A 144179-nucleotide genomic window follows, 5' to 3' on the forward strand; every position below is an offset into this window, starting at 1 on the left:
GATGAGATAATCTCAGTCGCTATCAATTTTTAGGATTATGTGAACCAAGAATTAAATCAGAATATTTTCTAGTACTGATCAGTTATTTTATCATGCTGTCATGTCTAGATTCAATACTTAGTAATGATTTTATTTTCTGGGCCAGTCTCCCAATTTCTCTGGGTGATTTAGAAGATAAGGCCTATGTTCTCTAATCCTGCAGTTCTAGGAATTCTAGATCCTAATTCTGCAAAGTCTAAGATCCTAATTAATATGACGTTGAGAATTCTATCCTTCCTCTTCTCCTTTTTGGAGTTTTTGCAGTTAACTTCTTTTTTTTTTTTTCTTTCTGGATTTTGTTAATTTCATGAACAGTGATGAGTACATTGAATATGAATGCTAGACAGAACTCAGACAGATGCAGACAGCTACTTCTCATCCTCCTGGGACTTGGTTGAAACCCTTCATCTCTTGTTTGCTGTTTGAAATGTCCTGACACACTAAAGTAGAGGTGGAGAGACCAAGGAATGTAACAGGATCTTTAAATAATTTAGAGCCATGTAATCTTCATATAAAAGCAAGCACTTCCTTTAAAATTTCTAGCAACCACTCTTAATTGGAAGTTCCTATTTTTTTCCTAGTTAGTGGAAGAAAGAAATAATTGACCTGTGATTTTTTTTTTTTCCCCCCTCAAACTAGTACAAAGTTAATACTATGGTGCTGAAGATTATGAATACCAAGCCTCAGAAAGTTTATATTATCAGGGGTCTAGCTTAAAACAAAAAATGTACTTTTCATTGTAAATGTTTAGAAGTGCAAAGCAAAGAATTCACCTTTTCTTTGTCTTATTTCATTACTGTGCAGGCATCTAGAGTAAAAAATAATGAAAGTTTTGAATGAAAGCTTCCTTTTGCCTCCAGCTGCTTCTGCATGCTATTAAACTAGCACCTCCACTTCATCTTAGCAAAGCCTTGTTGGCCTTTGGGGATCTCCGCTTCCTCCCTGAAGGCTGCCTCAACTACCTGAGTAGTAAGCACTTCTCACCCTACATATCAGATTTCTTTATTCAAACTTGCCAAGTCCTGAGGCATCCGGCCACTGCCTACTCAGTACCACTAAGGCCTCCTGTGTTTTTATTGCCCCTGCCTTCTCTGCTCCTCAAATATGCCAAATTTATTCCACCCTGGGCATCCCTGATGGCTCAGATGGTAAAGAATCTAACTGCAATGCAGGAGACCCAGGTTCGGTCCCTGGGTCAGGAAGATCCCCTGGAGAAGGGAAGGGCTACCCACTTCAGTATTCTTGCCTGGAGAATTCCATAGGCAGAGGAGCCTGGCAGGTTCCAGTCCATGGGGTTGCAAAGAGTTGGACATGACTGAGCGAGTAACACTTTCACTTCACTTACTCCAGCCTTAGAGCCTTCAATCTGTGGGCACCACTTCAGGCCTCCTTTGCCCTTCCTTGTACAGCAGTCACACTTGTGACAGCTATGTCCATGTGGCCTCTGACTGGGATCTCAGAGAATATGATGGTACCTCTCTTGGGATTCCTGCTGCACACCCCTCATTTTGGTCTCATTGTGATACGAAGTCCACACAGAGGTCGTTGGAACTCATAATTTCATGGCCCAGAAGTATAGAGAGGTTAAGTTCCCACAGGGCCACTCTTGACAACAGTGGGCCCTTACTTGTTGGTCGAGAAATGCTTCCTCCTTCCCCTCACCTGGGCAGGGAAGCCTTCCGGACTGGTGGTTCCTCTGGTGAACTACCAGTTGCCTGATAGTTCTGTTGGTAAAGAATCTGCCTGCAATGCAGGAGACCCTGGTTTAATCCTGGGTCGGAAAGATCCCCCCGAGAAGGGATAGGCTACCTATTCCAGTATTATTGTGCTTCCCTTGTGGCTTAGCTGGTAAAGAATCTGCCCGCGATGTGGGAGACCTGGCTTCGATTCCTGGGTTGGGAAGATCCCCTGGAGAAGGGAAAGGCTACCCACTCCAGTATTCTGGCCTAGAGAATTCCATGGACTATATAGTCCATGGGGTCGCAAAGAGTCAGACATGACTGAGTGACTTTCGCATCACTTCACTTCAGCCAGTTTGGCAATACATCCTTTTATTGGCTTGCCTCTTTTATATTTCATTCCTGCATTGTAGGAACATTTCCCAAATGAATGACTTACACGGAAGCCTCTGTCTCAGGCTCTGTTCTTTTGGAGAAGCCAGGCTAATACAGTTGGTACCCAGAACAGCCCGACTCTCAGGATAGATGGCTGCAGCTGGTTTACTGACAGTCATGGCAAAAACCCCACTGCTGTTTGCAGTAGGCAGAATGGTTCCCATCCCCCAGCCAAAGATCTCTGCCTCTGGGAACCTAAGAATATGTAACATTACATGGCAAAACCAGAAGTGATCCAGGTTGAGGACCTTGTAATGGGGAGAAATCCTAGATTGTCCAGAAAGCCCAACATAATCACAGGGTCCCTTAAAAGCAGAGAACCTTTCTGCGCTGTAGTCTGAATGAGATGTGACTATAAAAGGATGACCAAAGAGAAAGCCCATTGCTAACTTTGAAAATGGGGAAAGGAGATCATGAGCCAAGGCATATGGGCTACCTCTAGGAGCAAGTAAAAGCAAGGCGGTGGGTGCTCCCCTGATGAGGAACCAGGCCTGATGCCACCTGGATCATAGCCCAAAGAGACACATGATGGACTTCCGTCTCACAGCACTGTCAATAGAATGCTAATGTGCTGTTGGGAAGCAGGGTGCTGAGAACCCTGGCTTGCAGGAGCAGCACGATTTCCTGCTGAGCCTGTGGTCCGTAGGTGTAGATGGAAGGTGAAATACTGGATCCTGTGGCACCTGTGGCACCTGATGGGATGGGGCAATGATAAAGTCTCTGGATTTGGCTAGCTTTTAACTGTTTTGGAAACTTGTCGGGGGTTGTGGTGGGCAGTGACAGGTTTAAGTCAACTGTCAGCTCAAGGTTGAGGGCAGGAGGAAATGGGGGGCGGGGTGCAGGATGAGATGGTTGGATGGCATCATTGACTCCATGGACCTGAGTTTGAGCAAGCTCCAGGAGATAGTAAAGGACAGGAAAGACTGGCGTGCTGCAGTCCATGGGGTCACAAGGAGTCAGACATGACCGGGAGACTGAACAACGACAAACATCAGCTCAAGGTATACTGAAAGCCCACGGGCATTTGAAGTGAGAGTTAAGGAGAGCTTCTCTCCTGCAGCAGAGAGAAAACTACATAAAACAGGCACCAGGTCTACTGTAAGGCAGGCTGAGCTGCAAAGGAAATGAAATACTCAGCCTTGACCATTCCTTATCAAAGTTGTAACCTCAATAGCAAGAGTAGGACAAGGCAGGGCAAACAGTGTAGAAGAGCCTGCAAATGCTGAAGACCAGGATCCCGCAAGTGTGGGGCTGGAAGGAGCAGCTCGTACTTCCTTTCCTGAACAGCCTGCCAATACTGCTGGTGAGACCAACACCCGAGGATGCTTGACCTCCTCAAGATGTTCTTCCAACACCCTTATTCTCCAGACAAGGAACTGGTCCTGTCTCAACATAATCTGAGCAGAGAAATACAACCTCTGTCAGGGAGAAAGCACCTAGACACTGAGGGAATTACAGAAGCTGGCTAATATGCTACCGTCAGGAACCAGAGGGGAATGTGTGCGAGTGGACTCTGAAGGGAGTGAGCTGGGGATGGAGGTTGAGGCAGGATGACAGGGTTTACCATGGGAGCCTGTCCCTGTGAGGTGAACGTCACCTGAAGCTGGCCCTGATATCACTGCTGGGATGGCTACTGAGGTTTGGATGTGAGTCTGGCATACCAGTGAGGTGGAGATGGTGGAACTGCTGTGCTATACAATTAAGGAAAGGCTCAGAAAGTTCCAAGAGGTGTGACTGTTAGAATGGATTCATTATGTGAGTCTGAAGAACCACCTAAGATCCCAGGACACTGCCTTTACACAGGCAACAAAGACTGCAGTGGGGAGGGGCACCCCAATTCCCACAAGCTCAGTGACGACCGACCCCTGCAGGCAGGGATGAGAGTAGGAAGTGCCATCGTGAAACAGGGCATGCATGGGATTCCAGAGTGGCAGAGGCCATGTAGCATTACTTGAATGTCAGAGGCGAGGTAGACATAGTAACTTGGGCACTGAGGCTAGAGTGGGAGTCAGGGTGCTCGGTTTGCAGGGCTTTGGGACAATGGCTAACAGATCAGAGTTGAGTGACAATTTGTAGAGTGTTACTTGACTTGTATAACCAAAAAGGAAAGAAAAGAGGCAAGCTGTGAGCAGTAGGCTGGTGTAGCCTGTCACAATAAGAAAATTATGATTCCAGATCTGAGCTAATTTACAGATCCAGTGCACAGTGAGGGGGGAGCCAAGATTCCGTGAAGAAAGGCCCTGCTACAAGTGTATATGATATGTATAGGATGTTTAAGGCCTGTTGGATAAACGGTGTGAACTGGACACCAGAGAACCCCAAGTACCATTACAGCCCTACGTGTAGACAGAGGGGTGGAGACCTGTGGAGACCAGGTGGTGGCTGGAGCTCTGGCCAAAGTCTCTCCCACACTGGGGGTCTCATCTTGGGGTCCTTTTCTTTGTCTCCAAGTACTTATTTGGCATAAACACATTTAGACCCCTGACCTGTGGAGTAAGAACCATTTTGAGAGGAGGCACCACATGGAGACCTCTGAAAGTATGTCATCTCCTCAGCCATGTTAATAACTTGTAAGTAACCACATGAGGAAACGCATCCATCAGTGTCACCATCGGAGAATAATAAAGAACCCAAAGGTAATGGGTTCCATCATAACCTCGTTAACTTACTTTACTCATCAGACTCCTAAAGAGAGCAGATGGCTAATGAAGGATGACAGTGGACCGCTGTTAGTCTCAGTTTCCGCTGGATGTGAATTTTACACAAAGACTCTCGCATTGATATGCAGCTATTTGGGGGGAAATTATCATTCTCATTTTACATCAAAAGGGAGGATTAAAGCAGTTCACAGACATACAGAACAGACTTATGGACACCGCGGGTGGGGGGTGGGCAGGGGTTGGGGAGAAGGAGAGGTTAAGACATATGGAGACAGTAACATGGAAACTTTACATTACCATATGTAAAATAGATAGCCAATGGGAATTTGCTGTATGACTCAGGAAACTCAAACTGGCGCTCTGTAACAACCTAGAGGGGTGGGATAGGAGGAAGGTGGCAAGGAGGTTCAAGAGGAAGGGGACATGTGTATTCCTAAGGCTGAGTTATGTTGATGTTTGGCAGAAACGAACACAATTCTGTAAAGCAATTCGCCTTCAATTAAATAAATTTAAAATTAAAAAGCAGTTCATACTTTTCTGGGATAGATATTCTCACGTATCCTGTTGCCCCGAGGCAATGTGAAATCTGCTCTACATCACAAGATAGTCTAAAAGGACCCTCATCATCTTGATGCTCTGCAGCACTTTATGCTGGTCCATGCAACAGCATTCTAGACGGATGTGGCATCAGAAAGTAGCGAGTCCTCCAGAGGCCGTACTAAGACTTGTGTGTGTCAGAGTGTGGGTGATGTTCTATGAAAATGCAGGGGCCAGGCCACACTGATGAAGTGTGTAGAGGACCAGTGACTTGAGGCACATCTCTGTATGTTGCACCTTGTACCCTTTATCACTGAGATAGAGACACAGGGTTTAGTAGGCCTCTCTGGGTTTTGGAAATACACATATTGTACCTGATATATTCCTCCAACCATTTATCAGGACTGCTGGTTTCAAGTGGATGCCACAGAAAAAGGACCTACAGTAGTTTCAGGCTTCAGTGCAAACTGCATTGCTACTCTGACTGTCTAAGTGGTGCTTAAGAACATGGTGTGTTGTTTGGCCACCCCTGCAGAAGGTTATAGCACAGCCCTGCAGGATCCAGGAGTGAGGCCACGCTTTCTGCAACAGAACTCCTCAGGCTCTCAGCATGTTTCTGGGCCCTAGGAGAGACTGAGCACCTGATTATGGGTCACCAAGGGACCAAGCAGATCTCGTGAGCTGAGCATTATCAGATCCACAGAGTCATACATTCAGACAGACAAAGCAATGATTCATCCTCACAGAGCTGACATCTACACAGGATATAGGTTCACCTTTCCTGTCTTCAGTGAATCCTCCAAGACCATCATGCGAGGTCCGAGAGAATACCTGATCCATTATCATGTATATTACATGCCATTGCCTCAAATACCACATCTTTGGTAAAAGCAGTGGGGGCAATGGGCACATGACCATGGGATGTACTTCTCTTACTAAGTACCTCAGCAGCAGAAGCAGCCAGCACGGACAGAGCGATGGGGCAGGACAACATCCTGCAGGGCTGAGGTGCTGACCTCCAGGATTCCGTATACATGCTTTAACACTGGCTCATAAATATATGTTCCTTGCTGTTAAAATATACAAGTCTGGGCACCATTGGATGGAAGTAGAATTGATTTTTCTTACCATGACAGTCTCTGATAGCTCAGTCGGTAAAGAATTCGCCTCCAATGCAGGAGACCCTGGTTAGATTCCTGGGTCAGGAAGATCCCCTGAAGAAGGGAAAGGCTACCCACTCCAGTATTCTGCCCTGGAGAATTCCATGGACTGTATAGTCCATTGGGTCACAAAGAGTTGGAAATGACTGAGTGACTTTCACTCACTCACCATGACAGTCAAGGACCCTCTTGAAGAATTTGTATTTCCATACTTTGGCTACCTGATGTGAAGAACTGACTCATTGGAGAAGACTGTGATGCTGGGAAAGATTAAAGGCAGGAGGAGAAGGGGAAGACAGAGGATGAGATGGTTGGATGGCATCACTGACAATGGACATGAGTTTGAGCAACCTCCGGCAGTTGGTAATGGACAGGGAAGCCTGGCGTTCTGCAGTCCATGGGGTCACAAAGAGTTGGACACGATTGAGTGACTCACCTGAACTGACTGAGCAACTAACACTTTCACTTCTGACTCCAAAACTGGGGGCAGGGCCTCACAGTCTGTTTTAACACAGCTTCTGGGTGGTCTGGTGACCTGGAACTTGAGAATCACCCCTGGGACTTATTTGACTAATCCTACTGCATTAAGTCCTTCCAGCTCTCACCCCATGAAGGAGACTGACAGCAATGGATCAGACTCAATGGAGGAAGAATGTGAGGAGGGCTGGGGGTGGGCTGTGTCTGACCACAGATTTCAGATCCTTTCAGCCACACTTCCTTCTCCAGCCACTAATGCAGCAACCACTAGGGCAAGCTGGGTGGCTTCACATCGCCCCTACTTGACCGCATCTTGTCCCAGGGCCAACTGTATGTACCTCTTACTTCCTGCCTTGGGATTGCCCTGGCTCTAAGGCATGAGAAGTATGAGGAATCCCCATGGCCCTCACTCATCACAATCTGGAGGTGCAGGTGGCATCGTGGGGCCCATGGAGCTGCTGGATAGACACTTTACCTTTGAGTACCCTGGGCAGACTCCTCAGATGTGTTTCATAAGGCTCCTCAGAGCATCCTACAGGACTGGGTGACAGTCACCTGGAGCACGGGCCACCCTGTAATGATCCTCCCTGCTTCTCGCCTCTACCCTCCTTCCTGCTCTCTAGGATCACTTCCCAAATCAATCACTCTACATGGAGCCTCTGTCCTAGGCTCTGTTCGGAAGGAACCCCGTCTCAAACCCTTCGTTGCTTGGAATGCTCACGGCTGGCTTTCCAAGAGTCACTCCTGCTCTCATTCAGATCTCAGATCGTCGGCTACTCAAACCAGACTTCCCCAACATACAAGGTGGCAAGCCTCTAATATCAGATTACTGTATTTGAATTATCTGCGTAGCATCTATTACTATCTGATATTTTAGAAAATGTTGTTGCTGTTGTTAGTACCTTTGTTCAGCACAAGACTATCCCACACAGGAGAGGAAGGACTTGGCCTATTTTTGATTTTGCAGGATCTTGAACAGTGCCTGGTATATGGTAATGTAACGCAATGTGTCTGCTCAGTCCTGTCTGACTCTTTGCGATCCCATGGATTGCAGCCCACCAGGCTCCTCTGTCCGTGGGGATCCTCTGGGCAATGATACTGGAGTGGGTTGCCCATTTCCTCCTCCAGGGGATCTTCCCAACCCAGGGATTGAGCCCATGTCTCTTGTGTCTCCTGCATTGACAGACAGCTTCTTTACCATGGAGCTAGCTGGGAAATTCATTCAGCAGTGGGATTCAAACCCACGCCTCTAGGGGATCCTGCTATCTGAACACAGTACCCTGGATTGCTTGGCCATCGTATTTTGCAGCACCTTAAATTGTGCATAGCACATGGTTGGCACTGTGTAAATATTCCTCAATTAACTGAATGAAGGCTAGAGTTTGAGAACAAAACAAGATTGCAAACCAAGCTAGAATCTGAGCTAACAAACGTTTGGGAGGGGCAGGGGGAAATGCATATCTTAAATTTAAATTTATTTAAAAATTATAAAAAGTCTCCACTCAAGTTGGTGAAAAAATTTTTAAAGCAGCAACAACGATCTTAGTTAATTACCAGCAATCTAATGCGATTTATAAAATTGAACAAAATTTGGATGTGTGTCTTATGCCTCTATAGACACGAGATCCTTTCTTTAGGTCCTTGTCTTTAGGGTCTGGTAGTATCATTATTGGAACACTTTCCAAAGCCTTTTTCTTTTGGACTCTATGCAAAATAATTCGATAGACCCCTGTGATGGAGCTTCGGGCATCTCTCCCTTGGTTATTGCGAATGTGCTCTTCCGTAATGCCCAAGTGTTCTAAAGTGCTTTTGACCTCATTTTCTTCTTCTTTGAGGCTGCTGGTCTCTGACAAATGTTTGGGATCTAGCTGGAAAGGCTCCAAAGGGGTGGGGTACGGCACCCCTTGCATCCACTCATTGTTCATGATGGAGTCGATTCCGTACCTCTCTGCGGGTACTGGCTGGAGGACTCCCCGTATGAGGCGGAGGCAGGGCTCTGACACGTGTGGAGGCACGCTGTAGGTGCCTTCCAGGATGCTCTTCTTCAGTTTGGCCACGGTCTCTGCCCGAAATGGCATGGTACCAGTCACCATGAAGTAGAGAAGCACCCCCAAGGCCCAGATGTCCACATAAACGCCGACATAGTGCTCATCTCGAAAAAGTTCAGGCGCCGCGTAGGGTGGAGACCCACAAAAAGTGTTCAGCATTTCACCTTTTTTACTGACTGTACTGAATCCAAAGTCGCCCACCTTCACACAAGTATTATTGGTATAGAACACATTTTCTGCTTTCAGATCTCTGTGAATAATTTGGTTTTCATGCTGTGGAAAAAGACAAAGGAGGGAAAGTCATCATTCTCAAAGTAAAAACCAACATTAAAGACGCAGTAGTTGCTCCGAAACAGTGAGGTGATGTTGGCATAACAACAGAAATTCAATGGAGATCAACTGAAGTCATGTCAGATCTCAGACCTTGCAAGCTGCCCTGGCATAACCTTTAGCCAAATGTAACACCTGTACCCTCCAAGCAGACCAAAGGTTCTGTTCTGTGGAGTCAAGGCTGGAGTCTGTCCCCCACGTGGCCCTAGGAATTAATGCCAAAAGTAAGGCCCAGATGGGCTTCCCTCCTAGCTCAGTTGGTAAAAAATCTGCCTGCAATGCAGGAGACCTGGGTTCGATTCCTGGGTCAGGAAGATCCCCTGGAGAAGGAAATGGCAACCCACTTCAGTATTCTTGCCTGAAGAGTCCCATGGACAGATGAGTCTAGCAGGAGTCAGACAAGACTTAGTGACTAAAGAGAGAGAGAAAGAGAAAGACCTAGATCTTGTGAAACACAATGAAACAGTAATCCTTCCCCTCTGAGACCATATGTGGGTTTTCCTGGCTGAGCAATCTCTCGACTAGGGCCAACCTCAAGAAGAAAAAGCCCTCCTCCAACCCCCTACCCCTGCTCCTTTGGATGGGCTCCTCTAATTTTATACAATTCAGTAGAAGGGAGAAATTTATAGTGGACAAGTTTCTGGCAGCAGATCCCATCCCACTCTTGCATTCTGGATTCAGACAACCTTGAAGACTCTTGACCAATTTAATGCCAAGGGCACTTGGGAAATGGTTTAACATTTCCAGATGGACCTTCTGGGGTAAGAGTCCAAGCTTCGGAGCCTGACATTTTTATTAATTCTAGGTTCAACTATGCCAGTTGTGTATGTGAGTGTCAGCTTTCTTCTTTGTAAAACAGAACACTGAGGACCACCTCCTAAGGCTCTTGTATGGGCTTCCCTGGTAGCTCAAATGGTAGAGTCTGCCAGCAATGCAGGAGACCCAGGTTCGATCCCTGGGTCAGGAAGATCCCCTGGAGAAGGACATGGCAACCCACTCAGTATTCTTGTCTGGAAAATCCCATGGACTGAGGAGCCTGGTGGGTTACACCCCATGGGGTGGCAAAGAGTCGTACAAGACTGAGCAACTAACACACACACAAAGCTCTTGTGAGAACCGAACGTGATGCTGTATCTGCAGTGTTCAGCATGGTCCTGGCATACAGCAAGCAAACCCAATAAAATCCAGATCTATGCCTGTCATCCTCTCTTTTTGGAGACCCGAGGGCTGGAGAAAGTCCTGGTATAGAGCCTCAGAGGGCTCAGTCTGCATTCTCGACTGCTGGATCCTCTCTGCTCTCCTGCCAGATCTCTTTCTGAGTAGAATGTGGAAGACCCTGACCACCTGCTCCACTGCTTGGTGTATGTTGTTCAGTTGCTCAGTTATATCTGACTCTTCATGACTCCATGGACTGCAGCACTCCAGACTTCCCCGTCTTTCACTATCTCCCAGAATTTGTTCAAACTCATGTCCATTGAGTCAGTGATGCCATCCAACCATTTCATCCTCTGTCGTCCCCTTCTCCTGCCCTTAAACTTTCCAAGCTTCAGGGTCTTTTCCAATGAGTTGGCTGTTCGCATCAGATGGCCAAAGTATTGGAGCTTCAGCTTCAGCATTATGCGTGGTATAGGTCTGGCTTAGTTCTCAGCCTGGGGAAAGTCCACCCCAGCAGTCACTTAGGTGACAATCAGTGGTACCACAGCCACCACTATCAGGCTTAGGTTCTCCCTTCTTCACTTTTTTTTCTTCCCCCTCTCCCTCCTAAGTGTGATCTCGGGGTCCCTAGAGCACTGCTGCTGCTGCTGCTAAGTCACTTCAGTCGTGTCCAACTCTGTGCGACCCCAAAGACGAGGCTCCTCCAACCTGCTAATAATTTGGCCAGGAGCTCACTGATCCCAGTTCTTATCTCACGACATCCAAGCAGAAGAGCACACTAGATACAGCTTCTCAGCTAACACAGATCCCAGACAAGTGTCTCTTCCTGCCAGTTACACTGAGAGCTGAGCAAAGAAGATGGCCAAACCTTCTGCGCTAACAAAATGGTACAAGTGGTGGTCAGGACTGCAAGTCCGATTCCTCCTGTGTGCCCAGTAGTATGGTTGTTGATAGAGAGGACACAGGAGAATCGGGGACAGTGCTTAAGGAGTCCAGATTTACGTAAAGAAATAATCAGAGAACTAAAATCAGAAAGACACAAGCAAATGTTAGTGTGCTGAGCACAGAGGCAGGAGAACTAGAAGAGCCACCAAAGGCATGAAGATCAGCGCGGGCTGAGACCAGACTGAAGAAGGCTTCACAGAGAGATTCAAGCTGAGCTGGGTCCCGAAGTGTGGATGAGATCGGGAATGTGAGGCGTGATAAGAGGGGAGAGGGCATCCTAGACACAAAAGGAAAGCAAAGCCAGGAAGCAGCTAGAAGCCAGTTCTCTGAGTACCAGAAGACGGGCTTGGAGGAATAGGTGTGGCCGGGGAATGGGTGTCGGTCATTTGGCTGCTCAGAGTGACTCCTGTCAACTTCCGCAGAAGCCAGGAGGCTGCCATGTAACTGAGACCCCTGGGCGTCGCTTTGGAGGTCAGGAGCACAATCCCAGCCAGACCTCTGACTCTCAGAGAAGGGGCTGCTATCTGCCCTTATAAAGGACTGAAGCCCTCAGGGATGCTTAGATCAGGGGGCCCCGACCCCCAGTATTGGCCCATGGCCTGTTAGGAACCAGGCTGCACAGCAGGAAGTGAGTGGAGGGTAAGCAAGTGAAGCTTCACCTGTGCTTACAGCTGTTCCCCATCACTCATGTTACTGCCTGAGCTCTGCCAAGGGCATTAGATACTCAAAAGAGTTCGAACCTTACTGTGATCAGTGCATGGGAGGGATCTAGGTTGCAAGCCCCTTATGAGAATCATCCTGAAACCACCCCCACCCACCCCACCCCCTGGTCCATGGAAAACTTGTCTTTCACAAAACTGGTCCCCGGTGCCAAAAAGTTTGGAGACTGTGGGCTTAGACAAAGGTAAACTGAAGCCCCATGCTTCCATCCTGGCGGGGAATGGGAGCCAGATCCTCCCTCCTCACCCTGCTCACCATGTGCTTCACGGCAGACACAATCTGGGAGAAGATGAGCTTGCTTTCTGGTTCTGAGAACTTCCCTTCTGTGCTGATCTTCCCAAAGAGCTCCCCTCCCCCTGCATACTCCATCACCAGGTGGAGCTTGGATAGAGTCTCCACGACCTCATAAAGGCGGATGATGTTGGGATGGTGCAGTTTTTCCATGCTGGAGATTTCACGGGATAGCAGCCTTTGGGTTTTCTGGTCTAACTTGGTCTTATCCAGGATCTTAATGGCCACTTTTTCTGGAAAAAAAGAAAAAAAGTCAAAGGATGTGCCTGAATTCATAGCTGCTTAGAACTGGAAGGAACCTAGTCCCTTTATTTTTATTTTAATAGACACAGAGGTTAAGTGGCTGTTTCTAGCTCAGAGAGCTCCTAGCAGTTTTTGAGTTCAACATCAGTGCTGGTCCCTGGAATCAGTATGACTCTACCATGTATAGGTTTTAATGCCAACTTCTGCCTCCGAAGGAGGTTTCAGTTCGGTGAGGTTTATCCAGTTTTCTGGATGAAGCACTTCTACATAGCCAACAGAGACTCTCTTGATCAGGTCCAAGCCACCCCTTCAGCCTCATTGTCCATCATTCCTATCCATGGTCCCCACCTCCCCATGTACCCTTCAGTCTGTTACAGGATGCTTTGCAGTTCACTGAAAAGGTCTTTTACATTCACACCCGGGATCTCTTCTCTACCTGCATCCACCAGGACTTATTTCTCTATCTGGCTCATCACTCCTTCCCTATCTTTACTCGGTTAATAACAGATGATTCTTCACGGCCAGCCTCAGAAACAACCTCTTCCAGGAAGCCTTCTATGACACCTGTCCTTGGAAGATGACATCCAATTTCTGTGTATTCTCTGTACAATAATCTCAGCCCCCTGCCCTGAAAATGATGACTCCTTACTCGTTTCTTCCTCCTACCCCCATCCTTGCCTGGGCTGTGTTCTGATTTGACTTTGTCAGTGCCCAGCACACCATGTACCAGCATGGAAAACATCAGTGCCCAGTTTGGGTGAAGTGTTAGAGAGCCACGAGGAGATGGCCACTGCAAGGTACCACTGGTGGGAGGATTAGTTGGTAAGATGGTTCTGGATTGTAGTTTGGTTTTACATCTTGAGAGCCTTAAAAATGGTTGAACACTTGACCCAGATTTTTTCCATTTTGGCAGTTAATCTTAAATAATCTGATGCATATACAAGATTGCTTGTGTAAGACAACTTCGGTGATACAGAGAACAGCTTAGGAGTCTAGCGAGAAATATAGTTAAAATAAAGTGTGGTTCACCTACCTCCACAATGGTACAGAGCTAGCAAAATGTTATGTGCAGTGATTAAAATAATGATGTTGATCTCTATTGATGGACATGGAAAGATATTCAATATAGAACATGTGAGGGGACTTCCCTGGTGGTTCAGTGGTTAAGAATCCTCCTGCCAACGCAGGGTACATGGGTAGGAGCCCTGGTCCTGGAAGATCCCACATGCTGCAGGACAACTAGACCCGTGAGCCAAACTACTGAACCCCGCACTCTGGAGCCTGTGCTCTGCAACAAGAGAAGCCAACAATGAGACGCCGGTGCAGTGCAGCTACAGAAAGCCTGCATGAAGCGACAAAGGCTCAGCGCAACCAATAAATAAACATTAGAAACAAAGAACATGAGGAAAAACACAAATATGCATTTGCATAGGGAAAAAAATCTGGCAAGATAATACACCAAATGCGTAGAATAGTTATATTATTAATAGGGGGATCATGGATGGTTTTCCTTTAATTTTCCTACAATTAATTATATAATTAACATCAATGAATTATGTATTAAAAATGGTTAATGTTTGAAAATGAATGAATCTCTACTAAAAACTGACACTTCTTTTTTTTTTTTTTTTCGCTCAAACTGGACCAGACTTTGATAAGAATTTTGCAGGCAAGAAATCTTTGGAGAACACAGGATGGCAAGGCTCCTATTTGACCTACTTGGAAAACAACTGCTTTGAAGAACTTTGACACAGTGCTTGCGCTCAGTCACTCAGTCATGTCTGACTGTTTGCAACCTCATGGACTGTAGCCCGCCAGGCTCCTCTGTCCATGGAATTCTCCAGGCAAGAATACTGGAGTGGGTTGCCATTTCCTTCTCCAGGGGCTCTTCCCAACCCAGAGATCGAACCCAGGTCTGCATTGCAGGTGGACGCTGAGCCACTGCTGCTAAGTCACGTCAGTCGTGTCTGACTCTGTGCAACCCCATAGACGGCAGCCCCCCAGTCTCCCCCGTTCCTGGGATTCTCCAGGCAAGAGCACTGGAGTGGGTTGCCATTTCCTTCTCCAATGCATGAAAGGGAAAAGTGAAAGTGAAGTCGTTCTGTCACGTCTGACTCTTCACCACCCCATGGACTACAGCCCACCAGGCTCCTCCGTCCATGGGAGTTTCCAGGCAAGAGTACTGGAGTGGGTTGCCAGTGCCTTCTCCGCTGAGCCACTAGGAAAGCCCAAGAATACTGGAGTGGGTAGCTTACTCCTTCTCCGGGGGAATCTTCCCAACCCAGGAATCAAACCCGGGTCTCCTTTGCAGGAGGATTCTTTACCAGCTGAGCTACCAGCTGAGCTTCTATCTTACACATGTGAAAATAGAAGCAGCTAGTTTAAAGTAAGAGTGTCAGTGGTTTTGTTAAAGTAGGTCATAGGTCTCCCAGAAGACAGCGGGCAGAATTTCCCGGTGGCTGATGCGCCCACGTTGGCTCAGGGCGTCCGCAATATCTCAATATCGTGGGGGAGGCTCTACCGAGCAGAACCCTGGGGGCTCCCGCGCCCTCCCTCCGCAGGCCATGCTCCAGGCAGAGGGACTGACCGCCCCGGCCAGCCCCCAGAGTTGGGGGGGGATGGTGGGGGTAGGGGTCCCCTCCCTCGTCGTGGCTTTCCTACTCTTCAGTCTTTGGGATTAAGAATCCGGGCAGCTGTTTACCTGAAACAGAAACTGGTTTTGCGTAGCCCATTAGGCGAGCTGTTATTTTATTCATTTATTTTTTATAATTCTCACAGCACACAATCCACCCATAGTGTGCAATTCCATGGTTTTTTAGTACACTTGGAATTATAAAGCCATCCTCACAATGCAGGAGACCTGGGTCTGATCCCTGGGTCGGGCAGATCACCTGGAGAAGGGATAAGCTACCCACTCAGTATTCCTGGGCTTCCCTAGAGGCTCAGAATCCGCCTGCAATGCAGGAGACCTGGGTTCGATCTCTGGGTTGGGAAGAGCCCCTGGAGAAGGAAATGGCAACCCACTCCAGTATTCTTGCCTGGAGAATTCCATGGACAGAGGAGCCTGGCGGGCTACAGTCCATGAGATCGCAAACAGTCAGACATGATTGAGCGACTGAGCACAGCACTGTGCCAAAGTTGTTCAAAGCAGTTGTTTTCCAAGTAGGTCAAATAGGAGCCTTGCCTTCCTGTGTTCTCAAAGCTGTTGTTTTTAAGGGCTGCTGCTGCTGCTAAGTCGCTTCAGTCGTGTCCGACTCTGTGCGACCCCACAGACGGCAGCCCACCAGGCTCCGCCGTCCATGGATTTTCCAGGCAAGAGTACTGAAGTGGGGTGCCATTGCCTTCTCCGTTTTAAGGGCTAGAGTAGTGAATTCCGTCCTTCAGTCTGGCAGCTTGCTGGTAGGAGAAGCCGCCTCTCCGCCCGGTCCTCCCAGCGCCCGCCCAGCTTCAGTTCAGGTGCGGGCCCTTCTCTGCCGCCCCCTCCCGCCCGGGATCGGCACTCTCGCTCCTCGCACTGCCTGCAGGTCAGGCGGCTATCTCAACCCGCCCTTTACCACCATCCTAGCTTTGGTTTTTCAATTGTATACCTGAGTGGTTGTGAGCAGAGGCTGCCCTCCCAGGGTCGGGGTCAGAGTGAGGCAAGAGAGGAGCTGTGAGGGGAAGCCCTTCCTGAAATTCTACACCCTATGCCTGCTCACTCTAGTCCCAACCTGCTTCCTCCACTTTGTGTTAAATCAGATTCTAGCCATGCCTCCTCTAACACTAATGTATAATCACAGGAAACATTTTAAAATCCCTGGTGTTCTGGATTGCCACTAAGTGGTAGAAATCGCAGTTCCACGAAGAACTAGGTCTCTAAGTCCACCCCTTCAACAAATGTTCCGGCAGTACCTACTGTGTTCCAGATGGTGAAGAAGACAGACATGTGAGACAGAGGAACTTTGAGAAAAACCTTATTACACTGTGGCGTGTGTTAGGAAGGGGTGCGGATGGGAGAACAGACAGCTCCCCATTAAGAAGTGATACACCCTGTGACCAGGAGGTGAGGAAGGAGGCCCAATACCTGGCCATGGGAAGGGGACAGTGTGCCAGGTCTGGGCAAGATGTCCTGTTTGTGTTTGAAGATCCCACTATGTTGGACATTGAGAACTGAAGTGGGTGGAGGTGGAGGGGAAGGAGTCACTAACCAGCCCGGAGCAGTAGGCAGGTGTCACATGACCCAGAGCCTTAGAAGTTATTACAAGAAATGTACCCTTGGAACCAATACAATATTGTAAAGTAATTAGCCTCCAATTAAAATAAATAAATTTAAATTAAAAAAAAAGAAAGAAATGTAGCCTTGGGTCTTCCCTGGTGGTCCAGTGGTTAAGAATCTGCCTTCCAATGCAGGGGAAATTCGAGTCCTGGTTGGGGAACTAAGACCCCCATGTGCCTCAGGGCAACTAAGCCAGCCCGCCCCATGCCCTGTCAAGACTACTAGAGAGAAGCCTGTGCACTTCAACAAAAGATCCCACATGCTGCAACTAAAGCCTCATGCAGCCAAATAAAGAAATATTTTTAAAAAGAAAGAAAGAAATATAGCTTTGGAGGAAGGAAATGAAGAAATAGGTTATATGTGAAAAAAAAATGTTGCCTGATTTATCAGTAAAGAAAGAATGTTGCAGCCATCAAGCCTTCACATTACAGCCACTGAAGGTGAGCCCTGAGGGAACTGGGGATGGAAATAGGATGCCAGCCATCAAGCAGTCAGCCCGGCAGTCACCCCCATCCGCAACCCCAGCCCCCTGCACCCAAGCAGACTCAGGAGGAGAAAGCACAGGATATTGGCTCCATTAGCTGAGGTGCATATCCCAGGAATGGTTTCAATGAGTCCAGACTCTTGCATCTTCCCAGACATAGAAAAGTGCTGAATTCCTTAACTTGGGATATCTGGTTTTCTTTAACAGTAATCTCTTGGACTTCTGACTACCTGGTCTCTGTTGCAAGAACTCCTATATATTCTGGTTCCTCTTATACCTCTTCAGAGTAATCTCTCAGAGATATCCGAGAGACTGTGTTCCCCGCTTAAGTCCTCAGTTTTGCCTGCTGAATAAAAGATAATTCTCAACTTTTAGGCTGTGCTTTTCATTTTCAAACGACAAGGATAGATTAAGAGGTACAAACTTCCAGTTATAAAATAAAAGTCACAGGGATGTAATATATAGTTTAGGGAATATAGTCAATAATATTATAATAACTCTATATGGTGACAGATGACTTATAGTGATCATTTTGTATTGTATAAAAATATTGGATCACTATGTTGTATACCTGAAAGTAATATAATTTTAGGGAAGCCCATTATAATATGGTAAGTTAATTACACTTCAAATTTTTTTCAAATTGCCTTTATTTTTAGAGAAGAATAAAACATTTTATTCTTAATATTTATTCTTAAAATGTGGGAAGACATTTTAAGGTTTTAAGGGATTGTCATAATCTGATTTCCATTTTATTCTTTAAAAAAATTTTTTTTTGGCTGCACTGGGTCTTCCTTACAGTGAGTGGGATTTCTCCAGTTGCAGCTTGAAGGCTTCTCTTGTCGTGGAGCACAAGCTCTAGAATGTGCAGGCTCTCTAGTTGTGGTGTGAGGACTTAGCTGCTCCGAGGCATGTGGGATCTTATGTCCCCTGAACTGCAAGGTGGATTCTTAATCATTAGACCATCAGGGAAGTCCCTGATTTCCATTTTAGAATGCGTACTCAGGCTGCAGTGTGGGGAATGGATAGGAGCAGAGGATGCCTAAGAGCAGGGCAGTGTTTTCGGAGGTGATGATAGCAATGGCAGAGAGAGGACTCTCTGGGTAGTGGCAGAGAGGAGAAAGAAAGCAGCAGAGAAATTTGAAAGATAAACCTCCCCTTTCTCCAAATTTAGTGAAAAGACTGACACATTCTTTAAACCAGGACTTGCAAACTCAAATGTCTCTAGAGGCTAGGGTGGAAATAAGGTGGCAGGCTTACTGTAAGGCAACAGGGAGTAGTGGGGACTGTGGCATCCTGAGGAATACATGCCTCAGAGCAAAGAGGTAGCTGTTACTCAACTTCAGACAGTTGTTACTATTGGGAATGTAGACTCGCTGTTGTCAAATCTAATGTTTTTCAAGAGACATCGGAATTGTAATGCAATCATTCTAATCATTAAGTGTCAACAACTAATTCAAATTTTTCAAACCTAGAGTGGATCAACCAAAAATCTGTCTTTAGGACCAAGGAGATAAGGGGAAGGAAAAGATACTAGAACCTAGAGAGTGCTGTGTAGAGACAGCTGCCTTGAGAGGAGCCGCGACCATTCTTCCAGAGTACAGCTGGCCTGAATCAACCTCATAGTCAGGCTGGGGGGACAGAGCTCAGACTCTTGCTCTCCTTCCTTTGATCCCCTGCAAGATCTCCCTACAAACCAAACCCAGCTGGAACCTAGAGGACTATAGTCTGGGACAGAGTGGAAAATGAAGGGTGGAAAATGGACCTGGGGAAACAGATGGGAGATGTCCAGCACAGCAAGCTTGGAGGATGAGAGAGCAGGCTGCAGTAGAGTGGAACACAAGGGGCTGCACCCCGAGTCATGGAGTCAGGGAAGACTTTCTAACACTTTCCCTGGAGCCTAAGTGTTAACTAGAGGAAAGTAGGAGAGAAGCAATAAGGAGATATATGTGTGGATATATATATATAGGGGTATATAGGGATGTATAGGAGAAAAGACCTTGAGATAGGAAAGCCCCTGACACCTTAGGGGACTGGTCTATACACTTTTTTGATTAGCTTCCCTTACTAATAAAACATTTTTAAGCATATCTTTTTGCCTTTTCATACTGTTCATGGGGTTCTCAAGGCAAGAATACTGAAGTGGTTTGCCATTCCCTTCTCCAGTGGACCACGTGTTGTCAGAGGAGAAGGGGATAACAGAGGATGAAATGGTTGGATGGCATCACTGACTCAATGAACATGAGTTTGAGTAAACTCCAGGAGTTGGTGATGGACAGGGAGGCCTGGTGTGCTGTAGTCCATGGGGTCACAAAGAATTGGACATGACTGAGTGACTAAACTGTAACTGAACTGTAACTATAAATATATACACTGTTAATATATGTAATCATAGATATTAAAAACCATGCAATTACAAATATAAAAAAGGCTTTAATATTTCCCTCCCTCATCCCAGTTGGCACCCCCACTTAGGCACCTCCAGGAGGAACTGAAAGAAGAGAGTGGAGCTGGCACATGGCGAATGAAGGAAAAGATAAGCCAAGATGAAGCCAGAGAGTCAGTCAGGACCAAAGTCCCTGAGCCATATTCTGGACCTCAGATTAAGGACTTTGAGAAATCATGGGAAATTTCCTTTTCTTTTTTTCTTTATTTTATTTTATACTAGAGTATAGTTGATCAGATGGTAAAGAATCTGGGGAAACCTAGGTTCGATCCCTGGGTTGGGACGATCCCCTGAGAAAGGGCATGGCAACCCACTCCAGTATTCTTGCCTGGAGAATCCCCATGGGCAGAGAAGCCTGGCGGGCTACAGTCCATGGGGTTGCAAAGATTCAGACACAACTGAGTGACTAAGCACAGCACAGCACATAGTTGATAAACAACAACAATGTTGTGTTAGTTTCAACTGAACAGCAAAGTGATTTCAGTTATACATATACCATTCTTTTTCAAATTCTTTTCCCATTTAGGTTGTTACATAATATTGAGCAGAGTTCCCTATGCTACACAGTAAGGCCTTGTTACTTACCCATTTTAAATATAGCAGTGTCAATTTCAGACTCCCTAACTATCCCCTCTGCCCCCAACCCTTCCCTCTGGTAACCAAAAGAAACCACTAGAAAGTTTCAAGCAGAGAGCTAGCTTACACGACCAGGCTTGCATTTTCTAAAAGATCACTTCTGGCTGCAGTGTGGATAAACACGGATGAGGGAGACAGATTACAACAGCTTAATCAACTAGGAAAGGGTGAGATATTTAGAAGGCGGAATCAGTAGGACTGGGGGTTCAGCTAAGGTTTCGGGTTGAAGAAGAGGTCAAGGTTTCTGGGTTGAGGAACTGGGAGGATGATGGCATGTGTTGGAGAAGCATCTTTATTGTCGTTGGCATGGATTTGTGTGCTCCCTCAGCATCTCTGCTCTCTCTCTCATCCTGTTCACTCAGCTAAAACATACCTGGTTACACCGAGCCTCTCACCTACTCTCTGCCTGTACCCATCAGTGACCATGATGGCTTGTCTCACTTTGAATTCATGATTTGTAACCTCGGGTGCATCTTTAATGCTCCTGGCAAACACTTTATTTGTCTGGTCCAAGAACACTCCTACACTTGTATTTATTTATTTTCACTCCTACACTTTTAGATGATACTTTCACAGCTTCTTTTCTCCCATCAGTTCTTTAATACTTTCTCTCCTTGCTCATAGCTGAATGACTTTGCTTTCTATTTTATTGAGTAAAGAAAGCAATAGAAGAGAATTTCCTCAAGTCTTCCAACCTACCTGAATCTGTGCTCATAAACTCTGTCTTCCTTTTTGTTCCTCTGGATAAATGGTCCCTGCTCCTAAAGCCTGCTAAGACGCCTCCACATGTTGAATAGATTCCATCTACTCTCATCTACTCAAGAATAGGCAGCCAAAATTTCTTCCTTCTCTCCTGCATCATCAGTTTTAACCTTTCTACTTAATCTTTTCTACCTGCATACATTCATGCTATTTACCCATCTAAGAAAAATGAGAAAATCTTCCCAACAAAAATACATACATGCTAGCAAAAGACTGTACTAAAATATTCATAGTAACATTATTCATAGTAGCCCCAAATTGGAAACTATCCTCATGTTCATCAACAGTAGATTGCATAAATTATAATATATTCGTACTGCTGTATAGCATAAGATGAGCTGCTCTATAGCATAAGAATGAAGCATCTAAACTACACAAAATAATACGAATGGTTTTCCCAAATTTTTTTTTTTCTTTTTGCCTATGCTGTGTGATTTGCACCATGGATTGCACTAGGGGCCCTGGCAGTGAGGGTGTTGGGTCCTAACCACTGGACCACCAGGGAAGCCCCGGTTTTCACAAATTTAATATTGAGCACATTAAATAAGACAAAAAAGAAGACATGCTGTATGAGGTCACTTACATAGTTTCACAGGTAATCTGTGATGTTAAAAGTCAGGATAGTGGTTACACTTGTTGTGTAGTCGCTATATCGTGTCCTACTCTTTTGAGACCCCATGGACTGTAGCCCCCCACGCTCCTCTGTCCATGGTATTTCCCAGGCAAGCATACTGGAGTGGGTTGCCATTTCCTTCCCCAGGGGATCTTCCCGACCCAGGGATCAAACCTAGGTCTCTTGCATTGGCAGGTGGGATTCTTTACCACTGAGCCACCAGGAAAGCCCAGTTATATGTGTGGATGTAGTAAATAGAAGCGGGGATGGGGAGCCTCTGAAGTACTGGGGATGTTTTCTCTTGAACTTGGTGGTGGTTATATAGGTTGTTTTTAGTTTGGAAAATTCATTTAACTGAATATTTCAGATTTTAAAACTTCGCTTGTGTATTTATGTACACTGAACACCTTTAAAAGTTTTTGAGAAGTCGCAGAAAAGCCTCTCTTGACCTCACTTCCCCCTTCAGCATTAGACCTCTTTTTCTCATTCTCTGTATAGAAAAGCTCCCTTAAAGAGCTGGTCCTATGTCACTGCCTCCGGTCCTCCCACTATATATGTATTTTTAATTTATCTATTTATTTGGCTGAGTTGCCAAATAAATCTTAGTTGTGGCACTCGGGGGCATGTGCTTCTCTAGTTGTGGCGTGCTGCCTTAGGTGCCCCTCAGCACGTGGGGTCTTAGTTCCCCAACCAGGGATCAAACTCGTGTCACTGTATTACTAGGCAGATTCTTAACCCCTGGACCACCAGGGAAGTCACACCCCCGTTATATCTTGAGCCTAAGAGATAATGCTACTAAAAATGCTCTTCTCAGGGCCACCGATGACCTCCAAGTTGCTAAAAACAATGGCCAGTTCTCAGGCTCATCCTTCCTCCTAGAACATCTTTGCACTGAGTTTCTGAGAAAACATGCACTCTTGGTTTTCCTCCTACCTCTTGCCACTTCTTCTAAGGTTCATTTGCTGTGTTCTTTTCATCTGCCCAGCCTCTAAATGTTGGACACCTGAAGGCTTAGTCCTTGACCGTCTCTACAATCATTTCCTTGGTGATCCCAGGTTCATATATACACCTGCCTACAAGACCTCTCCATGTGGTTGTCTCAGTTTGGGTTCCGAAGCAGATCATGAGGTAGTGATTCAGTTGCAAACAGTTGATGAGGAATGGTACAGCTGTACCCAGCAAACAGTGGTAGAAGAATGAGAAAGTGAGAGAGGAAAGGAAATGCAACCAATTAAGGATGTGTTACTAAGCAAGTTACCAGTTAATTCTGAATGACTCTTAGCACAACTGACACCATCCTGGGCCCATGCAATTCCTCCTGTCCTTCCACTGACCCTATCCAGGACTGCACCATGCAGTTAATCACTTTTCTGTTGTCAAGAGCTTTGTAGTTAATATTGTTGTTTATTCGCTAAGTTGTGTCTGACTCTTTGTGTCCCATGGACTGTATGTAGCCTATCAGCCTACTCTGTCTATGGGGTTTTCCAGGCAAGAATACTGGAGTGGGTTGCCATTTCCTTCTCTAGGGGATCTTCCCCACCCAGGGATCAAACCCGAGTATCCTGCATTGGCAGGTGGATTTTTTACTGCATAGATACTGTTGAAGGATTGTTAAGTCCAGGTGACCTCTATGCTCTATTAGTTCCCAAATAATGATGAAGACTTTTGATGACATATTCCTGGTACCCACAAGACTCATTACCCTTTCAATCATCTTGATTTAGAAATACACTTCCTGTTTTAAGCACGTACATATACCCCCATGTCCTAGGTTAGCTCTAAAATTGTCCCAGTGGCCGGTTGGCAGTGCAGAGTACATCCTACAAACGCTTCCAGATCATCGTCTGTCCAATCCTGAGCCCACCTTATGAGTTACCCTTTAATAAACTGATCCATGAGGTTTATGGTGCTGACTGCTTCATTTTTCAGTGGGGATCTTTTTTTGTTCCCTCCATCCTCCAAAAATCCTGCTGCAAGTTATCATTTGAGTTTTACTAGCCAAAGAATTGATGCTTTTGAACTGTGGTGCGGCAGAAGACTCTCGAGAGTCCCTTGGAGTGCAAGGAGATCCAACCAGTCCATTCTAAAGGAGATCAGTCCTGGGAGTTCTTTGGAAGGAATGATGCTAAAGCTGAAACTCCAGTACTTTGGCCACCTCATGTGAGGAGTTGACTCATTGGAAAAGACTCTGATGCTGGGAGGGATTGGGGGCAGGAGGAGAAGGGGACAACAGAGGATGAGATGGCTGGATGGCATCACCCACTTGATGGACGTGAGTTTGAGTGAACTCTGGGAGTTGGTGATGGACAGGGAGGCCTGGCGTGCTGCGATTCATGGGGTTGCAAAGAGTCGGACATGACTGAACGACTGAACTGAACTGACTGACTGATGAGAAGTGTGAGAGAGCGGGGGTACATCAGTTACTGCCAGTAACTGGTTGTTGGATGCTCTTGACAGATGTTAATTCCCCTGTATTTTTGGCCTCCCATGCATGCAGGAAAAGCAGCTCCAGCAGCTAGAGAAAGCCTAGAGGCAAAGAGATGAGAGACGAAGGCTCGGCTTGCATGCACTGAGATGGTAAGACCCAAAGAGGCACAAGTGAGGCACCAACAGCTTCTGCTGTGCTTGTGTAACAGGCATGTCCAACGTGTACATTCAATACTGATCTCTTCCACCCCAAACCCGTTTCTCCTACAGTCTTCCCAGTTTTGGTAAATGGAAACTATTCTTGCAGTCAAAAACCTTGAGTACTTGACTCTTCTCTTTTACACTCCACTTTCAATCTGTCAGCAAATCCTATTATCTCTACTTCTAAATATAGCCAAAAGCCAGCCCCTTCTCAGCCTCTCACTGCCCTCTTCCTGGCCCAAGCCACCATTCTCTCTTGCCTGGATTATAATAGGCTCACAGCTGATCTCTGCTTCTGACCCTTTGTAGCCTATTTTCAACAGAGCAGCCAGGGTGATCCTATTAAGCATAAGCCAGGTCGCATCATTTCTCTGCTCCCTTCAAGGGCTCTGGTTTTCCCTGTAGGAAAAAGCCAAAATCCTGACAATGCAGTATTGCACATTAGCCCTCCATAATCTGGTCCCTGCTGCTCTCCGCTGTGACCCGCCTTGGCCATTTCTAGAGTATTACAGGCACTCTCCCACCTTGATGCTCTTCTACAGGCTGTCCCCTCTGCCTGACCACGTTCCCCCATGGACCCCGTGGCCAGTTTCCTCATTCTCTTCAGTTCAGTGATCACCTCCTCAGGAAGGCTGTCCCTGGGCATCTTGTCTGAAACTGCAGTCCCCAGGGCTCCACCTCCTTCCCTCTGCTCTATCTTCCTCTTGTCTCTTATCACTACATAACATAATGAATATTTTCCTGGCTTACGTTTGTCTGTCTCTCTCCACCGGAGCATAAGCTCCACAGGGCAGACTGTTGTCTATTTTGTTCACTGCTATATTTCCAGTCCCTAGAAAAGTGCCTGTTGCATGGGAGGTGATCAACAAATATTTGTTGAATAAATGATCTCATTTAATGCTCACAAGAGCCCAGGATAAGTATCCCCATTGAAGTATAAACTCAATTTTGCTTTTTCGTTTACTATTGTGTCCCAAGCATCCTCCCTGTTATTATAGACTCCCCATAATCATGATTTTTTAATAGTTGTGTGACTTCCATCCAGTATATATGCTTTAATGTGCTTGAGCATGCCTGTATCATTGGATCATATAAATTATTTTTAGTCTTTTGCATTATAAATATAGAACATTCTTTTGTTATAGTAATTCTGGACTTTTTTTTAGGATGGATTCACCAAAGCCACTAACTATTCTTAAAGCAAGAAAACATAATTTTATCTATTTTTATTTTATTTTATTTTTTTGGCTGCACTGGATCTTTGTTGATGCGCTCTGGCTTTCTCTAGTTGTGGGGAGTGGGGGCTGGTCTTCGATTTGGTGTGTGAGCTTCTCATTGCAGTGGCTTCTCGTGTTGCAGCTCGAGAGTTCTAGAGTGCACGGGCTCAGTAGTTGTGGCGCTGGGGTCTAGTTGCTGCAAGGCATATCGCCTGCATTGGCAGGCAGAGTCTTAACCACTGGACCACCAGACAAGTCCCTTTAATTTTTTTTTTAATTGAAGCACAGTTGATTTACAATATTGTGTTAATTTTTGTTGCATAGCAGAATGACTTATACCCATATTTTCAATATTCTTTTCCATTATGGTTTATCCTAGGATACTGAATGTGTCCCCTGTGCTATATGGTAGGACCTTGTTTATCCACTCTATATGTAATCCCAAACTCCCAATCCATCCCTCCCCTCCCTGACCTCTTTGGTAACCACAAGTCAATTCTCTACGTCTGTGAGTCTGTTTCTGCTTCGTAGATAGGTCCATTTGCATCATATTTTAGATTCCACATAAAAGTGATATCATACATTATTTGTCTTTCTTTCTTCTGACTTACTTCAGTTAGTACAATAATCTCTAGTTGCACCCAGCAAACATCATTTTAAATCGCTGTTTTAATGAATGTACCCAAGAGAAGAGATTGCCTTTAAAAACAAGTGGGGGGACTTCCTTGGTGGTCCAGTGGCTAAGATTTTGTGCCACCACTGCAGGGGGCCCGGGTTCAAGCCCTGGTTGGGGAGCTAGATCCCATGTGCTGCAACTAAAGATTCCAAGTACAGCAACTAAGACGATGCAGCCAAATAAATAAAAATAAATATTTTAAAATACACTAAAAAAAATAAACACCAGTAGGCCGTACTGGTTAAGCTTTACTAGAGCCTGTGTGAGTCTTCTAGCTCTCTCTCTCTTCCAGTTCTCCTGGGAGATTACAGCATGGGGAATCCACCAGAGAGTACTGCCACGCATGGCTCCCTCCCACATCTCTTCTCACTACCACTGGATTTTCAGAGGACATCATTACACTGACTTAATTCACCAAGTATTGCTTGAATGTTTATTACTTATACTGCATGTGGGGGAAGTCTGAGGATCTATAAGACAGTGTCTGACACCAAGGAGCCTGTGACCAGGACACACAAGACTTTCACTCTATCTGGATTTATTAGGCTCCAAACCTTTATTATTCATTCATACTTTCTCTTGGGCTCCAAGATGGTCATTTAGCTCCTCTACCTCATGACCTCTGTGTATGTCCAGTTCAGGGCTTCAAAATCTGCACTCTCAAATCCATTTCTTCTCCAGTAGTCACTATTCAGTATTGAGGCTGGAAACCTGGGAGACATTTTCATTTCTTCCTCTCCCTGTCCCCTCCTGCTTCTCCCCCATGCAGTCGAACACAGGTTTTCAATATTCTGAAACAGTCTTCAAATGCATCCTCTTCTCTCCATCCTCACTGTCACTTCCTTAGCTGAGATGGACATTGTCATTTGGACCATTAGACTAATATTTGATTCTGACATCCCTGACTCTTGGCAGGCCTCACCTTCAGTTCACTTTCCTCACTAAAATAATCACTTCTGAGGCTTCCCAGGGGGCACAGTGGTAAGAGAATCCACCTGCCAATGCAGAAGATACAAGAGATATGGGTTCGATCCCTAGGTCAGGAAGAGCCCCTGGAGGAGAAAATGGCAACCCACTCCAATATTCTTGCCTGGGGAATTCCATGGACAGAGGAGCCTGGTGGGCTACAGTCCATGAGGTTGCAAACAGTCAGACATGACTGAGCAACTAACACTTTCACTTTCCATTCATTTATTTGGCTCTGTTGGGTCTTAGTTGTGGCACCCACAATCTTTGATTTTTGTCAGTAAGCAGGATCTTTAGTTGCAGGGGGTGGGATCTAGTTCCCTGACCAAGGATTGAACCTGGGCCCCTGCAATGAGAGTGCAGAATCTTAGCCAAGGGACCAACAGGGAAGTCCCCTTCACTGAATTACTTTGAAATCTCCAAACACTCCTCACCCTGGTTTATACCTCCATTCACTTTACATCTCTCTCTGCCTGCCATCCCCCTTCCCCTTGTATCATTTCTCCACAAACCTCAAGACATAACACAAGCCTTTCCTGATCAACTGACTCTTTACTGATCTCAGGTGCGGTCAAGCACACCCTTTGTCCCTCACCCTGTGACAGCACTTATCAAATGTTTCCTGTCTGTCTCCATTCCTTAGTGAGAGTTCCTGTCAAGCAAGAACTGTATCTTATTGACCGCTGCAAGGCACAAGAGAGTTAATTATGCTTTTTTTTTTAAAAAAAAAAAGAATGAATGAACCGATGAATAAATAAATCAAGAGAGAAGGAAAAAGGGTTCTAGTAACATGAGACTAGAGTGGCAGAGAAGACAACAGGGAAGAAGGGGTCAGGAAGGGCAGCATCAGGAAAGGGCCAGGCGCTGTGGCCGCTTTTGCTTTTGTTTGAGGCAACAGATGGGACATAAAATATTCAGAAGCTGAGTGTGTCATCTCTTTTGAGAAATTTCTCATCAGCTAAAATGGGATTCGTGGTGGTTTCAGCCTGCTCTATCTGCTTGCAAGGCCCAAGGAATCTGAGCCATTAGCTATAAAAATAAACTCCAGCCAGCGGGGGGCCTGTATGGAGCCTTCTCCCGAGGGATCATGAGCAGTGGGCACCTTTTTATAAACTACTGTCCTGGGAGCTACCTCTGGCACTGAAACCTTCCATTTCCCTGGGAATCTGCTCCGTGATCTTATCCAGATTGTCCGTGTTTCCTAGAAAACCTGATGACAATTCTGGGCCAGCTGGCTTTGTATGGGAACCACATTTAATCAAATCGCTCTTCAGACGATGTCATCTGACACGGCTTGGTAACAGGACAGGGTATTTGGAATTCCCAGCAAGGTTAAACCACTCCCTGATAAATCTTCCCCCATTGTAGAGGTGAAGATTTTAGAGGAATGTCCCTCTGTCTTTCTAACCCAGTCCCCTCCAGGTAGACTAATGTTCTCCCTCTTGTCACAAGTCACTGTCCTTTAAAAAAACAAATATATATATATAGATTTATTTATTTGGCTCTGCACCAGGTCTTAACTGCAGCATTGTTGTTCAGTTGTTCAGTCACTACTTGTTGCCACCTCATGGACTGCAGCAATCCAGGCTTCCCTGTCCTTCACTATCTCCTGGAGTTTGCTCAAACTCATGTCCATTGAATCGATGACGCCATTCAACCATCTCATCCTCTGTCACCCCCTTCTCCTCCTGCCCTCAATCTTGCAGAATCTTTAGCTGCATCATGTGAACTCTTAGTTTCAGCATTTAGAACCTTAATTTCCCAATCAGGGATCAAACCCAAGCCCCCTGCATTGGGAGTGGGGTGTTTTAGCCACTGGACCACCAGGGAAGTCCACAGTATTCTGGTCTTCACTCTGTCATCTTCCCTAAGTTCTTGCTTCCTAATACATGAACCCAGAGAAAGCAATGGCACCCCACTCCAGTCCTCTTGCCTGGAGAATCCCATGGACAGAAGGGCCCGGTGGGCTGCAGTCCATGGGGTAGCTACAAGTCGGATACGACTGAGTGACTTCACTTTCACTTTTCACTTTCATGCATTGGAGAAGGAAATGGCAACCCACTCCAGTGTTCTTGCCTGGAGAATCCCAGGGATGGGGGAGCCTGGTGGGCTGCCGTCTATGGGGTCACACAGAGTCGGACATGACGAAGTGACTTAGTAGCAGCAGCAGAGGCAGCAATACATGAACTGCCTGGCTCTTTCTTCATCCTCACATCAATTTGCATCTGGGTCCCCCTTCTTCATGGATCCTTTTGTTCTCACCTTCCTATTCTTTCCTGGGCTCTCTTCTGGGAGAACCAGAGGAGAGATGAGCATGGGACCAGGATGAGGCCATCAGGGGACAAGTCCGTCAGTCAGGAGGTGAAGTCCGGGACTCGTTTTCCTGTCGCGTCAGTACAGCACGTGCAGGGACCTGCCATTACACTTTCCGGCTCTTGTTTAATACGTTGAGCTTGTTGGACTGATTTTCCTCTGCCTGTGCTTTTAGCCGTCTTTCCCCCCTTTGCCCCCATGCCATTCCATAAGCAGAGGTGACACCGGGCCTTTGATAGCAAGGTTCCTCTGTGGGGGGTTATGAGTGAGGAGAGCGTGGCAGTGAGGCCGCGGAGGCACCATCTGCACAAGCAGGAAAAGCCTCGCTCTCTGAAACCCATGGGGCTAGAATTAAGTTACCTCTGTAACACAACAGGCATGCCTTTGGCATTTGAGATGACAGTCACTATGTAAATGCTGATTGTTGATCCTCTTTCTTCTGTCCTCCTCACATAACGGTGTCTACAGAATTAGATGCCCTGTGCCGTTGGCCAGTGGCAGGGCCCTGCTTAGCTGGCTACAGTCTCTGTGATGATGTGTCATCGTTTCGCTGTGCTCTCCACTCTCCCTTCTCAGAGATGCTTCTTTGGACCTTGGGCTTTTCTGACAGTGAGGTGGGCCGTGTGACCCTGGGCCACTGACTTGACCCAGGCAGGCCCTTGACTCAGTGGCGGCCCATCACCGGCTGGCCAGTGAGCACTTATATTCTCTCTCTTTAAAATCTAAGCTGCAATAGGATGAGACTGTCAGATGGAGACGGGCAATAAAGCTGAGAGATTACATAGATATGGGCAGCAGTCATTGTTGGTGATGTGCTTTTGGATAATTAAGCACAGAAGACCACTCTGCAGAAAGACGTATGAAGTAGAATAAGAAAACATGTGGCCCCGGGGAAAGGAGAGGTGGAAAGGGTAACCTCCATCACCCCAATGTGGGGCCACAAATTTCCCCTGCACATGAGTCACCCCGTCACTGCACTGAAATCCCGAGGAAGCTTGGGTACAGCAAAAACGAAGCTGAGTTCTAACCCTGCCTCTGCCCATGACCTCAGGACAGCCACTCCTGAATCTCTGTTACTCCCACTTGTAAAACACAGGAGGATGAGATGAGGTCAGTGTTTCCCAAAGCGGAACCTTGAACACTCGTGGGTCATGCAGTGAGTTTAGTGCAAGGAAACAGCCTTAAATAGCACCAAACCACAGCATAAAAATGTTATTTTCATATCATTTAAGAGTTAAAAGTATCAGTTAAGAGTTCTCCCTTAACTCTCCTAAGTAAGATAAAGAGAAACACGGATGGGTTTCTGGCATGTTTTAAATTACTTTCAGTCACTTAAGTTTCCTTAAAAAAATTTTTTTTTACTGTAAGTTATTCTTATTAGTAATTTCTTATATTGGATACATGTTGAAATGACAATAGTTTGACATAGTTAAGACATTAAATAAAATACTGTTAAAATTTTTTTAAAAAATTGGCTGCCCTGGGTGACTTGTGGGATCTCAGTTCCCTCAGCAGGGATCGAACTCATGCCCCCTGCACTGGAAACGTGGAGTCTTAACAACTGGACTGCTAGAGAATCCCATTAAAACGTTTTGAAAGTTGTTAAGAGAATAGATTTTAAAGTTCTCACTATACATACACACACAATTGTAAGTATGTGAGGGGATGAATGTGTTAAATAACCTTATCCAGGTAATCAGTTTGCAGGATATACATATATAAAATCAGAACGTTGTAGTCTTAAACAATATTGTACATCAATTACATCTCAATAAAGCTGGAAAAATAAATACAACTTTTAAATTTGTTTGCCTTGTATTACTTTTACCACTATCTTCTATTCACAGGTTTTCAAGACATTAATATCAAATTTCCATCTGAAATAAGTTTAAGTAAAATACAGACGTGCACAGTGATAGCAACCATTTATTGACTGGCTACTATGTGCCATGTAGTTTATGTTATCCCTAATTTTCCCTACAATTCTAAGAATAATTATCTCTGTTTTGCAGTTAAGGCAACTGAGGACCAAAAGAATTAGTATAATATGCACAAAGTCAAATACCTAGCAAGTAAATAAACAAGGATTTGAAGCCCGTGCTCTGAAGCCCATGTTTTCAGATTTGCCTGTTTCTGAAGCCCACGTTCTTTCCACTCTCTCTTGCTTCCTCTCCACTAGAATCGAATATCTGAACCCACATTCAGCAAAGAGTTCCAAGTTGGCCACATCCAGTAGGCTTTGCTCAAACATCAGCCCCTCTGTCCTCTCTGCCACTTTGGGTACTCTCTCCTTTCTGAACTCCTCCCCTGGTTAGCGTTTATCCAATTTCTTGTCTCCCCTTCCAATCAAGTCTTCCAACTGCTGTCTCAATCTCCAGCCCCTCAGCTCTCTCTGTGTGTTTTATCTTTTGCTCCTCACTCTTGCTCTAGACCACTGAAAAATTCTTTTGCCCTTCACTCTTCCTCTAGACCACTGAAAAGCAACATCTGTCCTAATTTAGATTTAAATCCTATATGCTTCCCTGGTGGTTCAGACAGTAACGAATCTGCCTGAATGTGGGAGACCCAAGTTTGATCCCTGGGTAGATGGAAGATCAGATGCCCTGAAGAAGGAAATGGCAACCCCCTCCAGTATTCTTGCCTAGAGAATTCCATGGACAGAGAAGCCTGGACAGCTACAGTCCATGGGGTTGCAAAGAGTCAGGCAAGACTGAGCAACACACACACACACACACACACACACACACACACACACTAGATATGGAGAATTCCATGGACAGAGGAGCCCGGACAGCTACAGTCCATAGGGTTGCAAAGAGTCAGACATGATTGAGCAACTAACACACACACACACACACACACACACACACACACACACACGATTTACTTTTATGTAATCAGTGCTCCTGGCTGCATTCTGTCAGTGAGGAGCCCAAGGCTCACAGTGGTGCTGTCATGTACCCAGGTAGGTAAGATGAGTAACCAAGATGTGAAGGCATGAACCCAGACACTTGGGCTCAGAGCAAGACAGAAGGGGACGCTGCAGTGACTTGGGGGGAGATTCTTGAGGGGAGGGTGTGCGTGCTGCTTTCTCTATAGGGATGCAACAGGGATGAGAGTTGAATGGGATTGGAGTTTAGAGAAGAAGAGAAAAGAAAATTCTAACATAAGAAAGAACACCCTTGAAGACGTGGTGGCCTGGGTCCAAGGAGAATGAATGTCAGTATGGGACTTGCAGGGAGAGCGCAGAGCCCATGGGCTTTAGAAAGTCGACAGATGATACTGAATTGCAGGTGTTCTTTTTCTGTCTAGTAACTCCATTATGTCGATCTCCAAGCTTAGCTAAATTCCAGGTAACTTGGAAAAGTGCCCACGCGGGCTCTCCTCACGGTTCCTGAGGCCCGGGCAGTGGGCAATGCTGGTCTAGAGTCCAGAGGGGCTAGCAGTCAAGCAAGCACAGGTCAGTGGTGGAAAGCAAGGAGCTAACAACAGTGAGAATTGGTGCAGGGCAGACGAAGCAGAGAAGATCCTGAGATCAAGTCTCTTTTCCCCAAACCTCACAGAAGCAGCAGCCTCAGGTAAGGAGGAGAGACTGGACCCGCTATCCACTGACCATCCGGGAGGGCCCCTGTGCCATTGGTATTGACACACAAATATAGACAGAAGTTACAAATAAGAACTTGCAACGTGAGTGGCCTTGGAACCAAGCCACACTCCACTCGGCTTCTCCAAGGCGTAACTGGAGAGAACACCCTCAGTGTTTGAGTTCACCTGCACGGTATAGCAGAAGTTTTTGGAGTCAAAATCACCTAAGATGGAACTGCTAAAGCCACACTGGACTTCTTTGGATCTTAGTTTCCTTATCTATAAAGTGAAAATAAAAACACTGAGCTCACACCATCACTGTGAAAATGAACTGTGATAACGACAGACAGCAGCTGCCCCAATGCTTGCCCTTAGCAGGGACTCAGTGATGTTGCCTCACCGGCTTCCCTGGCCCCAGACTCCTAACCTGCCCCCCAAACCAGGTCCCCACACCCTGGACATCACCCGCAGAGGTCAGTTCCTACCTTTGGTTAGGGAGTGAATCCCCAGCTTGACTTGGGAGAAGTTCCCACTTCCGATCTCCCCTCGGATGCGATAGAAGCCGATCCGCTTGCCCAGAGTGATCTCCCTCACCACCTTCTCATCCTGGGACATGTCCTGGGTCAGCTTCTCAAAGGGCGTCAGCTGGTGAGGCTCTCCCTCCTCGTCCTCCTTGGTGCACTCCGTCTGACAGCCACTCTCCTCGCTCTCCCGCCGACCCCACCTGGCACAGTGGGGGTTCACCAGGCCGCCTCCATTCACATACACAGCAGTCATCGTCCACAGTAGGTTCACCTCTCCATCTCAGCAGAGGCAGCGAGCAGGGGAGGATGGGGAGGAGCAGAAGGGCCCCAAGGGGGATGAGAGATGGGACTTAAAGGCTGTAAGGGCCCTGTGTCCTTGAGAGCTGGGCAAAGACTCCTGGATGCGCAGACCCCTTTCTAGGCTTCAGTCAGCTGAAGGCAGAGACCAACCCCAGCACTGCCTACCCAGCCAAGCCCAAAGCTGCCCGCCTTACTCGAGACATCTCACACTCTCCTTCATAGCGAACTTCCCTGGTCTAACTGGACCATCAGGCATGCATCCAGGTACCCTAGCCTTAATCAGGCTCCAAGAACTTTCTGGCCGGCTGTGCTGATGCTCTGTGGTAGGTGGCTCTGTCCCAAAACAAAGGCTCCAGTTTGCTATTTCCTTTGATGGTCAGAAAATCTTCTGCCCTGGTGTGTAAAAGCCCCCAGGAGGCCCCCAGTTCCCCGCTGCTGGTGCTTATCTCTGATCCTCTTCATTTTGCACTTTTGCTGTCAAGTCGCAGGTCCCCGGAGACCTGACAATCCAGACCCCAGGAAAGAAGAAACTTGCAAATCAGCCTTCCGGTCACACGGGCAGCTAGAGGAGGATTAAATCCCTGCAATGCCACCTTAGCCGGCCTTAATTTAGACGAGCTTGCCTCTAAGCCGTGAGCAGTCTCAAAAATTTGGTGGGTACTGATTCATCCTAAGAACAGAGAATAAGAAAATACATTAGTCCATGTTAACACACTGGACAGCATTGATAATGAATGCAGAACTGCTGGGGAAGCAACAATCGAAAAACATCTACACATTTGGTTCTGACTCATATCATAGTAAATGCTTGATCACACACGATTTAGTCAGAAGAAAATGTACATGCACACAAACACACCTGTCAGCATTTCAGAAAATCCCTCATAGGCTGTAATATTTCTAGCAAAATGACATCTCTATTTTCGTTTCTAGTAAAACAATTTTTCTTTTTATTGATGTTTAGGGAAATAAGCAAGTTGACTTGGCTTGCTTTAAAGCGAGACTTTTAAAACTATACGATAGTCATGATGATAAAGGTTTCCTATTAATATTAGTTTTCAAAAGTTCTTACATTGATTCAAACAACAGTGTATTTCCTGATGCGAAGAGTCAACTCACTAGAAAAGACCCTGATGCTGGGAAAGTTTAAGGGCAGAAGGAGAAGCAGGCAACAGAGGATGCGATAGTTGAATAGCATCACCAACTCAATGGACATGAGTTTGAGGAAACTCCGGGAGACAGTGAAGGACAGGGAAGGCTGGCATGCTGCAGTCCATGAGGTTGCAAAGAGTCAGACATGACTTAGCAACTGAATAACAACAACAAAGGTTTCCTTTATCCTGTTTGCTCTCACAGGACTTCTCCTATAGGGGCTGCTCCTGCTCTTTCTTCCTGTAGTATTCTTTCTGCATGCATGTTCATGCTTAGTCGCTCAACTGTGTCTGACTCTTTGCAATCCCACGGACTGTGGCCCACCAGGCTCCTCTGTCCACGGAATTCTCTAGGCAAGAATACTGGAGTAAGTTGCCATTTCCTGCTCCAGGGGATCTTCCTGGCTCAGGGATGGGGCCTGAGTCTCTTGTGCCTCCTGCATTGGCAGGTAGGTTCTTTACCACTGGACCATCCTGGAAGACAGGTATTCTATCAGTTCAGTTCAGCTCAGTCGCTCAGTCGTGTCCGACTCTTTGCAACCCCATGAATTGCAGCACGCCAGGCCTCCCTGTCCATCACCAACTCCCAGAGTTCACTCAGACTCATGTCCATCGAGTCCGTGATGCCATCAAGCCATCTCATCCTCTGTCGTCCCCTTCTCCTCCTGCCCCCAATCCCTCCAGGCATCAGAGTCTTTTCCAATGAGTCAACTCTTCACATGAGGTGGCCAAAGTACTGGAGTTTCAGCTTTAGCATCATTCCTTCCAAAGAACACCCAGGACTGATCTCCTTCAGAATGGACTGGTTGCATCTCCTTGCAGTCCAAGGGACTCTCAAGAGTCTTCTGCCGCACCACAGTTCAAAAGCATCAATTCTTTGGTGCTCAGCTTTCTTCACAGTCCAACTTTCACATCTATACATGACCGTTGGAAAAACCATAGTCTTGACTAGATGGATCTTAGTTGGCAAAGTAATGTCTCTGCTTTTGAATATGCTATCTAGGTTGGTCATAACTTTTCTTCCAAGGAGTAAGCATCTTTTAATTTCGTGGCTGTAGTCACCATCTGCAGTGATTTTGGAGCCCCCCAAAATAAAGTCTGACACTGTTTCCACTGTTTTCCCATCTATTTCCCATGAAGTGATGGGACCAGATGCCATGATCTTAGTTTTCTGAATGTAGTCTATAACGCAGGTCAATTTTTCTCCAAGGCTTATTTTCTAGGTATTTCTATCAGCTGTGACTCTCCAGGCCCAGCAGCTTATTTTGAAGGTTCAGAAACAGGGTAATGTCACTGGAGGGCAATTGTTTATGGCATCCTCAATGATGAGCAATATTGCCCAGCTTGGGTGTCTTCATGCTTTCCTTTATGTAGCCTCCAGCAAGAAACAATTGCTTCCTCTCTGGATCCCCACAGCACTTTGTACAGTTTCCAACAGGTCTCCTTTCCCTGAAGGTCGGAAGGGGGTTTAATTCCCCTGTGTATCCTGCTTATCTTCTGTCCTGTGTATCTTCTGTCTCTCTCAGCGTGGAGCATTATGTCCTATATAAAGCAAGTGTTCACTAAATGTGTGTTGAATTTGATTTTTGGACTTAAACATTCTGAACCAAACCTGAGCAAAAGCATGAGAAACTGCCTTGGAAACGGGAATTCCCAATTCTGTTTGATGATAATCTAGTTATTACAATTAGGTACAGAATGGTTTACATTGCTATTGTGTTTAAGTATGGGGTTGCTGAATAAACAGAAACAAGGACAGGAAAGAGGAGGTTGCTGCCAGCACTGTGCCTGTTCCTACATGGGGGAGGAGAGGCTGGACAAAGGATAAAGAGGCCAGGTATCAATAACCACACACATCTCTAGGCTAGAGTCTGGTTGCGTGTATGCTGAGTCACTTCAGTCATGTCTGACTCTTTGTGACCCCGTGAACCGTAGCCCGCCCAGCTCATCTGTCCCTGGGATTCTCCAGGCAAGAATACTGGAGTGGGGTGCCATGCCCTCATCCAGCGGATCTTTCCACTCAGGGATTGAACCCGAATCTCTTATGTGTTCTGCGTCGGCAGGAGGGTTCTTTAGCACTATCGCCACCTGGGAAGGCCCAAGAATCTGATTCAGTTCAGTTCAGTTGCTCAGTCGTGTCTGACTCTTTGCGACCCCATGAATTGCACCACGCCAGGCCTCCCTGTCCATCACCAACTCCCGGAGTTCACTCAGACTCACGTCCATCGAGTTCGTGATGCCATCCAGCCATCTCATCCTGGGTCGTCCCCATCTCCTCCTGCCCCCAATCTCTCCCAGCATCAGAGTCTTTTCCAATGAGTCAACTCTTCTCATGAGGTGTCCAAAGTACTGGAGCTTCAGCTTTAGCATCATTCCTTGCAAGGAAATCCCAGGGTTGATCTCCTTCAGAATGGACTGGTTGCATCTCCTTGCAGTCCAAGGGACTCTCAAGAGTCTTCTGCCGCACCACAGTTCAAAAGCATCAATTCTTTGGTGCTCAGCCTTCTTCACAGTCCAACTCTCACATCCATACATGACCACAGGAAAAACCATAGCCTTGACTAGACGGACCTTAGTCGGCAAAGTAATGTCTCTGCTTTTGAATATGCTATCTAGGTTGGTCATAACTTTCCTTCCAAGGAGTAAGCATCTTTTAATTTCATGGCTGCAGTCACCATCTGCAGTGATTTTTGAGCCCCGAAAAATAAAGTCTGACACAGTTTCCACTGTTTTCCCATCTATTTCCCATGAAGTGATGGGACCGGATGCCATGATCCTCGTTTTCTGAATGTTGAGCTTTAAGCCAACTTTTTTGCTCTCCTCTTTCACTTTCATTAAGAGGCTTTTGAGTTCCTCTTCACTTTCTGCCATAAGGGTGGTGTCATCTGCATATCTGCATTTCTCCCGGCAATCCTGATTCCAGCTTGTGCTTCTTCCAGCCCAGCGTTTCTCATGATGTACTCTGCATAGAAGTTAAATAAGCAGGGTGACAATATACAGCCTTGATGTACTCCTTTTCCTATTTGGAACCAGTCTGTTGTTCCATGTCCAGTTCTAACTGTTGCTTCCTGACCTGCATACAGATTTCTCGAGGCAGGTCAGGTGGTCTCGTATTCCCATCTCTTTCAGAATTTTCCACAGTTTATTGTGATCCACACAGTCAAAGGCTTTGGCATAGTCAATAAAGCAGAAATAGATTTTTCTGGAACTGTCTTGCTTTTTCCATGATTCAGCAGATGTTGGCAATTTGATCTCTGGTTCCTTTGCCTTTTCTAAAACCAGCTTGAACATCAGGGTTCACGTATTGCTGAAGCCTGGCTTGGAGAATTTTGAGCATTTCTTTACTAGCGTGTGAGATGAGTGCAATCGTGCAGTAGTTTGAGCATTCTTTGGCATTGCCTTTCTTTGGGATTGGAATGAAAACTGACCTTTTCCAGTCCTGTGGCCACTGCTGAGTTTTCCAAATTTGTTGGCATAATGAGTGCAGCACTTTCACAGCATCATCTTTCAGGATTTGAAACAGCTCAACTGGAATGCCATCACCTCCACTAGCTTTGTTCATAGTGATGCTTTCTAAGGCCCACTTGACTTCACTTTCCAAGATGTCTGGCTCTAGATTAGTGATCACGTCATCATGATTATCTGGGTCATGAAGATCTTTTTTGTACAGTTCTCCTGTGTATTCTTGCTATCTCTTCTTAGTATCTTCTGCTTCTGTTAGGTCCATACCATTTCTGTCCTTTATCGAGCCCATCTTTCCATGAAATGTTCTTTGGTATCTCTAATTTTCTTGAAGAGATCTGTAGTCTTTCCCATTCTGTTGTTTTCCTCTATTTCTTTGCATTGATTGCTGAAGAAGTCTTTCTTATCTCTTCTTAAAAAGCTGGAAATAGAACTTCCATACGACCCAGCAATCCCAGTGCTGGGCATACACACCAAGGAAACCAGAATTGAAAGAGACACGTGTACCCCAATGTTCATCACAGCACTGTTTATAATAGCCAGGACATGGAAGCAACCTAGATGTCCATCAGCAGACGAATGGATAAGAAAGCTGTGGTACATATACACAATGGAATATTGCTTAGCTATTAAAAAGAATACATTTGAATCAGTTCTAATGAGGTGGATGAAACTGGAGCCTATTATATAGAGCAAAGTAAGTCAGAAAGAAAAACACCAATACAGTATATGAACGCATATATATGGAATTTAGAAAGATGGTAACAATGACCCTATATGCAAGACAGCAAAAGAGACACAGAGGTAAAAAACAGACTTTTGGACTCTGTGGGAGAAGGCGAGGGTGGGATGATTTGAGAGAACAGCATTGAAACATGTATGTTATCATATGTGAAATAGATCGCCAGTCCAGGTTCGATACATGAGACAGGGTGCTCAGGGCTGGTGCACTGGGATGACCCTGAGAGATGGGATGGGGAGGGAGGTGGGAGGGAGGGTCAGGACAGGGAACACATGTACACCCATGGCTGATTCATGTGAAGGTATGGCAAAAACCACCACAATATTGTAAAGTAATTAGCCTCCAATTAAAAATTTTTTTAAAAAAAGAGAAAAAAAATGAAATTAAAAATCTTCCTCCTCCTTGCCCCGTTCAGAGGATCAAGTCTCCCCAAGCACCCAGGCCTCATGCTTCCTGGGATTGCTCTCTGACTCCCTGCGGCACTGCTTGGCCAGGGCTTCTCTGCTTTCCTGGTTCCCCAACTCTCTCGATTTGGGATCTATATCTTGAGCTTCATTTTGGCCTGGGATTTATGATGGAGTTTTAGACTTGCTACCCTGACTGACTTCAGGTGCCCCCAGGAATTTCTCCCTTCTGCCCTCCTAATTCAGTGTAGAGGGAGGAGGGAATCTGACACAAATGCCAAGTGTAGCCAGGCTCTATTTTGGATTACATCCCCTATATCCACACAGTGGGCTTGAATCAACTGTCTTGTCTTAAAGTCCAGAGACTTTATCTGTTTAGATCAGATAATAAAGTTGTTACAGTTTTGCAAATGGTGCTGCGGGATTGTATTGAGTATGAATCTCAACTTGTTGGGAGAGCTAGCAAGCCAACTAGAAAAAACTGAACCCCTATCTTGCACCTACTCTCAAATAAATTCCAAAATAGATCACCAAATAAATGCAAAATACATGAAACCATAAAATACTAGAAAAAAATCAGAAACTTTTTAAAGATCTCAGAGAAGACCATAAAATAAAATGTCTGACTAAATAAAATTATAACTTTCTGTTAACATAACATTGTAAATCAACTATACTTCAATAAAATAATTTTAAAAAACTATAACTTTCCATTTGCTAAAAGTGTATTGTAAACAAACAAAACAAATTGAATTATAAATGGTAGAGAAAATTTTCCAATGCATATGAAAGACAAAGAGCTAATATTCTAAATAAGAAACTACCCAATCTCACAACCAAAGAAATAGACATAAAAACTATGCTGAAATTATGTGGAGTTTTTTTTTGCTATGCTGCATGGCACGCAGGATCTTAGTTCCCAGACAGAGATTGAACCCATGTCCCCTGCAGTGGAAGGGCAGGGTCTTAACCACTGGATCACCAAGGAAGTCCCTGAAATTAGATTTTGTACAAATTATATTTAGAAACTACTAAAAAGATTATAATGCACTGGTTAGAGAGCGAAACAGGAGCTTGCATTCATTGCTACTGAGGATATAAATTGGTACAATTTCTTGGAGGACAATTTGGCTATAGCTATTAAAGTACAAGGGTATGTAATCTTTGCCTCAGCTATTTTACTTCTAGAATTTATCCTATACACACATTCACAAAGACATACATATTTCAAATATAAAGAAACATATTCACTGCTGCATTGTTTTATAGTAATTGTATATAGTATAGTAAATAGTAAAGACACTGTGTAAATGCCCGTCAGAAGGGATCAGTTGAATAAGATACAATACATACATATACAAAAATAATGGATGACTGTGCTTTTGTAAAAAAAAGAATGAGCTATGATATCCAAGAAATATTGTTAAGAGGTCAGCAGAGTATGAAAGTGAAAGTGAAGTCGCTCAGTCGTGTCCAACTCTTTGCGACCCTGTGGACTGTAGCCTACCAGGCTCCTCTGTCCATGGGATTCTCCAGGCAAGAGTACTGGAGTGGGTTGCCATTTCCTTCTCCAGGGGATCTTCCCGACCCAGGGATTGAACCCAGGTCTCCCACATCACGGGCAGATGCTTTAACCTCTCATAATGTGATATCAGAAGTATAAGGGGGCTTGAGTGGATAAGACTCCTTGCTCCCAAGGCAGGGGGCCCAGGTTTGACCCCTGGTCAGGGAACTAGACCCTCCATGCTACAATTAAAGATCCCACCTGCAGCAACAAAGACCCAGAGCAGCAAATAAATTAAAAAAAAATATTTTTAAAAAAAATGAGAAACAGGAGGGTATACCTGAGAAACTAGCAATAGCTGTTGCACCTGGGGAGGGAAGTTGTTGGACTGGGAACTGGAATGAGAAAAAGGTGTGTGCTTTTCACTACTCTGTTATGTGGTTTACTTTTTTTTTTTCATGTGCATGTATTTACCTTTACAAAAGAAAATTAGGACTTCCCTCGTGGGTCCAGTGGTTAAGAATCCGCCTGCCAACACAGGAGACACGGGTTTAATTCCTGGTCCAGGAAGACTCCTCATGCCGAGGGCAAGTAAGCTCTTGTGCCACAACTACTAATCTGTGCTCCAGAGGCTGGGAAGCACAACTACTGCAGTCTGCGGGCCCGAGAGCCTATGCTTGGCAACAAGAGAAGCCACTGCAATGAGAAGCCCATGCGCTGCAACTAGAGAAATCCTCCTCAAAGCAAACAAAGACCCACTGCAGCCAAAGATAAATAATTAAAATAAAAAAAGAAAAATATGTAATGTGTTGCCATCTTATACAATTGGTGTACAAAAATTTTGCTTTATTTTTGGTTATATAGGGAAACTGCCATCCGTGCATGCATGCTAAGTCACTTCAGTTGTGTCTGACTCTTTGTGACCCTATGGGCTGTAGCCTGCCAGGGTCCTCTGTCCATGGGATTCTCCAGGCAAGAATACTGGAATGGGTTGCCATGCCCTCCTCCAGGGGAATCTTCCTGACCCAGGGATCAAACCTACCTCTCTTATGTCTCCTGCACTGGCACACTTGATTCTCTAATACTAATAGATTGCTTTTAAAAATCAAAAGAAAATAAGGAGCTTCCTGTTAAATGAGGAGTAGCTCTCATAGTCAACAAAAGAGTCTGAATTACAGTATTTGGGTGCAATCTCAAAAACGACAGAATGATCTCTGTTCATTTCCAAGGCAAACCATTCAATATCACAGTAATCCAAGTCTATGCCCCAACCACTAATGCCAAAGAATCTGAACACTTCTACGATGACTTTCAAGACCTTCTAGAACTTACACCGAAGAAAAGATGTCCTTTTCATCATAGGGGACTGGAATGCAAAAGTAGGAAGTCAAGAGATACTTAGAATAACAAGCAAGTTTGGCCTTGGAGTACAAAATGAAGCAAGACAAAGGCTAACAGTTTTGCCAAGAGAATGCAGTGGTCATAGCAAACACCTTCTTCCGATACAAGAGGCGACAGCTCTACACATGGACATCACCAGATGGCCAATACCAAAATCAGATTGATTATATTCTTTGCAGCCAAAGATGGAGAAACTCTACACAGTCAGCAGAAACAAGACCAGGAGCTGACTGCAGCTCAGATCATGAACTCCTTATTGCCATTTTCAGACTTAAATTTAATAAAGTAGGGAAAACCACTAGACCATTCAGGTATGACCTAAATCAAATCCCTTATGATTACATAGGGGAAGTGACAAATAGATTCAAGGGATTCGATCTGATAGACAGAGTGCCTGAAGAACTATGGATGGAGGTTCGTGATATTGTACAGGAGGCAGTGATCAAGACCATCCCCAAGAAAAAGAAATGCAAAATGGTTGTCTGAGGAGTCCTTACAAATAGCTATGAAAAGAAGAGAAGCTAAAGGCAAAGGAGAAAAGGAAAGATATACCCATCTGAAAGCAGAGTTCCAAAGAATAGCAAGGAGAGAGAAGAAAGCCTTCCTCAGTGATCAATGCAAAGAAATACAGGAAAATAATCGAATGGGAAAGACCAGAGATCTCTTCAAGAAAATTAGAGATACCAAGGGAACATTTCATGCAAGATGGGCACAATAAAGGACAGAAACGGTTTGGATCTACAGAAGCAGAAGAGATTAAGAAAAGAGAGCAAGAATACACAGAAGAACTACACAAAAAAGATCTGAATGACCCAGATAACCACGATGGTGTGATCACTCACTTAGAGCCAGACATCCTGGAATGGGAAGTCAAGTGGGCCTTAGGAAGCATCACTACAAACAAAGCTAGTGGAGGTGATGAATCCAGTTGAGCTACTGTAAATCCTTAAAAATGATGCTGTGAAAGTGCTGCACTCAATATGCCAGCAAATACGGAAAACTCAGCAGTGGCCACGGGACTGGAAAAGGTCAGTTTTCATTCCAATCCCAAAGAAAGGCAATGCCAAAGAATGCTCAAACTGCCACACAATTGTACTCATCTCACACACTAGCAAAGTAATGCTCAAAATTCTCCAAGTGAGGCTTCAACAGTACGTGAACTGAGAAACCCCAGATGTTCAAACTGGATTTAGAAAAGGCGGAGGAACCAGAGATCAAATTGTCAACATCTGCTAGATCATAGAAAAAGCAAGAGAATTCCAAGAAAACATCCACTTCTGCTTCATTGACTACACTAAAACCTTTGACTGTGTGGATCAGAATAAACTGTGGAAAATTCTGAAAGAGATGAGAATACCAGACCACATGACCTGCCTCCTGAGAAATCTGTATGCAGATCAGGAAGCAACACTTAGAACTAGACATGGAACAACAGACTGGTTCCAAATCAAGAAAGGACTACATCAAGGCTGTATATTATCACCCTGCTTATTTAACTCATATGCAGAGTATATCATGCAAAATGCTGGGCTAGATGAAGCACAACCTGGAATCAAGATTGCCGGGAGAAATATCAATAACCTCAGATATGCAGATGACACTACCCTTATGGCAGAAAGTGAAGAAGAACTAAAGAGCCTCTTAATGAAAGTGAAAGAGGAGAGTGAAAAAGCTGGCTTGAAACTCAACATTCAAAAAACAAAGATCATGGCATCCGGTCCCATCACTTCATGGCAAATAGATGGGGAAACAATGGAAACAGTGACAGACTTTATTTTCTTAGGCTCCAAAAATCACTGCAGATGGTTATTGCAGCCATGAAATTAAAAGACTGTTGCTCCTTGGAAGAAAAAGCTATGTCCAACCTAGACAGCATATTAAAAAGCAGAGACATTACTTTGCTGACAAAGGTCCATCTAGTCAAAGCTAGGGTTTTTCCAGTAGTCATGTATGGATGTGAGTTTTCCTGTGAAGAAAGTTGAGCCCTGAAGAATTGATGCTTTTGAATTGTGGTGTTGGAGAAGACTCTTGAGAGTCCCTTGGACTGCAAGGAGATCAAACCTGTCAATCCTAAAGGAAATCAGTCCTGAATATTTATTGGAAGGACTGATGCTGAAGCTCCAATACTTTGGCCACCTGATTTGAAGAACTGACTCATTGGAAAAGACCCTGATGCTGGGAAAGATTGAAGGCAGGAGGAGAGGGGGACGACAGAGAATGAGATGGTTGGATGGCAACACCAACTCGATGGACATGAGTTTGAGCAAGCTCCAGGAACTGATGATGGACAAGGAAAGTGTGGCGTGCTGGAGTCCATGGGGTTGCAAAGAATAGGACATGACTGAGCGACTAAATATGAACTTGTCCAGTCAAATCCAGAATTTTACACTTTCATTTATCTTTGTGGGTGTGTTAGTTGCTCAGCCGTGTCTGACTCTTTGTGACTTCATGAACTGTAACCCACCAGGCTCCTCTCTCCATGGAATTCTCTAGGCAAGAATACTGAAATGGGTTGCATTCCATTCTCCAGGGATCTTCCTGACCCAGGGATCAAACCTGGGCTTCCTGTATTGTAGGCAGATTTTTTTTACCATCTGAGCTACCAGGGAAGTCCTTCACGGATCTCTAGTTCCTTACAAAACTCCACAATAGGAATAGAAAGGGGAAAAGGCATAAACCCATAAGGATAAACAGTGTAAGAGAAGTAATAGCAGATGCAAGGTGTCCACATGTTTTGGGGAGACGGAAAGCAAATTGAAGAGTGGTTAATGACTGCAAAGAAGGTAGAGAAAACTGCAACCTAAAATTCTACATCAGTTCAGTTCAGTCACTCAGTCGTGTCTGACTTTTTGCGATCCCATGGACTGCAGCACTCCAGGCCTCCCTGTCCATCACTAACACCCAGAGCTTACTCACATTCATGTCCATTGAGTCGGTGATGCCATCCAACCATCTCATCGTGTTGTCCCCCTCTCCTCCTGCCTTCAATTTTTCCCAGCATCAGGGTCTTTTCAAATGAGTCAGTTCTTCACATCAGGTGGCCAAAAAATTGGAGTTTCAGCCTCAGCATCAGTCCTTCCAATGAATATTCAGGACTAGATTTCTTTCAGAGAAGGCAATGGCACCCCACTCCAGTACTCTTGCCTGGAAAATCCCATGGATGGAGGAGCCTGGGAAGTTGGAGTCCATGGGGTCGCTATGGACTAAGCGACTCCACTTTCACTTTTCACTTTCATGCATTGGAGAAGGAAATGGCAACCCACTCCAGTGTTCTTGCCTGGAGAATCCCAGGGATGGCGGAGCCTGGTGGGCTGCCATTTATGGGGTAGCACAGAGTTGGACACGACTGAAGTGACTTAGCAGATTTCTTTACAATGAACTGGTTGGAATTCCACACCAGGACACATCAATGAGATGCACCTTCCTGAACACTCGAGAGACTTCAAACTGTAAGAGACCAACTACCTCAGGGTCTGGAGGACTGAAAAAGACCAAAACCATGGGGGCTGTTGGAGTGCAGAGCAGTGGGAGCCCAACCCTCTCTCTTCTCAGAGCGGTGCTGCTCTCTCTGCTCAGGCACACAAGGCACAGGACGGTCCCTTAGCTCAGACTCGGATATGGACTCTCCTGCTCCCTTCTCTCTGCAGCCCTATGCTCTGAGTTTCCGGAATAAAGGGAAACAGGTACAAAAGCTGCCAGGCAGGGGATTTCTCCTTTGGTTAAGGAGAAAAGACCTCCTGAAACCCATACTTGGAAGTTCTCCAACCCACCTGACCGCCAACCGTGCAGTCCTCCAGGCGCCAGTTTCACTTGCAGGCAAGGGACTTCCAGTCAGATCTGAGTGCCTTCTGCTCAGAATGAAGGTCCAGTCAAGAGGCACCAGACACCTGACGAAAGGCTCCCAAATGAAAGAAAGAAAGCAAACCCAACCCAAATAGGAGTGACCGAAAGGAACTTGAAGAAAACAGAAAGCAACACAGGACAAAAGATAAAATACTGCATCCATAAAACCAGAACAAAGTGCTAAAACCAAACCAAACAGAAACCCTCAGAGAACAAGAAAGAGAGCTCTGGGAAACTGAAGTTAAGGAATTCAATTGAAGAGCTGTTTAAAGAGACCGAAAAACAGAGGGCCATCCATTCATGAAGTCCAACATCTAATTATCAGAATTCCAGACTCACACTATTGTGCTCCCAATAAAGACACATGGCTTCTATTGTACTTGAATTGCCTACAAATCTCAGAAATTTCAAAATTAGTGATGAATGGGGAAAAACTCCAGATTCTCACAAATTCCAACAAAGTATAAAAATAGAAGAAAAATCTAACTAGAAAGATACATGCTATTTGGTGATGAATATTCATTTTTATTTTGCAGGAATTTTTTTTTTTTCCTGAAGACTTCTCTTAGATATCTGGAAGCAGAAATCCTGATTAGAGGCTGTGAGATTACTATAAATAGTTTATATTTGAACTGCTTTCTAGTAGTGTCCTAAAATATCAAGCTATATCACGCTGAAAATAAGCAAATAATGGAAATTATGACATACATAATTGCACACAAAATACTCCCTTTTCTTAGATGCTAGCTTGGTTTGTTGTTGTTTTACTCTCTGCCCTTTTGATTTTGACCAGTTTTTATGGACATTAATGAGAGCTTAGAAACCCAACCACCCCAAAAATACAAGAGTCGTGTCACTGTAGATCAAAGCCTCTGGAGGAGGCAGAATGGTTTTTAATTATTAGCTTGCTGTGGCTGCATAGCAATGTATTAAATAAGATTAAAGAAAATGGAACTTACTTGATCATTTATTTTCTTGACTTGCAACCCACTGTGAAAATAATATCAAAGAAAACCATTTCGTCTTTGTTCTCTTTGTCTGAGTTTAAATTATAAAACTTCTGGGCAAGGCTCAAGGACAACCTCTTCCAGGCATGGGTTTGCTTAGGAAAAAAAGCTGGGTTTTCTCTCCCGGTGGTGACAGGATGGGAGGACAGCCAAAACTCCTGTAATCCTCCTCAGATGCAGGGGACACTTGGGGGAGATCATTAGCAAACACTCCATTTGAAAATCTATTTTAACATTTAAAAATTATTTGCACGTTATTAGCTTTTGGCCCCAGCTTTGTATTCCCCAACACACCCGTCAAGATCCCCATGGGAGGTGGCGAGCAGGGATGTCGGCAGTTGGGAAACTGTAAAGCGAATGGAAAATGAATGTATTGATTCTGCCCTAGAGATGAACAGCAACATGGCTCCTTGACACATTCACAGGCTAGTTTCCCAGCCTCCAGGCTGGGTCTCCCCATGGCCCTTATGCTCGTGACCATGGCCGTCCACCTGGGCTGATGGGCTTACATCAATTGACTTTTTCCACACTAAGCTCTGCCACTGTTGAAGTGCTCTTGACCATCATGGTCACAGATTCCAATACCCAGGAGGGCTCTGCAGGTGTTCAGCGGGGCATAGTGCAGCCCCCAACGCCAGCATGATAAGGCAGCCAGGTCCAGTGACAACATGGGCAGCCACGCTGGAAGGTAAGCTTGCTTTTCCTAAGTCTTTTAATCCTTTAAAGGCAACTGAAAATCAATAAATTTTTAGTCAACTCTCTCAATCTTTAAATGGTGGTTCAAATATTTTAAAAACACTGTGTGGCCATGTGAAACAGAATCCTCCAGCCAGATTTGACTGTCAGGTTGCTAATTTACCAATTCTGCTCTAGGTTTTATAGAAACATCATCATAGAAAAAGGCAAGGGCAGTCAATAGGTCCACAGTCAAATACACCTGGGAATGGTGCATGTTCACCCTTCTTAGATTTCTGCATTAGTACCTCACTATCTTGCGGTATTTAAAACACATACACAGATAAAATCTGTTTTTTGTTTGTTCGTTTAATTCAGTGTTCTCCGAGTTTATTTGACCGTGGAATTCATTCTTACAGAATACCTTTATCTCATTGGCATTTTCTTACAACTCTGATTTCAGAGTTAGACAAAGTTATGAAATCCTCAATTAACTGTCAGTAAGACAGCTGTAAGAATTTGGGTCCCAAGAGGAAGATTATGAAAACAATTCACTATAAAATGAAACAGAAAATAGATTAGCCTAGTTTAATCCACAAATGTAGCTAACTGGGTGGGAGCGGCCCACCTCTGTGAGGTGGAGGATGACATAGTTTCTTAGTGATTAAGTAAGTATCTTTTAACCTTGGGAATATACCATTTTTGTATCTGTATAAAAAAATTTTTTTGTATCTGTATTTAAACCTATTTTGTATCTGTACATTTGGTATAGATACAAATCCATTTTGTATCTATACAAAAAAATACATCATTTTTGTATCTGTATTAAATTTTTATATAATGCAGTTTTAAAAATTGTTAAAATCTACTAGATCAAAAAATATACTATTTATAGTTATTTTACAACAGGCAACAGTGCAGTGGACGACTGAGTGAGTGAATGGGTGAATGACATGACAACCCTGTGAGGGGAGGTACTGTCACTTCCTTTCCACCAATTAAAACAATAAACAAAACCAAGTCTATCGGAAATTAAGGAAGTTGTCCTTGATGTCTTGACAGTTTACTCAAAGAGAGTGAAGGCTGCATATTTAAGTTACCCTTGCTGCTGCTGCCTAGTCGAGTCAGTCATGTCTGACTCTGTGCAACCCCATAGACAGCAGCCCATCAGGCTCCCCTGTCCCTGGGATTCTCCAGGCAAGAATACAGGAGTGGGTTGTTACCCTTACAACATGTGAAACCAGGAATTTTAAACACACGAGCAAGAGAATGGGGACATGTTCCAGTAGCAACATGGCAGAAACTCAAGCTCTTCCCCATAAAGATATAAACCTCAGTTATAATTCACTTCCAAAACACAGGTCTTCCCAGCTTTTCTGAGAAAGCATGCCTGCCTCCAAACAAATAGGGAAAGGCATTAAGATACAGAATGAAATCATCAGTTGAATCACAAGCAGGTGGCCCTGAGCAGAAAAACAAAATGTATTCTACATCTCCTCAGAAATACCTAATTTAGGAAATGTGGTACAGGAACATTCATGCCTATTTGCAGCTCATGGCTTATTTTTAGGGGATTAAAAATATTTGCAAGTCAAAGCAGAAACTGCTCTTTTCCTGCCTTATAACTTTCTTCAACTCTAATGTAATGTGTTCACTAAGAAGCAGGAATAAACTTTGAGGGATGGCCATAGGGGATGTTAGAGAAAATCTTTTTTTCTATTTGAGCAGATCTCCAGAAAGTCTAACATGGCAGGAGGGGCTGGAAGGCTACAGTCATACAGGAGAACAAAGCTTTTACTTTCATCATCATAAAAATTTCAGGTGGATTTGAAATCTTTATTAAGATCTTCACATCTCTCATAAATGATCCCATTTACACAGTATAAGCAACACATCGGAGCATTCTTAAATATTTACCCAGCAGTGGAGGTAAGCGAGCAAAGGGTGTTGGTGGCGGGGGACAAGAGAGAAGTTACTAAATATAAAACACTGAACAAATCTCAGTATGCAGTAGTGATTTGCACTAATAGAATAGAGAATTTTTAAAAATCTTCATAGATATGGAAACTTAATGTGTACTAGAGATGACATTTCAAACCACTGGCAAAAGATCATTCAGTTTATGATGCTTGTAGGGACAGAACCGAGAGGCAACTTGTGTAGACGTTAGCTCTCCTACCACCTAAATTCTCCATCAAATTCCCCCATTCTTTGATATAGATTATTCATATTTTCTTAAATGAATGTAAAGGGCCATGCAAACACACCTCTTCCAGTAATATTACTAACCCAAAACCCGACTATACACAAATTCAGGAGTCACTATTCGGTGCTGGGACAAACTACATGTATATGTACATTTGGGTATTCATAGAAAAAAGGTCTGGAAGAAAAATTTTGAACTAGTGGATGACAACTGGGAAGGGGCAGGAAAGTGGGGGTAGAGAATTGGGGGTAGTGAAAAGGAGTGTAGCGCAGGAAGCTAGTTATCCCCCTTCTGCCTGTTCTTTCTTCTCTTACAGTGGCTTTCAGCCTTGACTGCATCAAAGTCACCTCAGAGCTTTTTAAAAATGCAGAAGCCCAGGCCCTGTCCCAAAGATTCTGATTTAATTGGTCTTGGAGGAAGGCATGCTTTCTTATCTGTTTTTCAATTTCCCAAGTGATTGTGTTGTGCAGCCAGACTTGAAAACTACTATTATACCACATTGAAGGTTTATCTGGGGATTTCTCTGGTAGTCCAGTGGTTAGGGTTCTGTGCTTCCAGTGCAGGGGGCATGGGCTCCATCCCTGATGAGGGGACGAAATATTTCTATTTTATTATTTATGCTGCATCTCATGGCCAAAAATATTTTTTTTTAAAAATCTGGACACATTACTATTTAACTATCAGTCTGACCTACTGTTATACAACTTTTACGATGTTTACAGAATGAACTTGTTTCATTTCTTCATGTATTTCTGTATTGTTTGAATCTTTTATAAAATATATAATTACTTCCAAAATTAGAAGTTTATATATATCTAGATAGATAGAAAATATGTGGGTCATTGATAGAAATAGCAACTGCAGAGACTTCAGATTTTGGTCTTCTGGTATCTCAAAAGATTTCAAATCATGTATACAAAGTCACAAATATTTATTGAGGACTGGTCATATGAAAGAAAATAAGGTGATATGAAAAAGTATGTCATTGGTTTTAAAAGTACCATATTTACTTAATTTACGAGGAACAAACCAACTTTGTCAAAAGAATTCCATCCATAATTTTCAGGTAACACTGTTAATCTAAATTTCATTGAATTTGTTTATATTTAATTTAGTAAACTTCGTTTTGCTTTATAGCTGTTTATAAGCTACAAGGAAAAAATATAAATGGAGTTTCACATTCACACTTTTTTGGTGTCTTTAAAGTAGAATTTTTACTTATAGTTATCTAAATAATTTAAGTCCAAGGAGTTGTGAGAATTTTATTCCTTTAAAAATAATTTTTACATGACACAAGTTTGAGAAACTTGGCTTTTGACAGTGATTCTCCCAAATCAAAAGACCAGATGGGGTTGTGGAATTAGCACTGACTCAGGTCAGAATCAGAGAAGGCAATGGCAACCCACTCCAGTACTCTTGCCTGGAAAATCCCATGGACAGAGGAGCCTGGTAGGCCACAGTCCATGGGGTCATGAAGAGTCGGACACGACTGAGTGACTTCACTTTCACTTTGCACTTTCATGCATTGGAGAAGGAAATGGCAACCCACTCCAGTATTCTTGCCTGGAGAATCCCAGGGATGGCGGAGCCTGGTGGGCTGCCATCTATGGGGTTGCACAGAGTCGGACACGACTGAAGCGACTTAGCAGTAGCAGCAGGTCAGAATGAGGTTCAGGTTTCTACTACCACTAAAGTCTGTGGGGCCTTAAGCAAGCCCCTTCCCCTCTCTGAGCTTTAGCATCTTTACTGGCAAGTGAGAGTACTGGACCCCATGACAGCGATAGATCATTCCAGCCCTGACCTGATATTGTTGATTTTAACAATGGAGGATGAATTTCAAAGTATTTATGGGAAAAAAGGGCCCTCCTGAAGTCCAAGTGTCACATCGCCCCCTTCTGGACCTTTGTAGTTTTCATATGAGTGAGATGATTGCACGGACATGCTGAAATAGAGTTCCTTTTCCGCTCATAAACAATTTAGAACGCCAGATTTGAAGGTTTCTTATAGAAGCGTTAGAAGACAACCCAGGAAAGAAGAAAGGGCAAAGGCCACCGAAGGAGTAGGTGTTGACATGGGAGTGGGGTGGAATCAAGAGAGTCTGACTCACGATTTTGTCACTATTCCCCCCATAGAACACCTACTACTGGCTATCGTTTCTCAGGTGTCTACTATGTGCTGTCGGAGAAGGCAATGGCACCCCACTCCGGTCCACTTGCCTGGAAAATCCCAAGGACAGAGGAGCCTGGTAGGCTGCAGTCCATGGGGTCGCACAGAGTCAGACACGACTGAGCAACTTCACTTTCACTTTTCACTTTCATGCATTGGAGAAGGAAATGGCAACCCACTCCAGTGTTTTTGCCTGGAGAATCCCAGGGACGGGGGAACCTGGAGGGCTGCAGTCCATGGGGTCACACAGAGTCGGACATGACTGAAGCGACTTAGCAACAGCAGTAACTATGTGCTGTGCTCAGTCATGTCTAACTCTTTGCAACCCTATGGACTGTAGCCAGCCAGGCTCCTGTCCATAGGATTCTCCAGGCAGGAATACTGGAGGGGGTTGCCATGCGCTCCTCCAGGGGATCTTTCCATTCTGGGGATCGAACCCATGTCTCTTATGTCTCCTCCATTGGCAGGCAGGTTCTTTACCACTAGCGCCACCTAGGAAGCCCTCACCCCGATATTATTCACACCCAAATCATCTTATTATTATCAGAGTCCAAGACACTGTCAGATTTTTTAAATGATTTAATTAACATTTATTTCTTTTTGGCTGCACGGGGTCCTCCTTGTTGCGCACAGGCTTTCTCCAGTTGAGGACAGCAAGGGCTACTCTAGTTATGGTCTGCAGGCTCTAGGTGAGTAGGCTTTGGTGGTTGCACCACATGGGCTCAGTACTTGCAGCTCACAGGTTCTAGAGTGCTAGCTTAACAGTTGTGACCAAGTGGGCTTTGTTGCCCCTCGGCATGTGGAATCTTCCCAGACCATGGTTTGAACCCATGTCCCCCACATTGGCAGGTGGATTATTAACCACTGGATCACCAGGGAAGTCCCACCATCAGAGTTTTTTTGGATTATAGTTAGTCTCTTTAGGTGGTCTCAAAGCTTCTGTTTTATTTGGTGCCCCCCTGCCCCCAGCCAGGTAAATCAGAAGCTCTGAAACCAGCTCAGACATGGTCTCTTTCAAACAAAGCATCCAGGAGAATCCTTCTGAAAGATGTCAGATCATGTCACTTCTCTATTCAGAACCCTTGGATGCCTTCTGTTCTCATTTGGAGTAAAAGCTGAGACCCTTAAAATTACCTTCAAGGCTCTTCCCAGTACAGTCTGGTTCCCCTTTGATGTCATCTCTTCCAATCTCCACTTCACCCACCCCAGCCACACTGGCTTCCTCTCTCTTCCTTGAGGGTACCAGGCCCAGTCCCCCACAGCCTCCTTCAGGATTGCTTTAGGTGTTACCTCATTCAGGATGCCTGTGCACCCACCCACTTAAACCAGGTGGAGTTCTCTTTGTACTTCCAACATCTGTAGCTAGCATGGTGAATTTCTCCATCTCTTTGTACAATTATGACTTCTATGTTGTCTGTCTCTCTCATAAATCAGATTGTAAGCTCCTTCAGGGAGGTGATCATACTCTCTTATTTGGACTATTTCTATAAGAGCTACAGTAATTGGGACAGTGTGGAAGGATAGACCAAAAGATCAAAAAGAGTCCAGGAACTGACCAACACATATGGTCCATTATTGATTTTCCACCAGGGCACCAAGCCAATTCAGTGGGGAAACAAAAGTCTTTTTTTAACAAATGGTGCTGGATATATTGGATGTCTGTGTAAATAAAAGTTGAACCTTAACCTTATCTTACACCATACATAAAAATTAATCTGAGATAGATCATTGACTTAAACATAAAACCTAGCACCATAAAGCTTCTAGAAGTATACATAGAATATCTCCAGGACTTGGAAAAATTGTAAAGAGATGGGAATGCCAGACTACCCTATCTGCCTCCTTAGAAATCTGTATGCAGGTCAAGAAAAACAGTTAGAACCAGACATGGAACAATGGACTGATTCCAAACTGAGAAAGGAGTACATCAAGGCTGGATATTGTCACCCTGCTTATTTAACTTTTATGCAGAGTACATCATGAGAAATGCTGGGCTGGATGGAGCACAAGCTGGAATCGAGATTGCCAGGAGAAATATCAATAACCTCAAATATGCAGATGACACCACCCTTATGGCAGAAAGTGAAGAACTAAAGAGTCTCTTGATGAAGGTGAAAGAAGAGAGTGAAAAAACTGGCCTTTTCACTCAACCTTAAAAACTCAACATTCAAAAAACTAAAATCATGGCATCCATCATCACTTCATGACAAATAGATGGGGAAACAATGGAAACAGTGACAGACTTTACTTTCTTGGGCTTCAAACTCACTGCAGATGGTGACCGCAGCCATGAAATTAAAAGGTACTTGCTCCTTGGAAGAAAAGCTATGTCCCACCTAGACAGCATATTAAAAAGCAGAGACATTACTTTGCTGACAAAGGCCCATCTAGTCAAAGCTAGGGTTTTTCCAGTAGTCATGTATGGATTTGAGAGTTGGACCATAAAGAAAGTTGAATGCCAAAGAATTGATGCTTTTGAACTGTGGTGTTGGAGAAGACTCTTGAGAGTCCCTTGAACTACAAGGAGATCAAACCAGTCAATCCTAAAGGATATCAGTCCTGAATATCCATGGAGAGATGGGTGCTAAAGCTGAAGCTCCAATACTTTGGTCACCTGATGAGAAGAACTGACTCACTGGAAAAGACCTTGATACTAGGAAAGAGTGAAGGCAGGAGGAGAAGGGACGACAGAGGATGAGATGGTTGGATGGCATCACTGACTCGATGGACATGAGTTTGAGCAGACTCCAGGAGTTGGTGATGGACAGGGAAGCCTGGCATGCTGCAGTCCATGGGGTCGCAAAGAGTCGGATATGACTGAGTGACTGAACTGAAATGAGCTGAACTGAAGTAGGACAAGATTTTTGGATGGGATAGAAAAAGCATAAACCTTAAAAGGGAAAAAAAATTAAGTTTAACTTCACTGGCATTTGACATTTCTGGATATCAAAGGATACTATGAAGAAAACCAATAGGGGTTTCCCTCGAGGTGCAGTGGTTGAGAATCCACCTGCCAGTAATAGAGGGTATAGGTTTGACCCCTGATCCAAGAAGATCCCACATGTCATGGGGCAACTAAGCCTGTGTCTCACAACTAATCCATGTGCCCCAAGGACTGAGGCCCATGTACCCTAGAGCCCGTGCTCTGCAACAAGAGAAGCCACTGAAATGAGAAGCCCGCACATGCTTATGGCAACTAGACAGTAGCCTCCACTGGCTGCAACTAGAGAAAACCCTCGAGCAGAAACAAAGACCTGCTTAGCCATAAGTAAATAAATAAGTTTTTTAAAATGGCTTAGGTCTCTAGAAGAAAACACACTTTTAAAAAGCATTTTAAAAAAAGGGAGAGAAAACCAACAGACAAATCAGAGCTAGATTATATATCCAAGACTTTAAACAGTATCTTGCACACAGTAAGAGCTCAGTTAAATATTTGTTCAGCTAATGTACAAAACACCCAACTCTTTTCCACCAAAATACATGGATATTCTGGCAGTACAGGGCTTCCCTGGTGGCTCAGATGATACAGAATCTGCCAGAAGTGCAGGAGACCCAGTTTCAATCTTTGGGTTGGGAAGATTCTCTGGAGAAGAGAATGGCAACCCACTCCAACATTCTTCCCTGGAGAATCCCACTGACAGAGGAGCCTGGTAGGCTATAGTCCATGTGGTCCCAAAGAGTCGGACATGACTCAGCGACTAACACTTTCATTTTCACAGACAGCTGAAGTGTCAATATCCTGTGACTATTGAGTGGGCAGTGCTAGTTAGAGGGGATATCTACCATACTGGAGGAAGGAAAGCGATCATGATTCACTAGTAGAAATGCAATGGGTTGAGAGTAAATTCAGGAAAATGTGAGCAGGTCACCAAGACCTGTAGAAAACCAGACAAAATGAGGCTTGAGTAACAGTAGAACACTCACTTCAGGGAATTAGCTAAAAACACAGGAAGAATTTCACCAAGTGGAGCAGAAGGCATATGCCTCATGCTTAGTTGCCTCGGTAATGCTAGTAATTTTATAATGAGAAACACAGATGCTGCAACTAGCCAATAAAGGCAAAGCTACAAGTGATCTGGAGTTTCCCAGGTGGCTTGGTGATAAAGAATCCACTTGCCAATGCAGGAAGATGCAGGAGGCGTTGGTTCAATCCCTGGGTCAGAAATATCCCCTGGAAGAGGAAATGGCAACCCACTCCAGTATTCTTGCCTGGTAAATCCCATGTACAGAGGAACCTGGAGGGCTATAGTCCATAGAGTCTCAAAGAGCTGGACATGACTGAGCGACTGAGCACACACACACATGAGATCTACCTTAGATATTAAGAGGATTAGATCTGAGATCTTGAGAGTTCTATCACAGGCAAAGAGTGGAATCAGGAAGGGAAAGTTTCCAGTTAGGTAAAAAAGGGCAAAATTGATCCTGCACACTTGAGACTGCTTCTGTGGATGGCGTAGACCCAGGCTGACTGTACATTCTGGTTTGCTTAAGATGTCCAAGTGTTTCCCAATGCGATTAACTATCAGCTCTTTGTTCACTAAAGTGTCCTTGTTTGGATGATATATATTGTGATTATTTTACTTATATGTGTTATTTCTATCTCTCAGTTTGAATACTCAGTGAGGATAGATAATCATGTATCTCAGGGGTCCCCAATACCTGAGCCACAGACTGGTACTGGTCCATGGCCTGTTAGGAACCAGGCCACACATCAGGAGGGGAGTGGCAGGTGAGCGAGTGAAGCTTCATCTGTGGCTCCCATTCGCTCAAACCATCCCTCACCCCCCAACCCCACCCATTGGAAAACTGTCTTCCACGGTCCCTGGTACCAAAACACTGGAGACTTCTGATGTAGTTGCGAATTCACTGTGCTACTTCTACCTATTAGCATCCACTATGGAAGGAGAGGTCCCTTCCAGGCCAAATTAAGGGCGAGTGCTCACTGTCCTGACGACCAGTGTGAGACTACTGACAAGTGTATAACCTGATGTTTAGATTGCTTCCCTGCTCCTTGCTGTAATCAGGTGAACTGAGCAGTAGAAGTCTTCAGTGTAATCAACATAGTTCTATTCTACTCCTAAAACCACTAGTTATATGCTAATCAACACTTTCTTTTAAAGACATGTAAACTGAGGCAGAGAATGATCTGGTTAAATGACTTGTCTGGGATCATTTAGGGTAAAAATCTAGATGAGATTCCCATTTATAATAAATTTATTTTCAGCTCACCATCACCACCATCATTCATTCATTTAACAAACATTTATTAAACACCTGTTATGTGTCAAAAATCCCCTTTCCACATGATGCGTTTACTAAGGATCCAATGACCTGGATACTCACTGAGCATGCATGGCTTAAAATAGGCAATCTGCAGCTCAGATAAGCACACTGGGTACCAATGTTTGGGGTTTGAAGTATGTTCTGTGTTTCTACAGAGAAAATTGAGTGGAAGGGACCCTGCTGTTCTACAGTAAGACAAATCTTGATTGTACAAGTGAATGGTACTTTAGAGATCCAAGCAATACAAGTGGGTTTTGGAACACTGATGGGGAGTGTTGGAGTAGGGGGAGGGGAGGGTTCTTGCACTCAGTAATGGAAATAAATACCCAACCTTTGTACTGTATCTTTCTAAAGACTTTTTTTAAGCCTTAAAAAAAGAAACTTTCATGGTGCTGCTGTCTTCCAAGATAAAACCAGCTAGGAACAGTCATTAACTAGTGTTGCGAATGGCTCATACATCTACATTAAGAACATCACCTGTGGAGCCTTTGATTCCTGAGTTCATTGATCTGACATAGCTTTGAAATCCCTGGCAGGAACTCATTAAAAGCAACCTAATTTGAAAGAAAAACAACTGCTTTCTAGCCCTCTGAATTATCTATCCAGGGGGCTCCTCTCTGTTCTGGTAATCTTCAGAGTAGAGCTGGTTTTTCAAAGGGAGAAAACAGCTCTTTGTCATAGCAATTGCTTAACAAAACGAAATAAGCGAATGTTAAGAAGAGAGTTGCTTCATAACGACTCAAGCTGTAAAATGATGAATCCATGTTTACATGATTGACTGCTACTAAGAAGATGCCTGGCTTTACTGGTGGATAGACAATAAATAATCTGCCTGCAATGTGGGAGACCTGGGTTTGATCTCTGAGTTGAGAAGATCCCCTGGAGAAGGGCATGGCCACCCACTGCAGTATTCTTTCCTGAAGAATCCCATGGACAGAGGAGCCTGGTGGGCTACAGTCCATGGGGTCACAAAGAATTGGACACGACTGAGCAACTAACACACACACACAAGAAGATAGGTAGCTAGGTAGTATGAAAATAAGAAGTCTAAAATTGTGTTGAAATTTACTGATAATCTCAACTAACTATTCTAGTCTTTGTTTAATAGCAGTTATTTCATCAGTAATAATAGCTAGCTCTTACATATTACATATTACGTGGTAGGCACTATCTAAGAGCTTTATGTGTATTAACCATTTAATCCTTCCATGCATCTCAATTTTATAGAAAAGGGAGGTCAGGTGACTCTATCCATCCAGGATTCAAGCCTAGGCAGGGAAGCTCTAGTCTCAGGACTCATTTTAACCACTACAGTGGACTATATAGTTATTTCCAAAATGTTCTTATAATACAGTATTTTTTTATGTCTAGGATTTAATATTTGGCATAGGGAAAGCTGACACTTTGTTCTATGCATCTGTAACCTGGTACAAAGCAAGCTTTCAACAAAATGTTGTGGGTGAATGAGTGAGTACCAGATGTAGATCACAGGTTTCCTCTCAGTTGCTTCCATCTATCACCAATAGCTTTCTTCTTCCCCTTCTCACTGCCCACCCCTCACTCTACCAACCTGGTTAATGATAAATGTATTTTGTCTTCCCTCTGCTCAGACCTAACCAACAGGCTTGCATGTCTCATCCTTCAATAATTGGACATCCTGCTTAGGATACACTAAGGGAGCAGGTGGTCCAGTGGGGATGTGGAACACAAGGCGAGACCAGCTCGGAAGAAGCACCAGTTTAGGCCCACAGGCACTAAGACAGAGATTGCATCCATTTGGGGAACACAAGGACTTACAAGACTGATGTCCTCTTGCCTCGTTCTCCAAGATGTGCACCAGCCACAGGATGCTTCTCTTATTCATTCAACATTTATTGAGCATCTGCTATGTGCCCACACTGCTAAGCCTAAGTTACATATGAAACTGAATGAGAAAGACATTCTCTTCTTTCTTCTCAGGATGATTATTACTTTTCCCCCAATAAGCACAACTCACACAACCTAGCTCCCTTTAATGTCTTTGTTATTCATCGCTACATTTTATTTGGACACTCTTTCTCTAGGAGTTGATTTTTTATCTGTATGGAGATCATTATTCATTCATTTATATATTTAATGAGCCTCTACTATGTGACAAACACTGTTCCAGGTGCAGGGGATATGACAGTGAAGCAAAGCAGAGAGCATTTCTTCATTGGAGGGATTTGTAATAACCCCCAACTCTATTTACATTTGTTTTCCTTTCTTTTCTCAGCTTCTCTGAAAGACATTAAATTATATAAACTAATAATTATAACAATATGTTGTTTTATTCTTAACATAGATACCATAATTATAACAGTAATAGTACAGCAAAGGGGAAGTGGGAATGGAGCTATAAAGGAATAAAGTTTTTTGGTTTCACTAAAATTGAGTTCACATAAATTTAAACTAGGTTCTGGGAGTTCCCCAGTGGCCTATTGGTCAGGATTCAGTGCTTTCACTGCCATGGCCTGGGTTCAATCCCTGGTAGGGGAACTGAGATCCTACAAGCCTCACTGTGCAGTCATAAACAAATAAATAAACAAACTAGGCTCTGATAAGTTAAAATGTGTATCTTAAGCCCTAAAGCAATGACTTGGAAAATAAGTAGAAATATGTAGTCAAAAAACAATTAAAGGGTTATCCACATGCAGAAGAATAACGTTAGGCCCCTACCTCACACCATAAACCAAAGTTAGCTCAACATACATCAAAGATCCAAATGTAAGAGCTAAAACGATAAAGCTCTTAAAAGAAAACATAGGCATGAATCTTCACAATCTTGGAGTAGGCAACAATTCCTTAGATGTGACACCAAAAAAATGAAAAACAAAGAAAAGGCAGATAGACTGGATATCATCAATTAAAAACTTTTATGCTTCAAAGGACACCACTGAGAAAGTGAAAAGACAACCTACAGGATAAGAAAGACTTTTTTGCAAGTCACGTTTTTAATAAGGGACTTGTATCTAGAAATAAAATAAATATAAAATAACTCAAAAATAAAAGGTAACTCAAAAAATAACTGGATAAAAAGTAATATAACCCAATTAAAAATCGATCTAAATAGACATTTCTCCAAAGAAGATGTACAGGAAGCCAGGAAGCACATATAAAGATGCTCAACATCCTGAACCATCAGGGAATGCAAAACCAGAATAATATACCATTTCACACCCACGAGGATGGTAGAATAAAAAAAGGAGGTGATAACAAGTATCAGAGAGGATGTGGAGGAACTGGAAACTTCATACACTGCTGGTGGGAATGTAAAATGGCACAGCACCTTAAAATGACAATCTGTCAGTTTTTGAAATAGTTGAATATACTTATCTCATAACCCAGCACTTCCACTCCTAGGTATATATACCTTAGAGAAATGAAAACATGTTCACACCAAACCTCATACACAAATTTCACATATAATAACTCCTAAAAGCTAAAGAAGTAGAAACCACCCAAACATCCATCATCTGATGAAGAAACAAATAAAATGTGGTATATCCATACAACTGAATATTAGTCATCAATAAAAAGAAATGAGGTACTGATATAAGCTTCGACAAGACAAATCTTGAAATCATTCTTCTGGGTGAAAGAAACAAAGGACTAAATATTGGATGATTCCATTTACATGAAATGATGAGACAATAGGCAAATCTATAGAAACAAAGTAGATTAATGATTGGTTAGGGTTTGTGGGGAAAGTGGCTAAGCAGAGCAGCCTTTCTTTTTACAGTAATGAAAATACTCTAAGGTTGATTGTGGTGATGGTGATGATGTAAATATAGATATCTCTGTAAGTCATTGAATCGTATACTTCAAATGAGTGAATTGTATACTATTTGAATTACATCTTGACAAAGCTGTTAAAGTACATTTGAAACAATTAAGGGAATTAAAATCTTATATTACAAAGTTTTAATTTAATGCAAACTACCCAGCCAGCTGCCTTCAAATCTTTTCCCTACCTTGACCATATATTTGTATTAAATACAATCTTCTGATTCCAAACCATTCATGATCTCTTTTTGCCACTCACATCTTGCCCACATCTTCCATTCCAGCTCGCAGTCTTAATAGCTATCTCCCCTTTCACACTTTTATCTAGGTCTTGACAGTCCTTTACCCACACCGTCCAAAATGGTTGGAACAAAGAATTACTCGATCCTGGAATATATTTATATTCCATTTCTTTAGAAACGTAAGACCCCCTCAGTGCTCCTCCCCTCCCAACCCTTCACTTTAGGGCTTAGGAGACAAGGGTCCAGAGAGGTTACATGACATATCCCTGGTTCCCAAAATATTGGGTTGGCCAACAAGTTTGTAGAGATTTTTCCATAACACCTTGCAGAAAACCCCAAACGAACTTGTTGGCTAACTCAATACTTTTTCTTTGGCTCACCTCTTCCAAAAAGCCTTCATTCATTAAGTGAACACTTCCTTATCTTTCTACCCAATCTGTGACACCATTCTTTATTGCACTACTGAATGGTATTAAATGCATTGATCTTAAGACATCATTCACATTTAAAGTCAAATTTTGCAGCCCAGAGAGAAAAAAGCAGCCCTTTCATCTCCATGGCCACTATATCTGACGTCTCAGCTGCTGTAGCTTTTCCTTCTTCAGTTGTCATGAACAATTCAAATTTCACAGGAAGCTGGCCTCAGAGCAGCCAGGAGCAAACTCAGGGACAAACTCCTTACCCGGTTTCCATAAAGGACATTCCCTCAACTCACTTCACAGAAAACCATTCCTGAGGTCTTCAGTAAAGAGCAATTTAGTCCATGTAAAATACAGCATCTCCACATTCTTAAATGCCCTCGGGAAAGAACATGGTAACAAAGGGTATTTACATGTCCTCATAGGTTGATACCCATAGGTATACCAGGATCAAAGATTAAGTTGCTTTTTAAAAATCAAATAAATATTTATCTTGATGAGAAACAGGAAATCTTCTAAAGTGTTAGTCACTCAGTTGTGCCCTACTCTTTGCGACCCCATGGATTGTAGCCCACCAGGCTTCTTTGTCCGTGGGGATTCTCTAGGCAAGAATACTAGAGTGGGTTGCCATGCCCTTCTCCAGGGGATCTTGCTGACCCAGGGATCAAACCCCAGCCTCCGGTCTTGCAGGCTCTCTAGAAAGGCAAGAAATTCATCAATCGTGTAGGTACAAGCAGTCACTCTGGATTTTATATGAAGAGAAAATACATTAAAACCAAACTGGCCTTCCATGTGAAGGGAGTAATGTCATAAATAATAAGGCAACCCCATTAAAGAACATGGATCAAGAAGTCAAAGACCACGTAGGCTGCTTGGCTTAGAAAAGCAAAATTCACTGCTCTCTTAAAGGAGAGGAAGAGCCTTATCATATCTGGCTATGCCTTTGCTGCTCTAGGAACTGCCGGGCACCGGTGTCTGCACAGAGGACCATGGTGACTGAGGAGGAGAAAGACAAATGTAATTAGAGATGCTGCCTTTCCCAGAGCAGGACCCATCTGGGGCTGATTGGAGGAGTGATTACTCAGTGTTGGGAGGCAGTTTAAGTGGTGCCCACCAGGGAGCAGGAGGCTTTCAGAGCCAGTTCTGAGAATCACATACCGTTCCACGGTGCTTCAGCTAATTGACCTGGTATTTCTGGCTGAAAAAAAAGTTCCCCAAGGAGGTGAGTGAAAGTATATAACAAAGATCTCTCATCTCACAGGGCAGCCCATGAATAGAGCGTCAGCTCTAGAGACCCAGGTATTATTCAAATGTATAAAACTGTGAAAAGATCACAGACTGAACAGGGAAAGATTCTGCATTATGCATCAGGAAGTTTTCTGCTGTGATTCTCAGCCCACACTTCCCCTCCTCCCTGCCCTGTACAACCTTCTAGTTGGAGTTTTATGAATTATTTATCATTGTCAAGATAAGGGGTGTACTGGGGAAGAGCTGTGAGCCCCAGGAAATGGGTACATCTTTGGGAGCTTCATGGTAAGAGTCACTATTCATTTCCTTATATGTGCAATCTATCCACACATAGATTGCACATATAAGGAAAGATATCTACAAAGTCCAAGAAAAGCTCTGGATGTGCAGTACCCAACTGTTGCCAGGGAGGAGGGCAATGAAATAGGGGTAGATATGGAAAATAAAGAAGCTATTCCACATTTCATCCTGCTTACTTCTGTGGTTGTTGCTATTTGGACTATTTATGATTGATTGTGATAATGATTTTCTTAAGGACTGAACTATACATTCATCTCCACTGATGTCTGGGGAATGTGGCCTCTCTCTGCTGACTGTGTATATAAAGGTAACTCATCTCTGATACAGTAAATTGGCCCACCCACCTGGCATGGTTGAAATGGTGACATAATTACCAACTGACTGTAGAATACACCCCCCAGGCAGAACAGGGTGCTCCAATACTGGCGATGGAAAACAATACCTGGCTCTACGGGGCCAGCGTCTAGACACCGGGCCTGGAGAGGGAGTTAAGGCTCTCATGGAGAATACATGATGGTGTCCACTTGTTTTTCTTTGTTTCTCTAGAAGTAACAGCTTAGGGGATCCCCAAGAAAACAGAGCAATGAACAGTAAGGCCCAGGATCATGGGGGGAATTCTCTTCCCAACTGAGTTCTTGATATTCCAGAATATTCAAGAACAATCCCAGAGATATATTTAGCTGCTGTCTTGGACCTTGTTCCCAGACAAACTGGGGGCTGGTGGTGGATTCGTTGTGCGTGACTATGTCTCCATCAGACTACATCGTCTTCCGTCACTGGGCCACAGTCCCAGAGTGAACAAGGAAACAGGGTTACCTTTGCTCAGAGGAGTCACCTACAAGGAGAGGACAAGAGATGGAAGAAAGAAATGGGGGTCCCTGCTGCGCCCTCCTGTCTGAGCCAAGGTTGAGTCAGGAGCCTCATGACAGAGCTGTGCTGAGAATGTGTTATGTCAGAGGCTAAATCTCACCCTGAGGATTTTAAAGTTTGTGAAGAATTTACTGGGGCCCCTCAGAAGAGGGCATTTCAAAATACCCATGGGAGTCTGGACTAAGCATGAAGGATGGAGGAGCTCTGCAGAGGGAACAGATGCTGGAGCCATGCCTGCTGGGAGGGTCCTCTGCCAAATGTCAGGAGTGATGAGTGGGAGATATCTATGGTCACCACTCTGCCAACCAAGTCAGACATCTCAGCACCAGGCTTCCCTGGTGGCTCAGTGGTAAAGATCCAGAACCCACCTGCCAGTGCAGGAGATGCAGGTTCCCTCCCTGATTCGGGAAGATCCCACTTGCCATGGACCAACTAAGCCCGTGTGCCACAACTGCTGAACCTGTGCTCTGGATTCGAGGAGCGGCAACTACTGAGCCCAGTGCTGCAAATACTGAAGACCACACACCTAGAGCCCGTGCTCCACAACAAGAGAAGTCTCTGCAGGAAGCAGCCTGTGTACAGAAATTAGAGAAAAGCCTGTGCAGCAGCAAAGACCCAGCACAGCCAAAAATATTAACTAATAAATAAAATTACATATGTGAGTGTGTGTGTGTGTATAAAAGAAACCTCAGAGCCATCCCTGGCTTCTCTCTTCCCTGAACCCAGTCACACAGTCCTGTTCATCCTCCCACTTTAAACCACCCCAATCCTTTTACCTATCATCCTGACCACCACTTCTACAGGGCAGGTCTGGATCTCACAATTCATAGAGATGCACATGCTTAAGGGCATCAGCAGACCAGGGCACTGAAGACGCAATAGAAGTCTTAAGATATTTTTATATTTGATATAATTTTTTCAAGGCATCTAAACAATCATCATAAGAAAAATCCGAACTTGGGTTTTCTTATTTTACAGTTGAAAGTGAGAGCGTTAGTCACTCAGTCGTGTCCAACTCTTCGTGACCCCATGGACTGTAGCCCGCCAGGCCCCTCTTTCCATGGGATTCTCCAAGCTAGAATATTGGAATGGGTTGCCATGCCCTTCTCCAGGGGATCTTCCTGATTCAGGGATTGAACTTGGGTCTCCTGCACTGCAAGCATACTCTTTACTGCTGAGTCTCTGCTTAAATTTTGAATTGCATGTAGGAGATGATGAGGGTGATAGCCTTTACAGGTCTTAATCCCCCTACTAGCTACTTGGCTGAAACAGTCTTCTAGCAGGCTTTTCTACTTCCCGTCTTGCCCAGTTCAACTTTATTCTGCAGCAAACCACCTGCAGGATCTTGATAAAATGCAAATATTACTTTCCCATTTAAAGTCCTTTATTAAAATGACTACAGGACAAAATTCAATCTCCATTGCATAGTACAGAAAACTCTGCAAGGTCTGGGTCTTGATTTTATTTCCAGCCTCATTTCTCATCTCCCAGGCTCCTTCTCATTTGTCCCCCTCCATATACCCTGATGGGGTTCAGGGCAAGCTACCCCAGAATATGGCACCCTCGTATTTTCAGCAGGAGGGTCACTCTAGCTTTCTTCCCTGAAACATGTGAGACAACCCTCAGGTGAGATAGCCCTCCCTATATCTGGAGGAAAGGAGCAGCCTTATCTCTGAAGACAAAGGGATTTAAAGAAGAATCCTAACAAACAGGTCTTGCTAAGCTGACTACACTCAACTCTACTCCTCAGCCTATCACATTCCTCCATGACTGTCCACTTGTCATCAAATCCAGCATAAAACATTTAGATCTGTTTCTTCGGGTCTTCATTTCCTTATCAAGGCTCCCATATCACATAAAATATATAGTAAATAAATGTGTATCTTTTTTCCTGTTAATCTGTCTTTATCATTTAATTTCCAGATCCAGCTAAACTCTTCCTCCCCTGTGTGTGTTAGTCGCTCAGTCATGTCTGATTCTTTATGACCCCATGGACCGTAGCCTGCCAGGCTCCTCCATCCATGGGATTTTCCAGACAAGAATACTAGAGTGGGTTCCCATTTCGTCCTCCAGGGGATCTTCCCAACTCAGGGATCAAACCTTGGTCTCCTGCATTGCAGGCAGATTCTTTACCATCTGAGCCCCCAGGGAAGCCCGAAGCCTGGGACATACCAAAATACTCAAGATACCGTAAACCTCCCAGGCTGCTTCGTGCTCCTCTGCCTTTGCACATGACGTGCCCTCTACATGGACTGTTTCCATGACCCACTCACCATCAAACCTGCAAAACACTATCCTTCCTTGAAGTCTTCCTTGAGTTTCTTTTTTAAAATAATTTACTTATTTTGGCTGCATGGGTCTTAGTGGCAGCATGTGAACTCTTAGTTACAATGTGTGGGATCTAGTTCCCTGACCAGGGATTGAACCCAGGCCCCCTGTATTGGGAGCATGGAGTCTTAATCACTGTACCCCCAGGGAAGCCCATCCTTGAATCCCTTATGTCCACAGTGCTCTCAGAGTATTTCATGCATTCCTCTGTGTATATCTGTGGTGTCACTGTGCACACATCTCTGTCCACCTTTAGACTATGAAGGAGCTGAGAGCAGAGATGGTCTATCTCATCTCTATCTCTAAAGAGTGCCTGGCACATCATAGGTACTCAATGCATGTTTGTGGAGTAAACATGAGTAAATGAATTAAAACAGGTTTCTTCTGTTGATAAGCAGAAAATTATTTTAAATTCTCATTTTACAAGAGATTAATTTCACTGCTTTTCTTATTTCAGTCACCTAATCGTTGAAATTCTACACATTCAAACCTAGATTAAATTCCATTGTCTTCCCATTCTTTTCCTTCTCTTCTCCTTCTGATACTCCAAGCAAGAGCTTAGCTCCTTCTCTGGTTTTCCCCATGAACATTCTCAACATCTTCAAATCCCGTCTGATGTTTGAGTTACTTGGGTACACATTTGTCCTCACAACCAGAATCTGGGTTTCTATGGAGTAGGTCCTCATTCTTTTTAATTTCAAGATTCTGGGCACCCAGTACCCAGGAGGAGTCCATAAAGGCTAGCTGAATTGACTCGAATCATACAGATACTTTAAAAGGTAGTGTGGATCCTAGAAGATACAAAAATAGATATTTATCTCATAGACATCCTTCTCTGGCTAAAAAACAAAAACCTCACCACAAAAAAACTGTTGTATCATGAAGAAAAATATGGTAAAAATTCAAAAAGACAACCAAACAAAAAAACCAAAACTCTCTCAAGGCTGTCTCCTAAAACAAGAGCAGGTTTGTTACAAGTGCCCCTAACCCGAGCACCTCTGGCTGGAAAATTTCTGAAACTTTGTGGGTTTGACGAGATGCCCCATTGCTTCTGTACAGCATTCTAAGGTTCCCAGTGAAGTACACCTCGAATGTGGGTAGACATTCCTAAGAAGGCTATTTGAGTTGGAAGCATCCAATATTTACAGACCAAGGCTTGCTCCTGCCCACAGACAATACAAACAACCTGATTATGGCTTCCCTTTGGAAGGCTACTGAGGTTAAAAAGTATCACAGAACAAGAAGGCTCCATCTCCCTTCATTTTTATTTTAGGAGTGTGACATGTTAGTAGCCTCCAGCAGATTTTGTTGTCTTTTAAAGCATGAGGACTAATCCCTGCTCTATTTCCAAGACCTTCTCTGCATTCCTCAGTTCCTCCGAAATGGTTCTGCAAACACACACACCCATGCACTTGCTTCTGCCCTTCTCCCTACTCCTTGCCTTCTCTGTGTTTACTCTTCCCTGGGGAAGCCAACACCAACACTAATTAGCAGTGAATTAAATCCCACCGCTGGGACACTAGAGGGTCAGTGTTTTCCCAGCATTCCAAAGCAGTCCTCCTCCCTCGCCCTAAGCCCGAAGACTCACAGTTAACTATGCAGCCCGGAGGGGAGTTCTGAGATCTGGATCTCTCATGCACTGTATTCCTACATCCTTACCTTTCCTATCGGAAAACATCCTTTCATGCCCAGGAAGCCTGACAAGCCCAGCTGCCCTGACTGGAGCACACGTGCTCCTTGTCTCACTCAGTCTTAAGGACCCTGCTGAAATACCACCTTCTCGGTGTTAGACCAGACAGAACTAGCTGTTCTGCCCTCTGAAATTCATTTATTTTTAAAAAAATATTTATTTCGTATTATTACATGTTTTCCTTCTCAAGAGAATCTTCCCCACCCAGGGATCAAACCCAGGTCTACTATATTGCAGGCGGCCTCCTGCACTGCAGACAGATACTTTACCAACTGAACCACCAGGGAGGCCCAAATAATTATTCTAATATTTACTTATTTGGCTGTGTTGGTTCTTTTTTAAAATTAATTAACTGATTTTAATTGGAGGCTAACTACTTTACAATATTGTGGTAGTTTCTGCCATACTTCGACATGAATCAGCCATAGGTGTACATGAGTCCCCCCATGTGTTGGTTCTTAGTTATTCAAGAGCAAGTGCTGGCTCAGTAGCTGTGGCATGTGGGCTTAGGTGTCCATTAGCACATGGGATCTTAGTTCCCCAACCAGCGATTGAACCTGGGTCCCCTGCATTGGAAGGTGGATTCTTAACCACTGGACCACCGAGGAAGTCCCTGAAATTCATTTCTTGATATTTTCAGATCTCATCCTGATATTCTATCTTGATATCTCATATCTGATCCCTTATCAGCTCATATTCTAATTATGTTTGGCCTTTCTAGACTGACCTCTGCTGCTTCTTTACCTTGTATCCTCAATATTCCCCAGCATCCAGTCCTAGGATGTGGTAGGCACCAAATAAATATTTGCTTTCAAAATAAAGACTTAAAACATAATATATAAAAGGTAATGTATTTAATACAAACCTGTAAACCAATGGCAACCCACTCCAGTACTCTTGCCTGGAAAATCCCATGGACGGAAAAGCCTGGTAGGCTGCAGTCCATGGGGTCGCACAGAGTCAGACACGACTGAGCGACTTCACTTTCACTTTTCACTTTCTTGCATTGGAGAAGGAAATGGCAGCCCACTCCAGTGTTCTTGCCTGGAGAATCCCAAGGACAGGGGAGCCTGGTGGGCTGCCATCTATTGGGTCACACTGAGTCTGACACAACTGAAGTGACTTAGCAGCAGCAGCAGCACAGTCTTACTAGCACTTTATTCAACACAACAGAGAAGGTATACTAAAAGCTACTTTTATTAAGCATTTACTATATACCAACACTGTGTTGCTTATATTATTAGTCATTATGACTAACACTGTAAGACAGATACTAAAATTCTCATTGCATTGATGAAATAATTAAGGTTTACAGAGGTTGAGTGGAACTTTCCGGGTGGCTCAGTGGTAAAGAATCCACCTGCTGATGCAGGAGACACAGGAGAAGCAGGTTCGATCCCTGGGTCAGGAAGATCCCCTGGAAGAGGAAATAGCAATCCACTACAGAGTTCTTGCCTGGAAAATTCTACTGACAGAGGAGCCTGGCAGTCTGCAGTCTAGTCCAAGGGGCCGAAAAGAGTTGACATGACTGAGCGACTGGGCACACACATACACAGATTGCGCAATTTGTCCAAACTCAGAGAGCAAGTGTCAGGGGCAGCCTGGGCCCCAGGCCCTCCTGATTCCATTGGCTGCCTCCACGCAGGGTCACTACAGAGGAACAGGCCCCTGCCCTGAGGTCCAAGCTTGGGTCTGGGCCAGAGACAGCAGCAAAGGCAGGCAGGAGAATCAGAAAGGAAGAGTCTTTCTTTTTATTGGAGGGTGATTGCTTTACAATGTTGTGGTGGTCTCTGCCATATATCAGTTCAAATCAGTCATAATTATATATACGTATCTCCTCCCTCTTGAGCTTCCCTCCCTAAGGAAGAGCCTTCAAAGCGCTTCCCTTTTTAATAAACCATTGACCCTGATGAATATCAGTGACAGTACAAACACAAATGAAAGTATCCTTTGTTCCCAATGACATAAGGATCTAAACTGACTTGATGAAACTCTAGGTAGCCCTATGCTATTGGATGACAACCTACCTAGAAAAAAAGCAAATAATAATTCATAATGATTGTTATTATTGCTGAACAAGTCCAAGTGCCTCAAAGAAAGCTATAAATAAATAAGAATGCACAGCAATATTTGCTGTATATGTATACAGCAGAGAAGAAACAAGCTATACTTTAAGTTAGATCACAGCTCAGGCCATCTTGGAATAGAATATCTGTTGTAAGTTTAGCAGACTGAACAAAAAAGCAAAATTACAAGCCAGTTTCACTCCCTAAGGTAATTATCAAAACTGTAAAACACATAGTAGTAAATCAAATCTGGCAGTGTATTTATAAAAATGTGATTGACTAAAACTTCCCCCAATAATGTGAGCATGGCTTAATTATAGAAGATGTGCATATTTAACACATGAACCAGTTAAAGGAGAAAAAAAAAATCTCAGCAGGTGCAGAAAAAGCATTCTATAAAAATGTACACTCATTATCAATAAAATTGTTAGCAAACTAGGTACAGAGGGGAACTTGCTCAACCAAGTTAAGGCTATCTACCCAAACCCTATAGCAAACATTTTTTAAATGAAGAAATATTAGAAGCATTCCCTACAAAACCAGAAAGACAAAACTGCCTGCTGACACTGCTTCTATTCAATATTTATTGAAGCATCTAGCCAATGAAAGAAGACAAGAACTAAATACTGAAAATAAACAAAACTGTTCTGATTTGCAAAGGATTTTCTTTTCAGACCTTCTCTCTTGCTGTTCTTTTTTAAAATGCGTATTTATTTTTAACTGGAGGATAACTGCTTTACAATAGCGTTTCTGACATACATCAGCTTGAATCAGCCATAGGTATACATATGTCTCCTCCCTCTTGAACCTCCCTCCCACTTCTCACCACATCCCACCCTTCTAGGTTGTCACAGAGTATTAGTTTGAGTTCCCCACATATGACAGCAAATTTCCACTGGCTATCTACTTCACATATGGTAATGTAATTGTTCCCATGCTTTTCTCTCAACTTGCCCCACCCTCTCCTTCCCCAACTGTGTCCACAAGCCTATACAAAGATTTTAAACACTGAAAATCCTAGAGACTCTATTCATAAACTATTAAAACTAATAAGTCAGTTTAACAGCATTGCAGGAGACAATATTGGTGCAAATTCAATAACATTTGAATTCACCAATAATAATCTTGTAATAACAAGGAAGTACTATAAAAACTTGTTCCATTCATATGAGTAGCAGTAAAATTCATGAGATACCTAAGAATCAATCTAACAAAGGAGGTTAGAGAGACGTAAATTAAGAAAATTATGGAAATTTATTGGAGAATATTAAAAAATACCTAACAAATGGGAAAAATACCACATTAATAAGGGAATACTATCAAAAACATGTAAACTCATCCCCAAGTGAATCTATAAATTTAGCAAAGTTCAGTTTTTTGGTTTTCTGCATGAGTATGCTTAAAATGGTATATTGAATCGTATTCGGTAACACATACATACAAAAACACTTGTTTCATTTCCTCGTTGTAGATTGGTGCACTTGCTCTCATCTCCAGATTTCAGGTGAGCAAACATCTCTTGTACCTTCTAAAGGAGGTATCTGCGAAACTGTTATATATGAGTCATTCAGAATAGCCACAAAAGTGCAGACTTTTATGCAACTTTCCAAAAAGGCAATGAGTTGTCCTGGGCATGAAACGGGGAGGAATCTTTCTCAGTATTTCCATCACTTTGCTCAGACAGGAAGAACTCAGCAGATGATACTATCTTCTGATAAGTGAAAAGCTGAGGAAACAAAAATCTTACCTGAGGAAGATTTCATAAAAATAAATGAGTGTTCATGAATGGGGAAGAGAGGTTGGCAGAGAAGGTAGAGATGATAACTTTCAGGGGAAAAAAATTCCTAAAAATAATTCCAAACCACATTAAGAGTGGTCAGGGATGGGAGCATGGAATGGGTCAGGAATAGGAGTCCTTGGTACCTTGAAGACATCAGTCCAGCATAACCATTTCAATAGGCAACTTAACTGTCAAAATCTATGACATGGTTACTTCTTAAAGTATCAGTGTGATATTGGGTTACTAATATATTCATCTACTTGGTAACATAATATTTCCCAAGGGAAAACCTAAACAAAAACTAGTTGGGATGTTTGAACATGCAAATTATCTCAATTCTAAGTCTTTCCTTTCAAAATTCAAAGTGATAGTCAAGTATGGTTGCAAAACAGAAGGGATGCCTTTTAGAAAGGAAGTCATACAAACATGGGAGTGGAGGGGTGGAGCTGAAGAATAGCCAGCCACAGACTGTCAAAACGATAAGACCAGTGAATTGCAGTTAGAACATTATGTGAAATCTTGGCGCGTTATTTACCTATAGCTGTAGTCTATCCCCTCTTATTAATAACTACTGTTTAATGAGAATCTATAATAAATAACAAGTGCTCAATAAGTAGGGAGACATAGAATTTGTCATTCAAATCAAGACACTTTTGAGAGTTGAAGGGGGTGATAGTAATAACCACTCTGGGAAAAGAGGTGCAAATCAGGGCTTTCCGTGACCAACTGGGACATACTGTTGCCCTGTCAGTCAGTGATGAGGGCTTCCCCGCTGGCTTAGCAGTAATGAATCCACCTACCAATGCAGGAGATGCAAGAGATGTGGGTTCGATCCCTGGGCTGGGAAAATCCCATGGAGTTGTTGTTTTTCAGTTGTTAAGTTGTGCCTGACTCTGTGCCCCCATGGACTGCAGCACGCCAGGTTCCCTGTCCTTCACCATCTCTGGGAGTTTGCTCAAATTCGTGTCCCTTGAGTCGGTGACACCATCCAACCATCTGTTGTTGTCTAGTCTCTAAGTTGTGTCCAACTCTTTTGTAGCCCCATGGACCGTAGCCCACCAGGTTTTTTCATCTATGGGAATCTCCAGGCAAGAATACTGGAGTGGGTTGCCATTCCCTTCTCCAGGGATCTTCCCCACCCAGGGATCAAACCCACATCTCCTGCACTGCAGGCCCATTCTTTACCACTGAGCCACCTGGGAAGCCCACAATTAGGTTTAGATGAGGTCATAAGGGTGGGGCGCTCATGATGGGTATAGTGTCCTAATAAGAAGAGATGAGAGAGTGTTGCCTTTTTCTCTCCCTCCCTCCCATGTGATGGCAAGAAGCCAAGAAGGGCACTTTCAGCAGAACCCAGCCAGCCTGCCACCTTGATCTCAGACTTCCAGGCTCCAGAACCATGAGAAAATTCATTTCTGGCACTTAAGTCCCCAAGTCTATGGCATTTTGTTATGACAGCCTGAATAGACACATACGTCCATCTAGAACTGCTCTTCAGCAAGAAAAATAAACTTATTTTAGCTGAAATAATAGCTTAGCCTCACCTACCTTAAATATGTGCTAATCACTTACATTAACTTGTGCGCATACCTGCTCAGTTGCTTTAGTTGCATCCAACTCTGCAACCCTAAAGATTGTAGCCTGCGTGGCTCCATTATCCATGGGATTCTCCAGGCAAGAATATTGGAGTGGGTTGCTATGCCCTCCTCTGGGGGATCTTCCCAACCCAGGGATCAAACTGGCGTCTCTTAATCTCCTGCATTGGCAGGCAGCTTCCTTACTATTAGCACCACCAGGGAACCTACAGTCAGCAAGATCAGTTAATATGAAGCCTATTTTATAATAAAGTATTGAATATCCTATGCAACTGATTGACCACTGTACCCAAAGTGAAAAACAGAAGGTGGACTGTGCAGAGAATGGCTGTAAGGATTTCAGAGGTTTGCCGTTGTGACTGTGTGCCTGAGTGGGAGCTGCAGCTTGCTGCCCCTGCCTGTCATCATGAGAGAGTATCGCTGGCCTGTGAAAAGATTAAAATTCAAAACTGGAGGTCTGGTTTCTACTGAATGTCTGTCACTTTCACACCATCGTAAAGTCAAAAAATCCTAAGTCAGAAGCAGTCTGTATATACTTTCTTCCATCCTTATAGCAGCCTTGAAAGGTGCCTGCAGTTTTCCTCATTTTTCAGGAACTTCAAAAGAACTTGATAACTTTTCTAAAGTCATACTGGCAACAAGCTTCAGAGTCCAGGCTTTTCTGACCTCAGAGCCTGTGCTTCAACTGTGCAAACCACAGGTGCTCCGGCTTCCCCTGGTCTTGTGAGCAGGAGCTGTGTGGGTCACAGGGTAACCTCGCAGAACAGATGCTACAGGAAAGGATGAGGTTGAACAAGAGATCATTCTCCCCCACTTCCTTGCTCTCTCACTCATTCTCAGTCCTGTCTGACTCTTTTCGATCCCATGGACTGCAGCCCACCAGGCTCCTCTGTCCATGGGGATTTCCCAGGCAAGAATACTGGAGTGGGTTGCCGTTTCCTTCCCATCCCAGGGATCCAACCCATGTTTCCTGCATTGGGGGGGGGGGGGTTCTTCACCACTAACACCACCTGGGAAGCCCTTTTCTTGCTCTTACCGAAGCAATGTGAGGTTGCTATACTCTTCCTCCACTGGGGAATATTCCCCCAATAACAATCCTGGTATTGAACTGAAGTGTCCAGGTCAGCAGACTGTTTTTAAGGGCCTGCCTACTTTAAACCAACGGTACGAGGTCCCTCCCCAAGAGTCACGTGGATGTGATTAAATCATCAGCTAAGGGGCAAGGTGAATACATAAACAGATAACTAAATACAACGTTCAAAGCACTGTGCTAGGCATTTGTACAGGAAGGATGGGACCCAGAGAGCACAGGCAGTATGGGCTATGTTCAAGGAAAACCTGAAGGAGATTTGGCCTGAAAGAATCTGCCCCTGTGATTCAGCAAGTGCTAAAATAAGGAAATGTAGGTCAGGGAAGTAGAAAGTGAATATATTTTATTGTTTGTAAATGTGCTTGGACTTGAGGTAAAGGGTGGGGAAATCTGTACCTCAATGTCTGCTACAAGGACTAGTGCTGTTTCATTGTGTCCAAGACGTATTTGTCTGAACTAGAAGTTCAGAGAAGTTTACAAGGTTTTTAAATTTTTTCCATAATTATATATGATCAAAGTATATCTAACTACCCAAGAATGGGAGTAATAGTCTGTATTTGAATTTTAGTCTCTGTTCTGATGGGCAACTTTCAACCAACAATCTAGCATTGAACAAAAAGTCACCCGTTTTCCACCCTCACTGAACATTTCAGCAACAAGACAAACAGCTTTACGCCAAGAGTCTACTGACTTTGCACTGCGATATGCTAACCTTTAAAACTTGTTGCATCCCGTTTCCTACAGATATTAACCATGTCACTCGTTTGGTGGTTTTGGTCAATCTTTTTTTACTTTTCTTGGCAAAGAGTAGTCACCAAAGCACACAGACTGGTTCTCACATGGATATGATGTGCTATACAGGGAGAGTGACTCTTAAGGAAGCTTGAGAGAAGGAAAACAGAAGCTTCCCTCCTCACCTTCTGTATCACCTTCTACATCTCTCCATCCCAGCCTGCAATCCTCTGAAGAACCTCTCTGCCTCCTCCTGGGAAGACAGTAACTCTCTAGTACATGTGACATGACTGAACACAAAGCCACTAACATCCGTTTGTCTCAGGGTTACATGGAGTTCTCTAAAGAGGCATGGATCTTCACTGGGCTGCTCCAGGCTCAATTCCCAAATTCTGGAGACATGGCTAGATTGGCTGTTCCTGGCCACACAGGTCCTGTGTGAGTACAGCAGGCTGGTGACTATCATGTCCTGGGGAGAGGCCAAGTCACATCAGCTCTCCCAGGAGATCAAAGCAGCTCCAGCCTTCAGGATGTGTCTGCACACAGAAGCCTTTTCATTGGCTTCCCAGCCTCATGGAATTGCTGAGGTTCCAAGGAAAATTCAAAATATCAGATCCACATTCCATGTGGTCTCTGCTGTGTGGGTGGAGAGACCCACACGTCCAGGGGTGATGGCCCCACTGAGTGCCACCCACCACTGCCATCTGGTTCTCTCCCAGCCCTCCCCCTCCTCCCCCATAATCTTTTCATAGGAGTACCCCCATCACTCTGTTCTAATGCACACTTTTCAGGTGCCATCTCCAGAATACTTTCATTGTGTAGAGAAAGAGAAGACCTGTCTTCATTGTAACAGAGTCTTCTCAAATTCATGATAGGAGGACCCCTCTCTACACCTGTTCTAAACCCAAAGGGGTCCAGAAGAAAGAATTGGCTTCCCAGTCAGGTGGTTCTTATGAAGAACCTAATTTGTAAGGCTCTGTGTTAGGATGAATACAGGAAACCAATATATCAATATCACCCAGAAGAATACCGAATAATCAATGATATGGAAAAAAAGCTCAAACTATAAAGACAAGTGGAAAAATAAACAATAAAATTGTACATACAGGATGACCCAGAGAGATGTTATGGGGAGGGAGGTGGGAGGGGGGTTCATGTTTGGGAATGCATGTAAGAATTAAAGATTTTAAAATTAAAAAAATTAAAAACTAAAAAAAAAAACCTAAAAAAAAAAATTGTACATACAACATTCCTTTTTTTTTTTTTTGCTTTAACTACCAAAAAGCAACCCTCTGAAATGTTAACCACAGTTATCTCTCTAGTTGGAATTATTGATGGTAGTAGAGGCAGAATAACAGATTATTTCTTTTAATATTTATTTCTGTATTTTTGACAATAATACTAGCGACATTGATATTTATTGTATGCCAGGCATCATTCTAAGAACTTCACATGAATCAACTCATTTAATTCTCACAACTATGTGAGAAGGTCGGTGCATTACTATAGGCCCCCAAAACTGAGGCACAAAGTGGTCAAATAATGTGCCCAAGGTCACACAGTAAGTCACAGAGACAGGATTCAAACCCAGTAGGCTGGTTCCAGAATTAGACTTAACCACTATTACCTGCTGCTTCTGTAATATGTACTGCTTTTGAATACATATTTTATACTGTCTTGTAGTGAGGAATTATGATTCTTTAAAGCTAAAGAAAATAATATTAAGAAATGAAGGGCCTCCCTGGTGGCTCAGTGGTAAAGGATCCACCTTCCAATGCAGGAGACGTGGGTTCAATCCCTGGTCTGGGACAATCCCACATGCTGTGGAGCAACTAAGCCTGACTGCCACAACTATTAAGCCTGTGCACTAGAGCGGGGCATCTGCAACTATTGAGCCCACGGGCCGCAACTACTAACGCCCACACACCTGGAGCCCAGGCTCAACAAGACAAGCCACCACAGTGAGAAGCCCCAGCACAGCAACTAGACAGCTGCAACAAGAGAAACTAGGGGAATGAGTCCCCACTTGCCGCAACTAGAGAAAGCCCACGCAGCAACAGAGACTCAGCACAGCCAAAAATTATTATTTTTTTAAAAGATTAAGAAATGAAAAGAAAAAGAAATATAAGACAAAGTACCCAGGGAGAGAGAGGAGACAGGGTGAAAGAATAAGAGTCTAATAATGAGTCAGGAGAAACGACTCCACGCTAAACATCTCTGGGTTGGTTTCCTCCACTGTAAAATGTGAAGGCGTGCAAGTCTACATTCTAGAGAGATACCTACTCTGCAAATTACCAATAATTGACATGAAAGGTTTGAAAGCTGTACCAGCATTTTAGACTTGGCCTTCACATCCTATAACAAATTTGGTGTCTTTGTGCTCAGATAAACATCGTTAAACCAATATGTACATAAAGCAAATGCCCCAAAAGCACCAAATTATTAGTAAAGTTAAGAATATGATTCTACGTGATTGACACTAGAGATCAGTTTCTGAAAGACAAAAAGTGGTGAGAACAGAGAAGCTGGTCTGGCAGCGTGCATGATTCCAAAGGACAGCAACCAATTTATTCAAAGCTAAAAATCCTGAGTGGATACAATCAACAATAGTCAACACATGACAAGGAAAAGAAACCAAAAAATGGAGTAATTTCCAAGTGTGTCTACATCATCACTTCCCCAAAAGTGCAGGACGTTTCCTGGCTCCACCAGGTAGATGAACATAACCCAGAGAAAGTGACTCTGTACTCAATGAAATTTCATTTAAAAAATGAGAGAACCCCACAAGGTTCCAGACAGAAAAAATAGATCTCATGCCAAGAATCTAGCACCATAACGGCACTGAACTTTCAGAAACACTGGAAGCTGGAAAAGAATAAATGAATGCCTTTGGAAATTTGCATGAATGAATTTTCAGCCGAGAATCCTATACGCAGGCAAACCATCAAGTGTGAGAGTGAAACAGACTTTTCTAGACATGCAAAGTCCCCCAAATTTACTTCCTATACTCCCCTTTAAGAAGTTATTTATAGCAAAACAGATGCTTTATAAAATGAAAAGCATAGACCAAGAAAGAAGAAGACAAGAGACCAGGGACTCAACACAGAAGTAGGGTGAAGAGAAATCTCGGAAGGCCCCTATATGTCCCGGCCATCAGAAACCCGGTTCAGACTGGAGAACTGGGGGGTCCATTCAGAGGGCTGGGGCGGGGCCCAGAAGGAAGAGGATTGGCAGATGCATTTCATTGTATGAAAAAAACCAAGGAGAGGCATTTTAAAGAGCCACTAGAATAAATGGTGATAGATTCGAAAAAGCAAACAAACGAAAAACTATTTTCCCAAAAAATGTTGTACAGGAAAAGAAATACATCCACAGTCCACAATTCAGCTCCAGCGAAAAATAATTACACAATCATTGTCATGCAGATGCAATGTTGTTGTAAATAACATTGTGATGTCACTTGTGAGAAGCACTAATAGGGCAGACCTTTGCACGGAGACGTGTGCAAGTTCTTTCCTGCTGCACCCTCCCTTCTCACCATCCTAGCACAAGATATTAGGCCCCAACTCTTCCTTCCCACTCTGCTGCAGAAAATCCATTTTACTCAAATAATGGCTACCAATTTGAAAGAGCAATTCCTCCATTTTCTATCCTTGACCAACTATTTCCTTTTCTTTTTTTTCTAAACTTTTTTATTTTATATTGGAGTACAGCCAGTTAACAGTGATAGTTTTAGGTGAAGAGCAAAGGTACTCAGCCATACACATGCATCTATTCATTCTCCCCTAAACTCACCTCCCATCCAGGCTGCCACATAACACTGAGTAGAGTTCCCTGCACTATACAGTAGGGCCTTGTTGGTTATCCATTTTAAATATAGCAGTGTGTACATGTCGATCCCAAACTCCCTAACTATTTCTGAAATTAACTGAACTTTGGTTGCTCTGGCTGGAGTCCTAGGAAACATCCAGTACTCCTTCCCTCTCTGGAGCATTCCCCTGCCTGGCGTTTGCAAATAAAGGATTATACTAAGGGTGCTCTGGCTGATTTTTTCCCACCAACTGTGTTGCAAAAATGGAGGAAAGGGAAGTTGGAGGGGAGGAGTAAGAGAGCTATATCCTCCCCTGTAATAAAAGAAAGTGTACAGATTCTGTGTAAAATTGATAACTCAAGGACCAGCCACATAAGAGAATTATTTCCAACTAGGGAAGGATGTGGAGAAGGCAATGGCACCCCACTCCAGTACTCTTGCCTGGAAAATCCCATGGACGGAGTAGCCTGGTAGGCTGCAGTCCATGGGGTCACGAAAATTCGGACACGACTAAGCAACTTCACTTTCAGTTTTCACTTTCATTCATTGGAGAAGGAAATGGCAACCCACTCCACTGTTCTTGCCTGGAGGATCCCAGGGACAGGGGAACCTTGGGGGGCTGTCGTCTGTGGGGGCGCACAGAGTCGGACATGACTGAAGCGACTTAGCAGCAGTAGCAGCAGGGAAGGATGGGATCAAACAGCTAAGAAAGAGCAGAGCAATCGTAACCCAAGAGAGGGACTGTTTTTTGTTAGAATCTTTTAACATGCTCTAATCCATAAAATTATAGATGAATGCACTCAGCTGATAACAACTTGAGCAGTTTTTAAAAGTGAAGCTTGCAACTTAAAGTTATGAATGACCCAACTAAATGACCCAGCCAATGCAGCGAAGAAAGCTTTCTTGGTGGCTGAAGGGCTGAGAAGAAGCAGGTCTAGCCAGAAGATGGGAAGGCCATACCACTGGAAGTGAATTTTGGTCCACTCTCAGTCCTCCCAGAGAGCCTCTAAATTGGAGAATTTGGCTAAATAGGACAGCCAGAGCTTTCTTGAAAAGCATCAGGTTCTCTGTTCTCCATGAAAGGCAAAGAATAGAGTTTGTTTTAGCTTCTTGTTCCCCAACTTGTGTTTTTTTGTTTTTCTGTATAGCTCCCATTACACTATGTTTTTTTTTCTTTTTACTCCCTTCCCTTTAATCTGTGAGTTTACTTCTCATTTAAGAGTCTTCCCCCCTCCAATTTTCTTTTTCTCTTAATCCCAAATTCTTCCTGCCTCTGTATCTTGTCTCTCTTCTCACCTAGATTTTCTCTGAGCCCTACTTGACACTCATATTCCTAGACATGCCACGGGGTTTTAGTTTTCATTTCTTAATTTTCCAAGTAGTTACCTGAAAGGACTTGAGTCTTTTGAACACAACTTGCCTATCCATAAAACTGGTTACTGTTCCTCAGGATGCTATATGACAATGGTTGAGCTATCTTTGAAGTTCTTGAGGAAAAGTAATTTAAGAACTGTGATCTGCTTAATTCAAGTTGTAGACACTGTCATCATAAGAACTTTGACTATTTTCTTCTTTTCCTGAAATTTGTAGCTTCAATGCTAGAGAACTTTTTCTAGAATGACCATGGAAAGCGAAAACACAGAATGAGACTCATTTTATAAACTAATCTTAGTTGTCATTTCAACAATTGAAAGAAAATCAGCAAATGAATTAAGAGTCTTAGAGAACGGACTTTTGGACTCTGAGGGAGAGGGAGAGGGTGGGATGATTTGGGAGAATGGCACTGAATCATGTATACTATCATATAAGAAACGAATCACCAGTCTATGTTCAATACAGGATACAGGATACTTGGGGCTGATGCACGGGGATGATCTGGAGAGATGTCATGTCAATGTATGGCAAAACCAATACAGTAATGTAAAGTAAAATAAAGTAAAAAAATAAAGTAAACAATAAAGTCATTGCACCAAAATAAAATAAAATAAAATGAATAAATTCTAGAGGGAAAAAAAAAAAGTATTCAGTCCTTAGAGTAATACTATAATGAGATTCAAAGAATGCAGTTGGATTTTCACATTATATTTTAATTTTTAAGTTTCTTAAAATGGAGCTAGATATTTAGCTGAAAACATTAAACATTAACCTATTAAAACAAGTTTTTTTTAATTAAAAAAATTTTAATATTTATTTGGCTGCATGAGCTCTTAGTTGGGACATGTGGGATCTAGTTCCCTGACCAGGGATCAAACCCCAGATCCCTACTTTACAGAGTCTTAACCACTGGACCACCAGGGAAGCTCCACATTCTTTTTTAAAAAAACTGTAAAAGGACTGGCTTTCAAATTTTCCAATCATATGCTATCAATATGTAAATTTAATTTATAGGTTTCAAAGCTTAGGACTTGTGAATGTGTAAAGAATTAGGGTCCTTTAAAGACATCAACATGTACTAATAAAAGTATTTGAATGGGAACATTACTCTGCCCAAATTAAACCTTTTTAACTGAAAATCTAAGGCCAAACCAACAGCATAAAGGGCTCTATGGCCTATCTGTAGTTATTACTGGGAAATTTAGGTTTCACACAAAACTGCCTTTATTCTAAATGCAGTTGTTATTAGAAAAGAGCACACACCTCAAACTAAATATCAATCCACGTTTTCCCCTAGCATAGAAGGAGACCTCTCTGAAGGTTTTTCCAGGCTTACCACTTAACAGTGGTCAAGCCAAAAATAAACCTATGAGGACTTTACTAGGCAAATTCAACAGCATACAAAACACCAGTCCGTGGAGACTTGGACTTTTTCCCTATTAGCCTCTTTCTGGGCTTTCCTCTCGCATTCCTCCACCTCCTAATTAGAAAGCTAATTAGGAGTCCAAATTTAATGCTAAATGGGGAGAGAGATCTGGTCACAGGCCAGGATTCCTTTCACATCAAACACTGTTCTCGGTCTCCCTTCCTTAGGGCCGCTGAACTGTGGGAAGAGAGCTGGGCCAGCAGGACCAATTGGCTGAGGGCAGTGTTTACTCTCAGTTGTCTGCGAGGGAAGATCTGTTTCACAAACTGCAAACTCTGCAAAGGTAAAATTAAGCAACAACATGCCTCGGGCCTTCAGTACCCTAAAGAAACAAGTATCTTCTAGGCTCAATTATTATTACCATGGTAACATGAGGGGGCTTGGGGAGGTCTCCTCAAGAACGGTTCCCGGCTCCATCCAGGCAGCCTCTCAACACTGCCCGGCGACTTCTCCAGTTACCATGGCAACCAAAATTAGAAGTGCTTTTGCAACACTAACAGAAACCATCTTTTGAAGCTCTTCTGTGAATCACAGTGAATACTGATGATGCAAGCTTGAGTGATACATATTTTACAAACATTAAAAAAATCATATTGCCATAAACAAATACTCGTTTTGGAGTCCCCTTTGCACTGTTTTGACTTAACCTTGGAATCGATCCTTCGGTCTGGTTTTGTTTGTTTCCCTTCTGGATTCCCGCGGCTTCCAGTGCAAAGGCGATTTGTTTAACTTCCAAACTTGTCTGAATTGCACGGGTGAGAGCTTAAAATGTGGTTCCTTCTCTCTGGGTTTGAAACTGGGTGAGGAAGGGGATGGGGGAGGGTGGGTCTAACAGAGAGCCCTCTTGTCTAATAGAGTCGGGAGGACGAAAACCGGGAGGGAGTGGGGAGAAGAGCCGGGAAGGGACGGAGGAGGAGGTGGAGAGACGGGAAGGAAAAAGTGCAGATGGCGAATCTCCGCTGCCCTTACTGGGGCTAAGAGCACCTTTATTGGGTGCCTTGACCTCTCCATTTGCTCAGATCCTGGGTCAGACACACAGAGCTGATCGGAAACGGCATTTAAAAAACCCTGTTGCGATCCTTTCCAAGTCGTGTCGCCGAATCCTCAGGCTCCTAATATTCCTGAAGGGACCTCAGGGAAGAAGAGACAGGCTCTTCTTTGCTTGTACAGTCTTTCCAAAAGAGCATCTTTCTTTAGGGCGTGTCGTGGCGTGGGATGGGATGGAGGGTCCACTCCTCTGGACCACCGCCGTTCGCTGTCAGTGCCCTTCACTGCCCACTGCCCGCCGGGGTCACGCAGGTCCCCGGCACTCGATTCAAACTCTGTGGCTCCGGGCTCGCGCCCGGGGGCGCTGGTGGCGCGCAGCTGGGGTGCGCGGGGTGAGGCTGGGGGTGCGCGCACAGACCTGGGTGTCCGCACCCTGGGCTCACGCCCCCAGGCACCGGCAGGCTGCTCGCGCCGGCGCACCCCGGCCTCCGCCTCCAACGCTCTCGCCTCCCAGGCGCGATGGGCCTCGGAGGGGGTGCCCCTAGAGAGCGCTAATCCTCTCCTGACCCCAATTCGCCTACCCTCGCCGGGAGTTGGGTCCCTCTTTGCCCTGGGGTTCCGGGGAGGAGAGGCGTCCCTGCTCAGCACCCAAGTCGGCAGCCTGGCGGAAGAAGGGGCGGCCGGGTGGGGTGCCGGCTGCGAGCCCCGCGGCCCTCGCTTACCTTCGTGGCGAGCTCCGCTCGCGGGCTCGGCTGCGCGGCGCCCGGCCGGGCTCTCTGGGTGGTGGGCGCGGGCGGTGCGTGGGTGTCAGAGCGCAGTGGCCCCGCCAAAGGCTCAGGAGCTGTCAGGGGCGGCATTGGCAGACCCCGCCCACCGGCCCGGCCCGGGCTCCGCAGACGGGACTCAGGCGCCCCGCAGCGTTTCCCGAAGGACCAATCCCGAGCCGGGGGCTGGCCCGGGGGAGGGGGGAAGGGGCGGCCGGAGGGGCACCAGGACGAGGTCCTGGACCTCGTAGGCCGGTTTCTATGGCAGCCGGAAGGGAGGGGCTGAAAGGAGGTGGGGGCGGGGGGGGGGCGCGCGGCGTGGGGACACCCATCGTACACACTGGAGCAGGGGGGGTTGGCCCTGCCGCAGAGAGGAGCGCTCCTGGAGCAAGGATGGCAAGAGGCGACACGGCTCCCATCAACTCCCCCTGCGTGCCGAGTCGCTCCAGCCTCTTGATAAAAAGGGGTTCCGTGTCCTTGGGAGACCCAGTAATCTTCCTAACGGAACGGGGTTTTCTAGCAAACCACCGTGACAGTTCCTTCAGGTGAGTCTGGGAGCGTTTAGGCTTTGCAGAAATAAGTGCTAACGCCACCCTCAGCCCGGATTCCTCGAATACATTAGGCCTTGTTCCCTGGGTGCCCCTTGGGCAGTGGATCCCCAGTGTCCTGTGTACTCCCTGGCTCATGGTGGGTGCCAAATGTTCTTCCAGTTTACAAGCAAGGAAAGAACACGATTCACCGAATACTAAAGAATAAAGATGATTTATTGAAGCTCACGTCCTTCATTTTACAGAGGAAGAAACTGAAGTCGGAGAAGTCAGTTAACAAGGGCCACGGGGCTGGTTAATGGCAAGCCCTGACTGGGGGCCCTAAGTCACAGCTCTGTGAACAGTCTTTCCACCTCCTCATGTGGCTGAATCCTCCATAATTGCTAGGGTGTATTTACAAAAGCGAAAGAGCTAAGGGGAAAAATAAACTGAGTTTAAAGCCCTTTTATGGTAGAAATTAGGGAATCCAAAGATTCCTTATTTTGCTACTTGCCAGTAACTGTTATACACACTTTCACAGAATGACTGGTTAAATCCTCACATTAACATTTTCAGTTAGGTGCTCTGATTACCACCCCTGTTTTGACAGAAGAGGGAACTGAGGCCCAGAAATTTACTTGGCTTGCTCAAGGTCACACAGCTGTCCAGTACTGATGCTGGGACTCAGACCTGAAGGTCTGGCTCAAGTCTGGTGCTCTTCCTCAGTAGCCTGTGCTGCCTCTTAGTGTGATGATTAAAGGGGCCAGAACAGGAAGGGCAAGAAATAAAACCTTGGACAGCTCCACAGACTGACCACTGGGATTGGCAGGAAAACCAAGAGAACCTGGAAAAAGTGCTTTCTTGTTTTATAAGAGTGGTTATAAAGGTTCTCTGTGAGAAAAGTGTGTCTTTAAAGGGAGGCCTTCTTCTCAAAGACAAAAGGACTTTTTTTTTTTTTAAAGGAGTAATCTTAAAATAGTACATGCCATCAGTCTTTCTGAAACAATGAAATACAGGATAAATCATTGCATATTTTAAATACAAAAGACTCCTTGAATTCTACAACATGACAATCTACAGAACAAGAATTCATAAAGAAACAGCCCAGAAACTTCCCAGGTGACACATACTCTGACATAGGTCATCCCATGGTGCCCCTGTAGAGCAACGCTTGGCAAAGCCAATCCTGGATTCTAAAGAATTAAGAGGTTACTGAAAACTTTAGGCTACCGTAGAAAAGGAAAACTTAAAACTCAGCTTCAGAAACCACTTCTAAAGTCCAGTAGCCAGACTTTTTTCCAGGAGTCACCCGCAATCCTCTTGCAGAGACTGCTGGGGCCTGCTCCGTTTCAAAATATAAACCCTTCCTTCATGCCTTCCTTTCCCTTGGGGGTCCTGGGATACTCAGCCATACGGGACTGACCTCACAGTGAATTTCCTTCACTTGAAAAAAATGTTTTTCTCCTGGACAGGGTCATTCAACAATAGGCTAATTACAATGTAACAGTATATAGAAAAGTTAACATTTTTGTTTTGAATAGTATGGGGAAATACTTTCAACATGTTAAGTGAAAGCAAAAGTTACAAAACAGAATGATACAAATTTGTGATATGTATAACTGGAAGGAAATATATCAGACATTAGAAATACTTTTTCATTATCTTGTGGAACCTCAGGTGATCTAAACAATGTTAATATTTTCCAGTGTTGTTTGCATTTTCTACAATGGGAATATATGTCAGAAAAAAATTTTAATGTCAGAAAAATATTATTTTCCAAAAGAATTGGTGAAACTGTAAAAACTATAAAGACAGTATAGTTTCACGTTATTGGAGAGCTCATTAAAATTTAGTGTATTAAACCCTGCTCCCTTTTGTTAGCAGTAGCCAAGTACATTCTTAGAAACAACTAACTATTAATAGAAGAACTGACTCTAAAGCAGGAGGTCCTGTTCTATACTGTAAGAAGTACCGACAGTGGCTAAAAGTTTAGAGTTTTGACTCATAAAGCTACACCCTGCCTCTTAGCTCTGTTCTTTACTAATTACATGACACTCTGGTTTCATGTACCTTCATCTGTTCTCTCATCTGTAATCGGGGAGTTGTGAAAATTAATGAGACAAAGTTTCTGGTAAACAATGAGCTAGGTTCTCTTAACCTGGAGTTCCATGGGCTTGGATGATTGGCAGGAGGCTCCCCCATCAACAATGTATTTGTCTACTCCTTTCTTCACAGTCTCTAAGTAGTTGGGGCCCAAATGTCAGAACCCCCTAGATAAATGCTTAATAAATGGTAGCATTATTATTTCAAGTTCTGACATATCTTCCCACCTTTAGTGCTGTTCTAGGGAATATAGGCACATTCTACTCTAATTTTAAGTCACCTGATACAGAACTTCCCTATTGAATGTGAACCTGGGCTATTTGTGAGGTTTTCCTACCTCTGCTTTTCTTCTTCCTCTTCCACTAGCCACTGGCTAGTGGAACGGAGGGATATTTGGAGGGATATGGGAGGGATATTTGACAAACGTCAGGGAGAGGACACAGAGCAAAAGTTTTAAGACTGTATTGCTGCAGAGTTGAATCTATAACTCAAAAGGCATATCCTGTTCCAGGAAATTTTATTTATGCTGTTTAGATTCTAAATGCTACCTCAATCTGAGACTTCATGTCTTTGAGACAATTCAGAAACATTCTCAGACAATATCTCTTTGACTATGATCCCTGTTCCATGTTTATCTTTCAGAAATTCCAGTTGAACATTATGTGTCAGACCTTCTCATTTTATCTCTTCTTTCTTGTGTTTTCCAGATTTTTATCTTCTATTTACGTTCTTTCACATTCTGGTTAGTTTCTTCAGATCTATCTATTTCACAGATTCTCTCTTGTACTCCAGTTAATCAGCTGTTTAATCGGCACACTAACCTCACAAGACTTGACAATGCAAGTATAATTAGAACACCAAACTGAATCACAACAATTAGGATTTATTAAAATCTTTTCCCTTAATTTTATAGGCACTTTTAAAGAACCAGCAGGAAAGAAACATTTATTTGAGGTTTACCCATGTATTCTGTTTCCCTTATTTCTATTAATTTCAAGCAATATTAAACCAAAAGAACTAAGACTAGTATGGTAATTGTTTTTGAAAGTTTTCTCTCATGTGTATGTGTATGGAGAGATATTCATGTAATATTCGCAGTAATTATTTCATTAATGAGCTTTGAACTGTGGTGTCGGAGAAGACTCTTGAGAGTCCCTTGGACTACAAGATCAAACCAGTCAATCCTAAAGGAAATAAATCCTGAATATTCATTGGAAGGGCTAATGCTGAAGCTGCAATACTTTGGCCACCTGATGCAAAGAGCTGACTCATTAGAAAAGACCCTGATACTGGGAAAGATTGAAAGCAGGAAGTGAAGGGGACAACAGAGGACGAGATGGTTGGATGTCATCACCAACTCAATGGACATGAGTTTGAGTAAGCTCCAGGATATGGTGAAGGACAGGGAAGCCTGGCATGCTGCAGCCCATGGGGTCAAAAAGAGTCGGACACAATTGAGTGAGTGAACAACAAATGAGTCTTGCAGTGGCTTTTAACTTTCTTATTTTTCTAAAATGCATGAATCTTTTTGTTGAGCAAGTATAATTTAGCAACAAAAACAACAAAGTAGAAAAAAAGGTTGTACATTTCAGTGACTGGGTGAAGTGCCGCTACTTCCCCTACCAAGTCAGCTTAAATTCTGTTGATATTCTGGGTACTTTAATTCACTTTAGACATTCCTGCCTCATCATTTAGTCATTAGTGTTCAATACTTAGCTTTCTTCCTAAAGGTAAAGTACAATGAATAGAGGGGGTAAAAAAGAAAAAATAACCCAAATTGTAATCTTGAGACATTTTCATTATAAAAGTAATTTTCATTATTTAATTTATTACCTGAGATTCCCACTATAATATTAATAGCAACTGTACTCCAAACTTTTCTTGAATACGTAGCCAAGTATAGCAATGTGCTGTGTGGTGGTTAGTCACCCAGTCATGTCTGACTCTTTGGAACCCACCCCATGGACTGCAGCCCTCCAGGCTCCTCTGTCCACTGGGATTCTCCAGGCAAGAATATTGGAGTGGGTTGCCATGCCCTTCTCAAGGGGATCTTCCCAATCCAGGAATCAAACTCAGGTCTCCTGCATTGCAGGGGGATTCTTTACAGTCTGAGCCACCGGGGAAGCCCAAGTATAGCAATGTGTGGTATTTTCTTAATAACCAGCACTTGGGTATGATCTACAGTTGAACAATGAACAGATGAAGGCTCTGGGCCCATTTATTCTTTGCCAAAATTATCTCATGAAAAGTTTTAAGAATAAAATGGTTTATTTTGTTTGATTTTTATCTTTGGTTTTTAATAAGCACCATTTCAACTGGACTAGGGTTCTGAATCTGTTATTCCCTCCACAATGTTTCATAGCTGTATCTAACAGATAACTATTATTTCACAGGATACAGTTACTGCTCTAATACACCTCTAATAAAGTGGTCTACCAGGCGACAGAGTTAATGATCAGCTCTTCTCTTAGGTGAGTTCATATACAGACATTTGCTCCTCAGTAGATATAAGCCATCGTTTTGTCTCTAAAGTGTATTTGAGTTACCCAGTGGAAGCAAAAGTATTCAATTATTCTGATTTTCCAGTTTTTATTATTCTCTAACAGATCATGTCTTTGTGGCATTTTCATTTCAGAAAGATAAAAGCAATTCATTACTGAGAATAAGTAGAATGTTCTTGATTAATATGAAAAAACAAGACCATTGTCTTAGTCCAGTGACTTACATGAATAGTCAACATGGACAATAAATAACAAGCTATTTTGAAAGTAGCACCTGACTACCTCTAAAAAAAAAGACCCTCAAAATGTTCACACCACTGGCTAGTCATCTGTGCTTCCCTTAAGTACTCTATGTCAGCCATTCTCCAGGTGTCGCTCCAGGACTATCAGTATATTACCTGGGAATGTCAGGAATGCAAATTCTCAGGTCCTAATACTAACCCAGACCAATTGAATTGTGGTTTAACAAAATGCTGTTGCATGCTCTTGTTGAACCATTGCCTAGACGGTGTGGTCTCTAGGCAAGGAGCTATCAGAAGGCAATTTGCTGTGAATCTCTTGCTATCTTTTCTGATCTACTGTTCCCCGCCACCCCAAACTCATCAAGGGCTGAGGTAAATTCCAGAAGGAAAATGGCTGTTTTGCTTATGCTCTGTGTAAGCCAATGCTGTCAGCCACAAAGATCTCATACAGAGGTGACTGGAGTCTGTGAAGTCAAGCTCTCTGGCTTCACTTTCCACCAGCTATTTCTCATTTCCTTGTCTTAGTTTCCTCTATTTGTAAAATGACAGCTAATAATGTAATTACTTCAGGTCATTCAGATGATTAAACAAAGTGCTTGGCATAAATGTAATTCATAAATGATGCTATCTTGTTACAAGGTTCCTTTCCTAGGCTGTACTTTGGTACAAGTATCAGGTGGGCATCACTTTAGTTGTATAATTACATCATATTTAGTGTCATATTAGGTGGGAAAGTTAAGAAAACAATTATGAATTCACATGCTGCCTTCCTACATCATGTCAATAAAAATAAGGAAGTAACGTTTATAAAACATGGAGTAGTTAACATTCAGCTTAGGTTTCCCTCTCCTGATGTAACAAAAATTCAGTGTTAAATTCAAACCTATCTCCAACAAAATCAGGCTGAACTTTGAAGGTCATTTACTTGTAATTTTACATGACGATTATAAAACTGTTTCCATGTGAACACTGTCATGACCATCTGATCGTTTAACACAGTAACAAATGTTGAAGATGTGCATTAAAATCCACTTGATTTACCAGTGGACATTTTATCACATTCAGGCCACAGTCAGTGCTGTTCGCTTACTCAAAGTATAAAGTGGGTAATTAGCCTAGAAGATTCTCATAGACTTTTTAAATCTTGAAATATTACTCCAAAATTTAATGTAGTAGGATCAGAAGCTTTCTACTTTCAATATTAGGAAGAGAATTGCAGCCTATTTTCAATGGTAGGACTGTAAGATCCTTGTTTTTGTACATGTTCAAAAGATTTCTAGGTTTTAAATTTATTGACATTGGGGTGCAATTAGTTTCCCTTTTAATCCCAGATGATACATGTGGTATAATAAAAAAAAATAAGTATCTGGTTCCTGGCAATGAGCTCTTAAAACACTTGCAATTTCCTGAGTGATATCTTTTGTTATTCCTAACAAGCCTCTACCTGAATTTATGTAATGCAGTGACTCTTAGCTCCAGTCACTAGTCATCAACCATATGGATTAGAGGGCTAGAACTATCAGCCGACCCCCAAGGGAAGTAAGTAAACAAGGTTAAGGGAGCATCTGGGTAGACACATCCACGTGCTGGGAGGGTGGAGCACCAGGCTGGGACAGGGATGTGCTGTGCACCCCCACCCCCACCTCACCCCTTTGCCCTATGGATCTCTGTCTCTTCCTGGTTTGTATCCTTTATAATAAACTACACTCCATAGTGCTTTCCTGAGTTCCAGATCATTCCACTGAATTATTTAACCTGGGAGGGAGTGGGAACACCTAATTTGTAATTAATCAGGCAGAAGTGTGGGTACCCTGGGGACTCTTATTTTTGGCTGGTGTCTGAAGTGGGGGCAGTATCACCGACGTTCAGTTGCTAAGTTGTGACGCTATGGACTGTAGCATGCCAAGACCCTCGGTCCTCCACTATCTCCTGAAGTCTCAAATTCATGTTCATTGAGCTGGTAGTGTTATCTAGCCATCTCATTCTCTGCTATCCCCTTCTGCTTTAGCCTTCAATCTTTCCCAGCATCAGGGTCTTTCCCAATGAGTCAGCTTTTCTCATCAGGTGGCCAAAGTATTGGAGCTTCAGCCTCAGCAACAGTCACTCCAATAAATACTCAGGGTTGATTTCCTTTAGGATTGACTAGTTTGATCTCCCTTCTCACTTTCTGGAATCTATGTTAATTCCAGGTACTGTCAGAATTGAAGGTCAGCCAGTTGCTGTTTAGGAATCAAAGAACTGCTGTTGAACAGTGTAGGGTAGATAGGAGAGGCTCTCCTATCGTTTTCCAGTGCTCTTGGGATTCCTGTGGGTGACCAACATCTGGTAGTACTACCCATCTGTCACACTGTAGACCTAGCTCAATACTCCAGGAGTAAAGTGAGAACAAAATATCCAGTTCAGTACTTTAATATACATTATCATTCCCTGGTGGCTCAATGGTAAAGAATTCACCTGCCAATGCAGGAGACTTGGGTTCAATCCCTGGGTCAGGAAGACTCCCCTGAAGAAGGAAATGCCAACCCACTCCAGTATTCTTGCCTGGGAAATCCCACGGACAAGGAAGCCTGGTAGACAAAGAAGTCCGTGAGGTTGCAAGAATCGTGCAAAAAGAACATGACTTAGTGACTAAATAATAACATGCAAAATGCTTTAGCAACTGCAAGGTTTACTACCAGCGGGTACCTTTCCTTGTCTTCCGTGATAATCTAATTCACTGGCATTTGGAGCACACATAGCCTTCAAATCTTTTGGGAAAAGTAAATGAACTATATCTGTCCCTCAAACCTGCTTTGAAAGGCCTTGCCAAATCTGAAAACTTAAATGATAATTTTAATGCTTTGCTGTGCCTTTGTCCCTGATCTCTACATTGCAGACAGGGCTCTTGAAAAATTGTTTAAAAATAAACCTTGTTTCATACCTTGGCTTAAGGGCACAGCATGAGTTATTTTCAGCATTCAAAATTCACTAGATACTAACTAGTAATTTATATGCTTGAGAACACTGTCAGGAATTTAAACATTTTTAAAACTATAACTCAGGAACATAGACATCTTAAGGCAAACTGAAAATTTCAGTTAATTCTATCATCAGTATTTTCCAACTTCAAAGAAAAAAAAAATGTCTATATATATAAAACATAATTATGCCTTGTAGCATATACCCAACTATCAAAGAGAACAGACTTGGAAATGTTCATACACTTTGATTTAAAATAAAGACAGTCTCCTAATTCCTCTTATCTCTAAATCCATGATTTCTCCAGTTATGGAAAGCCATTCTCTTCAATATACTTCATAAATGTTATAACCATTTAACATCAGGGTTACCAAAATGTGTTACGTGGAACTGACCTTTTAAATTTAACACACTAGTAAGTGGAGAAAGGATTTTTAAAATAGGCTCTACTAAAATTCCACTGGTTACTGTATCCCACACCATGTAAAACAGCAAATATCAACCTCTCCTTACTTTCTTTTGAATTGATTTTTGAGGATTGGAGATATATACTGAGAATGTTATATCTCAACTCATGTATCAGTCATATTTGTACAGATGAGAAGACACCTCTGATCGCAAACCAAATTAAACACTGGTTAAATTGAAAAAAAGAGTCAAACACATAATTTTAAAGTTTACTTTAAAAATGTAAATATCTCCCAATATTTAACAGGTAAAGAAAATAGCATATTGGTTTATTTTCTGTTTTTGTTATATTTTATTTACCAAGTAATACTGATTAAAAATATTTACACACCTACTTTAAAGTCCACAGTTTAGCACTCTTATTTGTATGGCTTTAAAAGTTATAGCACAAGATCTTTACATTAAGGACTGGGGGAAAAGATTCATTCAAAACAAAGCCTGATATATTATATACATGTTTTTCTCTGTACTTTATTTTAAATACATTAATTTTTAAATGATGCTCATCTTGTTTTCATCTGGTGGTAAAATATTAGTGCAACTTTTCATCAAAATAAAGTTTACCACAGATATAAATGAATTTTCCCAATTGAAAATGGCCCTTCAGCTGCCATTAAATGAAATTTCTCAACCTAAGTGAAAAAGAATTGGAAGCTGTCATTATAAGAAAAAAATATATAAAGTACTACAGCATCACCTACACTGCTTACAACACAAATTTTAAAAGAACTAGAGATGCTTTATAGGAGTTTAGTTGGTTTTGAAAAGGCACATGGGTGTGTGTGTGTGTTTTTAAACATTCTAGCAATTTGCCACCACCACTGTTTCTGTTGCAGAGATGACGTCTATGACCATCTATCAGGGCAGACAAGAATGTTGTTCGAACTAAAGGAAGCCAGAAGCCAAAATTTAACTGCACAGTAACAATGCACTTTTCTTCATGCAGTCTTGTTTCCTATATATTCAAATTTTCTAACATGCATCAGAATACATCAACTTGTATTCTAATGATTTTACGTTTGATTTTACAACATGGGGGGACGGGGAACTTGAGGAAGGACATGACCAGGGAAAGAGAGTAAGAACTCTTACGACAATGAAAATATACATTCGTACCCAACTATATAATAAGAATATAATCCATTTAAGTTTTCCAGAAATATACTTCTCAAAGCTTCCCATTCACTTATGGGAAAGATCCCTCCTCTGTGGCAAGTGGGGGGAAATCAGTCTGTTTCCATAGAAACAGTTCAGCACAACAGGAAAGAGTTTCACTTTGGTCCACATGTCTGTTAGCATAACGACAGTCACACTGCCCATCATCAGTTCAAAAACCCAACACATAAATTTAAAAATATATGCATTTGTTATTTCATTCTAAAACTGGCACAGGTGTTCTGTTCTCATTTCCTGCCTTTTCAGCTTGGGAATCCACTGTTGATTTGGTCTCTAAATCCTCAGCATCTTCGTGTTCTTCTACAGCAGCCTCGGCAGCATCTGCTTGGGTAGGCTCTCTCTCCTCTTGGTTCATGATTTCAGGGGTCACTTGATCCAAGTCTGCTTCTAGAAGCTCAGTTTGTACTTCCACTGGCATCTGATTTACCCGTTCAACATGCAGCTCCTCTACATGGACTTCAGTACCTTCTTCAGTCTGAATTCGCCCCACTTCTAGATAACTTACCTGGACCTGCTCTGGAAGCTCACTCATGTGTGACTCATGCACTTGGCTGTCTTGGAGCAGATCTGGATGGACTTGTTCCACAGTTACTTGTGCTGAATCCACCTGAACCTGGAGCAGTGGTAACACATGCACCTTCCCAACTTGTTCTATAATAGTCATTGACGTCACAGGTTCAGTTTGCACACGTGTTTCTACTGAAAGAACTTCTTCAGTTACCAGGCGCTCTGAAATATTATGAGTATCACTGAGATGCCTCCTCAATTCATTTCCTTGCATAAACCACAAGTCACACAGAGTACAATGGTTGGGTTTATCTCCAGTGTGTATCACCAGGTGATCTTTGAACTGGTCCCAGCTGTTAAACACACTATTACAGACCTGAAACAACCAATTAGTTACGTGTTAACACTTACATTCAAACTGAAAGAAATATGGGATGCATTTAATCTGTGTAAGGAAAAAGTTGCAGATTTTTCTGAATATGTTATAAATATAACATCTGTAATATAGTCTAAGGGATTTCATAAATCTTTTGTTTATTTGACCTTTTAGCTGTTGTAGTTAACAACTTAAATCCTTTTTGGGAAACATTTTAATATTTCCTTCATTGTTTAAATGTCATAAATTCTAGGAATATAAATGTAACACTATTATACTTTCTTATATAATATCAACATTAAGAATAATCTCACCATTTGGAATAAAAACACTAACCAAGGAGGAAGAGCCCATTACAGCTAGTCTGCCTCTTTCACCCCATTCCAGAATTCCAATGACAGCTCTATGGTTAAGAATAACCATAGTTTCACACTACTTCTTACTTAGGACATAATGTTAATAACATTGGTATCATCTAGGATTGGATAAAAACAACAGTTTCCCTTATTTTTATAAGGGAAGACAATTTTATAAGCAAGACAATTATGTTCTTTACTCTTATCTCTTTCTGAACTGTCAGCGTCATACTTTTGGTCTAGGCTTGTTACTTGTCACTTCTAACAATTTCCAACACAGACTTCTTTGCTCAGGACAGGGTACACCACATTCACACATACCTGACATTCATAAAGCTTCTTTCTCCCCTTTTTTGCTCCCACTCCAGTCTGGCATGCAGTCAAGTGACATTTGAGGGTACTATTTCTAGCAAATCGTTCATGACAATTTGGACATTCAAAGGGTTTTTCACCTGTTAGAATACAAAAAAATATTGACAAGTCAAGAAAAACAGAAAATGCAAACCATCTTTTTCTTTTTAGGTAATTCTGATAGGACTGTCTTGAATGGAGGAGCAGAATTTATAACTTGGATGTTTCCACCACATCTAAAAGACTATTCTAAGAGGCGGAAATACAAGTTTTTAATGATTCTTATAACTGTGCTCTGGCAAAGAAATAAAAATTTGGATCTGAATGTTGTTCCATGCCTTTGCATTTCTTAAAACACTGTCTATTTTCCCTTAGATAAAAATCAAAGTCAAATTCCTTTTCGGGGACATGCAGCCCTCTCCATTCCACAGCAATTTTTGAGCACTTATTGTATTGCCAAGCCATGTGCTAGGTAATGAAGATAAATTGTCTTTATTTTTAAAAGTTTCGTATCATAGGCCAGGGTATTTCAGGAAGGTGAAATACATGGACATAAACAAATGCAATATACCACAGAAAGCCTGTTACAGAGAAGAGGGCAATGAGAAATGGGCTGTAGTAGCACAGAGGAGTGATGGATATGGCGGGTGAGGAGTAAGACGGGAGGTATCATACTGACTCCCAGATCGCTGGTTTAGAACACCAACCAGAATAAAGAACAGAGATGTTTAAGGAGGTGTGGAGTAGGGTATGCTGGGGAAGATTATAAATTCAGTTTTGAGTCTGGTGAGTTTGAGGTACTCAGAGCAAAGTGGCAAAATCTGGTAGACAGAAGAACACTAAGGAAAATTAAGGAAGAAGTTTCAGGAAGATGAGGTAGTAATGACAGGTAGGGTAACAATAGGGGTTTGGGGTATGCTAGCAAGAACACTGAGTGGTATGGGGCAATCAGGAGCCACACTACAGTGGAGGTAAGGGAGAGTGAGTGAGGCAAGTCAATGAAAACAGTCAGTACAGAAATTCTTTCAAGAAGGCTTGGAAGTAAAGAGAAGTGGCTCAATGAGGACAGGTCAATAAGAGGTTCCTTCAGCCAGAAAAGAATCATTACTTATTTGCTAAGGGAGAAGGAACCAGTGGAGAAGGAGAGAGCAGTAGGAATGGCAGGTGAAACATGGTTTTGAAGGAGAAATTGAGATGTGGGATTTAGGATTGGCCTTGAAAAACAGGGAAATATCTTTCTCTGTAATAAGAGAAGGAGACAATGAAGGAACCACACAGATTTCTCCACAGCTAAGCTGGGATGTGGACAGGGGCTCAAGCACTGCACTGAAGGTCTAGAATGGCAATTAGGAAAGGAAAGATATAAACCAGAAACCAAAAGGCCTAACTTACTGATAAGAATTTTTGCCAGAAGTGCTCAGCAGGGAGCAAAAGTAAATGACTACAATAATTCCAGGATGCAGGGTTCAAAAGCCAAGGAAATGTGCTTAGAGTACAAGAAAAAGTGACTCAGGAAGTATACGATGAGGATAAGATGAAGTCAGAAACAGGCCAACAAATGAGGTTTAGAGGATACAGAAGGACAAGGCGGCTAAATGAGGTTAAATGAGGTAGAGTCCCACAGCCAAAGGAAGGAAAGCAGGAGAGAAGTCAAGAGAAAGGATGATGCCTGGAGCAAACAAGACTAAGATTTCAGAGGTGGAGCCTCAGTGATGACCAGGTCCCAGACGTGACCCTCATACTCACGTGGACCTGACACAGTCAAGGAATAACTCTGAGCTGTGTTTTTTCCCTGAAAAAACAACTATAGCTTATTTTTTATATAATTTTCATAAGATGAAAAAATTAATGAGAGAAAAGACCTAATCACCTAGAATTACTGTTGGTATAGAAACTCTTTTACAACGCCGCAAATGGTGGACTATTGCTAACGAGAACGGTTTTAATAGTGTATAATTTGTCACTATAAAATGAAGCCTATAAAAATTGTTAACTTATTTAAAGGGCAATTTGATAATATTTGCCAAGATTTACAATGCACATATCCTTTGACTTGGCAACTCAGTCAAAAATTGAGTTACTTAAACATGTACACAAAAATTATGTACAGGTATGTTTACTACAGCACAGTTTGTAATGAATGGCAAAAGACTAGCAACAACCTAAAATTGTATCATCATGAGTGATGAAGTAAATTAGGGCATGCCTGTAACTGAAATCCCATGTAGTCACAGTGGGAAAAAAAAAGTACATTTATGAATGTTTCACATATTTAAAAAATTTCAAAATAAATGGTGTAACACTATACTGTATGCTCCTGTTTGTCTTTCTTAGTCTAGAAACAGTAACAGATTAATTATACTTTAGATGTGTAAAAAGTACAATCTTCAAAGTGCTTTCGATTTCTCTTATTTGTCACAACCCTGTAAAGTAGGTGTCATTATTCTTATTTACACAGATAAGGAGAGAGATCCAAGGATAAAGAGACAAGTCAAGTTCATCAGGCTGACAAATGTCAGAAATGGAGCCTGGGAATTCCCTGACAGTCCAGTGCTAAGGACTCCACGCTTTCACTGTGGGACCCGAGATTCAATCCCTGGTCAGGGAACTAAGATCCCACAAGCTGCACAGTCAGGCCAAAACAAACAAACAAAAAAAACCTGGAGCCTGAATCTAACTCTGGTTTCCAAACCCACATTTTTTCCTAGAATTCCATATTACCTCCTTGGAAAACTAGGCAACAATCATTTGAAAACATGGTTACAGGTCATCTTTAGGTTCTTTCACCCTGGGTGTCCCACAGGTACAGCTGTACGTATATTTGCTCTCTCCCCTCATCCCCCAATTTTACCCTTCTCTATTTTTCTAACTTAATAAACTTTTGATCACTAAGCCACCCAAATCAGAAAGCTGGGATTCACCTTCTCTTTTACCCCTTACTTGCTCAGTCATGTCCGACTCTTTGTGATCCCATGAACTACAGCCCACCAGGTTCCTCTGTCCAAGGGATTCTCCAGGCAAGAATACTGGAGCAGATTGCCATTCCCTTCTCCAGGGGATCTTCCCGACCCAGGGATTGAACCCAGTCTCCTGCATTGGCAGGCAGATTCTTTACTGTCTGAGCCACCAAGGAAGCCCCTCTTTTACCTCCACGTCTCACCAATCACCAAACCCTGTTGACTCTGCTTACTTCACGTTACGCCTTCAAGCCTTTACTATATTACTGCCTTTATTCAACCCCTCATCCTTGTTTAGATTACTCAAACAACTTCCTAACTAGACTCAGTAGGCTTCACCCACTCCAATGCTGCCAGTTCTCTGTCTCTAAAGCATAGATTTAATCAGAAATCTCCCTGGGTTAAATTTCTTAATAGTGACCCAGTCTTCCAAGATAAAATCTAACTCATTTAGAGCATTTATCTAAGATAACTACATGATCTTAGCCTCATCTCCCATCACTTTCTCTCTCCTGTCCTTGAACCACTGGCAGATGATCCATGATGCCAAAGTGCATATCATTCAGTCAGCCCCAAAACTCTTCAGCTGCATCTCCTCGTGTTCCTCTAATTGGACCCAATTCTCCAGCCATAATAACCTGCTAACAAGTACTCCATATGAGTGACTTTTCTCTCCTCATGTCTGTACACTTAGCTTCTTTTGCCTGGAGGGCTGGTCTCCTGGCTAACTCCTTTTCCTTGAGAATCATCACAGGATAAACCCTCTAGGAAGCAATCCTTGTCTTCCACCATAAACAGCATAAGCACGCATTCCCATAAGACTCTGTGCTTACCTCTATCAGCACTTAGCTGACTGTGCCTGCTTGTCTCTCTTCACAAAACTTTGAACTCCTTGAAGGTAGGTACGCTAAATCTCCATGACCTAAAGTACAGAAACCTTACCCTTTTCATCTCCCTGGCTGTCCACCAGTCCTGACATGTTTGCCTTGGAGAGATGAGGGAGATGGGCAAATACTCCCTACCTATCCACCAGGTCAAAACAGATAAGCAAATGTTCGCAAAGGTATAAACATGGTTGGGATTGTTTGTAAATGTATTCATCCATGTAATGTGTTAACATAAGGCAGATAAAGTAAAAACCAGTTAACAGTGAAGTTTCATATAACTAAAATTTCATAATTAATAATCTTTAATAATGATTACAAACAGTGTTTATGTATATCTTTTAAAAATACAAAAATTGGCAAGGTGTAAGAATGACAATTAACTTCAAAGTTAATACTGATTTTGCTTTGATAGCATCAATATCAACAAACTAGTATTATAAAAACACTGTGCTCAGCCTACACATTAGGAAACACACAAAATGGTTTCTATACGCTAAAAAAGAATTTAGACACTCAGCCTGAAATGAGTGTGGAAAAAAATAAACTTCTAATATAAAATATTTGTTCCTTACCTGTATGTTTTCGAAGATGCTCTTTAAAATGTCCAAAGTGGTCAAACTGCTTCTCACAGTACTGACATATGTGTATTTTTTTCCCAGTTCTCTGCTTCTTACTGACTCCACCTTCTTCAAGGTGGTAACAACTGAGGTGCTGTTTCCATGCGCTCTCCCGAAGATACCTTTTATTGCATATTTCACACTTGAAACTCTCAGTGGAGTGTGATTTCATGTGTTCCTTAAAATGGTAAAACAATTTAAATGAACGGTTACATTTCTCACAATGGAACAAGTCCTTCACATGTGACAGCTGAAGTTCCACAATTTCAATACCTTCTACCTGTTTGCTTGTGGGGTCAGATGCACAGCCGTCTTCATCTTTAATCTGTCCTTTTCTATCGCCTTGGCGGTACTTGCTGGTAATATCTGCCAACAATGCCAGAGCGGAATCATCAGAGGAACCTGTGCTCTGAATGTACTTTATGGACTGCTTGGCAGAAGCCACTTCCTCCAATGTTTCGATGCCTTCATCTTCCACTTCGATTGTGCCTTCGGCAATCTCCACCTCAATTTCAACAGGTTCAGATTCTGCAGATGGCAACGACTCAGTGATAACATTTGAAGTTTCTGCAATCTTTCTTTTTTTTGCTTCACTTTTCCCTGTGGTATTTTCCTCTAGTGGAGCTGAGTTTTCTTTGTTTCTGAAATACATAACACAGGGGTTTAAAAATTCTCTAAGACCAATCAATCCAACTAGGCTTTTTGGAAGAAATTGATAAGCTGATAATAAAACTTGTATGGAAAGGCAGAAAACAAGATTCCTAGACTTATACTAGCTGATATCAAGACTGATTATAAAGCTACAAAATTTAGACAATCTGACTGGCAAAAGGATAGACACGGAGATTAACAGAACAAAATAAAGTTCAGAAATAGACTACATGTGTATAGTCTGTTGATTTTTGAAAAAAGGTTCCAAGATAATTTAATGGTGAAAATATATGACAGTAGTGTTGGAACAATTGCTATCTATATAGGAAAAATAAACCTTGTCCCTTACTCACTTAACATACACAAAAAAATTAAAAATGGATCATAGACTTAAATGTAAGAACTATACACTTCTAGAAGAAAACTGGATAAAAATCTTTGCAACACTGAAAGAGTTCTTAAGTAACACGCAGAAAGCAAAAACTCTGAGTAAAAATTGATAAGATGGTTTTCATCAAAATTAAAAACTTTGTCCTTTGAAATACATAGTTAACAGGAAGGCAAGCCACAAACCAGAAGAAAAATATTTGCAAACATATTTGTCAAAGGTTTTATATAGAGAATATAAAAATTCTTACAATTCAATAAACTCAATCTCTTCAGACAACTGTTGGGAGATAATTCCCCATGAGTCCCTCGTGTTTCTGCATATCTTGTGAAGACAGCTTTGGTTCTGGACTATTTTTCAAAGGTGTTTGCAGAAAGGCCAACAGCCTGGGAATACAGAGTGGCTCCTCTGGAGAAGACAGCTTTACTTACTGTCCATATAATAATGTACCTGCTATGGGACAAAGGTCTGGCAGGTTTGTCTGCAGCCCATTCTAAAAGACTTTTGGTTTCCCAAGCTGGGGCTTCTTCATCTGTGATAAAAACCAACCACATGCAGGCCACTTTATGTCACCTCTGGGACTCGAGGAAGAGAAAAGTGGCACAAATAGAGTGATAAAGTCCTTTTTTCTGACCTACGAATCCTGTTATCTTCTATCAGCATCCGTGAAATCATGGCAGGATAATTTGCTGGCTTGCAAGTAGGGTAACATCTCTGATCCCTCACAGATCTTGCCAGATATTGGCAACCAAGAACAGGATGCTGAAAAAGACAAGACTTTCTGGAACAGGAAGGATGAGACCTCACAGAGCAAATGGAATTTGAGGAAGTCTACTGGAGCTGGCATCAAACATGTTTACCAAATTGTATGGTCAACTGGGCAATAAATGGTTCTTTACTTACTTGCCTACTGCTCTGAGTTGAACTGTGCACCCTCAAAAGATATGATGAAGTCCTGACCCAATAACTATGAACATGACCTTATTTAGAATGTCTTCGCAGATGTAATCAAGTTGAGGTCATCAGAGCAGGCCCTACACTATGTCCTCCTAAGAAGGACATTGGACCCAAAGAAGAGAAGGCCATATGAAAACACTGAGGGAAGATGGCAATGTGAAGATGGAGGCACAAACTGGAGTTATGCTGTCACAAACCAAGGAACACCTGGGGCTACCAGCCTACGAGAAAGGAGAAAGTCAAGTCACGGAAGGAAGGATTCTCCTCTAGAGGCTTCCAAGGGAATGTGGCCCTACCAACAGCTCGATTTAGGACTTCTAGCCTCCAGAACTGTGTTAAGACACGCAGTGTGTGGTACTTTGTTATGGTAGCCCCAGGAAACGAAAACACCTATGAATAAGGAAAGGTATACTCTTTTGAAAAAGCCATCACTGCAGAAGTCAAGTCTCAGTCAGTTCAGAGGCATAAACCACATGGCCCCAAGTGGAAAGCAATGTGGATGGGGCTGTTGAATCAAGAGAACGCCCAAACAGACACTGATGGGGTCTGCAATGACCTTTCTGCCTGACACAGGGCTTTGAGGGGAATGAAAACACTGGAGGTTTGTCTGGCTGAGCCACTCGCAGCTCCGGTGCTGCTGGAAACCAAAATGTATCTGGCTCACTGGCACAGTCACTTTCTCTCTCCACAGCACTTCCCCTTCTACCTTTTCCCTTTGCCCCTAACTTGACTTAACCTGCTTGGAGAAGGAGAATTACAGTTGAAGCCAAAGTTTCCCTGCTCTCAAAGGCAAATAGTGAAGACACTATACACATCCAAGCATGCTGAGGAAAACTCAAGGATGGTAAAGACACAAATTGCCACAGCTCTGTTATAGTCCACGGATGTCCAACTCACCATCCCATCTCTCATCCTTAGAGAGGAGGTGCTTGCATTCAAATGCTTGGGTTTGGGCAAGGTCACAGAAGGAAAGGGAGGCTGTCCTTTGGATGGAGCTGATGTTACAGAAAAACTCGAATAAACATTGTGGCCAACACAATACATACTGTCACTGTTTTGACATCTGAATGCACAGCAGGATTGGTATGGCATGGGCATTTACTACTTTCCTGTAAGTACCAGTGACGGACCATCTCAATCGAGAAAAGCCACATGTAGAGAAGAGACAATGGAAAAAACTCCCCTAACATTAGCCACCAGTAGCTGGGTCAGGATTTAGCACAAGCGTCTCTATCTCTTGATGTATATATTGCTGATATCCTATTGACTGGCAAGCCCGAAGTCTCAGTCTGAAAAGTCCTGACTATAGTGTCACGACACTTCTATCAGCAGAGACTGCTGCTAAGTGATTACGTGAAACTCGCTCAGTTGTGTCCAACTCTTTGTGACCCCAAGGACTGCAGACCACCAGGCTCCTCTGTCCACAGGATTCTCCATTCAAGAATACTGGAGTAGGTTGCCACTTCCTTCTCCAGGGGATCCTCCCAACCCAGGGATTGAACCTGGGTCTCCTGCATTGCAGGCAGACTCTTTACCATCTGACCCACCAGGGAAGTCCAGAGACTGCTGATAAATCCCAACAAAATTCAGAGGACTGCTCACCAAGTAAAATTTCTTGGGACTAGATAGGCAGATTGACAACATTCAATTCCCTCCAGTAGTTAAAAACAACAACAGCTTCTCCACCTCCTCCCTCTTCCCTCCAAACATGAGGCCCAGTATCTCACTGGATTTTTAGGTACTAAGGAAAGCATGTGCCTCACCTGGGCACTCTATCAGTACTTTTTTCTGTACATCAGTCAATCTGCAAAGCAGCACCTTTTAAGTGGGCTCTAACCAACAGGCTGCACTTGAAGTTTCCATCTAACTGTGGCACATTCCCTACCTTCAGGGACCCCCCTAGTCTAATGACCTCTCTGAGCTCTAAGTCTCTGAGACTGACACTTTTTGCAGATTACAGCTTCTGCTAATGGCAGGCTGTCTCCCCAGAGTCAGTCCTTGGATTTTGGACTTGCCAATTCCTTGACATGGCTATGAGGTGCACTCACTTTGACAAGAAAGGGTTAGGTACTATTTGATTCTTGTTAAAAGTGATGCCTGATCCATGGAAGCTTTGAGGCTCTCCAGCCTGATATTGCCATTTGGGAGTGTTAACTAAAACTTAATAACTATCAAGGTAAAAGGTGCCCAAACAAGTCTCACTGGTCACAAAGAAATAGTTACATTCAAGAAAGCAGTTGAACACTTGGCTTTACATGAAAAAGTGGTAGCACCCCTGCTGCCCAAAGAAAGCCACTAGATCAATGGGGTTTTTCATTCACTGGTAGCCTAGCTAAGCTGAAGGCTGATGGTATTCACTGGGTGGCCAGATGCTCAGTACCAACTCTGCAAAACCAAAAGTGGTTGCTCAACTCAGAAGGCAGAACTCAAGGCTGTATTCGTCACTCTGGATGACACTCTCCACAATGAACCTTGGGATACTTTTACTGACTCCTGGACTATTGCAAATGGCCAAGCTGTCTGGGAGACCTGGAAATCTTGGCAGATTAAAGACACCCACCTTGAGGGTCAAAACTATGGAGACAAAGAGCTGTTGATCCAACCATCTGAGAAGTAGTTTAGATACTCATGGTAAAGGCCTGTTTTCTGATGATACCAACTGGAATCAAGTTGCCTATCAACCTATACTGCCCAGACTTCCATCCCCGCCGCCTAAGTCCCACGTTATTCTGAACATGGGGACACACCCACCATCAGAGACTGAGTAGAAAGTCAAGGGCCCTGTGCTTCTGAGGGAGACGTTACTCCAGCATGTCAGACTTGTGACACTGGCCAGCAGTTGGCCTGTCTTATGGTGAATGAGGCCAAATCATACAGGGCATTGTCTCCAGCTGTTCCTGGCAGACTGACTACACTAGACCTTTTGACCCATCTCAGGGCTATATGCCTCTCAACTACTGACACTTTTTCAGGGTATGCTGTTGCTGTTCAGGTCTGAGCAGCTGGTTCTGGCCACACCATAGGGCTCTTGAAACTAAGCTGTGTCATATGTTTAGCTTTCTGGACCACGTGCAGTCTGATACTGATGCACCAAATGCTACTCAATCGGCTGTTAGTCAAGGTATTGTTAAACCTTTCAAGTTTTCTACCATCCAGATACTGGTGTTGTAGAGAACTGCAGCAAATTTCTCAAACATTGACTCAAAAGACTTTCTGACTCCACTTCCCTCACTTCTGCCTCGTCCAAAAATCCAGTAAGGCAGTTTAGTCATCAAATCCCACTATCCCCAGAACCATCTGTTTTGGGCTGCCTCCTGGGTAAACGATCAAGGCAAACGGAGTGGGAAGTTACATAAACCTCAGTGGAAATGCAGGGTCTGCTGTGACCATTCTTAGACATGATCTTCTTCCTTCTGCCTAATGGCAACGTGGGGCCAGCCTGGTCAAAAGTGGGCCTAGCAGATTTAAACTTAGTTCCAGCTCAGCTATCTGGATTCTCTTATGGAATAGACATCATCTTGGATCCTAAGCATAATGACTACTTGGTTGAATCTACTGCTTGCCAAGTGTTCTTAGATTGGTCCTCCTGACCAAGGTAGAAGACATAATAGCTATCTTAAGTTTTATAAAATGTCCTTGTCCCTGACCATTCCAGATGAAAAGTCTGGGTAAGAGAAGGAGAGAACTGGAAATGGGGTTAAGTTACAGCTACTAGAATGGCACACACTGGTTTTGTGGGGATAGAGGGAGAACCACCATCCTGGAACCTGGAGAGAAAACCTTGTAGACTCCAGGAGGTACAGAGGAGGAAGGGACATTCGAGATCTCTGTCCTTCAGGACTGCTCTGAGTCTTCCTCAGGTAGGAAAAGGCTCTGGTTCAGGTTTCCTCAAGTGCTGCAACTTGCAACTCCTCAATCTGTCATCTCACACTGAGGATTCTGACAACTCAATCACCACCTCAACTTTATCAGGAAGAATTTTGCAAAGAGCAGGGGATGGCCAAGACTTATAAGTCTCATGCAAAAACACCAGATGTTTGCCTACTGCCGTTACCAAAGCTGAGGCTCAGTTCATGAGGCACCTGACTGCCACTCAGCTGGCATTCAGGTGCTCGTGATAAACAGAACGGATTAAACTGGCTGCCCTTAGACATTCTCTCCAAAAACAAAGCCTAGACACAATCATTGAAGCTGAGCTGGGAAAAGGAGAGGCCATGCTGGTGACAACATCAACCTGTGAGCAAACTGAAGAAGGTCATCCCACTTTGGGGGCACAAAAAAATTGTAAACAACACTTTATTCCAAAAGCACGTATGTGTTCCAAGGACTGTACTTCTTGTATGAAGTCAGGTACTAACTTCCTTCCCTCCCTATAAATGTCTTGCAACTCTCAGTGGGAAGAAGACACCATCCAATGTTTAGGGAAACACCACTGGCATTTCAATTTAGTTCTCAGATGACCACATATCTCTTCAAAATGAGGAGGCTACTCAAATAAAAAGGTGGTACAAAATTTGTGCCTGACTCAACACAATGTGATCAATGATACCACTTGGGCTCTGGAAGGTATTCATTTTGGCCTCAAATCACTAGCCAAGGTTATTACGGAGGCTACACTTGCCCTAGATGTCCTCCCTGTGGACCAATAATGAGACTGTGCAATTGCTAAAACATCTTGCTATACTCAGATTAATGCTTACAGCTAAGTGGAAAAGGCAATACAGAAACTAAAGGAGAAAGCCACCTGGCTTTCTAGGGATTTACTCAGTCGGCTTAGTGCAGGACCTTAGAGGAGTGGGTGCACAGTTAAGCTTAGCACTACAGGGTGGCCACAGCCTGCTACTTGGAGTTCTGCTGAAACAGCTGTCCTAATTAAATCCAGTGTGAGAAAAACTGAATGGATTTGGTCCAGGTCCCCTATTGGTCAGATTAATCCAGGTGGCTATGCAGCAGCATACTCATGAGAAAATTCACCAGAAGCTGTGTGCAGAAAAACCAAATTGTGGAAGAAAATTCTCCATGGAGCCCTCAGATTTCTGCATATCTTATACACAAACATAAGGCCAGTCTTGTTCTGTCTTCCAAGTTGTCTATATAGCAAATTACCTTACAAAATAGAACCTTTCTACCTCCAGAATGGAGGACAATTATTTATTGTCCAGAATAATAAAGATAATGGCCCCTCTGGGGAAAAACCTGGGCAGGTTTGCTTGCAACTCGTTATGAAAGATCTGGGTTTCCTAAAGCCCAAAGTTTCTCAACTGTGATGTAAATCACTGAGAGCACAGTACACACCAAGGTGACTGCATTATTCCACAAGTGACTCGGGGTATGGAGGCAAGAAAAATTGATATGAACATGAACTTCAGGCTGTTCTGTATGCTGTAAGAAATAAAGTCCTTTCTGACTCATGAGTTTCATGTCTTCTGCCAGCATCCATACTTATAGATGGCATGCCAACTTATTAGCTTGCAAATAGGGTAAAATCGCACACCTGTCACAGTTCTTGACACTATCCCAACTTTAAAAATGGGCAAAAGATATCCCAAAGAAGATAAACAGATGGCAAAGAGCACATGAAAAAAGGCTCAACATCATTAGTCATTAGGGAAATGCAAATTAAAACCACTATATACTTACCAACTTGGCTAAAATAAAAGTCTGATCATTATCAAGTATTAGGAAGGCTGTGGAGCAGTTGGAACTCTTATACACTACAAGCTGGAATGTAAAATGGCTCATCACTTTGGAAAACAGTTTGGCAGTTTCTTAAAAGAAACTAAACTAAACACATCCACCATACAACCCAGCTATTCCACTTCTAGGTATTTACTGAGAGAAATGAAACCATATATACAAAGACCTACAAATATTCATAGCCATTTCATTTGTAACAGCCAAAAAATGAAAATAAAATCTAAATGTCCATCAACAGATGGTGTATGTTAGTCGCTTAGTCATGGCTGACTCTTTGCAACCCCATGGACTGTAGCTGGCCAGGCTCCTATGTACATGGAATTCTCCAGGCAAGAATACTGGTTGGAGGTTGCCACTCCCTTCGCCAGGGGATCTTCCCAACCCAGGGATCAAACCCAGGTCTCCTGCACTGCAGGAAGATTCTTTACCATGTGAGCTACCAGGAAAACCCAGATGGTATATTCATACAATGGAGGTAACAGTCAGCAATAAAAAGGAATGCACAACAACATGGACAAACCTCTAAAGCATGAGGCCAAGTGAAAAAAGTCAAGCATGAAAGACTACACTATAGAGGAAGCCATTTCTACAACATTCTAAATAAGATAAAGCCACAGTGATAAAAATCAAGATCACTGGTTGCCTGGGGCTGGGGATCAGGGCTGATTGCAAAGTCATAAGAAAACATAGGGAGATGGGAATGTTTGTGGTGGTGTACAATTAACAAACTTCAAACTTTACATTAAAATAACTGACCTGTATTATGTGAATTATATTTCAAACAGCTGAGAAAGAAAACATCTATAAGGCAACTGCTGTTTCCTAACAAGTAACAGGAACCTTCTCATACAGTTTTAAATAAAAACAATGATGCAATTTCAGCAAAATAAGATCTGAGAATCTTCTCCAGTGCCATTCAAAAAGTTTACCATTTATTTCAAAAATACATGCATACTGCAAATGCTAGAAGAGCATTTATTCACCTTCTCTATCTGCAATAAGATATACAATAAGCAATAGTTATACAATAAGCTTCTCAACATAGAGTTGCCTTCACCGGTTGACTTAACACAACTAAATTATGCAATTTTATTCCTAAATTGTATAATATTGACATACACATAACCTATTAAAAACAGCCAATATGTAATACTGCTATCTTCCTGAAGAACTCTTCAGACTATACTGCATGTATAACTGGTTCATCAACAATTCAACATGCCAACATATTTATCTTGGCAAGCGCTGATGGCTGTAATTACTGTAAGGACCTCAGTCTTATAATAAATCCTCTAAAAGGTTCTGAATGGCTGCACCCAGCTGTTCTTACCCTTTGACTAGAAACATAAACTAAGTTAAATGCCTCCCAAATCCAACTTTGTCCATTGTCAGAGAATATGTTTTGATGTTCTGGTACTCAGGACTTTCCCTATAGTGAGATGCTACTCACTACCCCAAGCAGCAAAGGGACCACACAGAACTTGTTTTCAGAGAGTTTTCAAACAGGATTTAACCAGAAATCTGATGCTGCCAAACCTACCTCCACTTTAACACAGTATGATCTAATCAGGTACATACCTACAACACACCTTTATTTTTGCCATCCAAATCTCAGCTCTCTCTGCAGAAGAATGCTGGCCTGGTTTTAATCATTCATAAATGTTTACTGCACACAAACCATGTGCCAGATGCTAGTCACCAGAGAATATATACACACCAAGCTCCTATCAGAAAGCCTACTCTTGAACTCTGTCACCAAACTAATTAAAAGCTTATTAGGAAAAAAAGTATTTTTGGATAACTACAGTTCAATTATTTCTAAATTATATCTAACTGAACCACATCAGGGAGTCAGACTAAATCATTTTGTCCCATGTGAAACTGATTTTTACCAAACTTCACCTTCATGTTTTACCAATGACCTGTATCGAGGGTCCTAGGAAACAGAGCCAGGAGCTACCACCAATACTACATGCCAGACTCCAGGCTAAGCACTTTACATTCATTCATTCAACCCTCACAAATAATCCTATGTAGAAAGGTCCTTTATTATCCCCATTTGACAGATAAGGAAACTGTGCAGCTGACAGGAGGTGGAGTAATTTCATTAAGGCCACACAGTGGCAGAGCTGGCATATTTTCGAGGCAGCCTGTCTCCAGAGCTCTTGTTCTTACTTACTCATTACAGTGCCACTATTCATTATGTAAGATGTTGAAGTATTTATTCATGATACCACTTAATGTCTTCCTAATAATTTCCTAAGAGAAATTGTGTGTTTTAATACCAAGAATGGCTCCTAAGCAATTGATCTGTTCTCATCCTATAACCATAAATAATGTAACTGAGATTCACTCATGTCCAACTCTGAGACCCCATGGACTATCAAGTCCATGGAATTCTTCAGGCCAAAATACTGGAAGTGAGTAGCCATTCCCTTCTCCAGGGGAATCTTCCCAACTCAGGGATTGAACCCAGGTCTCCCACATTGCAGGCAGATTCTTTACCAGCTGAGCCACCAGGGAAGCCCTCTTTTATATTAGATGCTTCAGAACTCAGAACTACACTTAACCTATCTGGCAAGTACAGACTCAAATGGCATGTATTTTTGCCACCGTATTTGTAATGTCATTGATTATCACCTCACCTGGCCTATTTCTTGTATCTTCACCAACTTTCTCACTTATTTTTAAATAATACCATGCTAATCTTTGTAAGCCAAGCATTTTTTAGACTAAGTCTTGGTACAAATAATTAACAACTTGACTCCACAGAACAGTGTATAGGAACCCAGAAAACTCCTTAAAAATTGCCCAGCCCTCCTTATTTTATTGGGGCTTTCCAGGTGGTGCAGTGGTGAAGAATCTGCCTGCCGATGTAGGAGACGCAAGAGACATGGGTTCAATTCCTGGGTCAGGAAGATCCCTTGGTGGAGGAAATGGCAACCCACTCCATATTCTTGCCTGAAAAATTCCATGGACAAAGAAGTCTGGTGAGCTAAGGTCCATGGGGTCACAGAGTCGAACACGACTGAGCATGAGCATGCCTAATTTAATTAGAAATAAAAGATGCTGCCTTTGTTAATATTAGGACAGTTTTTACTATAAGGACAAGAAATCAACTGTGAGGGAAAGAACAATCAGTAACCGGTAAAACTAAGTGTGCTAAATCGCTTTAGTCATGTAAGACTCTTTGCAACCCTATGGACTGTAGCCTGCCAGGCTTCTCTGTTCATAGTATTCCTCAGGCAAGAATACTGGAATGGGTTGCATTTCCTTTTCCAAGAACTTTACAGATCCTTAAATATATTCCTGATTTCAAACTATCAGTTGTTTATGACATGACACATATGATAAATTCTTGACTAAGTCAGGGTGAACATGACTGAAAGTAACTATCTGCGCCTCATTAAGGAAATAATTACCTGACTTCAAGGGCTTTGATAGCTTCTAGCATCTGTAGAAATTCTGCTGCTTTCCATACATCATTGGCTTCTTCTTCTCCTTGTATCATTAACTTTGCTGTATATGTGAACTCAATCAAATGACGAAAGGCCATTTTACTAACACCTGTAAAAAGGGATGTGCATTAACATGTATTCACATTGATTCAAATCTTATAGCACTTAGTAATGGGAATAAAAAGAAGCCCAGTGTTTGAAAACTGATTAGCATTTGTCATTTTAGAAGACGACTTCTGGGTAGAATTCTTATTTATAGCACAATATTATAGCCAACTTCAACACTAACTAACTAGCAAACTACTTTAAGATCTTTCCCAAAGATTTCCTAAGGCTCTTACAGAACAGTAAATCTATCACTCAAATGGGCTAACTATTACATCAGAAGTTCCCCTCTTGCCAGGGAGCTCTGTGTCAACTCAGCTCCAAAATCATCAATAGCTTTCCACAGCTTAGCAAATAAAGTTCAGTACCATTCGGCCTTTATTTCAAGGTCCTTCACATTATTTTTCTACTTACCACTACTTTTCCCTTTCAAATTTTAAAATGTATCAAACAGACATTATATGTTGATTCTCAAACAAACCCTTCACTTTCTAAGCACTTCCTTGCCTTTAACACCCTCCTTTCCTGAATGCTTAATCACTTTATTTCTGGACAAATTCTATGACCCTTGAGGGCCCAATTTTAATGCCACGTCTTTAATGAACCTTCTTTAATACTTCCCTCAGGCTGAACTCTGAACCTAGTCTGAGAGTTAAAATTCATAGACAACTGTTGACTGCAAGTTACTTGAGAATTTCTAAATTCACCTCACAGTATCTAACACAAAGCTTCCTAAAATGAAAGCACACAAATTTGGTATAAATAAAGGCTAAAGCCGTTTTTAGAATTAAGCTTCCATAATTCCAAGCTTTCTTTACAAGCTCTGTGTTTAGATTTTGGCCCCAAATGATACTGTACTCCCCTGAGCTCTTCAATGCTGCGTAATATTGTTTCAGTCTGCTAATGCAAGGTATGAAAAGCTGCTGACAGGAACAAAGAGAAACCTCTTTACTGGCTTTTTTATGCTAAGAAATGCCTTAAGACCAAACTGCACACAATATGCACAATTACAAAACAAGAATGTCCTCCAGCAGTCCAATGGTTAAGACTCCCAAGATTTCACTGCCAAGGGCATGTGTTGTTAGATCCCTGGTCTAGGAACTACGATCCCAAAAGCCACTTGGCGCAGCCAAAAAAATATAAACATATTTTTATGTCCTTTCAATGCAATTTATACACCTGAATATAGCCTTCCAGGTAACAGTAAGAAAGCTGGTGGAATATCTACCATCCTCTATCTGTGTAAGGAAAAATATCACTCAGGAAGTCAGAACTTTCAAGTTTTAGTCTAGGCTCTCCATGACTTGTGCAATGTGGGACAAGTCAGAATCTCTGAGAGAAAACTCATCTTCAAATTGCCTGACAACAATATGAATACTGAAAAGCACTATAGAATACAATGTAACTTCACCAAGTTACATGCTACCAAATAAGCAACTAAAAATAACTGGATTCACTGAAGGTTAATTTTATTTGGGTCTCCTAGTTTTTTTTGTCTTTTTTTTTTTTAATATTTAATTGTGGCACACAAGATCTTCAATCTTCATTATGAACGCAAGCTCTTAATTGCAGTATGTGGGATCTAGTTCCCGAGCCAGAGGTTGAACCTGGGCTCCCTGCACTGGGAGCACAGAATGCTAGGGACTAGACCACCCAGGAAGCCCCTCTCCTGGCTGTCTTTTGACGATGTTATTCAAGAACAGCCTGAGGAACAGACAACTCGATTTTGCTTCCTTTTTTTAAAAGATGTTTTGACCAAATACTTAAAAGTGAATCAAAAATTTTTCCTATAAACGTGTATATTTTTCCTGAAGTAGAATGAAATTTTGGTTTTTAGTTAAATACACACACTATATACATATATATACTATATATATCAGGCAGGCCTCTAAATACTTTACAAATTATCAACTGACTTAATCTTTATAACCACCCTATGAAGTACTATTATAATCTCCATTTTAAAGAAATTGAGGCACAGAAAAGCTAAGTAACTCGCCAAAGTCACACAGCTATTAAGTGATAAAACTAGAATCAAATCCAGATGGTCTGGCTCCAAAATCCACGAGAAAGATTACTGAACAGGATGATGCTAAGGAATATTCCTGCTTGGAAGAATCTGAATATCCATGGTCTCACTCACTACGGGAATGCAATCTCTTACTCATACTTACAAAGTCCCCCACATCTCTTAAAATCAAGTTTCCAATAAATGTGGCAGCAAAATTTGATCTGAACTAACATGAGGCTATTTATAATCTTTATCCAACTTACAATAAATTTTAATAAGCTATGTTGCTTATTAATAATACATTGGATTATTATTATTTGGTTATAGGATACTGCCCCAGGCCCCACTGGGAGTACTGCGGCATACACATAGTGGATTACCTTAGGAAATTCTATAAGTTAGTAATTTCAAGAAACATTTGACCTTCAAGGATTTGTGGATTTAGCTCCCAATCTTGGTTAATCAGAGTCACCTGTGACTTAAGCATGGGTTCCTCATCTCCAGAATCACAACTGGGGTAGTGAACTGTTTTTTATAAGCACCAAGGTGCTTCTTACATGGCCAGTTCAACACTGGTCCTAGGAATAAACCACGGACCTGACTAATTAGTTAACAGGAGCCAAACTTACAACACCTAACACCTGCCCAGGTAAGTGAAGGGTTGGTAGGTAATGCACAGCCCTGCAAAAATATTTTATACTCCATCAGGACTAATAGGCTAACTTTCAAATTTCAGCCCATTTTTTCAATTCCTTACTCCTTTCATAATAAAAGTGTGCAAGAGAAGACAATTTTTTTAAACAAGGTATCTCAGAAAAATGTTAATACAAACACCTTAACCTAGGTCATTTTTCCGAGGGTGGAGGGCATTCTGGAATTTCTTTAGTCTTATAGAATTCCCCAACTAGTGGAAAACTCCTACTCAAATAGGATGAATGAACATGTCCTTGAGCGTTTCTTTGTTGATATTAGGAGCTAAAATTTTGGACAGAGTTGCTGTTTGAGAGAAACTAGGTGCTTATGGATCTGTGGTTTCAGGGGAAGTAAAGAATGGATTTGGAAAATTGGAAGCTCGGTTTAGGAGAAGGCTGTTGTGTTCCAAACAAGGAAATCAATGACTGTTGAAGATGTAATATGGTATGAATCTAAGTCACAAAGCTTAGCTGGGATGCTTCTCAGTTGAAAAAACAATTTTAAGTCAAAGGTGAACCTGTAGTCCTAATCAAAGATAACTCACTTCACCAAAGACAGAAAAAGCAGAGAAAGAGCTGGCTCAACTTGCATCTATGACAGTTCATACTCATAGAACATATTACAATTTAAATTCCCTTTTACAATTTAAATTCCCTTTATATACGCTGGGCTTCCCTGGTGGTACAGAGGTTAAAGCGTCTGCCTGCAATGTGGGAGACCTGGGTTCGATCCCTGGGTCGGGAAGATCCCCTGGAGAAGGAAATGGCAACCCACTCCAGTATTCTTGCCTGGAGAATCCCATGGATGGAGGAGCTTGGTGGGCTACAGTCCACGGGTCACAAAGAGTAGGACACGACTGAGCAATTTCACTTCACTTCACTTTATATTAGGCTTGCTTTTACAAAACCCTAAGGCAGTGGTTCTCGACACTAGCTGCATACTGGACTTATCCTAGGGCAGTGCTGCCCTAACTCTGCTGTTCAAAGGAGTCATCTGAGGATTCTGTTCTGATTCAGTAGAACTAGGGTAGAGCCTGAGAGTTTACAGCTCCCACACGATGCCATGTATTCTCAGACCACACCCTGAATGACAAGGACCTAGAGAACTTTGAAAGACAGATGCTTGGACTTCAGCCCTCAAAGAGTAAACTGATCTGGAGAAAAACCCTGGCTATTAGTACCTGCAAAAGCTCCTCTGGTGCTTCTAATGTGCTGCTAAATATAAGAACTATCACTATTTTACAGATAGGAGTTCCAGTTTTAGCTACGATGAAGAAAGCATACTCCATCCTATCTTGTCCATTGATACAACTAAAGACCCTGGACAGAACATCTAACACAAATATAAAAGGACTTTGAAGAAAAAAATAGAAGCAAAGAGCCTGGGGAGAGAAAAAGAACTCAAAGAAGAGCAGTGAATTTCCTGTTTTATATTTTTCCTCCTCCATAGCACAGCCTGAGGACAGTAAAACTCCCATAACTGGGTAGTAGGTGCTGACAGAAAAAGTTCCAAGAGAACTAGAGAACCAGGAAAGGAGATGGAGAATGTGTGGCGGTGGGGAGAATAACCGGTTTTTATTCCTCTCTCAGCTATTCCCCAGTTAGAATGCTGCATAACTGTGGCTAGCTGCCACCAAGCAGGCACCTAAACTCTATGACAAAGTTCCTCTGGCTGAGAACTAGGAAAGAGACAATCATCTGAAGAGACGGAGAATTCTTGTTATTTTCCTCTCTCACCATTTTACCCAGGAAATGGATCCTATCACAGAAAATGTAGGAGACCACAGAGAGGCTAAATTCCCAGTTTTCCAGCCAGAGGACCAGGAAAGGGAGCTCTGGGGAGATAAAGTATAGAGAAAATCAGGAGGGGGAGCTGGTGAAAAGTCCTTTAAGCCTGTGTATGCAGTCTTGAGCATACTGCCTAGCTACAATAATGGGAGGTAGCACAGCAAAGGCTCTGAGAATTAGACTGTGTGTGGACTACCACCCAGGTGGGCACACCTGGGGCCTAAACAGAACAAAGGTGTTAAGAAGTAAATTGGAATTGGATTCGCAGCCCATACAAGGCAGTTTGAACCTAATCAGGTTGACTGCCAAAACAAAATAAACCACAATCAAATCAGTAACAGTAACAAAAACCAAAGCATTTTCCAGAGATTCTAACAGATTGCAGTGTTAAAATATAATATTCAAAATGCCCATGACATCATCCAAATTTACTGGACATATTTGCAAATTAAAAGAGAAAAACAGGAAGATGTTCAGTGTTACACAACTAACAAACAGTAAAACTAAGACTACAACCCAGGTTTTCTAAGTGCATGCCCAGGGCTTTCTCTACAGCCAGGTGACCTAGCCAGATAGTAGTAAAGCAATTTCAAAGTTAAAGGCTTAAGAAGACACTGAGCCAAATTGATTCTTTAAACCTGGATCTGACAAATAAAAACAAAGAATGTTTTTACATGTCTCCTTCTTACTTTCTATAGATTAAATACTGAAGATTGTGTGTCCTGTACTATAATGGATCCTGACCCAAAGATCAAACCCAGGTCTCCGGCATTGCAGGCAGACTCTTTACCATCTGAACCATCAGAGAAGTACCTATAATGGACATAGCACATCAGAAATATAAGAAATAATTCCAAAGTGATTACTCTTGAGAAGAAAAGACCCTACTTCTTCAGGTAGGTCAGTATTCCACACTCCACCAGCAATACATATTCTAGCCCTGGCCACTTACTTTTTGACTTAGGATTCTGCCCAGAAGTTGTCTCCTCTGTGAAATTCTTCCTCTCTCTAAGCTACTAAACCACTCATCCTTCTTCTTCCCTTCTTACACCATTCTGCAATAAAATTCCCTGCAACATTTTTTTTTTTGCACTCTTCTACCTGTTACCTACCCATGATTAAATTTGGAAACTCTCTTAAGGGTTGTCTTTTTAATCAATTTCTCATTTCCTGGATCTGGCATGCTATTAACAGGTATTAAATTTGATAAATAGCCCCAATTTAGTCAACTCTGGCAATGCACCAAACACTACGCCAGGCACTCTGCACATGTTAATTCAATTAATCATTAGTACAAGCTTACTAACAATCACACTTCTCAGATGAAACAGCAAATATGCAACTGAGGTAAAGTAACCTTTCTTGGGTCTCGTACCTCAGGTGAATATCTGGATGTAACTTTGCCTTGTAATAGAAAGAAATACATATAGGATCCTGGAGTCTCACTTTAGTTATGTTTTGAGGATTTCTGTTATGCCTGTGCTCTCTCCATCACAGATATCAAAAGATAATCTATGGATATCAGTTAGAACTCTAGATAAGCTGGCATTATCAAAGTAAGAGGATCTTTTAACTCTTAGTCTTCTTTACTCCCCTAAGCACCAAATTTTTCCAAGGGAATACTGTTTCTAGGCAACCCATTCATATCAGAGAATATATCCATAGTGAAAGGGATACAAAACCAAAATTCAAGAACCCCATATTTATGTAAGAAAGCTGATTCATTTCCTACAATTTTGGATTGGGGGTAGAGAGCTACGTATTATAGTAGCAGAAAACAAAAGCATGGGAACAGCATAAACTGAATCCCTTGCTAGGTAGGCAACCTTAAGTAAGTAACGTTTTAGAGCCTGTTCCCTGATATGTAAATTGGAAATAAAACAACTTACTTCAAAGGATAGCTGTGAAACTCAGAAAATGCACACAAACAACACAGCATAATACCTAGCACTTGGTGAACTATTATTACAAAAAAAACAACAAGAATAAAAATTTCTATTTTGGGACATTATGTAGCGGATGACCCCTTCCATTCTAGACCTTCTACAACCACTTGAACTTCTTTTAAATGTCACTTTAGTTCATCTTTCCTCGCCTTTTCCATATTATAGCAGCTCACTTCACACTGTGCATGTCACGCTAATACAGAGGCCTGCAGCATCTTGATCAGTCTAAAACATAAGGCCACTAAATAAGATGGAAAGTCACTTTTAATACATTTTCAAAAGACTGTGACCACTGGTTTTAGCAATGAAAAGGGCTCATTTAAGAGACCAACAAATACCATTTAACCTAAGTTTATCCTGGAAGATCATTTCACCGAGCACGTTACTAAAAGTAAGAATTCTCAGGTGTCAAAAGAACAATTTATCCAGTCACCTAACAGGAACCATTCGTACCTATTTCTCATGGTATTTTACTAAATTACTGTCTAAAAAACTTCCTCAAATTATAGTGTTTGCTAAATAATGTATTTAAAACAAGCATTTACCTTCTATCTCCACCAAAGGTTCCTGAGTAAACTCCTGAAAGAATTTATAGAAGAACTTGCTGCAAGCAGCCAAAACAGCCTTGTGGGCCTTAAAATGGTGTCCTAGAGAAAAAAAACGCAATCATCATGTTCACAAAAATCAAGCATAATAAAACAAGTTGAAAAATTAAATTAAAATCTTTCTTAATATAATTTTAAAAACTATATTCTGGGCAGCTATCTTGACAAATCTGAATCTCGATTAGACATGAAGCCAGATCTTTACTTCAGAGGTCTTACTTGTTAAGTCAGTTTTATAAAGGACACCTTACAACATTTTAGGAGGTACCACTTTAAGTCAAAAGCATCCTATTCAGTTGAAACTTCTAAATAGAAACTTAACTCAAAAGGTTATATATCATCGGAAAAGAAGAAAAAAGCCACAGAATAAGCACTAAGCTGGGTGTGTTTACTATGAAAACTGCTTTAGGATGCCTAATATTAGGAAACTCAACTTACAGCAGACCTATAACAAAGATTAGCTTGCCTTAAGAAGTCAGTTTTCACTAAATAGAAAAGACACCTAAACTGTGTTTGTCTCCACTGTAATGACAACTCTCAAGACTGGTAAATACCCCATTCTATTTTGGGGGTTATCAAAGCAGGTACCAGTGCTGCAAAAGAGTCTCTCACATTCTACCTCCAAGACCATTTGGGAAACTAGAAAGAATCGACACTTCGCAAATGACTCCCGTGAGTGACTGCTCAAAGCAGCTTAGCAGCAGAAGTCTACTAACCAAACATTCAGAGACATCCTCCCTAACCCACGCCCTCATCCTGCACTGAAGTGTGCAATAAGAACACTTGAAAAGGCTGCAAGAAGTTAAAATGCCATGATTACGTGGAAAGCGTGACCAGCCTTCTGCAGCATGGTCTCTGTTAAGAGATATTGTTAAGTGTCCTCGGGTCCGAGAGCGCACCCTCCACAGACTTTCGGTAGGTAGTCTACAGAAGGTGGGTAAAAAAGGCATGTGGGGGAAGGGAAGAGATCTGAAGGCACAAACTTAGCTCCTCAGCCCACCACCCTGCTTACCGTCGACAATCAGGGTGATGTCAGTAAACCGGTCCTGCTCTCGCTGTTCATTCAATCGGTCCAGGATCATTTTATGATGTTCAGGGAACTCCTGAAGGCATTCCATCGTCTCTTCGGCCTCCATGGCCGTCCGGTTGCTCTACAAAAGAGGAGCATGATAATGTACACCCATGAGCTCGGGCTGAGGAACAAAACCCCTAAAGCATAAAATAACAACAAAAAAAACAAAACCCCAGCAACGTGAAAGAAGGGGGGAGGGTGAGGCAAGAGGAGAGGAAGGCGAGGGAAGAAAGAAAGGCGAGCCGGGCGGCCGCCGCGCGTTGGGGGCCGGAGCCGCGGCCGCGGGACTCCGAGCCTGACCTAATTGGAGTCGGGAGACGCGAGCTGGAGCGGGGTGGGCACAGCGCCGGAGGCTCCGAGCGCCGGGGCGCGCAAGTCCGGCAGGGGAGGAGACCCTACAGCCGCCGCGGCCCGCTAACGGCCCGCCAAGCCCCTCGGCCCGTCCCTGGCTCCCGCCTTCCCGGGACCCGGTCCGGCCCGCGGCCCACAACGACTCCCGGGTCGCCTCTCCCTCCCCCTCCCTCCCTCTTCTCCCCCTCCCCGACCGGGCCGGCACTCACTCAGGGAAGGAGGAGCGGCCCGGGCCTGCGCGTCACTTACGTCGACGTGCTGCGTCACGGCGTCGGACTCCGGCTGACGCGGACGCCTAAGCGCAGACTAGAGAGCGGGAGGGCCACGCCCCCGCCCGCCCTCCTCTAATGGCAGGGCGGAGCTAACCGAGAGGATTTGGCTCTCGCTAAGCCTAGGCCGCTCGCGAAGGGAGGAGGGAGTGCAGCTGAGGCGGGGTTAGGCCGGTTTACAGCCTGGCTTTGTCGGGGGTGGGGCTCCACCTTCTACCCACCCGCGCCACACTCCAGGTGTGAACACTTCCGAGCCGGACCTCAGAATAAACTCGCAACCGGTTCCGGGTGTGTTTTATACCGCTGCCCACCCCCCCACCACCACGCCCCGCCCCGTCCCCTTTCCTCCCGAGGCCTAAGTCTGGCCGCCTTACCTAGCTCACGATCCTCCCTCTCTCCTCTCAGTCCTGAAAGCTTTTCCTTCTCTGCTCTCCCCTCTCGGGGCGAAACTCGCCCCGCACGTTTCCCTACCGCTGAACAGGGCCTCTCCAGCCATTTCCTCGCCAGTGTCCGGGCGCTCCCTCTGCTTGGGTCCGGCCGGCGCACGTGCGCTCGCTCCGACACCCGGTCGGCCGCGGCGCGGGCAGCGGCGGCCACGGGCGCGAGCACGTTCCGGCCGCCTAGGATCTTCCTCCCGGGTGCCCGCCCTCTCTGTGTACGGCGGGCAGCGCATGTTTGGTAGAATTAGGTCCTGTGGCTGCTCGGGTTATTACACGTGGTGCTGTTAACTGCAGCTCACCACTCCCCAGGTCCCGCGCTTAAAGAGGCCAGTGACCCATAGTCAGCCCCACGTGACTGGATCATTCATTCGTTCCTGGGGAGGGGGGGGGTGGCGGGGAAAGACTTTTTTGAGAATGAGACAGTCAAAATTTACTCATTCTTTTCTCTCAAAAGAGAGGTTAGGATTAAGCATTAGGGAAGGGTTTAAATAGCTGTCTGCAGGGGTAAATGTAGCTCAGTCGTATCCCACTCTTCGGAACCCCATGGACTGTAGTCCATGGAATTCTCCAGGCCAGAAGAGTGAGTAGCCGTTCCCTCCTCCAGAGGATCTTCCTGATCCAGGATTCGAACCGGGGTGTGCTATCCTGCAGAGGGATTCTTTACCAGCTGACCTACCGGGGATCTGGGCTTCCCTGATGGCTCAGACAGTAAAGGACCCTCCTGCCAATGCAGGAAACACAAATTAGATCTCGGGGTTGGGAAGATCCCCTGGAAGAGGAAATGACAACCCACTCCAGTATTCTTGCCTGGAGAATCCCATGGACTGAAGAGTCTGGCGGGCTACAGTCCATGGGGTCACAAAGAGTCAGATGCGGCTGAGAGACTAACACTTTCAAGGGTAAATGTAATGATTATTTCAGCAGACATTTATTAAGAGCTGACGTTGTCTTAGGCACTGTTTAGTGTTGGTCGCTCAGTCATGTCCAACTCTTTGTGACCCCACGGGCTGTAGCCCACCAGGTTCCTCTGCTCCATGGAATTCTCTACAGGCAAGAATACTGGAGTGGGTTCCCATTTCCTTTTACAGGGGATCTTCCCCACCCAGGGAATGAACCGGGGTTTAGAGCCACCAGAGAGGCCTAGGCACTATTTAAGGGACTAGGAACTCCAATGGTGAACAAGGCATATGTGGTTTCTGCTTTCCTGATCTTAGTATGATAGAGTAAATAGACATTACTGAACAATGAATTTCCTGGGTGCTGAGTGTTATGAGACAGAACAAGATAATCTGGAGGTCAAGGAAAACTAGTGACATGTGAAGTCTGAGTGTTCTTAGTCAATAACATGCTGAGGTATGGGAGAGACTAAAGCTCTCCGAAACTGAAGGAATGTTGCTGGGCAGACCCACAAGGGCCTTGTAAACAGTGTAAAGGCATAGAGTTTCTCATGATGGCGAAGGGAAGTCTTGAAGATTGAGCAGGATAGTGATATCGTAAATTTTACTTTGTAAAGAGAATTCTATGGAGAAAAGATTAAATGGGATGAAATAGAAGTAGAGATTAGTTGGGAGATTGTTAGAAATCTAGCTGAGCACCGAAGAATTGATGCTTTTGAACTGTGGTGTCGCAGAAGACTCTTGAGAGTCCCTTGGACTGCAAGGAGATCCAACCAGTCCATTCTGAAGGAGATCAGCCCTGGGATTTCTTTGGAAGGAATGATGCTAAAGCTGAAAGTCCACTACTTTGGCCACCTCATGCGAAGAGTTGACTCATGGGAAAAGACTCTGATGCTGGGAGGGATTGGGGGCAGGAGGAGAAGGGGATGACAGAGGATGAGATGGCTGGATGGCATCACCAGCTTGATGAACGTGAGTTTGAGTGAACTCCGGGAGTTGGTGATGGACAGGGAGGCCTGGCGTGGTGCAATTCATGGGGTCGCAAAGAGTCAGACACGACTGAGCGACTGAACTGAACTGAACTGAATGTTAGTAATCCAGATGAAACGATGGTGGCAAATGAGATTAGAAAATTGACAGAGGGAATTGCCTGGTGGTCCAGTGGTTAGGGGCTTGCCTTAGTGATAACCTGCCTGCCAGTGCTGGAGACATAAGAGATCTGGGTTTGATCCCTGGGTCAGGAAGATACCCTGGAAGGGGAAATGGCAACCGACTCCAGTATTCTTGCCTGGAGGATTTCGTGGACAGAGGAGCCTAATGGGCTACCATCCATGGGATTGCAGAGTTGATTGCAACTGAGTGACTTCCGCTAACTCAGTGCATTGGTTAGGACTCCACTCTTCACTGAAGGGGCTGTAGGTCTGATCCCTGGTGGGGCAACTGAGCTTCTACAAGCCACCTGGTGAGGCCAAAAAAAAAAAAAAAAAAGGACAAGGAAGGCATTTTACATTTGGATCTGTATAGAGCTGGGAGGAGAGAGCTAACCTTAGAGATCTGGAAAATTTTAGCATAAAATGGCTGTTGAAGCCATGGGAAATGGTGAGATTGTTTTAGGAGAATCTGTGGGAATGATGGACTACTGAGCTGATTGTAGATTAACTTGAACTCCTGGTGTTTAAATATTATTATCATCATTATTATTTACAGAGTTTTTAAGATGAAGAAATTGCACCTAGAAATAGGCATTTTAGAAATTCCAATCTATATGGCTGCTTTCCTATAAAACAACAACTGCTAAGTCACATCAGTCGTGTCCGACTCTGTGACCCCATAGACTGCGGCCCACCAGGCTCCTGTCCCTGGGATTCTCCAGGCAAGCATACTGGAGTGGGTTGCCATTTCCTTCTCCAGTGCATGAAAGTGAAAAGTAAAAGTGAAAGTGAATTTGCTCAGTCCTGTCCAACTCTTCACGACCCCATGGACTGCAGCCCACCAGGCTCCTCCATCCATGGGATTTCCCAGGCAAGGGTACTGGAGTGGGTTGCCATTGCTGTCTTTGAAAACAACAACTAGTGCCGGGAGCCAGCACGGGAGATGCCACGCATGACAAGGTCATGCAGAGAGGCCTGATGGGCAAGGCAAGTCAGGTCTCAAGGGGTCCTCTGTCTGAGCATCTACCCCGAAATCAAAATCTGTCTGTTTACTGTCTGCTATACTATACTCTTCTAACATTACCACCTTTTCTCTGGAAAGAGTTAATTTAGAGCTCCAGTTAACAGTCTCCTGTATATAGAAAGAATGTCTCGGCTTAAACCCCCTTTGATGGCTTTCTAACCTATTTGACCGGTCTGCTTTACAACTTGTGGATTGTTTACAGCCCCCAGCTGTGAGAGGCATGAAGCTCAAAACATCTTAAAGATATAGAGCTTTTTAGAGTTAAGAATTAGTTTGGTGAAGTGTGTGTTGAGTTAATGTTTGCTGCCAGGCCTCCATATCCTTTATCTTTTAGGCACCTGGGAGGATATTAATCAATGTAATCAGGATGCAGAAATAGGAATATAGTAGTTTTGATGTTAGCAACACTAGACCTTTGAGTTAATGAATTTTCTCTTTGTTATAAATCACTGTACTTTTTTCCTTGTTATAAATTATTGTATCCTTGCTATGTAAGAATGTAACTTTATTTAGTGCTTTCTGAGAGTGGCAACAGACTTTGGGAAGAACAACACAAATAAGTCTTCTGGTTGACAAACCCGTATCAAAAAAGGGCCATAAAATGTTAATTGGCCTTCTGGCCAAAAGATGATGTAAATCACCTAAGACTTGTGTATACAACTAGGTATGCAGAGAGAAAGCCTGGTCTCGATAAGAGTCAGGGCTGCTGATGCATAATTTTATATTATCCATTGATCTCTATGTACAAAAAAAGGTATAAAAAGCCTTTACAACAATAGAGGATGGGCAAGTCACTGGACTGGTATCCCCCGTGTCTTTACTCTATTTTCTGACTGAATTCCCATCTGGAGCGGGGAGGCTCACCATGTCTACTTGCTTGCCCCGGCTTCTAAGATCCATGAGAGAGGGAGCCCAAGGCAGGGCACTCTCCGCTATTCAAATGGATGCCGGTGGCCTAATGTAGATGGTGCAAACTTCTTGTCCTGAAGTTTTATTGGCTTTCCCCTTAAACCAAGTTATTCAGCCTCTTTTCTCCACTAAATTTTCCTACTACACTATTTCTTCCTAATCTCTCTTTATATTTCTAATTAAATAAATACGTTTTCCTCACCTACGCCATCTCCCCTTTGAATTACCTGGATCCACCGGGGCAGGAACCCGACAAACTAGATTAAGCCAAACAGAGATCGCCATTTCTCCATGGAATTTGGACTACCCAGTTCAACACAGCCCCCATCACTTTTTAAAGTCTTAGACCCAGTGAATATCATTCCTTTTTACCTGCCTTTTTCTTAAAGCATTTCAATTTGGACTTTTGGCCTACAGGGTCAGAATGGACATGGGTGAAGGACTTTATACCTAAGAAGTATCAATGTTTATAGGCTTGGCAGTAAAGAAAAAACCTGAAAAGACAGTATGGCAGCTGGAGAAAGGAAAAGCAGAGGAGTATGACATCAAGTTTAATGGTTCTATGAAGACCTACAAGACCTTTTAGAACTAACACCCAAAAAAGATGTCCTTTTCATTATAGGGGACTGGAATGCAAAAGTAGGAAGTCAAGAAACACCTGGAGTAACAGGCAAATTTGGCCTTGGAATGCGGAATGAAGCAGGGCAAAGACTAATAGAGTTTTACCAAGAAAATGCACTGGTCATAGCAAACACCCTCTTCCAACAACACAGGAGAAGACTCTACACATGGACATCACCAGATGGTCAACACTGAAATCAGACTGATTATATTCTTCGCAGCCAAAGATGGAGAAGCTCTATACAGTCAACAAAAACAAGACCAGGAGCTGACTGTGGCTCAGATCATGAACTCCTTATTACCAAATTCAGACTCAAATTGAAGAAAGTAGGGAAAACCACTAGACCATTCAGGTATGACCTAAATCAAATCCCTTATGATTATAGAGTGGAAGTGAGAAATAGATTTAAGGGCCTAGATCTGATAGATAGAGTACCTGATGAATTATGGAATGAGGTTCGTGACATTGTACAGGAGACAGGGATCAAGACCATCCCCATGGAAAACAAATGCAAAAAGGCAAAATGGCTGTCTGAGGAGGCCTTACAAATAGCTGTGGAAAGAAGAGAAGCGAAAAGCAAAGGAGAAAAGGATAGATATAAGCATCTGAATGCAGAGTTTCAAAGAATAGCAAGAGATAAGAATGCCTTCTTCAGCAATCAATGCAAAGAAATAGAGGAAAACAACAGAATAGGAAAGACTAGAGATCTCTTCAAGAAAATTAGAGATACCAAGGGAATATTTCATGCAAAGATGGGTTTGATAAAGGACAGAAATGGTCTGGACCTAACAGAAGCAGAAGATATTAAGAAGAGGTGGCAAGAATACACAGAATAACTGTACAGAAAAGATCTTCATGACCCGGATAATCATGATGGTGTGATCACTCATCTAGAGCCAGACAGTCAAGTGGGCCTTAGAAAGCATCACTATGAACAAAGCTAGTGAAGGTGATGGAATTCCAGTGGAGCTATTTCAAATCCTGAAAGATGATGCTGTGATAGTGCTGCACTCAATATGCCAACAAATTTGGAAAACTCAGCAGTGGCCACAGGACTGGAAAAGGTCAGTTTTCATTCCAATCCCAAAGAAAGGCAATGCCAAAGAATGCTCAAACTACTGCACAATTGCACTCATCTCACATGCTAGTAAAGTAATGCTCAAAATTCTCCAAGCCAGGCTTCAGCAATACGTGAACTGTGAACTTCCAGATGTTCAAGCTGGTTTTAGAAAAGGCAGAGGAACCAGAGATCAAATTGCCAACATCTGCTGGATCATGGAAAAAGCAAGAGAGTTCCAGAAAAACATCTACTTCTGCTTTATTGACTATGCCAAAGCCTTTGACTGTGTGGATCACAATAAACTGTGGAAAATTCTGAAAGAGATGGGAATACCAGACCACCTGACCTGCCTCTTGAGAAATCTGTATGCAGGTCAGGAAGCAACAGTTAGAACTGGACATGGAACAACAGACTAGTTCCAAATAGGAAAAAGAGTACGTCAAGGCTGTATATTGTCACCCTGCATATTTAACTTAAATGCAGAGTACATCATGAGAAACTCTGGACTGGAAGAAACCCAAGCTGGAATCAAGATTGCCAGGAGAAATATCAATAACCTCACATATGCAGATGATACCACCCTTATGGCAGAAAATGAAGAGGAACTCAAAAGCCTCTTGATGAAAGTGCAAGGGGAGAGTGAAAAAGTTGGCTTAAAGCTCAACATTCAGAAAACGAAGATCATGGCAAGTGGTCCCATCACTTCACGGGAAATAGATGGGGGAACAGTGGAAACAGTGTCAGACTTTATTTTTGGGGGCTCCAAAATCACTGCAGATGGTGACTGCAGCCATGAAATTAAAAGACGCTTACTCCTTGGAAGGAAAGTTATGACCAACCTAGATAGCATATTCAAAAGCAGAGACATTACTTTGCCAACAAAGGTCCATCTAGTCAAGGCTATGGTTTTTCCAGTGGTCATGTATGGATGTGAGAGTTGGACTGTGAAGAAGGCTGAGCACCGAAGAATTGATGCTTTTGAACTGTGGTGTTGGAGAAGACTCTTGAGAGTCCCTTGGACTGCAAGGAGATCCAACCAGTCCATTCTGAAGGAGATTAATCCTGGGATTTCTTTGTAAGGAATGATGCTAAAGCTGAAACTCCAGTACTTTGGCCACCTCATGCGAAGAGTTGACTCATTGGAAAAGACTTTGATGCTGGGAGGGATTGGGAGCAGGAGGAGAAGGGGACGACAGAGGATGAGATGGCTGGATGGCATCACCGACTCGATGGACGTGAGTTTGAGTGAACTCCGGGAGTTGGTGATGGACAGGAAGGCCTGGCGTGTTGCAATTCATGGGGCTGCAAGCAGTCTGAACTGAGCTGATGACATCAAGGAGGTCAATGTTTCAAAGAGATGATATGATCAGCATTGCTAAATGCTGCAACGTGCTTAAGCTGAGTAAAGATTAGGAACATTCCATGGTGGGTAGGGGAGTATAGGAATAACTAAGTAGGTTAAGGAATAGTTTGGAAAATGAATTGGCAATGATCAAACTATCATTAAACAATGAGAGAGGAAAGAAAGGACTACTTGCAGAAGGTGATATGTCAAGCCAGTTTTAGTGTTTGTGTTTTGCTATGAGAGAATCTTAATGTAAATGCTGATAGAGAAGAATCTAGCTGAGAGGAAGATGACAAAATATATGAAAAACCCTCCTGAGATGCAGGAACCCCAGGAAACGTGAGTTCAATTCCTGGATTGGGAAGATTCCGCTGGAGGAGGGCATGGCAATCCACTCAGTATTCTTGCCTGGAGAATCCCATGGACAGAGGAGCCTGGTGGGCTACAATCCCTGGAATCTCAGAGTCTGCCGTGAGTGAAGCTGCTTAGCACACAGGCACCTTAATTAAAAAATAACTTTGTTGTTTTAAAAATACTGATCATCATCTGACGTCTCAGGCTTATCACAAACCTTAAGCTTATTATTATTTTTTAATTATCTGAAATGCAATAAAATGAGGTATGCCTGTCCTAGGAGGTGTGATCATTGGAAGCAATCTTAGAAGCTTCCTACTACAGAACAGAATGGAAAGATTTGAAATGGATCTAGGGCATAATATCACAGTAGCATCAGTGGGATCTGGTAGAAGTTCATGACCTTGAATTTATATGATAGCAGTTTCTCAGACATTGAGATTTCCTCCAGGAGCGTTTAGTAATCAGGCACCTACAAGGATAATAAGATTGAAGACCCAAGAATGAAGTTAGTGTTAAAACACAGTTCTCTGTGGTACAGGTTTTGTGTCAGTTAATAATTATCAGGTGTTCTCTGGAGTGAAAACGGATTGTTCAAACTTAAGGAGAGTTGACAAACTCAGGGTAGTTCTGGCTACCATATCCCTGTGTCTGTTTTAAGGCAACATTGGAAAGGAGATAGTCTTGTGGTTAAGACTTTGGTTTGAAGATAGCCTGGGCTAAAGTCTTAGTTCAACTTAATAGTGGGGTGAAAGTAGCTCAGTCATGTCCGACTCTTTGCGACCCCACAGTCTATACAGTCCATGGAATTCTCCAGGCCAGAATACTGAAGTGGGTAGCCTTTCCCTTCTCCAGGGAATCTTCCCAACCAGGGATCAAACCAGGGTGACTTTGGGCAAATTGTTTAACTTCATCAATATTCCATTTCCTCACCTTTAAAATAGTGTTGTTGTGAAAAGCAAATGAGAAAATACACGGGAAGCACTTATATTAACATTAGTACCTGTACACAGCAAGCTTTCATTACATGATCTTCATTATTATGCCCCAGTATAAAGTTTATATTCTATTTGCTAGCTGCTAAAATTTTTTAAAAACTACTTATGGATCAAAAAATGAAATCTTTGGAAATTCCCTGATGATCCTGTGATTAGGTCTTGGCACTTTCATTGCTTGGCCCTGGGGTTCAATATCTGATCCGGGAACTAAGATCCCACAAGTTGCATGGTGCAGCCAAAAACAGAGAAATTGTTTTATGGTTACCAAAATGAACTCATACTCTGGGATATCCCCAGTGAGCCCACAGATACAGCAAGCTGAAAAAGGGATCCCGACAAGTCCAGATTTTTCAGAGGGGCCTTTAGTACTTTACATATGCTATAGATAACTAGAGTTATTTCCTCCTTTTCTTCCTTCAGGCAATGTGTTGAAACCAGTATGATAGTATGTACTTGAGAACAGTTACTTAGTTGCTTCTCAGCTTGTAGATGATGGCCTTGATTCTTGCAGTAGTTAAACTCTAATGTTGGCTTGGAAACTTTAAACTAGAAGCATACTCAGTCATTCCTGTGGAGCTGAGAAAGAAGACAGGACAGCCTCAGGTGGCAAAAATCCCAGAAGATAGCAGGCTAAGCAGGGGATGACACACCAGTTCTAGAAATTTCTTTTCAGCATTATTGTCCCAAGTGGCTGCTAAATCTTGAGTGTTCAAGTTTAACTCTGGCCCGGTCTTGGAATAGCAACAATATGAAGTGTATTAGCATGCAGATGTGGAAGTGGTTACTATTCTCCTGGAAGTTGGAGAAACTCCTGAATGTTTATATTGTCAAAGGGTCTTTTAGGATCCAAGGGTTGCTGCTCTCATTTTTAAATTTTTCTTGCAAACAAGGAACTTACTGAACCCTCCCTGGTCTCACTGTGGATCTTCCTCTTTTCCTTAACTTCTTAATGTTGGAGTACCCCTGTGTATTACTTAGTCATTTTAATATATTTGGAATTAAATCTATTATGGTAACATTTGTTTTCTATTTGTTTTACTCTTCTATGTTACTTCTGTCTCATTTCTTACATTATTTTGGATTAATGTTTTTCTCAATTATTCTAGCCTCTATGATGACTTCCAAACAGGACTGGAAGTAGGATGAGGTGAAGCAGGTGATTGCCTAAGTTGCCAAATTTAAGAGGGGATCAAAACTCAGAAATCAAGATAAATGATATTGTTACACATTGTTTTTAGAAAGCATAATGAATGAAAGACTTCCACTGCCAGAGAGTAGATGTACCTTTCACTATTTGTCCCACTAAGCACAACACCAACAACAAAAAACCCTATACCTTATGTAAAAAACCAACATAAGAAGACTCTGAAAGAAAAACAGAAGAAAGAAGGCTGAGTTGGGATCTCAGAATCTGAGAAACAACAAACTGGTAAATTTCTAGAATTTTCTTTTGGCCTATATATCCCAGATTTGTAGGCAAAGAACCCAGCAAATCAGAGGTGCCAGTGAGCCTAAGGGAAAAAAAGCCTGCTCAACAAAACCCTGCTGTCTCTAGTTGAAGCACCAAGAAAGGGGAAGCTTCACAAGATTCTTAGGAAAAAGTCTTCATAAAGTTTTCATAAAACTTATAGGAAAAAAAAAAAACTGCTCTATTGAAGCCAAGACATCACAGGAAGGAATATGGTCCCATCCCTACCCACAGCAGCAAAGCTGAGTGAGGAGCCTAAACGTCTGCCATCTCAGGGCCATAATGAGGAACCCCAATTCCTCTTCTCTGATGCGATGGTGTCAGAGAAGGCCAAACAGGAGCCCAGATTTTTATTCACACTGAGCAGTAACAAAGTCCCCCTAGCTCTTTCCCTGGGGTGATGTCACAGGAGGTGTAGTGGAGCATCAAGACTCTCACCATTATTCAGCAGTAAGAGGCCACCTCCATGGCCTTGTCAGTAAAGACCATGTAGGGAGCCAGAACATCTGTCCCTGCCCAGCAGTGACAAGGATCAATCTCCTCCTTGGGTGCCAGTGGAGGCCAAGTGAGGAACCTGGACTTCTACCTCCATTGAGCAGTAATAAGGTGCTCTTTTCCTTTGCAGGAGCTGTGTCATTAAAAAAACAAATAAACAAACAGTCGAAACAGAGGATTTAAATAAAATGCAGAGTCTTATAACTTGTAAAATATCCAAGTTTCCATTTTAAAAGTTATTCATCCTAAGGAAAAAAAAATAACTTATTCTACTAAGCAAGAACCAATAGATTTTAAACTATTTTCAATCAATAGGTGCCAACAAAAAGAAGACAGAGATGTAAGAATGAGTAGACCATTTTATCCATGCTGAAAATGTTTCAAGAAGCAATTATGAACATGGGTGAAATAAATAAAGAAAATTACAAAGCCTCAGCAAAGTAATAGAAGATAAAAAGAAGAACCAAATGGAAATTTGAGAACTAAAAATTCAATAACTGAAATAAAAAGCTCTATGGATGGGTTCAGCAGAACTAAGAGTACAGAGAAAAGAATCAGTGAACTGAAAGATGGAAGAATCAAAAAATACCCCAATTTGAAGAACAGAGAGAAGAGGGAAAGTTAAAAAGAAGAAAGAAAGAGAGAACAGAGCTTCAGGAATCTATGGGGACTACAGCAAAAGATTTAACATTCATGTCAGCAGAGACCCAAAAGGAAAGAAGAAAGAGTGAGGCTAAAAAAGTATCAATACTTGAATAACTAAATGGCTGAAAACTTCTCAAACTGGATAAGAGGTGTAAACATACGGATTCAAGATGATGAGCAAACTCCAACCAGGTAAGTCAAAAGAAATCAAAATCAAGATACATCATAATTAAACTTATGAAGCCTAAAGACAAATTCTTAAATGCAGCCAGAAAAGAAGTAAAAACTTATGAGAGAAAAACAATTCAGATGACCGTAGATTTCTCATCAGGAATCAGAATGTCAGAGGGATGTGGCATAATATTTTTCATATTCCTTCTGTTCTATTTGGTGGCTCCTTTTGAGTTTCCAAATACGTGTATATTAGACTTCCTATTGGCATTCGCCATGTTTTTTTCTTTTTTTAACCTCTTCTGTATTTGCCATCTCTTGCCTTTTCTGCTTGCTTTCACATGGACATTTTCTTCTGATCTTGTAGCTCACTGATTCTCTGCTCAGGTGTGTCTAATCTTTTAATTTATTGAGTTCCTGATTTGGTTGTTATTTATGTTTAGTTATTTTTACCTTTTGTTACCATTTCAAATTCTCTCCGTTTCTCAATCTTGTCTTTAATTTTCTTGTACACATTAAGAGTGGTTATTTTACAGTCTATATCTCATTGTCTGGAGATTCTGTTTCTTTGTTGCTTTTCTTGTTTTTTTTTTATCATGTTGTTTTATTTCCTTATTTCTTAATTATTTTTTCTTGAATACTGATATTATGTGTGAACATTTTAATAAATAATTTGAGGCATACAATGACTTTATCTTCCTCCATGAAATGATTTACTTTTGCATTTGGCAGGTAGCTAGGGACATTGGTAACTGGGATAAGCTTTGCCAGTGTTAGAGACAGAGGTGATTCAAACTTTGACTTCTTGCCCTTTGAGGAATAATCTACTTCCTGTTCTCTTTTTTCTAGGGTATAGGTTCTTCTTGTGGCTCAGATGGTAAGGAATCTCGTTGTAATGTGGGAGACCCGGGTTCCATCCCTGGGTCAGTAAGATCTCCTGGAAAAGGGACTGGCTGTCCACTCCAGTATTCTTGCCTGGAGAATTCCATGGACAGAGAAGCCTGGCGGGCTACAGTCTGATTATGTATCTTTGGTAAACTTTGGGGCTTCTGTGGTGGTTTAGATGGTAAAGAATCAGCCTGTAACGCAGGAGACCTGGGTTCGATCCCTGAGTTGGGAAGATTCCCTGGAGGAGGGCATAACAACCCACTGGTATTCTTGCCTAGAGAATCCCATGGACAGAGGAGCCAGATGGGCTACAGTCCATGGGGTCACAAGGAATCAGAAACGGCTGACTACGCACAACATAGGTTCTTGCTGCTGCTGCTGCTAAGTCGCTTCAGTCGTGTCCGACTCTGCGACCCCATAGACAGCAGCCCACCAGGCTCCCCCATCCCTGGGATTCTTTAGGCAAGAATACTGGAGTGGGTTGCCATTTCCTTCTCCAATGCATGAAAGTGAAAAGTCAAAGTGAAGTTGCTCAGTCATGTCCGACTCTTCAAGACCCCATGGACTGCAGCCTACCAGGCTCCTCCGTCCATGGGATTTTCCAGGCAAGCGTACTGGAGTGGGGTGCCATTGCCTTCTCCACATAGGTTCTTAACTCACATCAAATCCTCTTCTTTGTTAGTATGCAGATTTGTTCTCACTGCTCGTTTCTGGAATGTTATCACCAACCTCGTATACGTTATCACCAATGACTTCTTTAAATATTCCATAACTGTCTATGCTGGTAATCTTTTGTCCTTCCTTGAGCCAGACAGAGTTAAATGGGAAGTAATGCCTTGTCCAGGCTACCCTGATGGTGATTGTGATAAATGAGAGCTTTTCTTAGGTCTAAGTGAAAACCTCGGAGTTAGAGTAAGGGCACATGGGTTTACTGTGAGGCTCCCTTCCTTTTGTAAGCTTCAGAGCCCAGAGCTTTATTTTATTGATAAAGACAGCACTTTCTTATGTGTTCACTGATTTCTTCTGAATCTTTTAAACTCCTATTTTGTTTTTTTCCCTCTGAGGATCAGGCAAACAAGAGTCCAGCAGTTGATGTCAGTCAAAAATCATACATATACACATATATAACATTATAGTGGGTATAAAGAAAGACATTGAGGATTGTGTTGTGTGACCAGTCTGTTTATAACCTATAGTAGGGAGGAGACCTGGGATGGTCATTCAGTTCAGTTCAGTTCAGTTGCTCAGTCATGTCCGACTCTTTGCGACCCCATGAATTGCAGCACACCAGGCCTCCCTGTCCATCGCCAACTCCCGGAGTTCACTCAGACTCATGTCCACCAAGTTGGTGATAGCCATCTCATCCTCTGTAGTCCTCTTTTCCTCCTGCCCCCAATCCCTCCCAGCATCAGGGTCTTTTCCAATGAGTCAACTCTTCGCATGAGGTGGCCAAAGTACTGGAGTTTCAGCTTTAGCGTCATTCCTTCCAAAGGAATCCCAGGGCTGATCTCCTTCAGAATGGACTGGTTGGATCTCCTTGCAGTCCAAGGGACTCTCAAGAGTCTTCTCCAACACCACAGTTCAAAAGCATCAATTCTTAGAGACTCTTAATTTGGAGGTACTCCCACCCAAGTAATTTGTCTTTCCCCAAAATACTCATGACTGATAATTGCACTTCATAAGATGACATTAACTAGAAGAAAAGTGATAAAGTAACGTTTTCAATACATTTTGAACCTTTATTGAAATAAAGTGATAGGAGTAGCAGAATGGGACATGGGAATTAATTGAAAACTGAACAATAAATGGAGTGAAAAAATTTAGCATTTTTCCCCTGAGCACTAAAGTACTTCAATTTAGTATCTGTTACTGGCCAAACCATTGTTGTTGGGGTCATTGGTTTCTTTCGAAAGATGCACACGCTGGGCTTAAGAAAGCTTCAGTTCAGTTCAGTTGCTCAGTCATGTCCGACTCTTTGTGACCCCATGAATCGCAGCACGCCAGGCCTCCCTGTCCATCACCGACTCCTGGAGTTCACTCACACTCACATCCATCGAGTCAATGATGCCATCCAGCCATCTCATCCTCTGTCGTCCCCTTCTCCTCCTGCCCCCAATCCCTCCCAGCATCAGGGTCTTTTCCAATGAGTCAACTCTTCACACGAGGTGGCCAAAGTACTGGAGTTTCAGCTTTAGCATCATTCCTTCCAAAGAAATCCCAGGGCTGATCTCCTTTAGAATGGATTGGTTGGATCTCCTTGCAGTCCAAGGGACTCTCAAGAGTCTTCTCCAACACCACAGTTCAAAAGCATCAATTGTTCAGTGCTCAGCCTTCTTCACAGTCCAACTCTCACATCCATACATGACTACTGGAAAAACCATAGCCTTGACTAGACGGACCTTAGTCAGCAAAGTAATGTCTCTGCTTTTGAATATGCTATCCAGGTTGGTCATAACTTTTCTTCCAAGGAGTAAGCGTCTTTTAATTTCATGGCTGCAGTCACCACCTGCAGTGATTTTGGAGCCCCAAAAATAAAGTCTGACACTGTTTCCACTGTTTCCCCATCTATTTCCCATGAAGTGATGGGACCAGATGCCATGATTTTCGTTTTCCGAATGTTGAGCTTTAGGCCAACTTTTTCACTCTCCTCTTTCACTTTCATCAAGAGGCTTTTTAGTTCCTCTTCACTTTCTGCCATAAGGGTGGTGTCATCTGCATATCTGTGGTTATTGATATTTCTCCCGGCAATCTGGATTCTGGGTTGTGTTTCTTCCAGTCCAGCGTTTCTCATGTTGTACTCTGCATTTAAGTTAAATAAGCAGGGTGGCAATATACAGCCTTGACGTACTCTTTTTCCTATTTGGAACCAGTCTGTTATTCCATGTCCAGTCCTAACTGTTGCTTCCTGACCTGCATACAGATTTCTCAAGAGGCAGATCAGGTGGTCTGGTATTCCCGTCTCTTTCAGAATTTTCCACAGTTTATTGTGATCCACACAGTCAAAGGCTTTGGCATAGTCAAGAAAGCTTCAGGTTTGCCTAATACTGAAATAGCCTGTTAATGTGCCTCTGTCTCCTCTTAGGTTGGAAGTTTTTTGAGGATTGAGACTATGTCTTCTCTGTGGGCTCTCAGGTATCAACAGGGCACAGCCTCTCTCATTTTTGGAGGTTTCTGGCATATTAGAGCATTGAGAAATCCTGAAACAGGTTTCCAAAAATGGTAGCCTTTTTAAAAGTGTTGATTTAACAAATTTCTGATTTTTGCAAATTAAAGTATAATATAATATAGTTATGCATCCCCCCCGCCATGACAGGATTTTTAGAAAGAAGATAATTGATAGTGCCAAACAGGCATAAAAAGTTAAAGTTGTAGAATCACCATCTTGCATTCCTGTCACTGTATGTCTGTCTCTGAGGCCTTTCAAGTATATGAAGTCTGAATTCAGATGGACCTCCTGCTTCCTCTGACTCCAACTCTTGCATTGGCCTTGGTCGTATTCATCTTCGTACCAGGAGCCTATCACTCTTTGTGAACCTATGGACTCTAGCCTACCAGGATCCTCTGTCTGTGGGATTCTCCAAAGTGGTTTGCCGTGCCCTCCTCCAGGGAATCTTTCCAACCCAGGGACGGAACCTGCATCTCCTGTGGCTCCTGAATTGCAGGTGGATTCTTTGCCATTGAGCCACTGGGTTTGCCATTTCATATATAGTAGTGTGTGTATGTCAACCCCACTCCCCCACTTTGTTGCTCCCTACTCACTCCCTGGTAACCGTAAGCTAGTTTTCTATATCTGCAACTCTATTTCTGTTTTGTAGATAAGTTCATTTGTACCCTTTTTTAAAAGTCCGCATATAAGCAATATCATGTTATCTTTCTCTTTCTTTGTCTGACTTACTTCACTTAGTATGACAACTTCTGGGTCCATCCATGTTGCTGCAAATATCATTATTTTGTTCTTTTTTTATGGCTGAGTAATGTATATGGAAACGTGAAAGACCATGAATAGGCAAACTAATCTTGAGAAAGAAAAATGGATCTGGAGGAATCAGGCTCCCTGACTGCAGACTAAACTACAAAGTTACAGTAATCAAAACAGCATGGTACTGGCATGCATGCACACGCACGTGCATGCACCCACCCACCCACCCACCCACACACACACACACAGAAGTATAGATCAATGGAACAGGATGGAGACCAGAGATAAACCCATGCACCTAATTATGGTCACCTGATCTATGACCACCTGACCTGCCTCTTGAGAAATCTGTATGCAGGTCAGGAAGCAACAATTAGAACTGGACATGGAATAACAGACTGGTTTCAAATAGGAAAAGGAGTATGTCAAGGCTGTATATTGTCACCCTGCTTATTTAACTTATATGCAGAGTACATCATGAGAAACGCTGGATTGGAGGAAGCACAGCTGGAATCCAGATTGCCGGGAGAAATATCAATAACCTCACATATGCAGATGACACCACCCTTATGGCAGAAAGTGAAGAGGAACTCAAAAGCCTCTTGATGAAAGTGAAAGAGGAGAGTGAAAAAGTTGGCCTAAAGCTCAACATTCAGAAAACGAAGATCATGGCATCTGGTCCCATTACTTCAAGGGAAATAGATGGGGAAACAGTGAAAACAGTGTCAGATTTTATTTTTGGGGGCTCCAAAATCACTGCAGATGGTGACTGCAGCCATGAAATTAAAAGATGCTTACTCCTTGGAAGAAAAGTTATGACCAACCTAGATAGCATATTCAAAAGCAGAGACATTATTTTGCCAACTAAGGTCCGTCTAGTCAAGGCTATGGTTTTTCCTGTGGTCATGTATGGATGTGAGAGTTGGACTGTGAAGAAGGCTGAGCACTGAAGAATTGTTGCTTTTGAACTGTGGTGTTGGAGAAGACTCTTGAGAGTCCCTTGGACTGCAAGGAGATCCAACCAGTCCATTCTGAAGGAGATCAGCTCTGGGATTTCTTTGGAAGGAATGATGCTAAAGCTGAAACTCCAGTACTTTGGCCACCTCGTGTGAAGAGTTGACTCATTGGAAAAGACCCTGATGCTGGGAAGGATTGGGGGCAGGAGGAGAAGGGGACAACAGAGGATGAGATGGCTGGATGATATCACTGACTTGATGGACATGAGTCTGAGTGAACTCCGGGAGTTGGTGATGGACAGGGAGGCCTGGTGTGCTGCGATTCATGGGGCTGCAAAGAGTCGGACACGACTGAGCAACTGAACTGAACTGAATCTATGACAAAGAAGGCAAGAATATACAATGGAGAAAAGATAGTCTGTTCAATAAGTAGCACTGGGAAAATAGGACAGCTGCATAAATGAATATAGTTAGAACACTCTGTAACACCACATACAAAAATAAACTCAAAATGGATTACAGACCTAAATGTACGCCTGGATACTATGAAACTCTTAGAGGAAAACATAGGTAAAACTGTCTTTGACATAAATCACAGCAAAACCTTTTTCGATCCACCTCTTAGAGTAATGAAAAAAATACAGAAGCAAATTAAACTTTAAAGAGTTTGCACAGCAAAGGAAACCATAAACAAAACAAAAAGAGAACCCTCAGAATGGGAGAAAATATTTGCAAAAGAAGCAAACAACAAAGGATTAATCTCCAAAAAATATACAGCTTAAGCAGATCCAAAAACAAAAACAAACAAAAAAAAAAAAACAAAAAAAAAACCACCCAATCAAAAAATAGGCCCAATATCTAAACAGACATTTCTCCAAAGAAGACATATAAATAGCAAACAAGCACATGAAAAGATGCTCAACATTACTAATCATTAGAGAAATGCAAATCAAATCCACAGTGAAGGGGATTGACCACACTGGATTCGTGTGGTCCAGTGGATAACAGTTTGCCTTCCAGTGCAGGGGGTATGGGTTCAATCCCTGGTTGGGGAGCTAATATCCTCATGCTTCAAGGTAGATTATATATATATATATATATTATATTATATATATATATATATAACAAGTTCAATAAGGAGTTTAAAAAACTACAATGATTTATTACCTCACATTGGTCAGAATAGCCATCATCTAAAAATCTATAAACAATAAATGGTGGGAAATGTGTGGAGAAAAGAGTACCCTCCTACACTGTTGATGGGAATGTAAATTCCCTATGGAGGAGTGTAGATTCCCTTTGAAGCCACTATAAAGAACAGTGTGGAACTTCCTTAAAAAGAAAATAGACACATAATGGAATATTACTCAGCTACTAAATAGAATGGATTTGAATCAGTTCTAAAGAGGTGGAAGAAACTGGAGCCTATTATACAGAGTGAAGTAAGTGAGAAAGAAAAACACCAATAGAGTATATTAACACATATATATGGAATTTAGAAAGATGGTAACGATGACCCTATATGCAAGACTACAAAAGAGACACAGATATAAAGAACAGACTTTTGGGAGAAGCATTTTTACAGTCTTTTTTTTTTTTTTTTTTTTTTTTTGCTGCTGCATGATATTATTTTATTAAAAAAATTTGAAGGAAGCTAGTGTGGAGCTCTGTTTATCCGCCCCCAGGCCTGGACCCGTGCACACATCCTCCCACAAGCCCTCACATCTGGGTCAGTTCAGAGTCCGGCTGTGGCTCCATCAAAAAGCTCAAGGCCCAGGCCAAGAGCTGGGGAGGGAGCCTGGCAGCCTGGACCTGGGCACACAGGGAGGGGCAAGGTGGCTTGTATGCATCCTGGAAGGCAGAACCATCAGGATGCCTCTCTGGGGGGCCCCAGACACAGCTGGACTCCAGGGCTCCCTTGATGGTTCTTGTCCTTGGAGAATGCTGCCAGGTCTTGGGGGGTAACCCAAGCTCTTTGAACTCCAGGCTAGGTTTCTGGGCACTGCTTACATGGGCCTGGTGTATACTGGGGGCATGGCCAAGGTATGACAGGCTTGGGGTGCAGCTCAGGAGTGGGGCGTTGGGTATACTGCTGGGGCGTGGGGACCCGGGGGGCAGGGAGCCGTGGGCTGAGCAGATGATTGACAGGGGCTGGGAGCTGCCCTTCTGTACTGGGTCTGGAGCAGCCAAGGGCAGAGGAGGTAGAAGGCTGACGCTGGCACTGTTCTCCTTTGACAGCAGGTGGCTGGGTAAGGCAGGGGTTCCTGAGGAACTGGGTGAGGAAGGAGGGGAGGAGATCAGACTCAGCGACAGGTCCTGCAGAGCCAGGTGTGAAGGGGATGGCTCAGGGCCCTGTGCCCTCTGACTTGGGCCCAGAGAGCTCAGGATTTGCTGGTCATTTTCAGGGATGTGCAGCCATAGCCTGGAGACAGTGCACACAGCTTCTCCTGTGGCTCTGCAGTGAGAGGCAGCCCAGGGGATGATGGGAGAACAGGTCTGTAGGAGAAGGCAAGGGTGGAATGATTTGAGAGAATAGCATTGAAACACGTATATTAGCATATGTGAAATAGATCACTAGTCCAAGTTTGATGCATGAAACAGGGCACTCAAAGCTGGTGCACTGGGACAACCCTGAGGGACTGGATGGGGAGGGAGGTGGGAAGAGGTTCAGGATGGGGGACATGCGTACTCCCATGGCTGATTCATGTCAATGTATGGCAAAAATCACTACAATATTGTAAAGTAATTAGCCTCCAATTAAAACAAATAAATTAATGTTAAAAAAAGAAAAATAGAGCTACCACACAATCCAGCAATTCCAGTCCTGGGCATGTATCTAGAGAAAATCATAATTCAAAAAGATACATGTATTTAATGTGCATGTGAATGGCCTAGAGAACCTATTTTTGTGTCTAAAGTTTACAATAAATGTATTTAACAGCAGAAAAAAAAAAGATACATGCACCCCACTGTTCATTGCAGCACTATTTACAATAGCCAGGACATGGAAATAACCTAAATGCCCATCAGAGAAGAATGATTAAAGAAGATGTGGCACGTATATACAGTGGAATGTTAGCCATAAAAAAGAATTAAATTTGTTTTTAAATTGTCTTTAAACTGACTCATTTTGACTTCTGAAAGTTCAGGTACCAAAATACGAATTTCACATTCCACTGCTAGGACTCCCAAAATTCCATTTTACACATAATTTTGCAATAATTCAATAATGTTTCTAGACTTTCAGTGCACAATTTTCCCTTGTACTTTCCTATCATGATTTAAAAATCTTAGCTGGAAAAAATCTAAGCTAAATTTAAAGAATGTATGAGCATGTGGAGGGAAAGGGAGGAAGTAAATAAAATCTATACCTCAATTTTGACTCCATAAGCCAATTTGATTAGGGATATATCCAAGGGATAACTCAATCAAGGGAACTCCAGAGACATCTTAAGTGAATGTCAGAGTAGATGGAAACTCTAGATTGTCCTAGAAATATTCCACCCATCCCAGGGTCCCCCAGACTGGAGAGTCCAAGGCCAAGTCTCTGGGACAGTGCAAATTCGCTGAAACTCAGCTTTTATCTTCCTCTTATTCTACACACTCTAGCTAGGTGATCTCATTCTTCATCTTGCTTAATATAAAATCCAGACCCAAATCTCCAGCTCAGAAATTAATGTTCAGCTCTAGGCTGGTGGCTCTGTTGGGATGCCCATGGGGTACCTCAAAACCATATTTTTTACATATGAAATTTACTCCTTTTACTGAATTTTATTCTTGTATATTGATCTCCACATCTGCCTGTTAGTAGAACAAGTCATAAATCTGAGAAGCATCCCTTTTTCTTTTCTCACCCACTTTTCTCTCTCTTTCATACACACATACATCTAATCAATGTATTACCAAGCTCTGTTTATATTAAGCCCCTAACAACTCAGATCATTGATTAACAAAACTCCTGGAAAGCCATTTGGCAACTTTTATGAAGAGGCATTGACAGTTTCATATCCTTTTACAAACTGTATAATGTTATGTAAGTCAAGGGTACAGTAAAATCCCACATTTAAAAACTATGTATATGTGTGAATGTAGGCATCCCCTTCATGGATCACAGCCTCATCATGGGGAAGTGGCTTTCAGTCCCAAAGAAGGGCAATGCCAAAGAATGTTCAAGCTATTGTACAATTGCGTTCATTTCACATGCTAGGAAGGAAATGCTCAAAATCCTTCATACTAGGCTTCAGTAGTATGCGAATGGAGAACTTCCAGATGTACAAGCTGGGTTTAGAAAAGACAGAGGATCAGAGATCAAACATTTGCTGGATCACAAAGAAAGCAAGGGAATTACAGAAAAACATGTACCTCTGCTTCATTAACTATGCTAAAGCCTTTGACTGTGGATCACAACAAACTGTGGAAATAACAGACTACCTTACCTGTCTCTTGCAAAACCTGTATGTGGGGCAAAAAGCAGCAGTCCCTTACATGGGATTACTGACGGGTTCAAAATTGGGAAAGGAGTCCGACAAGGCTGTATATTGCCACCCTGTTTATTTAATTTATATGCAGAGTGAAAGTGAAAGTGTTTGTCCCTTAGTCGTGTCCAACTCTTTGCAATCCCATGGACTGTAGCCCACCAGGCTCCTCTGTCCATGATTTTTCAGGCAAGAATGCTAGAGTGGGTAGCCATTCTCTTCACCAGTGGATGTTCCCAACCCAGGGATTGAACTCAGATCTGCATTGCAGGCAGATTCTTTAACATCTGAACCACCAGGAAAGCTGGGAAATGCTGGGCTGAATGACTCATAAGTTGAAATCAAGAATGCAGGGAGAAATATCAACAACCTCAGATATGCAGATGATGCCACTCTAATGGCAGAAAGTGAAGAGGGGCTAAAGAGCCTCTTTATGAGGGTGAAAGAGGAGAGTGAAAAAACTGGCTTGAAATTCAACAAACAACTAAGATCATGGCATCTGATCCTATCATTTCATGCAAATAGAAGGGAGAAAAGTGGACGCAGTGACAGATTTTATTTTCTTGGGCTCCAAAATCACTGCAGAGGGTGACTGCAGTCATGAAATTAAAAGATGCTTGCTCCTTGGAAGGAAAGCTATGACAAAACTAGACAGCGTATTAAAAAGCAGAGACATCACTTTGCCAACATATGTCCCCATAGTCAAAATTATTATTTTTCCAGTAGCCATTTACAGATATGACAGTAGGACCATTGAGAAGGCTGAGTGCTGTAGAATTGATGCTTTTAAATTGTGGTGCTGGAGAAGACTCTTGAGAGTCACTTGGAAAGCAAGGAGATCAAACGGGTCAATCCTACAGGAAATCAACTCTGGATATTCATTGGAAGGATTGATGCTGAAGTGGAAACTCCAATACTTTGGCCACCTGATGCTAAGGGCTGACTCAATGGAAAGGACCTGGATGCTGGGAAAGACATGATGCAAAAGGAAAAGGGAGTGACAGAGGATGGGATTGTTAGATAGCATCACCAACTCAAAGGACATGAATCTGAGCAAACTCTGGGAGACAGTGGAGGACAGAGAAACCTGGTGTGCTGCAGTTCATGGGGTCACAAAGAGTCGGACATGACTCAGCGACTGAACAACAATAGACAAAGCAAACAAAATGAACTAAAAATACATCAAAATGTTAAAAACTCTCTATCTTTTGTTGGTAGAGCAGTAGACACTTTTTCTTTTCTTCCTTACAAGGTTTAGTATTTTCTAATGTTTTACACCAAGCATGTGCTATTATCAAATGTAAGTTCCATGAAGACAGATGCATTTTTTGTTCCCTTATGTATTTGAAGTGCCCAGAACAGTGTTTTGCATATAGTAGATGTGTAATAAATAGTTTTAATTAACTAATTTATTTAGTTTTGGCTATGCTAGGTCCTCGTTGCTGTGCATGGCCTTTCTCTAGTTGCGGCAAGCAGGGGCTACTCTTCATTGCAGTGTTTAGGCTTCTCATTGTGGTGGCTTTTGTTGTTGCAGAGACAGGTCCTACACATGTGGGCTCAGTAGTTGTGACACATAGGCTTAGCTGTTCTGAGACATGTGGACTCTTCCTGGACCATGGATCAAGCCCTTGGTCCCCTGCAATGGAAGGCTGATTTTTAACCACTGGACCACCAGGAAGCCCTTAATAAATATTTTGAAATTAATCTTTATAATGTAAAAAATAAAATGAATAATAAATATATTAAAATTCCATTTATTGTTCTTTCTGGATTGTATATAATATTCGTCCCTTCCTTTAAACCACCTGTGGCTAAAATGGTCAGCAGTGGTCATACCTGCAAAGTCATACCTG

The 144179-nt window shown here is 42.9% G+C and overlaps 3 protein-coding genes across 12 annotated transcripts in view; all 3 read right to left on the reverse strand.

Moving 5' to 3' along the window:
* Nucleotides 1-8445: 8445 nt before the first annotated feature.
* NIM1K (NIM1 serine/threonine protein kinase) lies at nt 8446-84610 on the reverse strand. The gene is made up of 4 exons (XM_069556348.1): nt 84453-84610; nt 33786-34794; nt 12441-12709; nt 8446-9308 (listed from the first exon to the last, which is right to left on the reverse strand). The coding sequence occupies exons 2-4, from the start codon at nt 34075-34077 to the stop codon at nt 8559-8561; spliced, it is 1311 nt and encodes a 436-aa protein (XP_069412449.1). The 5' UTR covers nt 34078-34794; nt 84453-84610; the 3' UTR covers nt 8446-8558.
* An 8878-nt stretch (nt 84611-93488) lies between these two features.
* On the reverse strand, nt 93489-121270 carry ZNF131 (zinc finger protein 131). Of its 10 annotated transcripts, none has more exons than XM_069556353.1 (8): nt 120885-121270; nt 119831-119969; nt 118759-118860; nt 111636-111780; nt 100801-101161; nt 100476-100698; nt 96030-96160; nt 93489-95352 (listed from the first exon to the last, which is right to left on the reverse strand). In XM_069556353.1, exons 2-8 carry the CDS (start codon nt 119952-119954, stop codon nt 94666-94668), a joined length of 1773 nt encoding a protein of 590 aa, XP_069412454.1. In that variant the 5' UTR covers nt 119955-119969; nt 120885-121270; the 3' UTR covers nt 93489-94665. The 10 variants fall into 10 exon arrangements, with proteins under 10 accessions (XP_069412454.1, XP_069412460.1, XP_069412457.1 ...); XM_069556359.1 differs by having other exon boundaries at nt 100794-101161; nt 120885-121107; XM_069556356.1 differs by having other exon boundaries at nt 120491-121045.
* An 18300-nt stretch (nt 121271-139570) lies between these two features.
* The window catches only part of LOC138422030 (adrenocortical dysplasia protein homolog), an 11639-nt gene continuing 7030 nt past the window's right edge, over nt 139571-144179 (reverse strand). The window contains exon 2 of the mRNA XM_069556577.1: nt 139571-140347. Coding sequence (XP_069412678.1) covers nt 139571-140347 — 777 coding nt within the window. The remainder of the gene's footprint in view (nt 140348-144179) is intronic.

Source organism: Ovis canadensis, chromosome 16, assembly GCF_042477335.2.
Source record: "Ovis canadensis isolate MfBH-ARS-UI-01 breed Bighorn chromosome 16, ARS-UI_OviCan_v2, whole genome shotgun sequence".
Lineage (NCBI taxonomy): Eukaryota > Metazoa > Chordata > Mammalia > Artiodactyla > Bovidae > Ovis > Ovis canadensis.

What these genes read in the sequence shown, in the direction of transcription:
- NIM1K (XM_069556348.1), bottom strand. Translation starts at nt 34,077, where the DNA reads ATGACTGCTGTGTATGTGAATGGAGGCGGCCTGGTGAACCCCCACTGT. An exon ending in GATTCACTCCCTAACCAAAG is followed by an intron (nt 12,710 to 33,785) that starts GTAGGAACTGAC and finishes CTTTTTTTCCAG; the next exon opens with AAAAAGTGGCCATTAAGATC. An exon ending in TGTCTGCCGTGAAGCACATG is followed by an intron (nt 9,309 to 12,440) that starts GTGAGCAGGGTG and finishes CTTTTTCCACAG; the next exon opens with CATGAAAACCAAATTATTCA.
- ZNF131 (XM_069556349.1), bottom strand. Translation starts at nt 119,954, where the DNA reads ATGGAGGCCGAAGAGACGATGGAATGCCTTCAGGAGTTCCCTGAACAT. An exon ending in ATCAAAGCCCTTGAAGTCAG is followed by an intron (nt 101,162 to 111,635) that starts GTAATTATTTCC and finishes TATGTATTTCAG; the next exon opens with AAACAAAGAAAACTCAGCTC. An exon ending in AGAAGCTTTATGAATGTCAG is followed by an intron (nt 95,353 to 96,029) that starts GTATGTGTGAAT and finishes TGGTTGTTTCAG; the next exon opens with GTCTGTAATAGTGTGTTTAA.